Raw genomic sequence first — 121,896 nt, 5'->3', positions numbered from 1 at the left:
TTAATTTAAGAAATCTTGTCAAGTGAAATTATTCCCTCAGATTTAGTGTTATTATCTTGTTTTTAGACACACCTTTTCTGCAGTGCAGTATTACTCCTTGTGGTCAATCCTAAGGCCTGTAACAGAGGCACCATGGCACAAAGATCCTGAGAATCCTGAGCATGTAAACACCTCTAAATTAGATTGACATTTATAATGAAGTTGGTAATGAAGTTGTTATTTTTATTGCGCGGTTGTTTACCCTCTCTAGGGTTAGTCACTGATGTACTTGCCTACGACCACAAAGTGTTTTTTTTTACTTCATCACTATCTAGATAAGAATTTCCCTTTCAAATAAACTTATAATTTATATTATTTTTATGTTTTAATTAGTATATATATCCAAAGCAGACTGTGATATGTGTAATTACTGGTTGGTTTTGAGTTGAATTTTGTGGTTTTCATATCATTATTTCTCTGAAATAATGTAAAATTGAAACCTAAAACTTTGTCACAAGATAAAACAGACATCAAGGAGTTAATTTTTAGTTAAAACTCAATTTTGACCAAAAATGTAGTTACTGCAGTTAGACTTTGTAGGGCAGAGTAGTCAACCCAATTATAATATTAATACTATTTATGACCTGTTTTTTTCTACTTAATCTACTTAATATTCTATTATTTCACCTATACCTGCCCAGGGATTATGGGTATTTTTCTAAAAACCTGGTGCAATGCATCTTTCCTTGTTTATACAAGGTCAGTGTTTTATTGTACACTGTCGCATTATTTTACATGACATTACATTAAGTCATCTCTTCCTGTCCACATTATATTCAGTGCATTTCACTGCTAATTCCTGTTTCCTTTTACTTTAATAAAATGCTGAATGCCAAACATGGATCTCCTCTACTGACTACAGTAAACTGGGTGAAGTAAACTGGGACCCAGTAGTCACCGGCTCCTGCTGGCTTCACACAGCAGGTATGGTACAGGAGGTGAAATGTCACAGGGGCCACTGTCTCCATGTGTGTCTTCAAAAACTAGACCTGGCTATAAAGCAGCCCTGTATTTTTTTTGTGTGTGTGTGTGTGTGTGTGTGTGTACTTGTATGTCCTACATAATGAGGACCAGGAACAGTTTTTAACCAAGAGTGAGGACATGTTTGGAAAGTGGGGACATTTTGGCCTGTCCTCACTTTGGGTCTGTTTGAGGGTTAGGACTTGGTGTCAAAGTATTACTGGAAGAAAACAGAAAGTCTCCTTAATTTTACATTTAGTAATCTGATCTGACTTTAAAACAGTCGAGGTCAAGCACTTTTCAAGACTTTTCCAGGTGCATTTTAAAGACTTTCCCCGGTGCATTTTCAAGACTTTTCCAGGTACCTTTTGAAGATTTTCCAGTTTAATTTTGAAGACTTTTCCTATTAAGGTTATAATAAGGTTTAGGTTAGGGTTGTTGTGATGGTTAATGTTAGGGTAAGGGGCTAGGTAATGCATTATGTCAATGAAGGGTCCTCACAAAGATAGAAGAACAAGGATGTGCGTGTGTGTGTGTGTGCATGGTTACACACAGATGTCTGACACGTGTCCCTCTCTATGTATTAAGTAAAATGACAACATTGTTTTTTGTTTGCTGACTTCATTATGTCACACTCATATATAGTTTATCTGAAGTATGCGTTAACACTCAATGGATCAGAACAGCTACTAAACAGACTATGAGGGGAGACTGCTTTTTTAACTTCTCTTCCTGTAGGTTCACTGAACTGAAGCTCAATGCATACATGTGTTTAAAAATGAAATAGTTATTATGCTGCTCCACTGTGTTAATGAGGTAGACAGGAACAGAAACACTTCTCCTTTACCAAGGCTAGTTATTGGACATAAGCATTGCTCCACCATGTATACAGATACATTAAAGTGGGGATCAGTTGAAACACTGCTGCAGAGCTGTACAGACAGTATTGACTTATCCCAGCATTTGCTTTAGAGGCCCTGTTTGATTGTCCTTGCAGGATTTTTCTGAACTACCAATGAGTTTCAACAGAGCTGCTTCACACTGTCCTTCAGGGTATGCCAAGTTAGATATTATTGTTATTATAAGCACATCTTATTTACATCTCATTTAGTCTTTGGAGTTGGGGCCTTTTATGAAATGATTTTCCATGGACTGGATACGTCCCCAATGCTAGATTCCTGACCAGACAGGGTGGGGGCCTGTTCCAGGCTCCAGAGCCTCAGGGGCCATCAGGGCCCTTGGATCACTATGTCTCCATTGTTTGTTTGGCAGTGTGCACCACCTAGCAAGCTCAGCTAAAGGAGACTCCTGCATACTATAGAGCAGTGGTTCTCAAATGGGGGTACGCGTTCCCCTGGGGGTACGTGAAGGCACTCCAGGGGGTACGTGAGATTTTAAAATATACATTTAAAAAGCAGCATCCATGCAAAAATATTTTAAAAATAATTATTTCATTAATATTTTAGGGAAATATAAGTATAAGTTCATAAAATTAATTTTATATTCAGTAGGCTATTCAATTTAATGATCCTAAAAACCCAGAGTGTCCCCCATACCAGGATGGTTGGACCAAACCTGTCATATGCCACCTGGCATCACCTGTCAATCACTGGAAAACTCAAAGATGGAGTCGTGGTTGAAGCGTAGCAGTTATAGTTTTAAATGGTTATATGCTCACTGTTTTTACTACATTAGTTTGAATCACTACATTTTAGTGATGAGAAATATTTGCAATAAATTAAGAATTTAAAATAGGTTTTTTTTTTCAAATGTTTGAATTTTGTATGTGTTTATCAGTTCCAAAGTTTAATAAATCAGACACTGATGGCACAGCGCTCTGTTTTTAAGGCTTTTTTTTTCCAACCAAAAATGCTTTGCCCTGGTTAGGGGGTACTTGGCTGAAGAAATATTTCACAGGGGGAACATCACTGAGAAAAGCTTGAGAACCATTGATGTAGACTATATAAAGACAGACAACATGCCTCCACCTCCTCCCACTCTACATAACTGAGGCCCAAATATTCCAGATACAGGCGCTGCCATCTTGCACTGGTGACATCATTTGGGGACACAGTCTGTGCAGTCCTGACAAAGGCCCTCATTTACAAAACTAGCAAATGACAGAAAAGACGGTGTACAGTCTTTTTTCACCCAAGGCATCATCATTTATCAATTTGGCATGAGCGGAGGTTTTGATCAGATCTGGTGTCTGGTCTCAACTAATGTACACAAGTCTGAGTCAGCATGAAGTCCAGGTCTGAGAATTGTTATTAGACCATTGTATCGGCACACAAAGGCAATGCCCTGGGTGGATAAAACTTTAGAATTTCACTGTTGCAGGGTTAATTTATTTTTAATGATGTTTTAATGTTAAACAGACTCCTAGCCTGGGCTAAAATTGTCTTCCACTATTAAATGTTTACCATTATCTGTCTGGGACAGCGCTGGTGTGGAAAGGCCATATAAGTCTTTATATATATATAATATTAATAGCTTATGTTAGTAATATTAATAGCATATTATATGGCTCTTAGGCCATACATGAGGCCATACTTGACTCCCTTTGATGCCACGTTAAAGGCAAAACTTTAAGTCTGTGCTCCAAATGTAAAATATTCACTGAACTTGTTTGAATATATAACCATAAATAGAAATATATACTTTTATTTCATTTTTTACTGAATTTTTTACGTTCTGTGTCCTTCTGAACCAACATAAACCCCCGTCATGAAAAATGTGCTTTTACTAATTAAGGTTGCTTAAAATAAGAAAAAAAAAGAAAAAGAAATTCCTTCTTTAGGCTGTGTCGGATCTTTCATATTGTGTCCTTCAATGTCGAACTCTTGGGGCGAGGCTTCTAAATCGGGTTTATATTAGGGCATTATACTTAAATGCTGCTTGTTTCCAGCTGCCACATTTATCAACAGCAGATGATTCTGACGCTGTGATTGATAAGTGAGGGCCAAAGAGTAGAGCCGCGGTGTCACGCCCCGTTTATAAAAAAAACAAAAAACAACTAAGCATGAAGGGAAAGATCTAAATGACGGAAACCATCTATGGGAAAAATGTATTTGACCTGTACTTTGAGTTTTTATTTTGGCTGATGTCCCATCCACTAACATGGAGGGGGCGGGGTTTATATCCCATACTGCAGCCTGCCACCAGAGGGCGGTCCAGAGGTTTCGGCCTCAGTAGTGGAGAGCTGTTATGTCGTACATCTTAATATTCAGTCTGTGCATTTTACTTTTGATTCTGTAGTGACATCATCCCGGCAGGTGATCAGACTAGGAAATACCACATAAGCAGCAGATTTTGTTACTTCCCCCATTTTATTTCACTTTAAATAGAAAACCTTGCCCGCTTGGACAGAGTTGAAAGAAAAAGAAAGAAAAAAACACTACAATGACAACCCAGTCATTCATCCTGTTACAACAGTCTTAAAATCAGCCATTCATGTTGTTATGCTGAAAGAGAGCATTAATCTGACAGAGTGCTACAAAGTTCAGTACCTGCTTATCAGCAACACAGGCATACACCTCTGTAGGCTGGGACCAGCCACAACACTTTTATTTCAACATTTAGAGAATGAGACAAAGATGAGTGACTTGAGCCGCCCATCCAGAGTCATTTCAAAGGCCAGACTGGTTCCCACTTCACCCATCAGAAAGGCCTGGAATAGATAGAGCTTTGTGTTTACTCTCCATAATACAGTCACTTTCCTGCTTGTGCCTGCAAAACACCGACCGCACGCCCGCACGCACGCACGCACGATACATTAAGCAGACTGTGCAAAACTCTTTGGTGATAATGACTTTAAGGAAGGGAACATGAAAAAAACCCACCATCCAACAACGTGGTTATACAATCTTTTCCAATAAACATAATTCAACAGTCAGAATAGAAAATGGAGCTTGCACATTCAATAAATTAGACAGCAAAAGATGAAATGCAGATATAAAATCCAGCAATTGGGTTCACAGAAATCAATAATAAAGAAAAATACAAAAATAAAAATCCTGGAGAAACAGTAACAGTGTTGTGTCATATTACCAAAACCATAAAAGCAAATAGAAAAGAAAAGCCCTGTAAATAAAAAGGTGTAAAGAAATGGCCCCCAGTAATCACTGAGATCACTGTGATTGAGTTCTTTCATTGATGAAATGTTGACAGATGATCAGTCTTTTGTAAACATTCACAATCAAGAGTTTGGAGCACTGCTGGTCTGAGAGCACATGGACACATCTGTTTTCTGCACACAGGACTCACACCATGACAGTGTGCTTCACTGAGGCACTATGGGGTTCATTTACTATCTTTATTCATGAGCAGGGTTTTCAGTTGAAGAGCAGGATTACTTTGCTGTATTTTGCTTTCAGATTGTTCTACTGCTCTCTCTCAAACCTCTTCTCTTGCACTCAAAATTTCTCTGCTTACACTCAGATCTTCTTTGAGCTCAAAACTGTGTTTTTGCACTCAAAACTTGCTGCTAACAGGAGGGGTCGGACCACCACCCGCATACCCCTGAAGGTGTTTATTTCTCTTATGACCAGCTCGCTATACTTTATCCTGCTTATCACATGACTAATTACAAAAGAAAATAATAATTGGACTGTAGATGTATGTCTGTGGATTGAGGCAGGCCTCCTTAGCAACGTGCTGTTTTACATAGCAACGGTCTGAAGGGTGAAGTTGTTTTGGGGTCTGGTGTGCTGACGGGAGGCAGCTATGTAATATACATACTGCTGCTATATACTCTTCTGTGTGGAGTTTGCATGTCAGAGTGGGTTCTTCCTCCCACAGTCCAAAAACATGCACTTAGGTTTAATTGGTGACTCTTAATTGTCCGTAGGTGTGAATGAGAGCGTGATTGTCTGTCTCCATGTGTCAGCCCTGCGATAGTCTGGTGACCTGTCCAGGGTGTACCCCGCCTCTCGCCCAATGTCAGCTGGGTTCAGCTCCAGACCCGAGTGCAGAGGAGAATGAATGAATGGATGCTATATACACGTGTTGTTGCACAAATAAGGGATGTTTGTATCGACTGTTATTCTATCACAAAGGAGTAAATGAAAAAAACCAACTCCTGAACCAGGAGAAAGCGTGAGTGACCGCAGCACGGGACGCTCTGTAAAATCAAGCGGCTGTGAATTTTGAGAATGTTGTCAAGCTCAAGTTCTAAGTGCCAACGCTGCGGTCTGAGACACAAGTTTCGAGAGCAAACAGTTTGAATCCAAGGGGAAGAGCTCTGATAAAATAAATGTTTGTAAGCAGCAAGTTTTGAGTGCAAACACACAGTTTTAAGCTCATGGAGAGAAGCTCTGAGTGTAAGCAGTGACATCTTGAGTGCAAGAGAAGAGGAATCCTGCTCTCAAACTGAAAATCCTGCTCTTGAATAAAGATAGTAAATAAACTCCATTAGGTACCTGCCTGAAATTCTCCCACTGTCCCAACAGATGACATGAACAGACTAGAGGGACTCTGGTCCCTGCTGGAATCAGGCTCTCTAAACAATATTGGTCAATAGTCCTCCGATCAATAATCAAAACATGTACTTCCATAGTAGAACCCAGACTGTCTCTTTGAATCGTTCAACATGGCATTTCTGAATATTTTCTTTAAAAAAAAAGAAGACATATTTTCAAAATATATCCATGTGAAGTCTTTTTTTATCACTAAAAAATAAATTAGGTAGTGAAAACACCACGAAGAGACTGGGTTCAGTGTTCAGTTTATGACAGTGTGCAGTCTGGCTTTTCTCACGATGTCCTAACCGAGCCGTTATTGCTGGCCAGTCTCCTGAAGCCATGGTCGTTCTTCTCCAGCCAGAGCTCGGCCAGCTGCTGGGTGGAGCCATGCGACGAGGCTTTGGAGCCCAGGCACATCTTATATTGCTTTGCCTCCAGGTTGGGGTCACATATGACAGGGTGGTGAACATGGACTATCCCTGTGTCTGTGCTTCTGAACAACTTAATCCCTGACTGAACAAATTTATTAAAAAGGTCTACGTCCTCCAATCCCCACCCCTGTATAGAGGTATCAAAGCCTCCAGCTCGGACCAGGTCCCCCTTGTAGACACAGACGATCCCAAAGCCGTAGTTCCTCCACAGACCTGTCTTGGAGGTGAAGACATAGTGGTTGTTGCTAGGGACCTTCCCAGCATACACCACCTTTGGGTCATACTGGCTGAAGATGATGGGGAAGTAGGTTTGCTCCCCCAGGGCTGTATTGGTCCGACATCGCTTGAGGAAGTCGCTGGTGAAGAGCAGATCCACGTCACAGTAGAAGAGCAGAGAATCATTAGAGAAGTGCAAGGAACCCACTTCCAAAGCTAGAGCCCTGGAGAAGGAGCCAGTGACAGGCTTTATCTCCATCTCAGCATGGGGATACTTTATGTGGTACTCCCTCATCAGCTCCACCTGCTTAACCCGTTCTGTGTTGTTGTCTGTGCTGAAGAGCAGGATCAGTAGCTTGACATTCTGGTTGGGGATCAGACAAACTCTTTCAAAGTTGGCCATGAATCGCACAAAGATGTCATAGCGCCCCGACAAAGGTACCAAGATGTTGACTTTCTTCTCTTTTGGTTCCCTCTGGTCCTGGGCAGAGTTGGCCAGTTTGAAGGGCACAAGCATCTTGAGGGAGTTGGACAGAAACGAGAGGGAGTCTGAATCCTTATTGATGTGGCTGGCCAGAGCTCTGGCATCCATCTCCCCCTCCTCTTTGAACTGGATCTGACTGAAGGTCTGCTGCAGGTAGGCATGTCTCCTCACTGGAACCGTCATGGTCTTTCCTTTGTGCTTCTTGTACAGCAGTAGCAGATCCAGCACATACTCTGCCCCATATAAGGGGTTAACTCTCCGGTAGCCATACTGGATTTCTTTGAAGTCAATGACCCGCCCCCGTGTTTTGGCATTGGCATTGATCATCTCCATAACTTGCATGATGATGTCGTCCAGGGCTTGTCTCTGCGAGGAATCCATTCCACGGCGGGGGGGCTGACCATCAGACGATGAGAACAGGTACTTCCCTGTCAGGAACTCCCACTCCAGGACCTCCTCTCTCTGCCGTGGGTGGAAGCGCATAAAGGAAGGTGGCATACCGAGCTGGAGGTCATCTCGGCTGGGCTCGCTGGCTCCGTAGCGCCCCATCTGAACAATTTCCCGGTGGAGCTGAATGGTTCGGTGGCGCAGGTCTGCAATCTTCCGGCTGAGCATGTAGCTGTGGAGGCGATACTGGTACGGAGGGTTCTTGTTGGGATGCAGAGTGATGGCTCGATGGATCTTGCTGTTGTGAAGATCTCTTATGTAGCCCTTCTTATTTGGTTCATAGTTCTCATAGAAGAGCTGCTGCATCTGTGGAGACAGGAGATTGACTGGGTTAGTCCCACTGGGGCCAGCTACATTAGAAAGACATTTGCAAGCTACCAATTACTTCACACATACAGGTAATATTTACAATATGTATATGGTAAATGGAGTGCACTTATAGAGCGATTTTATCCAAAGTGCTTTACACTACACACTACGCTCATTCACCCATTCACACTCACATTCATACTGGTGGCAGAGGCTACCCTAAACGGTGCCACCTGCCACCATTGGGAATTCATTCAGACACCAATGAACGCAGCAACGGGAGACATTTTGGGGTTCAGTATCTTGCTCAAGGACACTTCAACATGTAGGCTGCCATAGTCAGGGATCGAACCACCAATCGTCCAATCAGTTGGTGTCCGCTCTACCAACTGAACCACAGCCGCCCCAGTCGACAGAATAACTTAATAATTAAAATCTAAGTAATCAGTGGTAGACATTGGTGAGTGAGTGGAGGGTGTGTGTGTGTGTGTGTCAACCAACGGTTACTGAAGATTCGATTCTTGGACCTTTTTATGTGTTCTCAGATTTCTTCTACTTCTTTGCAGTAGAGAGTGAATACACACCCTCAGCTTGCATAGTTTACAAGTAAAAGGGAGTAATTTACTTGAATCCCGACACAAATATAAATGCAGTTGAGCTACCAGCAAGCTAGTGCAAAATGTAGTTAAACTATCAGATCAATTACATGTAGTTCACTGCCCACCACTGACAACAACTATGCTCATTATTCATCAGTGCAACAAAATTTACCAGTGTAAAAGACAGAATTAGCAACTTATCTTCCAACTGATGAACAAGCAGCAAATAAACATGCAGAAATGCAAATTCTTGGACCAACAGTCCCTGTCCCTACTTGATCCTCAGCCTGGGTTTCCAACTTTCACTTTCAATAAACTTAGCAACATTTCAGACCATCACAGCAACTGTATTTCTAAGAAGGGACTAGTGAAAAATTGAGTGACTTTTTCAGACAACCACAGAAAAGCTGGAACATGCTGCTCAGAGTAGTAGTAGTCCATTACTCTTCTGCCTACAGCATTGGCTTTCTCCATTACACAAGCATTTGTTGCAACTTGTGAAACTTATCTGTTGTCTATACAGGAGGGATGTTTTTAAAAGTTTCTGTGTGTTCAGCTCTCAGTACTTTTACACTGTAGCTTCTAAAATATGTTTATGTTGTTTGAAGTGAAGTTTTGCTGTTTGTACTTTCAGATATCTGCTTTATTTTTTATAAGTCATGTTCTCTTTTGGCTGCATAGGAGTTGTTAACTTGCTGCTGACGAAAACCCAACATTTCCCGATTTTGCCTCTCCATAAGAAAGGCTTTTAAATCACTATCACTACTGCAGGGAGGAAGAGTAGAACTACAAGCAGAAACAGCCACAGATGTTACATTAAGAGCTGCTACTGTTGAGAATTAATAGGAAACTGTCCACTATTTCACAGCCACTCCTTGGCCCTCGGCGGTAAAGACACACCTTTATCTTTTGTAATAAGATAATAAATATAATTAGTATTTTCCACACTGTTTAACACAGGTGCCAATGTGACTGAGTACATGCCTTTTTGTCACATTTTGCTGTTAAAATGCTCAATTTCCCATTACACTGTCAATTTGGATAGCTGTTTGTTCTACTGCCTTCATGTTTGGTAATCCTCTCAGAAAGATGCTTGAGATCCTGAAAGCCTGTTACTTGATCAGGTACCGTCCCCTCTAAATAATTCACAGGAAGAAAATAAGCATCTTTTCTGAAAAGCTAGCAGTTTTTTTTTACATTAACATTAAATTAAATTGTTTATTATCAGTTATCACATTGGTATCAGATACAACATTATCACCTATTATTAATTACCATACAATTCCATGTCAGTGCGTCTCTAATCAAAAATGCTGCATGATGCAGGTTTACGTGCAAAAAAACATTCTGCTTTGCAAATTTGACATTTCGGGCCTCATGGACTGTTTTGTACAGCACCCACTGCACTGCTGACAACAAGTGAGTGAGTGAGTTTTTACTGCATACCTGCTTAACTTTTACAAACCTGCTGTTCAATTCAACTCAACAAATCACAAATCTGCCTCAAAGGCCTTTACGACTGTACATGGTACAACACCCTCTGTGCAAGATGAACAATGACAACAGTAATGGCACTAAACCCTAAAATGAAGTCTGTGACTAATGAAGGTAGATGTGGTGCTGGTAGATAAAGCCCAATGACAGCAGTATTAACAGTAGTAATAGTAATAATAGAAGGAATAGACCTAATGGAAATAATCATTCTAGCAGTGAAAATAAAATGACAGCAGAAGTGTCTGTTGTAGGACTGCAGCAGGGCAGCAACAGCCCAGATGTAATCATGTTCCAATTAGGGTTGGGCGATATGGACCAAAAGTCATATCCTGATATATTTAGGCTGAAAATCGATATACGATATCTCGATATTTTTATTGCGTCAAAGTCACAGCCAAATATGACATGTCACAAGTAGGTTTATTGAAACTGTTTATTTAAGTGAACATAAATACTGTATAACAGGAGAACCTTTTTTAAAAAAAAAAAATCAAAGCTCCATAAAGTGCACATTTAAATAAAAAGCTATCTTAAATAAAAATAGCCTATGAAATAAAATAGGCCAATCTTTTTCAGAAAAAAATATGTTTATATGAGAAAAGATTAACAAACATTACAAAATAACTAAACATGACAAACCCAGTAAGGGCAGCATTTATATATAAAGAAAGAAAAACATTTTTGAACTATATTGATATATGCGATTTGGTCTAATTCCATATCACTTTTAAATATATATTAATACGTCTTTTATATCGACATATCGCCCAGCCCTAGCTCAAATGTATGGATCATAGTAGTAACAGTGATAGGATAGAGTCCAACATAACCACCACAGCAGTCATGGCGATATTCCTAGCCCAACCGTGATCCATGGTGGGGATCATGGTCTACAGTGATGATCATAGCAGTGTTCCTCAAATTGCAGAAGGCCAAAAGTATAAAGACTGGGACAGCTGCTCAGGAGGCACTGGCAGGATCTCAACCGTGGTCAAGAAGGCAGGGTTTGTGAAGTTGCCTCCCAATAAAGGGAGCATAATTTGAGAGGACGGCTCTGGAATGCAGCCACAAGCCTGATCCCCAGGGAAAGGCCTTACAGGGAATGAGACAGGACAGGCCTAAGAGCTATGGAAAATGATACCTGGAGCTGAATACGATCACAGGAACTTCCTGAGTAAGACTTACGGCTTAAGCCTAAATTGTTTTTCAACTGAGAGTGGGAAGCCTGCCAATCAAAACACACTACAGCCTAGTCGTGGTCTGGTTCCTTCAAAGATGAAGGGTCAGCATTTACATCATCATTTTAGAATAGATTTTAAAATGTTATTGTTTGTTTTTAAAGCTCTTAATGTCCTAGCCCCCCAGTATTTGACCGAGCTCCTTCAAATCCTTGCCCCTGCCAGAACACTGAGATCCTCCAATCAGCTGCTACTGGCCACCCCTAAAACCAGACTCAAAACCAAAGGTGACCTAAAACTAGACTCAAAATCAAAGGGGACCAGGCCTTTGTGGCTCTGGAGTAACTTGCCCTGGCACATCCGGTCTGCAGGATCTTTTGAGGTTTTTAAATCCTCCCTAAAAACACACTTTCTCCCTGGCTTTAAATCAAGTTAAAGTGGACATCTTGCAAAAACAAAATTGTATTCAATTTTTAAAATTTGAATTTATTTTATTCTATTTCTATTTATTTATTTTATTCTATTGTTGCACTGTGTTTATGTATTTTAGTTTTTACCATATTTCCTGCAACTGTGATATCTGTACATCACTTTGGTCAACCCGGTTGTTTTAAATGTGCTCTATAAATAAAGTTTGACTTGACTTGGCATCTGAAACAAGGCCACTTCATATGCAAAGACTTCTTTCAAATCAAAAACACAACTGCAATTTATATCTGACAATATTCATGTGACAAATCGCTTCTTTGCCATGTCTGATGATGGCAGGTCGCACTGCAGAAAAAAGCTGCACAACAGTGTTTACAATTTTTTTTAAACTGATATTGTGCATGACAGATGATTATTAAGTAATTAAATAAATTATAAGATATAAATAATACAATGAATGTGAACAGGGCACTTATTCAGACATGAGACAGACATGTTTAATATCAGTATCAGTATTATTAGCTTACAGTTCGTGCCCCATGCATTTTGTCTTTGTCTGCATTTGTTTTTATTGGGAGAAACAGAGTAGCTTTCCTCCCCAGAGTCTTTTTACAGGCTAGTTCACTTGTTGGCTCAGACTGTATCCAGCAGGGTAACTCCAGTGGTCATCAGCTGACAAGCCAATTGCTCAGGATGTTGATGGCTCACTCATGTGGTTTCACCATCATTAGCACCCTCGCTAATTACATGACCTTCACTCTGGCGGTCACTGTTGCAACTTATGGCTCCTTTGTGCGATTTCTTCACAGTCATTAACCTTGTAACATCCATGAAAGCAGAATGGTTCTCTAACAAAGGCAGAACTAAGAAGGTATCACTGAAAGCTGAAGCCTTGTATGCTTCATTTCAAACTAATCTGCACATCACGTTAATAAGCAGAATGGTTGCACTAAGATCTGTACCCCGATACATATCCCATATACATAGCGGTCAAGTTTTTCAATCCAGATTCAGGGGTACGTATCTACGAATCATAGACACCTGATTGGGCATTACCCCACTTTTACCTGAGAGGAGGCTTTGTAATTAATTAATCGAAATGAATCGCATTTTAGTCGCATAAATATTTGATCTGAGAACAGTGAGAAGTATTTTTTTTCACATGGACTTTTAGTATACCATTGAATAATGACTGAATACATAAGCTTAAGCAACAAAAATATTGTTTATTTTTGTTCAAGTCCAGACCAGTGCAATTTTTGCCATTAAGTGTAGCATCCACGCTAGCTTTCACACTAGCATCCATGCTAGCTACCACACTAGCCGCTAGCTGCTATATGTTTTGCATTGAGGTGATACTTGAGGCTGGATGTGCTGCGGTGATATGTGAATTCCTTGTTGCATAGCAACAGAACCATGCTCTTATCGACGCTTCCATCCGTTGGTTTTTTGTAACAAAATGTCCCATCATCCACGGGGCCAACCAAATCGCTCTCATCAGCTTCTTCCTTCATGTTCACTGTGGTTTGTTGTTGTCTGAACTCATGAACGCTAGTTGGTGCTCCAGTATAATCGGTCTGCCTGAAACTCATCCAGTGAGAAACGTTCTGCGGTGCAAAAATAAATGTGATTAAAATGCGTAAATGTTTTAACGTGTTAATTTTTGTGTAATTAATTAATCTTAATTAACGCGTTAAAGTCCCGGCCCTAAAACCTATTTATGTTTTCAGTTTCATGGTACATCTCTGTTTTCATTATAAGCCATACTTTTAAACCAGGTCAACATACACAGAATAATCTAAGCAGATCAAGTGAAACACTATTATCAAACCAAAAACACAGCCAGTGACAGAGGACAGAGTTCTCTCAAGTAAAGGAGATGCCAAACCAATGAACACAGCTTGAGTCCATGAGAAGGGTCTGTGTTGTGTTTACATTAGTGAAATAAAACCACTCACACCCTAAATAAACACACTGCTATACCATGCCACCATGCCTGAAAACTCTTGAGGCTCCTTCTGGACATCCTGCTGGAGGAAAAGTGACAGCATTTCTAAATCAACTCAGGCCTCGTTTTCTGCATTGTTTGTTCTGTAAAAAAACGGGTAACACTTTAGATTAGGGAACACATATTCAACATTAATGAGTTGCTTATTGCATGATTGGATGATGATTGGTAGATTGTAATGTCAATCATTACTCAACAAGGTGGGTCACAATGTTAGTCTACCAGCGAGCCACTCTGTAGAGTAATGATTGACATTACAATCTACCAATCATCATCCAATCATCAAAACAAAAGGAGCCACCAGTCACGTTAAAGGTCTGGAGAAGGTGGCTATTTGCTGTTTCCATGGTTTCGTTCAACGCTATGTAGAGACATAAAGAGAGAGATAAAGTCCATACAAAGTAAAGCATATTAAGATCATAACTTATGTATATATATATATATATATATATGTATATGTATATATATATATATATATATATATATATATATATATATATATATAAAAATACATAACTTAATCACTTACTACTAATTAACAATAATTCTGAGGTTATTGAGGGAAAACTCTTTGTTAATGTCTTACTGGTTGTATAATAAGGCCATGCAGAATAAGGCATTAATATTAATGCACCCCATTAATAACTACTTAATAATGATTCATTAAGAGCCAATATGTTACTTATTTCCATGCTGATAAGCAACTAATTAATGTTGAATATGTGTTCCCTAATATAAAGTGTTACCAAAAAAAGTTTTCATATCGGTGCATATTGGACAACAGCAATATTAACAGATATCAATATGTCTATGATAGGCCAATAATATCGGCTGACTGCTTATTATCAACACGTAGTCAGACAACAGATGCTACATTTATAAACTGAAAGTGTCTGCTCCTTTCAGTAGCAGCAGCAGAGAGTCACAGGAGTCAGATTTAACTCATTATGTGACCAGAGTAACAAGAGTTGTTTTCATTAATGGAGTTTACAGGTAAGACTATAGCGGAGTATTTGCTGTTGCATTTTTCATTAAAACGTTGTTTCCTGATGGACAGAAAGCTTTATTTGGTGCTGTTCCAAGTACTTTGATGTTTACAACACTAGCGTTAGCACACAGCATGGAAGAAGAGGCGGGATCCTCCTGACTCGCTGGAACACATCAACCCACAATGACGTATGGGTTAGGGCTGGGCGATATATCAATATAAAAGATATATCGATATATTTATAAATGTGATATGGAATTAGACCATATCGCACATATCGATACAGTTCAATGTTTTTTCCTTTTATATAAATGCTGCCCTTATAGAATTTGTCATATTTAGGTGTGTGTGTACTAGACAGAGGGACTAATGAAAACATGCTACTTAGCTGCATTATGGGGAATATGGTGAGGTTGAAGCATACAAGGACTAAAAGTCAGGATTTTTCAGCCTCTGCTTCCATTGTGATCATCCTTCTAATATGTCTCCTGTAAGTCTCCTAACTTCATGGCAGTGCAGCTCTGTCATGTTGGTTAAACACTTCCCCTGCATGTTTGTGTTTCTTTCTCCATTGTGTGCATGTGTTTCTATGTACAAATACAGTATACTAGGGCTGGGCGATATGGACCAAAAGTCATATCCTGATATATTTTGGCAAAATATCGATATACGATATATATCCTGATATTTTTATCACAAAGAGAGAGCAAATGTTCAGTCAAAGTCAAAGTCAAATATGACATGTCACAAGTAGTTTTATTGAAACCGTTTATTTAACAGGAGTATTTTTTTTTCTTTTTTTAAAAAAATCAAGTCAAGCCATAAAGTGCACATTTAAATGAAAAAATATCTTAATAAATAAATAAATAAATTCCGCAGCTTGCCTGGAGCAAATTTGAACTATATCGATACATGCGATATGGTCTAATTTCATATCACATTTAAAAATATATCGATATATCGCCCAGCCCTACAGTATACTGTATGATTGTGTGTGCGAGATGCTGAAGGCAGCAGTGGAAGTGAGGCATGGGGCTCAGTCTGTCCAGCTCTTCTGTGTTTAATCTGCAGGACAATAGGCAATGCCTGCCTGAGTGGGCCTTGTAAATCCAATTGGAGACGGCATTATGCTGCTGTGAGTGGCTCTTTTGTCAGCGACTGTGGTCTGTCCAAACTCATTTCTCAACTCAGTAAAAAGCCTCTGATACTTAAGACAGTGCCACAAAAGGTCTGATATTGACGTGTGTAATGGGAGGCGGTTGTATCATTAACAGCATCGTGACACCAGATGACTTAATTAATATTAGCCATCTACACAGGAAGAGTGCTGCATAAACTGGTGGGCTAAGGTCTAGACGGGGCTGACCGCCACACGCTTCATCACAGCCAAGAGGCTGATTCAAATCAGACAGCAGGACTCTAGTATGACTAGGGCTGGGCGATATATCAATATATTTTTAAATGTGATATGGAATTAGACCATAACGCATATATCGATATAGTTCAAAAATGTTTCATTCTTTATATACAGTATACATGCTGCCATTACTAGGGTTTGTCATATTTAGTTATTTTGTAATGTTTGTTATTCTTTTTCATATAAATATATTTATTTCAGAAAAAGATTGGCCTATTTGATTTCATATTTTTATTTAAGATATTTTTTTATTTAAAGTGCACTTTATGGAGCTTTGATTTAGAAAAAAAAGATATTCCTGTTAAATTAAATTAAGGGTTTCAATAAAACTACTTGTGACATGTCATATTTGGCTTTGACTGAACATTTGGTCTCACTTTGCAATAAAAATATCGGGATATATATCGTATATCGATATTCAGCATAAATATATCGGGATATGACTTTTGGTCCATATCGCCCAGCCCTAAGTATGAATGACCTATGACGAAAAAAAAAAAAAAAAGTAAGTGTTTTGATTTCAGGTTAAAAGCCCTGGACAGAATTCCATTTCCTCACAATGCTTTTCTTTGAATACTGGAATACTTGCCACTAATAATATCTTACTTTTTCCACCAGCACTATGAATAAATAATGGATGAGTGCAATAAAGACATGAAATATTATAATTGTTTGTTTGGTGTTAGGTTAAGCACGTTGGCCCTCATTTCTCAAATGAACATAGGAACGAGCACAGATCTGAGCGTATATTTCGTCGTACGAGACGGTTCATGTGTGCTTCATCAAACGTCCGTATCTCTCCAATCACATCTTGAGAATGATCGGCTGTTGATAAATGTGGCTACTGAAAACAAGCGTCATTTCAATATCACGCCCTAAAGATTACGACAGGGATTTATGAAATATAAAGTATATATTCAAAAAAGTTCAGTGAATATTTTACATTTGGAGCACAGACTTAAAAGTTTTCACAACTTTTTGGTTGCAGGAAGTAAACAATGCTTTAAAGTAAGTTTTAATCCCAAAATTGAATCTTAATAATAAATGATGTAGCCTTAACATGCTTTGCATTATCACCATTATAAAAAAAATCGTATCCTCCACTCACGTCCAAACTGATAAATGCCAAGTCTTGTAGAAATGATTCTATAGCCACTTTACGCTCACTCTCTGTCGTACGCTCGTTTGAGAAATGAGGGCCAATGTGTTTGTCTATACTTGGGACTTAGATGCAGATAGATCACATTTTATGACAAATTAAGGCAGAAAACTAGGTATTTCTCAAAGGGTTCACATACTTTTTATTTACACTGTAACTCTAAATAAAGTTACTTTAAAAACAAAACTTGTACAACTTGTAATCTGAAATAAATGACCATGGATGTCATGGCTGGTATTTTCCTGTTTTTTGTCTCTGTAAAGCCTCATCTAAAAACTATTGGTGGCTCCAGCACAAACCAATTACAGACTTTATTTACTCTCAAACTTTTACAGCTGTTTTTTCATGTCTGTTTATGTTTCAACTATAAAATGTATTTATATTTCTTTCTGAAATCTCTCCAGTAGCATTCTTTGACAACAACAATAGACACTGTGGGTCCAGGCTGAGAACCATGTAGGAATGCCTTCCAGTCATTTTCATGACAAGGCAAACAAATAAAGAGAGTCATGTTGATTGAAAAATAAAATATAATTAACTCTTATTATTATAAATATTTGCAAGAGGACAGACTGAGTAGAAAAGATGAAGAAGTGATGAGAGAGTGAAGACTGGTGATTAGACAGACACAGTCCCTTCATCCTGGACTCATACTTAGGGCTGGGTGATATGGACACAAAGTCTTAGTCCGATATATTCAGGCTGAATATCGATATACAATATATTTCCCGATATTTTTTTATTGCGAAGTGAGAATAAATGTTTAGTCAAAGTCAAATATGACATGTCACAAGTAGTTTTAGGGCGTAGTATAGTATTTAGGGCTGCAACTAACAATTATTTCAAACGATTAATCAATTAGTTGTTTGGTCAATAAAATGTTGAAAAATATCAATGAGTGTTTCCCAAACCACAACATGACGTCTTCAGATTATTGTCATAAAGGAACAACAAAACCAGAAATATTCACATTGAAGAAGCTGAAATCAGAGAATTTGGACTTATTGTCTTTAAAAACTGCTCAAACCAATTAATCGATTATTGTTCGATTAATCCAATAATTGTTGTAGCTTTAGTTTTATTGAAACCGTTTAAGTGAACATAAATACTGTATAACAACAAGAGTACTTTAAAAAAAAAAACAAAGCTCCATAAAGTGCACATTTAAATAAAAATATCTTAAATAAAAATAGCCTGAGAAATAAAATAGGACAATCTTTTCCCGAAAATATATTTATATGAGAAAAGAATAACATTACAAAATAACTAAATATGACAAACCCTAGTAAGGGCAGCATTTATATGGAAAGAAAGAAAAAAAAGAACTTTATCGATATGGTCTAATTCCATATCACATATCATTATTGCCCAGCCCTACTCAAACTCATTGCATGGTTCCCAAATGTTTCTTGATACTACATTGCAAATGGTTCTATCTCCTTTAGGATTTAAAGGCTGTGCGAGTTCCCAGCTGCTGGAAAATGGAAAAAAAAATGCCAAAAAATGTTTTTGTTATTACTGATTAAAAATTCCGTGTGCATTAGCAGACGCACTGAATCATTTCCCTGTCAACATATTCAGAGGGAGATAAAAAATGAACAGCTCGCATCTAAACTTAAATGAAGACAATTAAAACGAGATGTGCATCTGCAGCAGGGTGAGCAGGCAGGCTGTGCTCTTCTTATAGAGAAATGGCCACAGGGATATGACACAAGCCCTGACAGGCTCCTGTCCGTTTATTGCAGCATAACCACAAGTATGTGACTTGTGAAAATCACTATCACTTGATCTAACTTCCTGCTATTCTGTTGCACTACACTGCTGCTGCTGCAGTGTATTATCATACTGTTGAGTTCAGAAAGGAGAACATTGATCATTTGATGTCAGTATAGAACATGTTATGTCACTGCTAGTCTCCCCGGCTCACAGAATAACACTATCTTAACGCTAACTCCACTGTTTCCATGACAACAAACCTCTGAGTCTGTATTTATCAAACTCATGACAGTTAAACTTCGAACTGTCATTTTTATTATTTCATTTGGGGGTGCTGAAGATTACAGAAATGACGGTTCAGGTTATATCGTGCCTTTGAGTCATGGTGTTGATCATTTATCGGATGCATAAAAACTAAATACATATGCATTTTTTTTTATAAAGGGGAGGGAAATAATATAGTGTGGCTTAAGGTCATAGATTATACCAAATTAAATAAGGTCAGTATGTTCTAAACCACTATCACACTGCAGTCTTTAAAATGTAGCACAGAACTTTTTATATATACACTGATTTGATGCATCCTGTTTTTATTAGCATTTTTCACAGCGTCCCACCAGGCGGCAACCTCCGTGTCTGAGCATGGGGGCCAACCACTCTTGAAGACCCAGCTCTTCAGAGAGCATCTTCTTTCCTAGCACCACACGATAATTCTGCTCCTTACAGAATTGTCACTAGCACTTATTGATGCACTAATAGCTCTATTTGCACTATACCTTCATTGTTTGCTTTTATTCTTCCTGTACGTCGCTTTGGATAAAAGCGTCTGCTAAATGACTAAATGTAAATGTAACCAGGAAGTGCCTTAAGCTGCATTCTAGTGGAAATTCCAGCAGGGGGCGCTAAGTTTGGCTGCAAAAAAAATCTGCCCATTCATTTCAGTGCAAAATTTTAAAACTTCTCACTTGATTTATTACCTTAGAAAAAATTTTCAGGACAACACTATGGTCTCAATCACTAGTAAATCAATCGCTAGTAAAAAATCTTCTCAAGACAATTTGATGTCAATAGTTCTAATAATGGCCCCATTTAGAAGAAAATAGAAGATAAAGAATCGTATGATTTGGGGCGTGGCTACCTTTGATTGACAGGTCACTAACAAGGCGAGTCGTCATCAGGAGAGAAGCAGAACAATACGTATCCATGGCAACGATTCAATAAAGTTATATATAACGTTATATAGATATAATATAAAAGAGGACGTTTACCGATTTGGTCTCATAACTTTTACCCTTTCACTGTATTTTTACTTAATGACAGTTCATTTGAACGTTTTGTTCAGTAAAAATGTCTTGTTCAGTGTTTTTTGCTAGCCAAAACTAACATCCCAGTTAATGCTAACATGAATTAGCAGCGGCTTCTCTCAGTCGAGTGTAACGCTGAACTTGAGGCTACCAACAGGCCACAAACCAATGGGTGACATCACGCTCACTACGTCCATTATTTATTTACAGTCTATGCGTCCCACCTTTTTTTGCAATAAGGGTCATACATTAAGACATTTAAAGCATGACATGGTGTATGCTGTTTCAGTTAGGGTGAGTTGTATGAAACATTACTATATACTAAGGAGGACCAAAGACTGCACATTTCCTCACTTTCAGTCTTCATCATAACTGCGAGAGTGATGAATGTTCTGGTCATCACAATAAGAAGATGATCGACATGATATGTGCCATCATGTGAAATGAGCTCTTGTTACTCCAGCATGCTGAAAGCACTAATAAAGGAGGAATGTGAACAGGTCCACTGAGGACTGGACACGACAGGGTGACAGGGAGCAGAAAGGCCCTTTGTTCCCTCTGTCCAGATGTCTTCTTTAGCTCAGACTCCAGGGACAGATGGGGATATGAACTGTTGCGACTCAATTACAGTTGAGACAACTTGAAAAAGAAAATGTCTCAGATTCCTCACAGTTCTCAGAAAGAGAAACAACTTCTGATAGTGACTGCATTTTCAGCCACACGATAATCCGATAACTGGGAGTAATCAGGTTGTGGTAATTATCTGATTTCATGTGTTTACATGCACTTTAATAATGAGATAACTGAAAAACCCATTCAGTCAAATTTCTGTACTTTCAAGTGGATTTACCAAACTTCCTGTCAAAACATCCTGCAAAGCATCATGGCATCTCTGCCAGTCATGGCTGTCCTTATGTGAGAGTTGTCAGTTTTGCAAACCAGACTTTGCTTGCTGGATGCATGCAAGCAGCAGGGAGTGGTATTCTCAAGACTGAATGGAGGGAGAATTCCAGAATGTCAGTGTGTACCCTGTAAATGACCTTTAACATGCTCCAGTATTTGTGCGTAATATTGGGCGAAGAGCTAACTGTTATTATCACATTTCTCAGAAACGGCCTTCATCTGATAAAGAATATTGGTTTCTGCTGTTGAGCAATTGAATCATCTGGTAACTCCAGAAATCAGAATATAATCAGTTAATTGGTGTGCATGTAAACATGCTGACAATAGTCTGGATTGAGGATTAAGCTTTCATGAGAGACTTGCATCACTGACACCCCCTACCCAGTTCAATGACAGTAAATGTTACCCATCATTAATAACCCATCTCATTAGAGGACAGACAGGGTATCAGGCTTGAGGGACAGGTCCAGTAGCTTCAGAAACCACCTCTAATTTGGATTTACCAAATTGACAATCTGACATCATAATCAGAATATGACTGGCCAGCTGTGTGGGGGTGAACCTCTTCACACAACTATTTCTTTCACTTAACATGTGAACTGAGTGTAACAACATGAATTTCTTCCATCTAAAATATGTAGCATTATCACCATATTCCATCCACCAGACAACAGCAGTACAGCGAACATAGCACAAGTACTGTCCTCAATGGTGTCCCACACCAAAAGCCCCTCAGAAGGAGAGACAGTGCTGCATGCTGTATACAGTGCAGTCATAGGAGATGACACACATCACACATCTGTACACACAGGGGAAGCACAATGACCCTGCACAAGGCCAAAGCAGAACTAGACACTTCCGCCATGACTGCACAGCACTATCAGCTGACTACACACACACATACTGTAGCTGTGGCTCTGGCCTAAATGCCCTCACTTCCCAAAAACTCTGTATGTACTAACAAAGTTGCATGTACAAGTACACACCAAGGTTATTATAGTTAACGAAAACTAGAATTGAAAAAACATTTTTGTTAACTGAAAAAAAACAAAAAAACAAGAGTATTTAAAAAACGATAACTAACTGAAACTGTATTTTGTGGTTACAAAACTAACTAAAACTAACTAAAATTAAAGTGAAAATGTCCTTCTTTTTCGTCTTTGTCAACTTTTTTCATAAGTAAACCTTTTTGGTTGATATGAAATCTATTTAATCTATCTGGTTTTATGACTTAATAAACTTATTGGGGCTGAGATGGATCAGACAAAGGAAATAAAGGAAACATTTATTATGACATTATTGAATCTTGCACCCAACAAATAAAAAAAATTAAACTAATTAAAACGAGCAAACACACTCTAAAAAGTCATTAAAACTAACTGAATTTGAAAAAAAAAAAAAAAACTGGCAACGAAATTAAAACTAAAACTAATGAGAAATCCCAAACGATTATAACCTTGGTACACACACCTCTATATTCATTCATTCATTCATTCATTCATTGACTAAGCAGGAAGCAGTTTATGTCAAAACTTTGCCATAAAAAGGTTTCGACAACATTCGACAGCCTGTCGAATGTTGCTTGACATGTCTGAATCATTTAAAGCCATGCCAGCATTTTCCCAGAATTCAGCTATCAGAGTGACTCCAGAGTTACAATAGTTGGCAAAACAAATTAAGTTTCAAGTTGTAATCAACATGTACAATGATTTCACATTCAGATGTGTCCACCGCACAGCTGTGAATTAAATCAGAAGACAGAATGTGCAGTTTGGAGACTTGCTGCTGCAAGAAAGCAGTGGTTATGATAAGGAAATTGATTTAAAAACATTGTACAAAGAAAAAACCAAGAGGCCAACACCCTTTGAGCTAGTATTTAAGAAAAGGCAGTAAAACTACAATCAGAGAAAGGCGAAACCCTGAAGGCTTTGTGAGAGTTGTACTTCTGACCCTCTAACTATTTACAAACTGCTGTGGTGACACTGAGAGGATGGATGTCTTTACTTCAGAGGAATGTGGTGTAATGTTGACAACTCAGACGGTGCTGTGTGACAGAGGGGCGGCAGGTATGAGGCCTGGCCTGCAGTAAGGCTACAGATGTTCCCATACCATTTTTTTCCTCCCGATACCAATTCCGATACTTGTGCTGTGGGTATCGGCCGATACTGAGTACCGATCCGATACCAGTATGTTTTTAAAAAAATATCATCCTACACCTTCATGACTGTGATATGATTATCATTGTGGTCAGGCCTGGCTCAGGTTAAACCCTTTGTAAAACATGAATAAATAGAGCAGATTGAAGCCATTTGTTTATAAACAAAACAGTAGTGCAACAGCAACTTAAATAAATAAATCCGGGGATCCGGCGGCATACTCCCCATAAATGGAGAACATTTTTGCCCTAAAAGCCTAAATTTGGTGCCTCTCGCACATTCTTATGCCACTATTCCATCTTAATCATTGCATATTTTAGAGAATTTTAGGAGAATAATGGTTCTTCTATGTTTTATTTAAGGCATCTTATTTTAACAGTCTTCTTGTAATATTCAGTGGTGGACTCTGCTAACACATCCATGTGCTCTTATTTTGAAAGCTACATGTGTTTGCTTTTATTTTGAAGGCGGGTCTAACACTCAAAGTCAGAACTTGAAAGTCGAAACTTGGAGCTCGGAACAATGTCGAAAACTCTTGAACGCACCATTAGCCACCTGACTTTCTATGTGTGCTGCAATATAAATAGTCTAACTAACGAAACATTAATCTTCTGTTTTACCGACTATGTTTGTTGCTGAAAATGGGGAGGATGGATCTGGATCACTTTGAATCTGGGAGGGACATATCCCCCCCGTCCCTAGTGCCATCTGCGTGCATGCCGGTGGGAGATTCCAGTGTGAAATATTGCCACACCGCCAACATGATAGTGCTACTTAGCTTAGCTTCGAGCCTTGCATCAACCTGCTCTGACACACGTGTGTCTGTTGCGTCTGTGTTATGTAATCAATCTGGTATCAGATCGGTGCCTGGACTCCAGTACTCGCCGATACCGATGCCAGCATTTTCGGCAGTATCGGAGCAATTTCCGATACTAGTATCGGAAACGAAACAACACCACATAGAGAGAGACACTCTCTCCATCATTCCACACAGCACAGCTACAGAGCACTAGCTCTCTTTCTGAGACTTAGATATTTAAAATGTAATATTATTACAATGCATGTTGACAGCCAAGTGCAACCAGTTGAGAAGATTGTGGTTCTTTAGAAACTGACTCTGCTCCGCTGTGATGTGGATCACAGCAGTCACCTGTCACTGTCAGACAGCTGCTCCACTACTATCTGCTGCAGACGGGCAGAGCAGGGCGGATCCACAGCATCAACTGCTTCAAACATCAAGGCCAAAAGCCTAAATTAAAACCTTCCATAAAAGCAAAGGGAAAAACTACCCAATATTGGTCTTTTTTTTATTTTTTTATTGTTGAAGGTAATTATAGCCATGCGGTGGGCAAAGGCATGCTTGTGGAGTCCTGGTGGTCCATGGAGCTAGCATTTAGTGAGTGCCGCCCAAGGAAGCTGGAGGAACAACAGGAACTGGGACGTGGGTGTAGGAAAGCTCAAGTGTTTCTACACACACACTCAACGACTGAAAGTGAATATGTTTATGCAAGCCTATAATCTTGCCCTCGATCCCTGCCCTAAACAATCCCTCCATTCCAAAAGCACAGCTCCTTTTGAAGTCAAGTGACACTCTGCAATGTTTCCAGTTCTTATCACAGAGTGTGTAATGGAGGAAGTGCATGAATGAGACTAGGGCTGGGTTTAGGAAATCGATTCTGAGATTCAAAATTGATATTAAATGTAATTTTCCGATATTGATTTATATCTTTGTGTATATATATATATATATATATATATACACACACACACACACACACACACACACAACACACACACACTTGGGCTGGGCGATATATCTATATAAAAAAATATATAGATATATTTTTAAATGTGATATGGAATTAGACCATATCGCATATATCGATATGGGTCTTTCTTTTTAATATATATATATATAAATGCTGCCCTTACTAGGGTTTGTGACATTTATTTCTTTTTTAATGTTCATTATTCTTTTCTCATATTTATATATATATTCATTTCAGAAAAACATTGGCCTATTTTATTTCATAGACTATTTTTATTTAAGATATTTTATTTAGATGTGCACTTTATGGATTTTTGCTTTTTTAAAAGGTACTCCTGTTGTTATACAGTATGTCTGTATGTCAGTATCTATCACTTAAATAAACGGTTTCAATAAAACTACTTGTGACATGTCATTTTTAACTTTGACTGAACATTTGCTCTCACTTTGCTATAAAATATCAGGATATCGTATATCGATATTCAGCCTGAATATATTGGGATATGACTTTTGGTCCATATCGCCCAGCCCTAACATACACACACATCAGTTATTGTATTACTTCAAAAATACACTGGTCAAATATAAAACTGATATTTGTATTGTACTGTATATTGAAGAAAGTACTTTCTGCGACTGTTATAAAAACCTTTCGGGATATCACATTTGATGTCAAACATGTTGGCCCCTACTGATGTTCCATGTAACACATGACCCGTCCACACACAGAGGGCTTGCTTTGCTTCTCCTGCCACTGACTTGACTATGGTTGGTAAGAAAGAGGAGAGGGTGCCTGGTAAAGGTGCAGAGGTGGAGGTAGAGCAGGTTCTATGGCCTGCCCGGGGGGGTGGAGGGAGTAGGGTACTAATTACAACCTTGTCCCCGTTTGATCCCGCCGACAGCTGCATCCCGTCCGCCAACCTGCAGGTCAATGAAGCAACAGCTGCACACTGATGGTTATGGCTCATGGTCCAGATGTCAGCACTGACACATGCAGCTGGCCCGGGATTCTCCAGCAGCCGTGTAAATGGTAATGGTAAATGGACCTGCACTTATATATCGCTTTTCTAGTTGCTTTGCGACCACTCAAAGCTCTTTACACTACAGACTGCGCTCATTCACCCGTTCACACTCACATTCATAGTGGTGGCAGAGGCTACCCTAATGGTGCCACCTGCCACCATTGGGAATTCATTCACACACAGATGAACGCAGCATCAGGAGCAATTTGGGGTTCAGTATCTTGCTCAAGGATACTTCGACATGTAGGCTGCCATGGTCAGGGATCGAACCACCAACCTTCCGATCAGCTGATGACCACTCTACCAACTGAGCCACAGCCGGCCCATGTGACAACCACTTGCTGCTGACAGTGAAGGGAAACGTTGATGGCCATTTTCATAACATATCGCCTTTTTGCTTCCATCTGAATCTGGAGAAGAGCTTCAGTTTAAGTTACATCAGAGTTTGTTCGTTTTTTTAGTGAGTAATTTCAGTTGGTTACAGTAGGGAACATGTAGAGCTAATATGATCACTGTCATGAAATCATACTGTACATTGATCCTATTAGCATACGCACAAACAAAACTAGTTTTCCTCATCTCAAAACTACAACTCAGATCTTCAAAGAATTTACCAACTATTCAATTTCCTCACGAGCCCAGCCTGATCCAACTAAAGCTGATCAAGCCAGACCCACTTTGGTTCATGTAGAAATGTTAAGTCTTGGCCTGTGAACTCAAAGGACAATCAACTCTCTGTAATAATGTTTCAAACATGTGAAATCTAGACTCCAGCGTTGAGCTGGTGAGTGCTGAATGCGCACACAAACACATGCACACGTACACACAGTGTTATGTGATATGTTGCTAGCTTTATTAGCTTGATGTTAATGTTTTAACTTTTTAACACAAATGAAATCATGTTTAATTGTCTGCATTTATAATGTTCCCGCTGCTGTACTGAAAACATAATAAACCACGTCATCAGTACTATCTTATTACTAATTTTGCTGTGTGTTGAAACAGTTGAGCACAGGATGGAAGTTCACTGGAGGCTAAGTTAAGCATCTCTCAGTTAAAGAGGGGGTGATAGGAATGCAGAGGGACCTTGACGGCCTGACAAATCCCAAAATCCCACTTGAACTTGTGGTTTTAGCCTCGTCACTATGTGAATCAAGAACTGGTTCCTGGTTGAGAATGTTGCAATGTTGCATTACAAATTGACGTCAAACTTGTGTTTATGCTGCTGGAAACTTGGCAACAAGCAGAAGTCATGGTGGTAAAGAACAAAGGTTCCCAAGTGTTGCGCAGTAGTAGCCTCTACTTCAGAATAGGGGACTGTTTTGTTTTGGGGATTTTTAATTTGTAGCACTGATCTAAGCAGGAGACGCCACTTCTACTCTCTCGCAGCGGGGATGAGCGAATGGAACATTGTCAGGACGTCAAACACTCGAGATGTCATAACAACTGTAACAGCGCGATCACTCTGTTAGCATTACTCAAGTTTCTGAGTGGGGTTTGACTGCCTGTTAGAGCAGATGACTAGTTAATGTTACTGTAAGAGAACAAAGCACACTTCGGCCAGTCAGCCTCCACTTGTTTTGCCGGGGGAATGTATTTACTAAGCGTTACGGTAAGAACGTGTTAGAGCGCCTTCAAAATAAAAGCAAACACATGTAGCTTTCAAAACAGGAGCACATGGATGTGTTAGCAGAGTCCACCGCTGAATATTACAAGAAGACTGTAAAAATTCATAATTATCCTAAACCAATTATCTGCACTCAGATCGCTGGAGGCTGGAGCCGATCTCAGCTGACATTGGGGCAACAGGCGGGGTACACCCTTGACAGGTCGCCAGACTGGGGGCAGGTCGTAGGGCTGACACATTGAGACAGACAATCACACTCTCATTCACACCTACGGGCATTTAGAGTCACCTAATGCTGGGCTTACACCAAAAAATGTCTTTAGTAAATCTAGGAGTTTTACTGGAGTCACGGCGCTCCCGTCATCTCCATGGTTAAGTTTAAGGTAGTAATCTGCTCTGTTTCATATCAGTCTTTTCCTAGTCTTGGGTTTGATCATATCAAACGTGTTTGATATTATCTCAAGTCTCAGTGATGTAACACAATCACCAACCAATAAATGAGCGAGGGAAAGGTCCCCGGTTCCAGACCGGCCAGTAAAACCACTTCCACAGGAAAAAGGAACATCACAATAATGATAGTAAGCTCAGTCCTAAATAAAAATATAGTGATGTCATATGTCATATATTTAGATTTTGGGGGGAGCTGTTTCTTAGTAAAGAGAACAGTAAGAAGACCCAGTTAAAATGTATGAATAAATGTATACATATAAAAGTAATAAATAATCGATGATTATTGTATGATTAAGTTAATGAAAGTTGATAGAGCTAATAAATATAATTATTCAATTAAATAAATTATAGTTAAATAGGACATATATGTATATCATGAATTCATTTCTAACTGTTCCTTTCCTTTATTCTTCCTTATATCTATTTTTACTGTAAAATAGTCAACTTTTTTATGTGATGAAAACAAACTCTTTTTCAGCTTTGTGAGGAGGCATTTTGTGGCGTCTTCTCTTCTTTTTGTTGCTGTTTTTTTTCAACATAAACCACTGAACACACTAGAGCAGCTGGAGACAAAAGCTGCTTCTCCTCCATTTAGTAAGTTTTTACTAAGAGCATGATGGGAAAAAAATTGCATGGTAGGAAAAAAATGCTAAAAGAATCTAGTTGTAGTCTTGTAAATAGTGACCCTGAAAGATTGACAGTCTGTCTAAAATCTCAGTGTGAGACTAAAAACTCTAAACTCTTGTCTTTAGATGTGAGCAGGTGTGACACGATAGTTTTCCAGGAGTCTTTTCCAAGTCTTCTGATGTATAGGTAGCATTAGTGCATGTTTTTTTTTTTTACTGTGGGAAGAAGCCAGAGTACCCAATGAGAACCTATGCTGACACAGGGAGAAAATGCAAACTCCACACAGAAGAGCTGCAGACCGGAGTCAAACCAGCGACCCTCTTGCTGTGAGGCAACTATGAAAATATGATGCATAAATAAAACAGAAGAATCCTTATTCTCAGTCACAATAATATCCAATGATTGAGATGGAATAGTGTCATTAGAATGTGCGAGACGCCATCAAATTTAGTCTTTTAGGGCAAAAATATTCCCCTACTTTCTTCAGGTTCTAAAGCTTGTTTTGCAGAAGTGTTATTTTTTATACTTTCTAATTTGCTGATTAATTTACACACGCACACCACCCAGGAGACAAATAACCCTTTACCCCAGCTGCTGAAAAAAACCCGACAGGAAAACCTGCAACAGACATATAAACACCACAAAAAAAAAAGTTTGGAAACATTGTTTCAGTCAATCTATTAATACTTATTGGTGTTTAGAAACTACCCACACTTTTAGCTGTGTTGCTCATTCCAAGAATGCACAATCCTTACAAGTTGTACCTTGTTGTAAAGGTGACCAATTTAGGTTTTCCAACAATATAAAATACAGTACATATTGGTAGTATCAAAGTGGAGAAACAACTGAACAAAACTATTCTTGTTTTGTAAGCGCTGTAAATACAAAACGCTGTGCTCCTCACTTTTGGACCGCTGATTTTATTTAGGGAGTCCTTTTCCCTATAGAAGTTGTGAGCTCTGATTCTGTGGCTTTTTTTTCTTCCTCAAAATGATGTCAAAGGACAAAGGGTGTTGGAAAAAATCAATTTTAATTTAACTGGTTGTGCCCCACCCCAACCCAAGTGGGCGGCTTCTCCAAAATACACATTATACTGAGAAACATCGTAATGTACAAAGTGCATTACAGTGCAATGTCTTGCCTTCTGTGCAAGCTTAGCGCATCTCTGATGCACTTAAGCGAAAGATGGAGCAAATGGTCACATCTTGATGGGGTACACCAACAGCTAAGGTCGTAGCACATACAATATGGTCATATATACATCGGTTTGAATCGATATTAAACTAAATTATCCAATATTATTGATGCAAAGTGAAAATATTGGTATCCTCTTTAAGACATGCCTTTATTTCAAAATGCGACAAAAAAAGGCGACCAAAAGTCACATCCCGATATATTTAGACTGAATATCGATATACGATATATATCCTGATATTTTTATCACAAAGTGAGAGCAAATGTTCAGTCAAAGCCAAATATGACATGTAACAAGTAGTTTTATTGAAACAGTTTATTTCAGTGAAAATAAAAGTACCTTTTTTTCTCCATAAAGTGCACATCTAAATAAAAAGATATCTTAAATAAATGCAGCAGCTTGCCTGGAGCAAGGATCACAGTGCAAATTTGAACTATATCAATATATGTGATATGGTCTTATTCCATATCACATTTAAAAATATATCGATATATATTTTATATTGATAGATCGCCCAGCCCTAATAGTTAGTAGGGAAACAAAAGATCCAAAACGCAGCGTATGCTGGAGATGAGACAGAAAAACATTTTCTTATGGGCTGCACCAACAAATATTGTTGAAGTAGATGCTTTTATCGTATATATTTAAGATGCTTTTAGGAAAGAGTTGTAGAACCACTGTAGAACTACTGCACCCTAGGGATAAGTGCACCCTCCTTGGCCATGTACACATGGTAAAACGAAAGCATAGTGTCACGTACCAATGTTTTGTTTGGCTTCATGGAACAGTGCTAACTCTGTGATTTTCTCAACAGGTCTAGGCCTGTATCATATGACTTTCTGCCTGGTTTTAGCAGCCAGCATGATGAATGGTGGCAATGCAACAGTGTGAAATGGAAGAGTGACACGCCATGAGCCTCAATGGTCATAAGCCAGGGAGAAGGACTGGCCTCAAGTGAGGTGTGGGAAGTGTGTGTTTAAATGACTTCATTAAAACTGTAACACACCAATTAGGGATCTTCTGCTGAAAAATTCATGCAGAAAAATGTAGAAATGATTTTGTCTTCTGAGACATGAGAAGGAAAAGATGCTGCTATGATGCTGTCTGCTTTACACTTGTGATTTCAGAAAATAGAGGTAACAATGCAATAAAGAGAAATTAGACTACTGGCAGGTAATCAAAGGGATGTTTAGTCTGTGCTGTAAAGAACCAGCAGCATCAGATTTTATTGGAGTCCAAGCCACACTAACTCATTTCAGCACATCATTTCAAATGGATTATAGTTATGTCTGGGCTATTTCAGAGACGTTGAGAGGCACCAGCACAGCCAAAGCAGCATGGTGGAATGGCTTTACTGACTAGGGCTGGGCGATATGGACCAAAAGTCATACCCCGATATATTTAGGTTGAATATCGATATACAATATATATCCTGAACAAATGTTCAGTCAAAGTCAAAGCCAAAGGGTAAATGGACCTGCACTTATATAGCGCTTTTCTAGTCGCTTTGCCACCACTCAATCGCTACACTACAGACTACGTTCATTCACCCATACATTCATACTGGTGGCAGAGGCTACACTAAACGGTGCCACCTGCCACCATTGGGAATTAATTCACACTCGATGAATGCAGCATCAGGAGCAATTTGGGGTTCAGTATCTTGCTCAAGGATACTTCGACATGTAGGCTGTCATGATCAGGGATCCAACCACCAACCCTCCGATTGGTGGAAGAACGCTCTACCAACTGACCCACAGCCGCCCCAAATATGACATGTCACAAGTAGTTTTATTGAAATGGTTTATTTAAGTGAACATAAATACTGTATATGTATTTTTTTTTAAATCAAAGCTCCATGAAGTGCACATTTAAATAAAAAAAACATCTTCGATAAAAATAGCCTATGAAATAATTTTTTTTTTTCCAAAATAAATATATTTATGTGAGAAAAGAATAATGAACATTACAAACTAACTATAACACGATATATGCGATATGGTCGAATTCCATATCACATTTAAAAATTTTATATCGAGGGGTGTCCCGGTGGCTCACACTGGTAGAGCGCATACCATTAAGGCTGAGTCCTTGCTGCGGCGGAGCCGGGTTCGAATCCGGCCTGTGCTCCCTTTGAGCGCATGTCCTCCCCTCTGTCACCCCCTTTCTATCTGTCACTTTCAATAAAGAATGAAAAATACCAAAAAAATAAATAAATAAATAAAATTTATATCGATATATCGCCCAGCCCTAGTCACAATTCAGGAAACGTTAGGGATAAGCCTCCATGTCTACCAGCTGCAGCCAACCACCTGTTCCCAGCCTCCCTTATTGACAATGCTTTTGATCAGTGGTACAAAAAGGGAACTTCCAACATTAGGCTTCTGTATAAGGAAGACCTTTTTATGTAATTTGATCAAATAAAGAATGAGTATGCTCTACCAGTTCACCATTTCTTTCACTATTTACTAAATCAAACTTATACAATGTCACTTTACTCAATGTCCTGCCCTGCCACCAAAAACATCACTTGACTTGATCCTAGAAACCAAACCAGAGGTTAAAGGAACAATATCCAAGCTGTATACAGCTATATTTGATACAAAGGATACAACTCTCGCAATTATTAAGAGTAACTGGGAAAATTACTTGGAAACTAACATATCAGAAAATCAGTGATTGTATTTTATTTTTTTGTTGCTCTTTTGTGTCTGAATGTTTCTGATTTTTTGCTGGCTGCTTTTATCTAGTCAATTGTTAAACTAAATTGTTAATTATTTATTTCTCTATTAATTATCTTTGTCATTCCTGCTGCATCTGTATTTTGTATTTTCCCTTCTGACAGTCACTTTGTTGCTCCTATCCTCTGAAAAGAGGCCCCTTCACCCATGACAGTCACTTATTTCCCAGTCTAATTAAAGCATGTTAGTATGCACAAGAATAGTTGGAGAATATTACGCCTTGCCTGAGAACAGACTGAAGTATCACTTTCTTTGTTCATGGTTAGGGACAGATTCACATTCAGACCTTGCTCTAAATCACATTACCATCTACTGACCCAAGTGACAGACAATCGTGTCACATTATTGTTGTGGATATAGATCCATGTAAAGTCAGCCACAGCAGAGCCATATTTACCAGATCAATCACTGGTGATCACATGATGTTGGAGATCCCAAGGGTATGACTGGGCTAAGAGAGCTGATCCCACAACACCAAATATTTGTGTATGAAACTTGTCCCTTGACTAGGATTTGCTTTACAAAAATGTGAGACTTCTAATTTTATAGTCCATTAGAGCTGCAACAATAATTCGATTAATCGAAGAATAATCGATTATTTAATTAATTGTCAACTATTTTGATAATCGGTTTGAGCAGTTTTTTAAAGACAGTGGCCCTAATTTATCAAGCGAGCGTAGAAACCAGCGCGGATCTGAGTGTATATTTCGTCTTACGACAGGGTCCACGTATGATTTATCAAACGATCGTATCTCGCCAATCTCAGCGTAAGAATGATCGGCTGTTGATAAATGTGGCGGCTCGAAACAAGCGTAATTTAAATACCACGCCCTAATATATATATAATATATACCCGATTCAGATGACTCGCCTTCAGAGTTTACGACACCGAAGGGCGCAATACGGCCAAAAAGAGGATTTTTTTCACCCTCTAAAGTCAGCTTTATTAGCAAAGTGCACCGTTACAATTAACAATAGGGGCAATATAGACATATTACAGAAATACGCAGCGACAGAGGTTTATGAAATAAAAGTACTTATAGTTATAAACTCAAACAAGTTCACTGAATATTTTACATTTGGAGCACGGACTTAGAAGTTTTCAGCTTTTTTGTTGAAGGAGGTAAACAATGTTTTAAAGTAAGTTTTAATTAAAAAAGAAGAGGAATTTCTCAGTCAGAAAGTGAAACGCTGACGTCCAACAGCAGCAACACAACAAACTAGTTTTGTTTGGCAGCATAAAAAGTGAAAAAGAAGGAAATCAGTGCCGCTGTCAGCAAAGTAGCGGACTATTAAACTCCCGGCGAGGTTTGAGTAATTACATTGTGATATATAAAGCCTAATAATCTATATAATATCCGAATATTGCCATTATTATGATGGATATATATTATTCACCTCTTTACATTTATTAGTCAGAGGAGCGTGTGGCAGCGCTGATTGGAAATGTTTCTATTCGGGCAGCACCGCTGGTGAAGGAGACGCTGACGATCCGGTGTCGGAGCTGGATAACAGTAAACAGCAGAAGACAACAACATTTAATATCCTCGGCTAGTATTCTGTTTAAAGAATTTCACGATCGCAGGGTGTATTTATTTTTGGATTATGTTTTAATGATAAATTATGTAGTCTAAATATGTTTTGCTTTGTCACTATTAAAAATCAAAACACCACAGAGTTTGATCAGCTCCAGGCATCGATACAACAGTCTAAGATCAATTCTCAGACTCAGACGTGTGGACTTCACACTGACTCAAATTTGCGTACACGAGCTGAGAGCAGACGTGAGATCTGATCGTACCGTCCGCTCACGTCAAAATTGATAAATGCCGAGGCTTGCGTAGAAATCATCTTACGCCCACTTTACGCTCACTTTCTGACGTACGCTCGTTTGATAAATGAGGGCCAATAAGTCCAAATTCTCTGATTTCAGCTTTTTCAATGTGAAAATTTCTGGTTTCTTTGTTCCTTTATGACAATAAACTGATTATCTCTTTGGTTTGTGGACAAAACAAGAGATTTGAGGACATCATCTTGTGGTTTGGGAAACACTGATTGATATTTTTATACATTGTGTCTTTTTTTAAAAGTAGTCAATTTGTGTCTTTTTTGTCATTTTGTGTCTTTTTTTTGTCAATTTGTGTCTTTTTTTTGTCATTTTGTGTCTTTTTTTTGTGTCATTTTGTGTCTTTTTTTAGTCAATTTGTGTCATTTTTTTTGTCATTTTGTGTCTCTGGTCATTTTGTGTCCTTTTTGTGATTTTGTGTCTCTTTGGGTATTTTGTGTCTTTTTTGGTCATTTTGTGTCCTTTTTGTGATTTTGTGTCTCTTTGGGTATTTTGTGTCTTTTTTGGTCATTTTGTGTCTTTTCTTAGTCATTTTGTGTCTCTTTGGTTATTCTGTGTCTTTCTTTGGTCATTTTGTGTCATTTTGTGTGTCTTTGGTCATTTTGTGTCTTTCTTTGGTCATTTTGTGTCTTTTTATAGTCAATTTGTGTCTTTTTGACGTCATCTTGTGGTTTGGGAAACACTGATTGATATTTTTCAACATTTTATCGACCAAACAACTAATCGATTAATCGTTTAAATAATCGACAGATTAATCGATAATGGAAATAATCATTAGTTGCAGCCCTATAGTGTATGATTACAATTTCCATAGCACCAACCTCGGAGGTTGTGTACTGTGATCTGGCACTTGTGGTCAGACCAAAGGAACAGGAAGCCAAACAAGCACTACTTTAAGTAGTCTGAAAATACTGGAGGCAACTAAAACATAAAACCATAATCCTCACGTTAACTAACTACATCTGACATGAAATCAATGAACTTTTAAATGTCCCGCCATCAGAGCCTCATTCTGGCTGTCCTGAAGTTCAATAAACAGGCCACTGTTTATGTATTTCTTCATTTCAAGGAAATTCACAATTAATGAAGCAAAGTATAATAATTGCTTGGTAGTTAAACTAAGAAAATTAAACTACTGTTACTACTATCACCATCACCACTCCCAGGGCTAGATTTCAGGGCCTGATGGCATTCTGAATCCACAAAACAACAGCAAAAGAAAAGGCGATTTTGATACAAGCTCAGGTGTCTGCTTTGAGGATTTGCCTCGTCATAACCTGTGGATCTGGTGAGACGAGCATTTCCCCTGAGGAGAGCGGAGCGAGAAAGGAGAGAGAAGATGGAAAAAATGAGCACACTCTTAGACAGTCTGCATTGGTCTGAGAGAAAATAGAGGGAAAAGTGAGGAAGCTGCAGACGGGTTCATTGAGGGAGTTTAGAGACATGTCATCATATAAAGTAATCTATCTATCTATTTATCAAGTGTTAGGGCAATAAACATCATCTCCTCTCTCTGTCTTTGCAAGAGCTGTTGCCAGGTTAAAGATCTGCACCACAACAAGTAAATGAGACACTGTCCCACTGCCTGCTGCGTCTCAGTCAGCATAGACTGTCAACACAAAGTCAGCTCCATGCTCCACAAGGCCGTCTCTTTCTCTCTGTAGCCTTGGTACTGTAGGCTTTGCTCTGCCAAACCTCAAAGATTCATTGTCAAAGAACGTAATTCATCTGAGCTATGCTTTATATGAAAACATGTCTGCACCCTGCTGATGTTATCGCCCTGTGGACCAATCAGTGACACATATTACAACCGCAGATCATTTATTTATGACAAACTTAGAGTGAGCTGTCCTTGAGTGGGTCTGACCTCCTAAAATGTACATTCAGCACATTACATGTTGGGAGTTCTAGTACCAGCTGTTTGTACACAGCGCTACTCTTCTCCAGGCAGAACAGTGGGTGGCACTAAAGGGGTGGGCAATACATTTTCACAAGGGGCCACATGACCAATACCACGAAGGTTGTGGGGGCCGGACCAAAACTCTGAACTAAATTCTGCTCAATATTAATTTAATCGCTTTATAAAATACTGTAAATTATCTGGTTTTCAGCTGCTACTGATAAGAATACATGTTATGATAAGACTGTTAATGGGGAGTAAATCAAATATAGCAGTAAAAAGTAGTAAATACTCCAATCACTATATCACTTTTCCATTTATTTTAAACACAACTGTAAATGACCTTTAGCAAGGTTCCTATTGGTGTTTTTGTGTTATATATCTTGTTTTTTATGTTTGTACAAGAGGTTTCAATTTGCCAAAGAACACATCAACTGGCCTAAAGAGAAATGGAGGAACATTTTGTGAACTGATGAGAGTAAAACTGTTCTTTTTGGGTCCAAGGGCCGCAGACAGTTTGTGAGACGAGCCCCAAACTCTGAGCGTGCATATCACCAATGCTGGGTCTTGTTGGTTTTCTGAGAATCTACTGCACCTACTGGTAAATTGTTTGCCATGTAGCAATAAAAAAATATACTAAAAACCTGAATTAATCTGGTTAGTCACATTGGACTCCTATTATTTTGAACACTACAGTAGTTCAGAGATGCCATGTAAGGCCCTGTCCTGCACATCGGCAGCAACTTAGGGTTCAGTGTCTTAGTGAAGGACACTACAACATGTGGACAGGAGAGGCTCGGGATCGAACCGCCAACCCAGTGATTAAAGGACGGCCAGGAATTCAATATTTTGTCCAGCAAAATGACAACAACTCTCTGGTTGCATCGTCATCATCTCTGTTTTACACCAATATGAAATGAATAAAGTGGGCCTTGGACAGTTTTTTTGGACAAAACAATATCATAATTACACTGATAAATAATTGACTGATGTGGAAAAACCTTTGAGGCACGCCTGAGGACAATCGTCTGCCTGTCTCTGGGCCCCGATCACTTCCTTTCTCAGAGGTATCGTCACCTCTCTCCTTCAACCACTTGTCTAGCAGCAACCTGACTCTTCCAGCCAGCTCCAACCTGCTGCAGCTCACAGACAAAGGCAGCATTCTAATCCCATACAAACACACAGCACAAGGAGCAGGAAATTCCTGTTTCTTTAAGTGTATAGACATGAATACACACTCTATCCTTATGGCTGAATTAACTAATAGGCAGGCAAATCAAATAATATATACAAGGCTATACAAGCCAGTATCAAAACAACTTTTATGATAAGAATACGACCTACTATTACATGTCACTAAGCTCATTAATGTTAAGTTAGTGACGTTTAATCAAGTGGCATCCAAACAAACAACTTTTAGATAAATGAAATCTCACTGGCCACATTACTGCAAGTCTCTACAAAATCCAACAGAACGTTGAGCAGGATGTGACGTAGAACTCAACGGCACAACAACACACGCCATTTGTAAAAGCCGGCAAAGCAGTGTTGCCAACATAGCAACTTTGTTGCTATATTTAGCGATATATTTCAGACCCCCTTAGCGACTATTTTTCAAAAAAGTGACTGGCGACAAATCCAGCACCTATTTCTGGTATTATTGGAGACTTTTGGAGACTCCTTCTTACTCTTGTTAACGAGCCGCGGGGGCCGGCTGAAGCGGCACAGTCCTCCTGCAGCAGTCTTTCCCAGCTGCAGGGCCGGAGGGGAATTTAACCCCTTAGCGCCCAGTCTGCAAATTGCTAATAGGCTAACAGTTAGCTCTGTAGCAGTACAGTGTGTATGTGCTGCTGCTACTGGAGGGGTTCACTTAGCGATCTCTGTTTGTTTACAACAAGCACCGGATACTCTGTACGCACACTAAAAACTGTTCCTATTGTTTGTTTAAAAGTAGTGCAATGAAAATACAAATGTTTTCCCTAACATGATGAATAATTGTGATTAATAATCATGATTACAATATTGATCAAAATAATCGTGATTATCATTTTGGCCATAATCCTGCAGCCCTAGTTATCCCCCACCAAAATATCGGTGACATGATGAATCGCTGGAACTTGCTGCCATAGCAAGTGTGAAAAACCTCCAAACAGCTGACATGTTTGTTGTCAGCTCCCTCAGCTGCATTGGCTACCAACATGCTGCTGACGCCTGCTGTAGTACATGCATGTGTAATTAGACATACGAAGAGAACTGAATTAAACAGGTCCAGTCATTACAGTCAGTATGAGCCTTTGAGGCAAATCTATGATTTGTGATTTTGGGCAATATAAATAAATTGACTTGGCATATATGAGCTCAGTACTGCTGCATCCCTAACAGGAACATGTTTACACAGTGAAAAGCCTCTCAGGCACATATTAGTTATTCATTGGTATTTTGGGTGAACTGATCCATGAAATAAACAGGGAAGAAACACTCAACCTCAAATATCCACACTCGTGTTGAACCAGGCCACAACTACTAGGGTTGGCCCGGTGTAAACATTTTCAAACTGGTTTTATTTTAAGCCAGACACCTGACCAGACCAGTACAGTGGATTTTACCACAAGGTGTCCCATTTGACTCAGCAGCCGATTGAAATAGTAGAAATCTATTATTAGAACACTTTCTCCACCGCTCCAACTAAAGTTCTGCTTTCATAAATGTCAATGTGAGTTTTTAAAGACCATAAATATGCTGGCAGCAACCACAGCACTTCAGGCAGCGCTTGACTGTAATGTTAAGTACAAGGGCAGCTGATGTACTCCAAAACATAACAGTAACTGAAGCTGAAGAACAAACAACCGATTCAGAAGAATATATCTGCTGCTGACATGTGACCGTATGGTGCCTTTGCTGTGGCTCGCTCCATTACAGACTGAGAAGTTGAAGCAAATCCAGTTTTCTTCTACTTTCAAGAGCAAATCTAGCCATGTCATCATTTATCTGCATACTTGACATGCTGATGTTCAAGTAAAGTTGCTGCTTTTTGTATCCATATCAGAGATCAGGGCTGTGATTGTTCAAGTATTCATGCTAAGCAGTCACGGTCTGGGAGTCACAGACAACCATGCACATCTACCACACGGCAGTCTAGACTAATGCATGTAATTAGCATTTTCTCCCTGTATCAGCGTGGGTTCTTACCGGGTACTCCGGCTTCCTCCCACAGTCCAAAAACTTAGGTTTAGTTGCCCGTAGGAGTGAATGAGAGCGTGATTGTCTGTCTCTATGTGTCAGCCCTGTCCAGGGTGTACCCCGCCTCTCACCCAGTGTCAGCTGGGATCGCCCCCAGCCTAGTAGACCCGAGAGCGGATAAGCGGTTATGGATGGATGGATGGATGGATGGATGGATGGATGGATGGATGGATCACATGCTCTGCCTGGAAACTTTTAGCTGTGCGCTGTTAGCAACATGTGCTGATCACACCAAAGTATCAAAAACTGTTACTGTTTACTATATCTAAGTCACTGAGTAAATATAATTGAAATGCTGATATTTATAACAAAACAGACTATAAACTGTACATCATGATTTATACAATCTCATAAAAATATATTTATTTCAGAAAAAGATTGGCTATTGGCTGTTTTTAAAAGATTGATTATTTCATAGGCTATTTTTATTTAAGATTTTTTATATTTAAATGTGCACTTTATGGAGCATTGATTTTTTAAAAAAGGTTATCTTGTTATACAGTATTTATGTTCACTTAAATAAAAAGTTTCAATAAAACTACTTGTGGCATGTCATATTTGACTTTGATTGAACATTTGCTCTCACTGCGATAAAAATATCATGATATATATCGTATATTGATGTTCAGCCTAAATATATCGGGATATGACTTTTGGTCCATATCGCCCAGCCCTAGTACAAAGCCCGGGATGCAGTGAGATAGCTGGACAGAGTGGAGGAGAAAGCTGCATGCGGATTAAGTGTTTCAGATTTGGCTCTGTGACAATGACTTTTAAGGAAAGGCTTAAAACGATAAAATTACATTATTTCACTCCATAACTAAATTGCTGGACATGTGATAGACTGGTGTATGGTGTACAGTGATCTTATTGTTGCCTGCAGCTACAGGTCACTGGTAAACAGTGACATGAGAATACTGGTTGCAGTGACTCTCGTATATGTCGTGAAATCCTGCAGACAGACAACATACAGCATGCAGGTAAAAAGCCGTGGTGATGTATACATGAAATGGTATACGTGCCAGCTCCTCTGTGATCCATCTATGAGAAGGAAACACATGGTGAGGACCTGCAAGACCATTGTAAGACTCTTAAAACTAATCTCCTCTAATTGGATGCTGGAGGCTTAACAACACCGCTGTGATTGACTGTGATGGGTGTCATGATGGATCGAGCACGGTGAATGGACCAGCCTCAGGGCTCCTGCTGAGACTCTGCCAGGCCCCGGCTGCCTATTACGTCTGAGTACTGGGGATGCAGCAAGCATTATTTTCATCGGCCTCTTCTCCATTACAATATTCCTTGGAAAATACTTCCTTATAAGAAAACATAAAGTTGGTTTACAGATCTTTTCAAACACTGTCACAATCATATCTTCTATGAATTATTATGGAATATGGATGTTTTATAAGAATAATAGGTAGAGGACAGAGTTAAGAAGTCTTTTGATTTTCATTTATTGATGAAAAAAAAAGGTTTACTTCCCTTTTCATGCAGACATTTTGTCATGAAAAGCACAGCTGCGTTGATGATTGCTGCATTCCATTAAGTGAGCCACCCCTGGCATTGTGCATGCTCAATCGCTGACTGGGACACTTAATGGAATGGAGCCATTGTTAATGTCATTGTTTTCACCTGTGCTTTACCTGATTTGACGGTTCTCTTGAGTTAATACCACAGCATCTCTATTGGGTTGAAGTCTGGGCTTTTTCAAGTCTTTCTGTAGTAGGGCTGGGCGATATATCAATATAAAAGATATAATCGATATATTTTAAGTGTGATATGGAATTAGACTATATCGTATATATCAATATAGTTCAAATGTGCACAGCGATCCTTGCTCCAGGCAAGCTGTGGCTTTTATTTAAGATATTTTTTTATTTAAATGTGCACTTTTTGGTGCTTTGATTTAAAAAAAAAAAAAAAAAAAGGTATTCCTGTTGTTAAACAGTATTTATGTTCACTTAAATAAACGGTTTCAATTAAACTACTTGTGACATGTCAAATTGTCATATGGCTTTGACTTTGACTGAACATTTGCTCTCACTTTCATATATTTTCATATATTGATATTCAGCCTAAATATATCGGGATATGACTTTTGGTCCATATCACCCAGCCCTATTCCTTTACTTCAATGTTACGGGTCATTGTCCTGCTGCATCTCCTAACTTCTGAGCTTCAGCTGGCAGCAAGCCACCCTGACACCCTGTATCCTGTAGGATACCTTGATAAACTTGGGAATTAATTTTCTGCTCAATGATGGCAAGCGGCCCAGGCCCAAATCAGGATGCCCCCTCCTCCGTACTTCACTGCTGGGATGAGGTTCTTATATTGGTATGCGGGGCCCTTTTTAGTCCTTGAAATTACTTTGTTAACCCTTCCAGTTTTGTGCAAATCAACAGTTCTTGACCGTAGGCCTTCAGAGATCTCTTTTTTGCGAGTCCAGGCACCGATCGGATCCATGTGATTTATTGAATTAGTAATCTATTTACTGGTTCGCTTTGGCTAATATTGTAGCTGCACTTTGAATTAAAGTTTTTTTTAGGTTGCCGTTGCACTACTGTTTTGTATACTGTTTTATTTAAAAATAAATGGTTTGAATTTGCTGTATTTATTCATGTTTACTTTCTATCGGCCGATACCCACAGCACAAGTGTCGGGATCGGTATCGGGAGGGGAAAATGGTATTGGAACATCTCTAGTTAACATCAGCAGATGCTTCTTGTAAAAAGCAAATAGCCAAAGTAGCTCTACACCTCACTCAAATCTTGTTTCATTGGTTGGACCCTTGGTTTGCCAACTCCTGACTCTAAGAGTTCGCTCACTTTTTCCACCAGCACTATGAATATTTCATGGATGTGTTTAATAAAGACATGACAGCCACGATACCAAACACATCCAGACTCCATTCTACAAAAGCAGTGTCCAATATGAACCCAGAACCATGAGTAACTTGTGATGATGGCGGGTGGTGGACGGACAGACAGACAGATACATGGATGGATAAAGATTATGGCTTACTGGTTAGTGCACTGCCCCCAATGTAGGGCAACATTAGCAGTAGAGCTTAAATCTGCTTTATCTGCCTGGTGGACGAGTAGCACTTCCTATGCTGGCCAGACAGAGCTGCTCTCAGTACAAGGAGGGAAAACGTAGAGTGGAAATTCATTCATTTTGAAATGAACATTACAAACTTTGGAGAGACTGTTGTAATCGGGCTTTTCTAACAAAGCAAATATAGATTTTAATAGACTCATCTGACAAGAATCTCATCAACCTACCACCATATTTCAGTCCATTAAACTGATTGGATCTTCCTTGTGCATATGAGATGATTATTCGGAAAATAGCTTTTTCTCAATTGGCGTTCCATGATGAACCTTGTGCTGTAGTCTCATGTCGTTGTGACATGTTAAAGTGACCAGAAGATGGACATGATATAGGGCTGGCCGATATGGACCAAAAGTCATATCCCGATATAGTTAGGCTTAACCCTTAATAGGGCACTCATTGAAATACTTGCAAATTTCAAATTTCAACCCTAGAGAATATTGGAAGATATTACATACTGCCAGAATGTGTAAAAGAAACATATGGACCCGGGGGAGGGGAGTAATATTTTAACAAAAAAGTTTATGAGATTAAAGTGGCAAATCTACGAGAAAAAAATGTGCAGATTTATTAGATTTAAAGTGGTGAATCTGGGAGAAAAAAGTTGCTTTTTTCCCACTTTTTTCTCGTAAATCTGTGACTTTTTTTGCGCAGATTTGCCACTTTAAATCTCTTAAATCTGTAACTTTTTGTCTTGTGGATTTGCCACTTTAATCTAGTAAATTTGCAACTTTTTTCTCGAAATATATCCTGAAGTTACCAAATATAGTTCTTCGCCCGATAAAGGGTTAATATAAATATACGATATGTATCCCGGTATTTTTATCGCAAAGTGAGAGCAAATGTTCAGTCAAAGTCAAAGCCAAATATGACATGTCACAAGTAGTTTTATTGAAACTGTTTATCTAAGTGAACATATAACAATAGGAGTACCTCTTTTTACCTTTAAATCAAAGCTCCATGAAGTTTAAATAAAAAAAAATATCTTAAATAAAAGCCGCAGCTTTCCTGGAGCAAGGATCACAGTGCAAATTTGAACTATATCGATATATGCGATATGGTCTAATTCCATATCACTTTTAAAAATATATCGATATATCTTTTATACTGATATATCGCCCAGCCCTAACATGATATACTGGCATCAGATTCACATTACAAAACAGACTTTAGATGCATGAAATAAACATTTACGACATTTAAATCATATCAAATTCTTCAAAGGAGATCCAAAATAAACGTGACAGAGCAGTGTTGGAATGGCAGAGGGGATAATGGAAAAAAAAAGGCAGGGAAACGCAATTTATGGACAGATCAAAACCTTAGCTCTTCACACAGAGTCACATCACAACTACCTGAGACACCTGGCTGCACCCACTAACATCTTACATTCCATGCATGTCCCTGGCAACCCTCCAAACAAACTAACAATGTACTTGCGAGTTACAACCACACTGAACCTAGTTTATATTGCCACAACATTATGCAAATGCAAAAAAACATGAAGGGGCAAAGGGCAAAAAAAAGTAAAATACAGAGAAAGAAAATATATCGAAATATAACAACCACAGAATGCCCCGAAAAACACATTGATGACTTATGTTAGTCTCCAGTGCTACAACTAAACTTTAGAAACAATAATAGAGCCTAAATGACTGCTAGATCAATACCTTTTTAAAATATGTGGTTAACAATGACACACTTGACAAAATCAGCACCTTTATATGTTGCTGTTTGCTTTTGTGTGTGAAAGAGCACATCCTGTGTCTGCTGCAGAGTCAGACTGCATCATTTGGCCGCAATTACATTTGCTACCTACACATGGTGTGCACTGGGCATGAAAATGGCAACTGTGTCAGTCTAAAGATGGAAATGACAGTTGTGCTGTGCTGTGTATGAGATAGGGTTAATATGTTTAAAGGATATCTGACATTTGCATATGATTTCACGTACAACACAGATTATGTAACAGTTAATGAGCTGGTTAAGACAGATCGTTCCTTTGTGAAACAAGACTTTTTCTGCATGAAAATGTTGGACTATGGGACCAGGTAATAGAGACTATAGACTGACACAAAGGGCCATATTACTGCTTCTATTGCCTTATTATTACTAAGGATCTGCAGTCCTTTATGACAGCTATTCTCAACCTTGGGGTCCCAATTCGGGTCGCAAGATGATTTCTGGGGGTCGCCAAATCATTTTGGAAGTCAGCTCTGCCTCCACTGTGTTAATGTGTTAATGTGTTTTAGTCTTTTTGGTCATTTAATGTCTTTTTTTTTGGGTCATATTGTGTTTGTTTTTTTTAGTCATTTTGTGTCTTTTTTGGTAATTTTGTGTCTTTTTTTGTCAATTTGTTTATTTTTTTGGGCCATTTCATGTCTTTTTTTTGGTGATTTTGTGTCTTTTTTGGTATTGTTGTGTCTTTTTTGGTAATTTTGTGTCTTTTTGGTAATTTTGTGTCATTTTTTGGTCAATTTGAGTCCTTTTTTGCTTAATTTTATGTAAATTTTTTGGTCATTTTGTTAAAAGTAACAATTAAATATAAAAATATATATAAATGTTCTGTTCAGTGAGCGGGGGTCGCGGACAACATGCATGTTAAATTGGGGGTCGCGACTCAAAAAGGTTGAGAACTACTGCTTTATGATACTAGAAAGTCAAATGCACCGAGGTAAATGGAAGGAAAGCAGCATCCTAAAAATATCTGTTTGGTCTCATGCAATATTGTAATGTGTTCTGTTTAGAGGTGAAGAATATGTGTAGCTTGGAAACTAGACAAATCTGCCGAGCTCATGTGTATTTGCTCTGGCAGATGAGTCTGGTCACTTTCCCCATTCAGACTGATTTTCCTCTCTTTCTCTCTCTCTCTCTCTCTCTCTGAACAGGTAGAGTCCACAAAGAGAAGATTGTGCTAGGGCTGTGAGCCCACTATCTCATTAGCAATTGGTGGATGAAGGAAAAAGCACCTGAAACAGTCCAACACTCAGCTTTATAATGTAGACTGTGGCCACAAGGAAGCAGCGGTTGTACTATAGATCTACTGTACACTAAATTAATCATACACACTGCAAAAAAGGTGTGTCTAAAAACAAGATAAAAACACTAAATCTGAGGGAAACAAGATAAATTATCGAACACTTCTAAATCTTATGTTTTAGAAACAAATAATTGTCAGGTCACTCTGCTCGGGCCAGTTCATCGCTGCTTGCAGCTTTAATTCATCTTGTTTTAAGAGTTAATTTCTTATTTCAAGTGTACAACATGCTTATTTCTAGATTTAACAATCTTAATTTAAGAAATCTTGTCAAGTGAAATTATCTGTCCATGCAGCAAGATCATTTCCCTCAGATTTAGTGTTTTTATCTGGTTTTTAGACACCTTTTTGCAGTGCAGGAAAGGAACAAATCACCATTAAAAGCATTGATGAGTATTTACTTGAATCAAAGAAAAGAGGAGTGGAGTTTGTGGGCACTGTGACACTGGACCTGGCTGTGGGTAGAAGCTGACTCCGCAGTAAGCAGATGGCAGACAGAGGCCAGCCCTCCCACTGGGCGGCTGGCCAGGGTTTTAACAAGCACGTTTACCAGAATGGCTTCATCAACCCAGTTCTGGGCTAAAGCCCGTACCACGCCAGGCTGCACGGTGTCTGCTGGATCACAATGATGTGGCGCTTGAAAAGTCTTCAGCATTATAAGATTTGTGCAATGTAGCTACGGATTCTCCAGTGTGGGTACATTCTCCATTATTTTCCCACCAGGCAGAGCTTTCCCTGTGCTTTCACTCTTACAGCGCTTTGTAAGGGTTGAAGAAGAAGAAAAAGAAAATGTTAAGAGGGAGGAGGAGGAGTCCAGGACCATGACTAAGGCCTACAGTGGCAGAGTTTTAGAGTGCCAGTAAATACCAGCAACTCTCGCCAAGCAGACAGGAAAGAGGAGAAGGCTTCTGGGCACAGGAGAGACCAGAGAGGAAGAAAGCTCAAAATCAAACTGGATGAGAACAAAGGTCTGAGGAACAACAGGGAAGACCTGTTGCCATCCTACTGCAAAAGGCTGAAATCACACCACATTTCATAGACACGGTGCACTAAATGTATGTGGATTGGAACTAATACTAATACAATCTTGTCAACTATCAATGTGTTGATTTAATCAAAAGACAGATAAAACTGTTTGACTCTTCTTTGAGTTTCTCCAGGAAGAATCCGGAATCAATTAAATATTGTGTTTAAGAGAGTCATTCAGCATGAAAAAGCATAAAAATGAATGATCAACTAAAGAAATCAGTCGACTGGAACCAAAATGACCTATTAGCCGATCAGCCCTGGTCTGGACAGAGCTCTATACTGACACAACCAGTTAATGCATGCGTGACATATCACATTTAGTACACATTCTTCACAATTAGACAGATTTGCTGTGTCACACTGCCCCACCCTACCAAATGATACACAAAGAAAAGTAGTTAAAAAAAATGATGGATCAGTGCTATCCATTATATTCTTTTTATTTTATTTTTTACATCACGTCAACACAGATTGTGTCTCAAATGCCGTCCTGAGGTCGTGGTGGAGAAGCCGACACATACACAGGGGCATCAAGTTTCAGTCAAGGTAAGCACTTTTATATAAGCTTTGTATTAAAGTGAGGGCTGTGGCTCTGTGAATGGAGAGTTGGGAAGCATACAATTAGAGAGGGAAGAGGAGGTGGTGTAAAAAGTAGGAGCATGAGCTGGCAGTGGGCTGGACTCAGAGGAGGAGCTTGGCTGCAGGGCCGGGGCCAGGCTGGCCCAGCAGACTTCACCTCAGCCTGCAGCAGGAAGCTGGCCTGGAGCAAGACTTTTCAAGAACCAGGCACAAGGAAGCTCTCGTTATTCTTGTTCCAAAAATAAATCACATTTTCACTTTTGTGTTCCAAGTCAGAAACTCGCTTAACAAGACAACTTTAAACTGCTCGTTTCAGCCTGATGGATAGCACCTTGCATTGTTTGTTTTCTTTTATTTTTAGGGCCCGAGTTTTGACTGCAAGGGACGGCGAGGACCCTTTTGGAATTTAAAGAGTTATTATTATTATTGTTGTTGTTATTGCAGCAAAATAAATTGGCTTTTCTGAGGCTTTCTCATACTTAAAGAGCACATCCATCAGGTCTGGTGTAAATTTCGATATTTAAGGGGAAAGGGCATGGCAAAATCCCTAAGTGGCGCCCCCTAGAAAAGAGCTGCACAATATAGGACATTTTCACATACACCAAATTTGCGTTTGCATTTTCAGTAAAAAGGTTCAGTTAAATGGCTCTGGCGGTGTGGCGAATTTCGAGTACTCGCAATGAACAGGAAGTTGCTCTAACTTCAGCATGTATTGTGCAATCTGCCTTTCTCATTTCTCATGTGTCAGTACAGATGTGACGTAATACTCTACACAACAACAACACAGGCCATTTGTAAAAGCTAGCAAAGCAGTGTTCCCAACCTTAGCAACTTTGTTCCTAAATTTAGCGTCTTTTCAGACCCCCTTAGCGACTATTTTTCAAGAAAGCGACTGGAGACAAATCCAGAGACTCCTCCTTCTTACTCTTCTTAACGAGTCAAGAAGAGTAAGAAGGAGTCTCTGGATTTGTCTCCGTTAGCGGCAGTTAGCTACAGTTAGCTCTGTAGCAGTACAGTGTGTATGTGCTGCTGCTGCAGGAGGCGTTCACTTAGCGATCTCTGTTTATTTACAATAAGGACCAGACACTCTGTGCACAGTTAGCGATGCCGTTTATTCACAATCACTATGTTTATGATCAGCGGAGACGCTGTGCATGATTAGCCATGCTGCTTTCAGCTGCTGACGTTGTGCACAGTTAGCGACGCTGAAAACCATACGTCACCTCCAGAGTCTCTAAATCCCTCTGGGGGCTAACTTGTGGTGGAGACACGCAGAGTGACCGGACTTTTGAGAGGGTGTGGCCTGAGACTTTCCCGGTGGACACTTTTCCCCCCTAGTCGAAACACGACTTTGGTCAGTACCATCTTAAAAGCTTTGTGATTACAAGCTGTTTACAGTTTTGTTCATTATTAAAGTATGTGGGCGTGACATTACAGTGAACTTTGAGTACTCACCACAAGTCTAAACTTCAAAATATACAATCAATCTGCCTCAAATTTGTAATGCGTGATGTACTCCAGCCCTGAACCCGTACGGCAGTGTTCTGCAGGCAGCCTGATGTATGTGGAGGTGTGAGGGCCTGTTCAATGCTGCTTTCAGCTTGAATTTTTTAAAATTGTATTAAGCCCTCCTGGTAGATTAGTCAGTCACGTTTTGTGTGTAGTTTACTTTCTTAAATCTTCAATTATTAAAATATACACCCTACACATTGAATGACCAACACAAACAAACACAGAGCATACCAAAATCTACTACACTGTAAATAATCGCTGTGAAATCTACAATTATTTACTGTATTAGTCACAGTTCATCACTGTGTTTGATTTTTACAGTACAGTGCCGTATAATTTACAATGAAAATCGGTCCTTGTGACAAAATTACAGTAGTCAAAGCATTACTGTAGAAAAAACACAGTAGACAATATGAAAAGTAAAGTAGACTACTGTATTTTCCATTTTTATCCATTTTATTTTTGATCAGAATCAGTCCTATACGAATGCTGTTTAAATAATTAACTTAAAGTAAAGTGTTTTTTATACAAAACACAGTATGGAAATCAACTGTAAAACAATACATGTATTAATATTATTTTCCTTAGTGTATAGAGTAATTACTTGCAATTACTTCTTTCTTCATTATTTCTATAAAAAGTAATGATGAAATTATTAACAGCATTGTTTACTGTGTCATAGTGCCATATACAGTACCATTAAAATCAGTGCTTTACCGTTTTTTTATTCTTACAGTAAACAAATCAGTACTGTAAACACAACTAAAAAAAATCAGTGTTTATTTTTTATTTTACAGTATAAAAACAGTACTCAATAAAAATACAGTAGTTCTACTGTAAATAATAATTACAGTGAGTTACTTGTTAATTGCTGCCAATAAGTTACTGTAAAAATCACAGTAAATTCTTTACAGTGTATATTTAAAATCCCACAGTCAAACATCAATGATCATCCATCGCTGCTACATTGTATAAGTTGCTGTGCCGACTGGATATCAATCTTGCAAAACGTTCTCATGGAGTTTCCCTGTGCATGGTCAACACAAACCTGACACTCGCCACAATGAAACTGACACAATCAAATTGGACCACAGTGATCTAATAACCTACTTTATAGCTGTCTTTGAACCAGGCCAGGCTCCACCTTCCATTCACTGCACAACAAAAATCATTCCACTGTAACCTCATTTACTCTCCTCTCTTTTCACAAGCTATCTGATGAAATCTGACAATACACCTTTGTATTCATTACAAATATACTGCCTTGATTGTGAATCCTTTATTGATCCACCTATCCACTCCATCCGTTTAGAGCTGCAACAATTATTCGATTAATAGAACATTACTCGATTATTGAATTAATCGTCAACTATTTTGATAATCGAATAATTGGTTTGAGCAGTTTTTTAAAGACAATAAGGCCAAATTCCCTGATTTCAGCTTCTTCAATGTGAATATTTCTGGTTTCTTTGTTCCTTTATGACAATAAACTGAATATCTCTTTGGTTTGTGGACAAAACAAGAGATTTGAGGACGTCATTTTGTGGTTTGGGAAACACTCATTGATATTTTTATACATTTGATTGACCAAACAACTAATCGTTTAATCGTTTAAATATTTGACAGATTAATCGATAATGAAAATAATCGTTAGTTGCAGCCCTACATCCGTTAACTCAATAGGTTAATATTCAAGCATCTGAAAGTATTCATGTGATAGAATTTAGCTGTCCTGTGGGATTGGAGCATGATCCACTGGTTAGGGTGAAAAGCTGCTGCTGCTGCTGCTGCTGCTGGTGGTGAGTGCATTCATCTCAAAGTCTTTTGGCCCTGATCTGGGACCTTTGATGGGATACATCTGATACTGAACCTGATCCCCTACCTCTATTTACTTAAATGTTGGTGTACGTGACACATTGACACGACAGCTGTACCCTTCTAAATTTGGCACACCTTATTTTTCACAAGCTTACTTATGAAAACAGTGAACTATAAAGTTGATGAGTCTAAATTATTGATAATGGAAACTTTAAATGGGAGAATGCTACCCCTGAAATTGATAGGCAGCGATCAACTAGACAGAAGACATATCACCTGGAGTTGTTAGGACTACTCGCCAGTCAACCCAGTCCACTCGCAGGCTGTATTTACAGAGAGTGATGCTTCTCTCACCTCATAAACCAGGGGTCTCAAACTCGCGCAAACTTTTGTGTCTTGAAGGTCCCTTTATTGCGCAAGGTGGAGCTTTGTTTCACTTGTTTCTATGACGACGTTAACAAAAAGAAAGGCAGCTGCTACTGGACCGTTTATTATCTACCGTGTTGTTGTTACCGGAAGAAGTGGAAATGTTATGTAATGTCATTTTGTGTCTTTTTTTTGTAATTTTGTGTCTTTTTTTTCGGTAATTTTGTGTCTTTTTTTAATAATTTTGTGTCTTTTTTTTTAATTTTGTGTCTTTTTTTGTAATTTTGTGTCTTTGTTTGGTAATTCAGTTTTTTCTGTCATTTTGTGTCTCTTTTTTAGTAATTTTGTGTCTTTTTTTTGGTCATTTTAATACTGCCTCCAGTGGACCCCAGGTAATTTGAGTTTGAGACCCCTGTCATAAACCATCTGTGGCACAGTTACTGGCTGAAGACATGAGGCAGAGCTGGCAGCAGCTGATAACAAGGTAGTAGGGCTCAGATTAGGTCCACTTACAGTAGCTTTATGAAAGAAACTTCTCACGTTAATGATGCTGCAGCTAATGATCTGAGGTCAGTTTGGGCTTTAGATATAAGTTGAGTTCAGAAAGGCCTTGATCAAAATAGAGATAGGCAGTCTAACTCATTGCTTATGGTCCTGCAGGAATATACAAAAGTTCTGGAACATGGTGGGGAGATGAATAGGATTTATCTAAGAATCTTCTGTCTTCTGTGTGATATGGAATTAGACCATATCACATATATCGATATAGTTTAAAATGTTTTTATTTCTTTATATATAAATGCTGCCCTTACTAGGGTTTGTCATACTTAGTTCTTTTGTAATGTTCGTTATTCTTTTCTCCTAGAAATATTTTTATTTCAGAAAAAGATTGGCCTATTTTATTTCAAAGGCTATTTTTACTTAAGATATTTTTTTATTTTATTTTATTTTATTTTTTAAAGGTACTCCTGTTGTTATACAGTATTTATGTTCACTTAAACAGTTTCAATAAAACTACTTGTGACATGTCATATTTGGCTTTGACATTGACTGAACATTTGCTCTCACTTTGCGATAAAAATATCAGGATATATATCGTGTATCGATAGTCAGCCTAAATATATCGGTATATGACTTTTGGTCCATATCGCCCAGCCCTATGTGGGCATGAATGCATACTACAAGTACCACTGCTTCCTTCACTCAACATAAATGAGATTTAACAGGAAGCAGCCCAGACAACACATGTATCAGATTAGATATGAAGCTGTGTGCAGCTGGCTGTGAAAGAGAGGTTAATTAATATGAGCAAATTTAACTGAGATAGGAAAGGCTAAATGGGAACGCAGTTAATCCTGAAGAAAAGAGGCAAGAGTACAATGGTGCTGTTGTTGGCAGGATGAAAGTGCATGCAGCAGGGCCAGCCGCAGGTTTGGCAGCTCTGCAGGCCACTCAGGAGAAATGAGGAGACAGACTCATACTGTAGCTCTCAGCAGTGCAACCTTGTGATTCCGATTAGCTGTGTTGGAGCTCGTTTGTGAGCTAGCATGCAGGGCGGGGATGCTAGTGTCAAAGTTCTCTGCTCACCTCAAGGACATTATCACCACATACTAGGGTTGTCAAAAGTATCGATACTAAAACGTTGCATCCGGATACAATACTCATTTTCAAAAGTATCGTGTTAGCTAGCAATTAAAGGCTGACTTATATTACGTTAATTGACACAGTGTCAGTAAACATAAGCATAGAGTTAATAAGTTTACATCAATTTTGGTGACTGAAAAGTGTTATTTTCTCTCTTGAAGTCCCAGAATGAAGCAGAAAAAAGTCGACTTATCAAGCTTTCCTAATATTGTGCACAGCATACAACCTCAAAATATTGTTCTAATTGTTATTGTTGATTGTATTTATTTCTTTTTTGCACTACCTCAGACCTGAAGCTTGTTAGCATAGTTGCAGTTTCTTTTTGCACTGTTTTTTATTATAAATATTTAACCTGTAGTTCTGTTCATTTTTACATGTTGCATTTTTCTTGTTAATAAAAATATTTCTGTTAAATTTTGGGGTCTTTGTTTTTATCCTTATGGTATCGAAAATTTTCCTATCGGTATCGAGTTTAAAATTTTAGTATCGTGACAACCCTACCACATACAGTAAGCAGGCCTCAGACCTGTGACCTGTCATGTCAGTGGTGATTTTAAAATTTAACTCAAATCTATGCCCTGAAGCTTATTATTACTTGTAATTAGAGCCAAATTGATACTGGATTTTTGGAGCCGATGTCGGTATTAGTAGGTAAAAAGATCCAGATATCAATATATCAGCCTATATCAAATGTATCAAATATATAGTCATGGGAAAAATTATTAGACCACCCTTGTTTTCTTCAATTCATTTTAATGCCTGGTACAACTAAAGGTACATTTGTTTGGACAAATATAATGATAACAAAAATAGCTCATAAGAGTTTAATTTAAGAGCTGATGTAAAGACATTTTCCATGGTTTTCTTGATAATGATTTTGGTTATTATCAAAATCCTAAAAATGAGCATACCTGCCACAAGCAAGCAGATGAAAAAAAAGAGAGAAATATAACCAGCACAGTAACTAACACAGGGCCATCCACTAAAATAATTGAAATCATTCAAGAATGAGATATGACTATATTATTACAGAACAAAATCTTCATCAGAAAAAGCCCACCAACAGTAATGGAGACTTTTACAAGTCTCAGCAGTGGATACTAGGCCTAAAGAAACCAGCATACTGCAGCTGCAGCCACACACAGCCAGCACTTCATGCTGCACAGCTGGAATTAATGCTAATTCAGCACTCTGGCCTTCCATTTCTGTTTATTTGAAAATGGTGAGTGTAAACATCTTGGTGCCTACTTTTAGCATGATGCAAAGGCAATGCTGGGGAGAGACAGAGCGGCGGCCACAGGGTGTCTGAAAATACACAAGGCTCTCATCTACTGAACACACTCCACAACAGGAGAGGACAGACATGTATAGTACGCAGACGGTATTAACATTATAATAACACAGGATAACTGTTATGTGTGAATGACATCATTGCTTTCATATTACAGAACTATTCCATCTACCTAAAAACACTTATTTCATTTTGCAAAGTAAAACAACATTGAAATGAAATCTAAAATATGCAGCATCTGATCGCAGAGCCAGCCACAAAAAAGTAAACAAGACTAACAAAACCCCCTTTTATAGTGCGGCCCCGCAAATGTCCCGCTATATTGCTGGAAAGATCTGTGCCGGTGTGGGTACCAGATCAGCTCAGGGTCCTTCGTCTGCTGCTGATTACATCACAAAAAACGATATCTACAGCAAGGCGACTCGGACAAACTAAGTAGCATTCGACTTATAGATGAATAGACAGGCAGACAGACAGATAGAAGATGTGTGTGTATATATATACATATACCTGTAAGCTATTTTTCACTTATCTGTATGTGTATTTGTGTATATTTACATACACATATCCAACAGAAACACAATTATTCTCATATTTTATGTACATTTAAAGGAGTCCTCACACCACACCCTTATAGTCAAAATAAAAAGCAATTTATTTCTGCTTAGCACACAAATACACAAAACTTGAACGTTCGTTTTTTACCACAGGCAAGTATTGCTATGACTACAGCCGGTTGCCACGACGTACAGCCAATCACAACTGTCCGTTGTACAGACAATCACGCTGTACTCCCATTCAAGCGTACAGCCAATCATATTGTGTGAAGTAATCAACAGACAATTTGTGTGACGTAATCAGCAGCAGACGAAGGACCCCAAGCCGATCTGGTACCTACACTGGCTTTTCGCCTTAGGCCGTTCATAGTGATGCTGTGAAGGCGTGATATTTGTGCCCTTTCATAGTGCAGTCCGGCATCATGGAACGAGGTGGGAGGAGACGATAGTGACGTGCGACAGAGCAGCAGCAGTGCTACACAATAGGCTACACAGTTAGCTTTGTAGCAGTATGTAGCTTTGTAGCAGTATGCAGTGTGTATGTGCTGCAGCAGGATGTGTTCAGTAAGCAACCTCCATTTGTTTACAACAAGCACCGGACCACCTGTGCACAGTTAGCAATGCCAGTTTGTTTACAATAAGCAGTGGACGCTGTGCAGAACACCATGTTGTTCGGTCCCTGCACAAAATACTCCCACACTTTTGATGCTCTTTGGCAAGGCTATTTTGCCTCAGCTTGCTCTGCAGTGGCCATCTTACTTTCTTTACGACACGATCGATGTACGTTACGTGAATCAACGCATCTATGTAGTAAATAAGTCGATGCATCGCCCCACCCCTAACTATTTTTAAAACTTTTCCTCTAAGGAGCCCCAGTACTTTCACCATTTGCAAAGTTGCCATACGTATTATTCAGAGCTTTCCATAAGCGCCGGCTGTAGGCCATGCAACCGGTTACTATATTAGGCTATATTAATTTAAATTCTAGATTAACAAGTTTCGATTCACTACAGCGTGTACATTTTACACCCCTCTTCTTCACTTCAAAACGAAGCCAGCATGGCGATGGAGAAACAGAATCTGTCTGTATCAGAAAGAAAGAAAATCTCACGCAAGAGACGATGAATTAACAGTGTTATGAGTGTGTGTGAGAAATCTTACTTTTTGAAGCAGATCGCCAGACAGGCTGGGATTTTAATGATGAATTTATCGTGTTGTGGGTTGTAGATTCATGCAACAGATATCAAAAGCAAGAGTTTATCGTCTTTATTTCTGATGATTGCGTATCAGAAACGTATCAGTGCAATGTGATGCCTTATATAAACCATACAAGCCTTATTCTCCTTTAAAATAATTCCCTTCATGTTTACAGTCAGGTAAGCAAACTCATTATAGTAAGACCACTGATTAAGATCAGTGTATGATGGAATAATGGCATTACAATGTGCGAGAGGCCATCAAATTAGTTCTTGGCTACTCCATGTCTGAGTGGAAAGCCCTGAATGTTGGACTGCAACACATCGAGGGACAGAAAAATAACCATTCCCAGTGATAACACATTTCATGGAGGCTATTCTGCACGGATATGAATACAGGTGTGTCTTGAGATTTTTGCTTTCACTTTGGTGTGGGCAATATTGAAAAACGCTGATCTAAACCAATCATAAGCATCTTAGGCAGCACTAGGCCAGGAGACGTGACCAATGGCTGTGGAAAAAAACACACTGAGAGAGAATGACAGAGAGCTGGGGGAGGTAGTTGGGTTTCGAGACAGTCAGAGAGATAAGAGCATGTTGAGGCATCGCTCATTTGTGTGGGTGTCTCACTTCCTGTGTCTAGCATGAGCACGTCTGACTACTTATCTGGAAATATAGAAATACAGGCCCTCTGTGTCACCTATCAAACACTCAAACCATACAAAACTATTGAAATAATTGAAACTGGGTGAGGACGTTCTTGTAACTGCCTTCAGTGTTTTGTTTTGGTGTTGTTTGTTTGTTCGTTTGTTTTCTTTGCGGGAGTAATACAAATTCTCAGATCTAATTCGTTTGATATACTATGGTTGACTGATAAGAAAATAAGTAAATAAATAAATAATACTAATATTAATAATAATACATATTTATTTGACATTAAGTGGCTATATATAGCCACTGGTAACTGGTTCTTATTTCTATCTTATTACTTAGACGGGGCAGATGCATGTATATGTATAGAGCTATATATATGTACTGTATGTGTGTAAATGTTTATACGTTTATGTACATCTGTATAATGGTGCCTATGTGAGTATGTGTATGAATATGTATATGCATCTACGCTGTTGTAGTTTGTTGTTTATTTTTTCGGTTCGAAAAGAAGAATTAATAAAAAAAATAAATAAAAATAAATATAGACTGATCAGTATACTTCCTCTTCCCAAACACAGGCTTCCTTGTAGTTTTCTGCCTTGTGACTCTGTTTTAGGCCCCAAAGTTCTCCTGTCTACAAAAAGAATGTTCATGGTGAATCTGAATATGGCACAGTGTATTTCGTTATTGTGTTTTCAAACGAATGATGATGATTAACTATTGGATTTTCTATTAAAGATGTATTACTCTGACCCTAAGACTCAGGTTATTGAGTATGTCTGCTTTGTATCATTCAGCCACAGGTGGTGAAGACAGCCGGCAGGGTCCAGATTGGGTTCATTCCAAACTGAAACATGATCAGAAAGATCAGTTTTGATTCTCACAAAACAATGAACGGCATCAGCCTTTAGTGTCACTAGTTTTTAATCAACACACTATTTTTATAAACTGCATTGCAGGCTTGTCATAAAGCACAGCAAGCACCCTGAACTCCAAAAATAAGGGACAAAGAGAAGATGTGAATGTTAAAAGTGTCATGGTCATCTGGAAAGACACAGACAAAACTAAACATGGTCTACGCTCACAAATCATTGTTCAGGTGCCAAGAGTGAGAACTGAATTAGGTCAGAAAGCTTTTAGTTACGCTGTTATCATGGAGCAATCTGCAAAAGGAATTCAAATTGTCTGAGTTGATAACAATCGGTGAATTTAAATCCATTCTAAAGGATAAAGAAATAATTTCCCTTGGTCGGTGTGACTGCTCCTTATAAGTCTCTACTGAGGCTCCTTCACTGTTGTTGTGATGCTGGATTTGTATTTAATTGTTATGATAGCAGCATAAAAAGAGACAAGTTACAACATTTAAACACAGTTTTCTTGGCCAGGTCTCTCTTGGAAAAGAGATTTATTTAATCTCAACGAGACTTTTACCTGGTTAAATAAAGGATACATAAAAGCTGCATTGAGGACTCGTGTAGTAAAGACTAGGGGTGCAACGATACGAACGTTGTATCCGGATACGATACTCATTTTCAAAAGTATTGTGTTAGCTAGCAATTAAAGGCTGACGTCACATTAATGATAATAAACAACGTAAATAAATAAATCAGGCACGTAGTATGCCCATATTACGTTAATTGACACAGTGTCAGTATACATAAGCATAGAGTTAATACATAAAGTGTTATTTCCTCTCATGAAGTCCCAGAATGAAGCAGAGAAAAGTCGACTTATCAAGCTTGCCTAATATTGTACACAGCATACAACCTCAAAATATTGTTCTAATTGTTATCGTTTATTGTATTTATTTATTTTTTGCACTACCTCAGAACTGAAGCTTGTTATCATAGTTGCAGTTTCTTTTTGCACAACTGCTTTTATTCTAAATATTTAACCTGTGGTTCTGTTCATTTTTACATGTTGCAGCCTGAATATGATTTAAATGGGTGAGTTTTATCAAAATTCACCCACCTCACTGTTTTCATGAACCAGGAAATTATCCATAGGAACCAAAGCTTTTGTCGAGACCAAATGAGCTGAGCAGTAACTTGTGGGCGGGCCAGTAGCAGAAACATTACTGCATGCATTCTAAATGTGGTGTAAACCTGGAAGCTAGAAAACTTTGATCTTCACCAGGAGAGCAATTCTCATTAAGTGGATAGGCTCCATATTTGGGTGCAGTGTTTTTGTAATACATCCATGCTTTAATAATGCCATGGCTACAACCATTCTGTTGTTCTATATATAGAAGCCTTTTGCCAAGCTGCTGCTGTGGTGTTTGACAGGAGTTTGTTTCTTTCACAACTCTATCACTACAGTGGGACATGGCTACCATGGCAACAAACTTATTAAGTACATGCTGGAAAAGATGAGGCCTTCAAAGCCACAGTGCCACAGGCCCAGCACCCTCTGCTAGCCTTGGTGCTGGAGCTGATCCTCAATCATTAGAGGCAAGAACGTCCCTATAATGTCCATGTGTCCGTCTTATATTCACCTGCACCATACCTCACCCCAGTGGTCCATGCTTCATACTGTTGTTCACTAGTGTTACTGAACACATAGCTGTCTGCACTGCAAAAAAGGTGTGTCTAAAAACAAGATAAAAACACTAAATCTGAGGGAAATGATCTTGCTGCATGGACAGATAATTTCACTTGACAAGATTTCTTAAATTAAGATTATTAAATCTATAAAGAAGCATGTTGAACGCTTAACCCATAAGAACCCAGACCCAGTAATCCTTAAAGAAAATTATGGGGGATATAGCACAGACCAAGTGGACCACATAGAACATATTTATGATGTTTTTAAAAAAGTACCTCTAGTAAAACTACCCCTAAATGTCAAAGATCTGTGATGTGACATATATACTGGGCGTTTATGGTATTTATGTTTATGATATCTCTTATTTTAAAATACACAAGAAACACAAATTTGCCTTTTTGTTTGCATCCCCATAACATATATCAAAATTGTGACTTTAATTTGTTCAGGAAATATGGTCAGAACAAGTTAAATGTAATACAGGACACCCTATTAACGGATTACAATTGTTAAATGGGTTTAACTTAGCCTAGTAACAAAAAATAAGCTTTTTGAAATTAGCTACTTTTTTACATTTCTGTTTCCAGTCACACACATATTTTGGAGAAGTCACTTCTTGTCAAAGTCACATGACCACCACACCAGGGTGTTGAGTATGCGTCGCTTAGGGATTTAATGAGTTAAGTTGAAGCATAAAGCTGAATATAGGAGATTTAAAGTGTTTGTTACACAAGTGTCACCATGGGTTGTTATGGGTTAAAATAAGAAATTAACTCTTAAAACAAGATAAATTATATAACACTTCTAAATCTAAAGTTTTTTTTATCTTGGAAAGAAAGAAATAATTGTCAGTGCACTCTGCTCGGGCCAGTTCATCGCTGCTTGCAGCTTTAATTTATCTTGGGGTTTTTTTTAATCTTGTTTTGACACCTTTTTTGCAGTGTGTCCGTCTTAAATTCACCTGCACCATACCTCAACCCACTAGTGTTACTGAACACACAGATGTCTGGTTGTACTGTTCTTGCTGAGTGTGTGATATTTGTTTTATATTTTTGTTGAGACCTGTGTGAGTGTTGTCATTGTTGGACATGAGAAAAGTGAACAGGGCCCTTCACCGCAGCGGCAGTGGGACAGACTTAGGAAAGAAAAGTGGCAGCCTCGTCATCAGGAATGTGTGTTCACTCTAAGCAGCCTGCTCCCTGCTCACATGAGCAGCACCATGTCTAGACATGTCAGTGTTCCCATGAAGACTGGGAAATTAACGGAGTGAATGAAGCAACTGTGTGAGATGACAGCAAGTCTGATCCGTGAATGATCATTTGCTAACGGAACAAATTCATTTGTAATGCACAATTCACTTTTTTTATTTCCCTTAATTCAGATTTCAATGTCAAACCGTTAAATGGTGTTCTGGCCACAGGAGAGTCAATAATGGGTAGCAGTATGTAATGTCTGCCTCCATTTTCGACTAAAGTTACAATTGTGTATAAACACATACACATTCTTATACTTCTATCTTTGTGAGGGCCCTCATTGGAATAGTGAATTCCCTTGCAAAGTTATAATAGTTTTGAATTTTTCATTAGTTTTAGAGTGAGTTTGCTAGTTTTAGTTTAGTTTAGTTTTTTTTTTAGTCTTTGGTTTTAGTTTAGTTTTAATTAGTTTTAGTTCTTAGTGGGAAATTAAAAGAGGTCACAGTAAATTTTGCCTTTATTTCCTTTGCCTTATCCATCTTCATTATGGATGAAAAAAGTTGACAAAGACGAAAACGAAGGACATTTTCACTATTTTTTTTTTTCACTAATTTTAGTGAGCTTTAGTTAGTTTTGTAACCACAAAATACAGTTTCAGTTAATAAGCTTTTTTTTTAAACTCTCATTTTTATTTCAGTTAATGAAAATGTTTTTTCCATTCTGATTTTCGTTGTTTCGTTTTCATTAAACTATAATAACCTTGATCCCTAGACCCTTACCCTAACCTTCACCATCACCACTAAATGCCCAACCCTAATCCCAACATAAACCTGATTGTAACCTTAACCCTTAAAACAAAGTCTGAAATCTCAAAAAAGCCTTTAAAAAGGAGGACAGGCCAAAATGAAAAAAACTTGTTCCGGTCCTCACTATGTATGAAGTACAAGAACACACACACACACACACACACACACACACAAACACACACACACACACACACACACACACACACACACACAGGTGATTCACAAGTAAGCAATCAAAGAACTTGAAAAATACCATACCTGCCTGTGCCACTATTTAACCTCACAAAAACCTTGTGGCGTAAACATCACACAACAGTGTAGACAGGACACTATGTAGCAGCCAATGAAATACTATAATCAGGGCAAAGGCCAACCCACAGGTCAGTGCCTACACACAGAAACAAGGATCAGTGTGACCTGATGGTGCTCAAAGCTCTATTACACAGAGGTGAAAACAAACTCAGAAAGTCTTGGCAGTTTTATTCCACTCACACTGCAAAAAAGGGGTGTCTAAAAACAAGATAACAACACTAAATCTGAGGGAAAAGGTACTCAAAACAAGTGAAATTATCTGTCCATGCAGCAAGATAATTTCACTTGATAATATTTCTTGAATTAAGATTGTTAAATCTAGAAACAAGATTATAGCGTGAAGTTGAACACTTGAAATAAGAAATTAACTCTTAAAACAAGATAAATTATCTAACACTTCTAAATCTAAGTCTTTTTTTATCTTGGTAAGAAACAATTAATTTACAGTGCAGAAAGACGCAAATCTACACAACACCAAAAATCCAAACCGACACACCGGGCTGCATCGCACAATTGGTGCAAAACGATGAAAATCATGTCCACAGCAGATCAGTGCACTACAATCGAAGGAAAACCTTCTGGAACTGCTCTATTGCAACCTTACTGAACTCAAACATAAGCAGATCCTGTTCATCCACATTAGGGCTGGGCGATATGGACCAAAAGTCCCGATATATTTGGGCTGAATATCGATATACGATACAAATGTTCAGTTAAAGTCAAAGTCAAATATGATATGTCACAAGTAGTTTTATTGAAACTTTTTATTTAAGTGACCATAAATACTGTATAACAACAGGAGTACATTTTTAAAAAATCAAAGCTCCATAAGGTGCACATTTAAATAAAAAATATGTATCTTAGATAAAAATAGCCTATGAAAAAAAAAATATTTTTCTGAAATAAATATACTTGCATGAGAAAAGAATAACAAACACTATAAAAGAACTAAATATGACAAACCCTAGTAAGGGCAGCATTTAGATATAAAGAAATAATGTTTATATATATATCGATATATACACGATATGGTCTAATTCCATATCGCATTTAAAAATATATCGATATATCTTTTATATCGACATATCGCCCAGCCCTAATCCACATACAGTTTCTTCACTCAATTATTACACACACTTACCTCATAAGACCAGACACATTGGACCCCGGCAAACCTCCTGACACAGCGGCCCACCTCCACGTCCTCGTGGGTGGTATACATCTCCTGTAGACACTCTCGGATGTGGGGCACCATCCTCTTGAGGACCTCTCGGCTCATGATGACCCCTGGCCCCCCCATGCAGAAATTCTCCCCAGGTTCCAGCGCCAATTTCCCCAACTCGTCCCGGGCTCCCATTCCTGTTTGGCCCAGGAAGATGGCCTCGCTACTGTTGAGGCTTCGCAGGAAGCCCTCTAGCTTCTCACTCTTGATGTAGACATCATCATCGGCCCTCATGAACCACTCGTACTTATCCAGGTAATGGTCATGCATGTACTTGAGCATCATGAAGGACTTTTTCTGCGGTGGGTACGAGTCATCCACGTTCCTCAGAGCCACTATTGGAATGGGTATGGAGGTGTCAGAGCCCTCGCTGGAGAAGAACTCCACGTGACCTGGAATAGTCTGTGCCCATGTCCTGTAAACACATATACAGAAATTGATAGTCAGAAAGATGTAAGAAAACAAACAAGCAGGATTATTGTTTATTATATTTTCTATTAATTTTATATACTCTTCATTCTGTGAATACGCAGAACATTATTCTTTTTTTGTCCTCTTAGTGCCTGTTCTCAATGACAATCATGCTGAATCACATCATAATAGTAATATCTGAAAAATCAGATGCAGACATGGGCTGCTCACACGGTTCTGTACGTGTGTGTAAGTTATATCTCGATAAATTTAGGCTGAATAGCCAAAATATGTGACGCCTGGAGACTTCTGTCGCAAAGGACTCTTATGTGACAGTAATGGCACATTATAGTTGTGTTTCCTTTAGGGGTGGACAATAGGAAAGTCTCAGGCCACACCCTCTCAAATGTCAGCTCACTCTGCATGTCTCCACTACAAGTTAGCCCCCAGAGGGATTTAGAGACTCCGGAGGGGACGTATGGTTTTCTATCGCCGCCGTCGCTAACTGTGCACAAAGTCAGCAGCTGATCATAAACAAACCAGCATGGCTAATTAAGCACAGCTTCTGAACACAGTGAACACCTCCTGCAGCAGCACATACACACTGTACTGCTACAGAGCTAACTGTTAGCCGGCTCTGTGACTGCAGCTGGAAGAGACTGCTACGGGGGGAATGTGTCGCTTCGACTCGTTCTTACTCTTCTTAACGAGCTGCGGGGGCCGGCGGGGCCGAAAAGTTGCTAATTATAGCAACAAAGTCACTAAGTTGGGAACACTGCTTTGCCAGCTTTTACAAATGGTGCGTGTTGTTGTCGTGTAGAGTACTACGTCACATCCTGCTTAGTGATCTATCCAATCAGTAACCAGGCTGTTTTCAAGGGGAAAAAAAGACCCTGCTCTTCTACAGGGACTAAAAATGTCCCGACAAAAGCCGACTCTGGACTGCATATATACAAATTAGGGGCGTTTCGGCAAGTGAGACCTGCCTCGTTCCGGGTATTGCCCGGTAGTGGAAACAGCCCCCTGACTGGCAGATTGTGTCACATGTGTTGCAAACCCGTGAGTCACACAGAGGCTCTCATCTAGTGGAGCTACTATCTCATGTCTGAGAAAAATGGTGTAGTGTAGGTGACAGACAACACGTGTAATATGGTTGTTGCGGCTGAAATCGGAAAATTCCCTTATGTAAAATGCTTCACGCACACTCTGAATCTGGCATCCCAGCGTGGCCACGCTCTCCAGACTTCTGGGGAGAGTCCGATGGATATTAACATTTTTCCACCGCAGCACAACAGCTAGCCACCTCGTGAAAATGAATCAGACATGTCTTGGCCTGAAAAATCATGATAACTGATGTTGCCACACAGTGAAACAGAGCATACGACGTGATGTTGAGGTTCTTAGAACAACAACCTGCATCTGTGCTACCCTGCTGTCTCCAGAGGTGAGAAAAAAAGGAGTCAGAGCTCTGCACTCTCAACCAAACAGATATGTCAAATGCAGAAGATGCTGTGAGAGCATTAGAGCAAAGGAAGGATGCAACCACACTGCTGCCACTGCTATATATTGATTAAAGCTTGACAATTCATTTGTCTGAAAATGTTTGAAGTTAAGAACTAAAAAGATGTTAGAGTTGAGTTGAACAGATGTATGTTTGTCACTTTACAGTCACAAACTGATTGAGAGAAATCATGACAATTCACACTGTAAAACCATGAAACTTTTGTCTGCTTAACCCATTTAAGCCCGGGAAAGCATTACCGCATTTCTACCATTAAAACCGGGAGCGCTGTTGCGTTATTCGAGCATTAAAGCCAGGAAAGCGGATACGTTGTTTTCTAGTATTTGTATTTTTTTTCCACTGATTTTCGGTCTCTTGGCCAATGAAATGCATCAGAATACATGTGGGAGTGTCGCAATGCAACATGGGACTTTTCCAGAACTTTGAAATCATGGCGGAAGACGACTATAGCGGAGGAGCTCAGAAGTGAGTGACGGAAGCGATCTGATTAAAACAGAACCGGAGATTTTATTGCTGATCCGGACTTTGAACCCTCGGAACCAATCGACCGGGATTTATGGATGAGGAATATGTTTTTAGACAACATATTTTCACCTGGAGATAATAACAATAATAATACTAATTGATTGTGATGATGATATAAGAAATCATGACTGTTTATGTCTTATATTACTTTATACGTCGTTGAGTACCCTGAAAAGTGCAATATAGATAAAATGTATTATTATTATTTATTATTGTGATGATTATGATGATAATTATTATTATTATGATGATGATGATTATTATTATTAATTATTACAGTAGGCTAATGAGAACTATGTCAATTTCTTCCAATGGTCATATCATGTTTGCATCTTGCTAATGGGCATGTATTAGTATTATGCATAGGATTTTTATTCAGTCAAATGTAACATTTGCTGAGTTTGTTGATTTTTAAAAAAAATTTATTGAAGGTTTGGACAAATAAACTTCTCATGAAAGCCACGGGTATAAGCTCTCAAATACTTTTTGAATTTCATTTCTATCTGCTACAGAGGCTGAAAAATCTTCTGTTGAATTTCCAGAAAAACTTCAGGTTTTAGGGGGTTCTTTCAAAATCGCCCAGAGGTTTTCCAGGCATTTTTTTCCAGGCCTTTTAGGCCTAAATGGGTTAATCAATCTTAAGTTGTATTTTCTTAACGATTCTGCTGAATTTTGCTGACAAAGATCTACTTATTTGTTCAAACAAATGTATCTGTTGGACCAGGCATTAAAATGAACAAGAAATTTTTAAAAAAGTGGATCTCCTGAAGAGGTAGAACAGAGAAGAAGATCATTTAAACTGCCTCTGCCCTGGATCCTTGATTTAAGGGACTACCTTTTCTGACAGAGGAAGAGAGACTGGAGATCTCCACAGGAGTGACTGAGGAGGCTGCATCCCTGGAGGTAACTTCATAATACAATACTTCAAACTTAAATTAACTTATGGACTGTTACTTGTGTCCAATTTGATTTATGAACTGTTACAAGTTCACAATTGATGCTGTTATGGACAATTCTAATTAACGTATTTTTCCACCTGAATCTCTCTGTTCACTATCTGTCTGTATTTTCCTCCTGAAAGTAAAACACTGTTCCTCTGAAACAGCTTGCCTGCTAGCTTTCTTTTCATTTCTTATAATACAACATATTGGTCCATGGATCAAATACACTTCTCACTTATTCTCACTTATTCTCTTAACAAAACTGCTGGCTATACTATTGGCAGCCAGTAAAAAAGCAGTCACGAGGAAATGGTTAAAAGTAGAACCTCCCACCATTAATCAGTGGATTGAAGTTGTCTTTGAGATTTATGTTATGGAGAAATTATCGTTTTCCCTCAAAGTTGAAAAAGAAAAATTGTATAAGATCTGGACCAAATGGACTGAGTATGTAAAACCAATCAGATCTGATTTCATTTGAATATATTTGTGCTTTTATTAATTTTATTTTTATTTCTATGTGATGTTTTGATTGTCTCAAATTGTGCGCTCCCCGGTTCTGTTTTTTTCTTACCTTTTTGGCTCCCAACTGAAAATTAATGGTCTGTAAAAGAAACCCCAGAAGGGCAGTTTGGACAAATCACTTAATCTTTCTACACCCATCCTTTCCTATGTCCTGTTTTTTATGTATTCTGTATTTTATTTTTTTTTATACAAACACAGGATGGGAGGTCAGAAGTGAATGAAACGCCCAGGGGGAATGGAACTGTGAAGCAGAAACTCTCATGGAGGATGGCCCCTCTGCTTCCAAAAGAAAGGCCTCACTGCTTATGAGCTTGCTGGGACAGTCTTTCAATGGCACTGATGATACAGCACCCAAGACCCCCTAAGTCAGGGCCGACAGGGAAATGCAGAGATACCGCAAAACCCCAGCTCTGCCTGGCACTGAGGACCATTACAACTGGTGGCGTGTTCATGAGGTTACCTATCCCCTCCTCCCCTGGCTGGCAAAACGATATTAATGTATCCCAGGTACAAGTGTGTCTGCAGAGCGACTTTTCTCCACTGTGGTAACAGCAAAAAGAAGCACTCTCAAAGCCAACATGGTCTCACAGGAATCTGTGAAATAGCCACGGATTCGCTTAACTCAAAATCCGTGGAATAGCCACGGAATCACTCAAATTTCCGTGAAACTGACACGGATTTCGCTACAATGCAAGTTAATAACAGTCATATCCCGTGGCTATTCCAACATACAAAGTGATTATGTACATTCACTGAGTTAATATTTAGAAAATAAAAATCAATTTTTATGCAGAAACTAAGTCAAAATATTGAATTTTTCACTAAAAATAAGAGAACTGTCTGCCATGTTTTTTGTTCTGACCACCGGGACCTTGAAAGTCACGTGACTTGGAACAAACCAATAGGAAAAAATATCCATGGAATAGCCACGGGATATGACTGGCATTAAATTGCATTGTAGCGAAACCCTTGTCAGTTTCACGGAAATTTGAGTGATTCCGTGGCTATTCCATGGATTTTGAGTTAAGCGAATCCGTGGCTATTTCACGGATTCCTGTGAGACCAGGTTCCTCAAACCAGAACATGTGGATCAACTTGTATTCTTGCAGGAGAACCTACATATCCCCAAACATTGAGAAATGCAGTATGTGTAGAAGTAGTTTGTTTTTTGATTGTTCAGGAAATTCTGTTTACAACAAGCAGCTGTTTAATAACCTTACTGATGTAGATTAGTCTACAGGATACACCACCCTTGTACTGCACTGCTCTGCAGAAGGATTTACATTTTGTAAGGGTGACCATTTTCAGACAGATATGTCAGATGTGGGTAGTAGGCTATGCTAGGGCTGGGCGCTATATCGATATATCGATATAGTTTTAAATGTGATATGGAATTAGACCATATCGCATATCTCAATATAATTAAATGTTTCTTTCTTTATATATAAATGCTGCCCTTACTAGGGTTTGTTATATTTAGTTCTTTTGTAATGTTTGTTATTCTTTTTCATATAAATATATTTATTTCAGAAAAAGATTGGCCCATTTTATTTCATAGGCTATTTTTATTTAAGATATTTTTTTCAAAAAGGTTCTACTGTTATACAGTATTTATGTTCACTTAAACTGTTTCAGTAAAACTACTTGTGACATGTCATATTTGGCTTTGACTGAACATTTGCTCTCACTTTGTGATAAAAATATCGGGATATATATCGTATATCGATATTCAGCCTAAATAAATCGGGATATGACTTTTGGTCCATATCGCCCAGCCCTAGGCTAGGCCTGTACTATTGATTTTGGTTTCAATTCAACAATTCAATTTGTTTAGATATATGTATGTTATATGAATGTTTCTCACTAAGGAGTGAAGAGATTAAGCTGGAGAGAGCACATCAACTTGGTATACTGCAACATTGTTTGGGCCTCCGACCTCCACAGTATTTATCTCGTTCAGAAAAGATTTGTTACAACTGCCACATTTTCAAAATGACTAGATCCTTCTGCTCCCATTTTCCAAAAAGTCAAGATAATGACAATTTTTCAGATCAATATATACCAAATATGGATTTTTATCTTTAAATACATGTATATTGCAAATTCCATTCCTAAGGCTTTCAGTGAATATTTCCATGTCAATTCACAATTACACAAGTACAGTACTAGACAACTAACAAGATTTCACCTCCTCACTATCGTACTACTCTTGGTCTATTTTCCTTAAATTACAGAGGATCAATACTCTGGAATGATTAATTTAATAGTTCCATCCAGTTTCCCTCTCTGAATACATACAAGAGCAGTTCAGTGGCTCTGATCGCTCAGGTCACTATGTGGTACACACACACATACACAGGCATGCACGCACACACACACACACACACACACACACATCTACACTTTTGTTTTATTTTACTTTTAATATTATTATAATTTTGCTTCAATTTTATGTGTCATCATTTATTTTATTTTATTTTTCCGATTTCATAATTACTTGTTTTTAATTTAACTTGTGAATTTTAATAAAGCCTTTAGAAGCCCTTTTGAGTTTCTTGCAGCTACCTTGCACCTTCCTTTTGTTGTTATCTCTTTATCCTTTTCTTTTGTCTTATTGTGAAAAATAAAAAAAAATTCAAAATCTCTTGTCGAAAGATGCAGACATGGACCTAATCTCTGAGTTTTTCATACTACATTGCCTTCTTGAGTGAACTTGTCTTCAAAAAAGGAAGCTTACAGTACAATCATAAATAAAATAAATAAAAAGTCTGTGAAGCATGTTTTCAACAGATCTTATTGCATTTCCTCACCATTTCTGCATCACAGGGAGAAAAAAAACTATAGTAATAAGGTTGAGCAGGTGAGGATGTCCTGACAGTAGAATGGTTTTGAAAGTCCCAACTAATTCCTGTCACAGTGCTGCAGCACAGATGGAAAATTCACCAGTAAAGCTATGAGTCAGGCTTCTTTAAACATTACAGGAATGTAGAGGAAATGGTGAAGCTAAAGCTAAATGGATCTTTCATTCATAAACAAGTGATCTTATTATAGGGTTGTTTTTTTTTATATGGATCACTTTTATTTTTAGCATGTAGTAGTGATCTAACACTACAGAGAACTGCTGTCAATCAGTTCATTAAGCTACAGCAGATATTACAAGCATGTGGTTGGTGAAAAAAACTCTTTGGTTTGAAGCCCAGATAGTTCTATGAAACTTCAGAAGAATTCATCAACATTTCGATAACACTGATCTGAATCTTTATCACCTTTAAATAGATGCAAAAATTGACTCTTGCTACAGGATGGCATCTTTGAACACATTTGATAGGCATCTGCATCATTACGCTGTTGACGTACAGTGGCAAGAAAAAGTATGTGAACCCTTTGAAATGACCTAGTTTTCTGCATTTATTTGTTATTAAACGTGATCTTATTTGCATCAAAGTCCCAAGTATGGACAAACACAACATGCTTAACCTAATACCACACAAACAATTATAATATTTCATGTCTTTATTGAACACAATAACCATTCAAAGTGATGGTGGAAAAAGTAAGTGAACCCTTTGTCTAATGCATGGGTCTCAAACTCGCGGCCCGTGGGCCAATTGCGGCCCTCGTGGCGATATTTTGTGGCCCCCACCTTGATATGAAAGTTTAATGTGAGTTGGCCATTTTGTGTCTTTTTTAATAATCTTGTGTCTTTATTGGTAATTCTGTGTCTTTTTTTTTGGTCATTTTGTGTCTCTTTTTTAGTAATTTTGTGTATTTTTGGTCATTTTGTGTCTTTTTAAAGTAATTTAGTTTATTTTCTGTCATGTTGTGTCTTTTTTTAGTAATTTTGTGTCTTTTTTTGGTTATTTTGATTCTGCCTCCAGCGGCCCCCAGGTAATTCGAGTTTGAGACCCCTGGTCTAATGACTCCATTAAGAGCTAATTGGAGTCAGGAATTTGCAAACTTAGAGTCCTAACAATGAAATGAGATAGTTTTGACCTGTAAAAAACCCTCAAACTCCTTGAGATTGCTATTCACAAGAAGCATCTGCTGATGTGAACCATGCCTGCCTCGCAAAAAAAGAGATCTGTAGAATCATGGTAAGCTACAGGAAAATGTCAGGGTGTCTGTCTGCCAGCTGAAGATCAGCAGAAGTTGGATGAAGCAGCAGGACAATGACAAAGTGAATCTACTTCAGAATGACTTCAACAAAGTAAATCTGCCTTTTGGAGTGGTCCAGTCAGAGCCCAGACCTCAATCCAATATAGATGCTGTGGAATGACCTGAAGAGAGGCGTTCACACCAGACATCCTATCCATATGGCTGAGCTGAAGCACTTCTGAAAGCAAGAATGGTCCAAAATTCCTCCTGAACGTTGTTCTGGTCTGATCAGCAGCTATCAGAAGAGTTTGGTTGAGGTTATTGCTGCTAAAGGAGGTTCGACCAGTTATTAAATCAAGGGTTCACTTACTTTTTCTACCATCCCTTTGAATGTTTAATGGATGTGTTCAATAAAGACATGGAATATTATAATTGTTTGTGTGGTATTAGCTTAAGCACATTCTGTTTGTCTATACTTGAGATGCAGATCAGATCACATTTTATGACAAATTAATGCAGAAAACGAGGTAATTTCAAAGGATTCACATACTTTTCTTGCCACTGTATTTTAGAAGAAAACTGACAATGACAACATGAGAGTCATGAGCTCCTGTCTGAGGTCCCATGAGATGTTGAGTGAAAATATCAGGACACCTCCAAAAAACACAAATCAGGTGACTTAATATTACACTGTATGTAGGGCGGGGCGACATATATCAATATAAAAATTATATTGATATATTTTTAAAAGTGATATGGAATTAGACCATATCGCATATATCAATATAGTAAAAAAAAATGTTCTTTCTTTCTTTATAAATGCAGCCCTTACTAGGGTTTGTCATATTTAGTTATGTTGCAATGTTCGTTATTCTTTTCTCATATAAATATATTTATTCCAGAAAAAGATTGGCCTATTTTATTTCATAGGCTATTTTTATTTAAGATATTTTTTCATTTAAATGTGCACTTTATGAAGCTTTGATTTTTTTAAAAAGGTACTCCTGTTATACAGTATATATGTTCACTTAAATAAACAGTTTCAATAACTACTTGTAACATGTAATTTTTTTGGTTTTAACTTTGACTGAACATTTGCTCTCACTTTCCAATAAAAATATTGGGATATATATTGTATATCGATATTCAGCCCAAATATATTGGGATATGAGTTTTGGTCCATATCGCCCAGCCCTAACTGTATGCAGTGCAGTGAGGAAATGATGTCTGAGGTGATTGTTTTGAGAGAAGGTCTGAGATTCCTTGGATAGCATAGATTCCTTGCCCTGAGGATTTCATGCAGGACTAGAACCAATATGTAAGAAGATATCAAGTCGGGTGACTTGAAATGTCACCTGTACAGGGAACATAGGCTTGAATATTGGTTCCGCCTGAAAGCCTCACAAAACCCCACTTACTACACAATTTTATTGGAAATCCAAGATCTGAAACACTCAGTAAATTCATCTTTTGAGAGAAAAAAATCAATAAGGTGTTTCAATCAGGTGTAGGGCAAGACTGTTAAACTGAACATATATTGGTTTTGGACACTCAGTGAGTCTGGAGAGTTGGGGTTATGATATTATTCTATTTTCTGACACTCTATGCGTGATTCTCATGAACATGGTACAGCTCATAGCAAAAATCCAAGAGCATTGAATACATATTTTCCTTGACCCTTTATAACATACACAATCTAAAATTAATTAAAATATACAAATATTTTAATGCAAACAATTCTATCATTACCGCAACATTTAACCATTTTTTCTTATCAATTTTCATTCAGATTTTGTTCTTTATACATTGTTAAAAACCATTATGTTTGATTATATTCTGTTAAATTATACATTTTGAAACAAAATATTTATTTTTTTAAAGTTCATTTAATATTTATTCTATACAAGTGTGGGGAAACCATGACATTTTCATCTGGACGCATTACGGTAATGAATTTGTGAATCAAAAATATGTTTAAAATATATAAATTATTATTTTAACAGAAAACAATGAATTGTGCCTCATTATGGCTATATTGTTCATTCATATAACAGTGAAATATATTTAGTTGAATAAAGTATGTCCTTATAATCTTCACAGACATAAATTAGACTGGCTTCATGAGAATCTCCCCTATAGGCTAAATGATTGATAAACTGGAGAAATAATCAACAGACTGACTGACAATGCAAATTACTGTTAGTTGTAGTCCTCTCCCAAAGTTTCCAAAAACACAGAATCTGTCAGGCTAAAGTTTGGAGAAATAGGTGTTCTAATATTCAGCAGCACTCATGTAGAGTATTTCCATTTGATGGAAGGGTGTAGTCAATCTTCCATTGAATATTCCACTCACTGTTAACATCATATAGCTTTAATCAATGGGACAATATGATGCACAAAGTTTCTGATATAGGGACAGAGGGGTGGAGTTGTCTAGCCCTAAGGCTACATGAGGGAACATAACAAGACTGGCTTATTGTCAATTGCATCAGTTACCTGTTACCTGCAAAATGCACGTACACAAAGCAGGAACATCACGCTGCATCTAGGGCTGGGCGATATATCGATATAAAAGATATCGATATATTTTTAAACGTGATATGGAATTAGACAATGTCGCATATATCGCTATAGTTCAAATTTGCACTGTGATCCTTGCTCCAGGCAAGCTACACATTTTATTTAATTTTTTTTTTATCTAAATGTGCACTTTATGGAGTTTGGTTTTTTTAAAAAGTTACTCCTGTTGTTATACAGTATTTATGTTCACTTAAATGAACGGTTTCAATAAAACTACTTGTATCATGTCATATTTGGCTTTGACTGAACATTTGCTCTCACTGTGCGATAAAAATATCGGAATATGGGTCAGTGACAAATAAGGGTTGGCAAGATGTCAAATGGTGTAACCACAAAATAATTTTTCTTTTTAAAGAATATTAAACTTTTTCCACCAACAGTGTATTTAAGTGGACTTATACATTTAATTACTCCATTAAAAAAAACATATTTCTGAGTATTTCTACATTTACACATTTTGTCAATATTGAGCAGAACCTATTCTTAAAACAACCATTTTTTCAAAAGTTTTGTCAAATTGTGTAAAATTTGTTATACCATAATGTTGCAATGTAAACGTGGATTGTAGCCTATTTTTTTCTCATTTAGTTCACTTTTGTTTTCCTGTATATAGATATCAGATTTTTATGGAAAAGAAATACTGGTTACACCAACTGAAAATGGATGAGATCACATCATTGACCCATATATATCATATATTGACATTCAGCCTAAATATAATCGGGATATGACTTTTGGTCCATATCGCCCAGCCCTAGCTGCACCTAATGAGGCAGATTTATGTATTTCCATTGAAAACAATCAGTGGAATGGAACATTGAAATGGGTAGAAATAAGTGCTGCTAGCAATTCTACATAGCAAAACAGGCCTGAACCAGGACCCACGTCCCTCCAGGTAAAGAAGGCAACATTTAATGCTCCTCTGGAGGTTAATCTCCCACTGGAGACACAGAGGTAGTCTGACACGTCACATACCTGTGCGCCGCCACGGCCCGGCTGTTCAGGTACTTCTGGGCGGTCATGACACCGACGAACAGGAAATTATTGGTCCTGGAGCCAGGTTTCTCTGTCGCCGGTGAACCGTTATCTTGCGGTGGCCATAGCACAGCGCTGTATTCCTTCCTCGGAGCACCATTCAAGCCGCAGCCAGCAGGGTTTGCCTTCCGTTTCTGCCCAGCTTTCTTGAGCTCGGTCGCCTTGGGTAAGATGAGTCTGGAAGCCAGAGTGAACCCGACCACCAGCCCCAGCAGAACACTAAACCATGCTCTTCGGCTTCGACCTGCCATTCCCCAAAACTTCGCCAGCTCACTGCGTATCTTCGCTCTATCCTAAAAACAGCGAGTCTATAAAAGTAAACCAAGAAATACAATTTTAAAAAAGACATAAAAGGACGAGAAGCGGATCGGCAGGGCTCCCGTGTCTCCAGAAAACCGGGCTCACACACACTCCCTCATAGTAAAAAAGCCCCTTTCTTCCAGTTGCATACGTAGCATCACAGCAGTCTCCTTGAGCCGCCACCTGGACGATGTCTGCGGCTAGTCCGGCTCTCTTCTCCCGCTAGCTTCAGCTCCGAACCACCAATGCACTGGCTTTTCTCTTTGCCTTGAACAGCGGCCCCATTCTCGCCATTATCTCGCCATTGGAGGAATGTGTCGATTGCGCTGATCACGAAGGGTTTAACAGTGTTATGAACCAACGGGCTTTCCGTAGAAACGCTCTGACTGGCTGGCTAGATGAGCCTCTTCCAAGCGAAGGGGCCGGAAGTACTTTACTTTATGTCTTTCATCAGTCTCAATGTCGCTTAATACAGAGACACCGAGCTCAAAATTACCATCATATCGTCACACTGTTAAAATAATCACCTAACTCATTTTTTTAAGTTTTGCAGGAAACACAAAAAACTTCACCGAAAGTGTAACATATCACATTTATTGATCATTTCACTCAAAAAGGATGTAACAAAGGATGCTATTGGCATAGTAATAACACTATGCGTAAATGATGTAACTTAAGAGAAATAAATGACTTAGGCAATTTTTTGAACATGCCTTTGTGACTTAAGCAAGATATGGTAACACTTTATTTTGAAGGTGTCTACATAAGAGTCACACAAGCCTGTCAGAAACATGACATGACAAGTATCATGAGCATTAATGTTACTTCAAAGTGTCATTAATGTTCATGACACATCCCATGTCATGTTTATGACACGCACATGTCACTCTTATGTAGACACCTTAGAGTAAAGTGTTAGCAATATTAGTGTCAACAATAAAACACTGATAAACTAAACTGATAACTAAACAACCTCCCTCTAGCTCTTCTTTGCTGGGTTCTTATCTGATGCCTATGAATGTGGCAAATTGTCAAAGAAGTGATGATCTTAAAGGGGTAAAATCACATGATCTGATCAACTGAGGATGTAGGTTATTTTGTTATGATTCATAGGTTATGATTTAGGCAAAAAAAACAAAACAATTTTGACAAAAAAAATGACTGTGAAGATATATATATACGCCAGGACCAACTATTTCACTCATTTCAACTTGCTTTCTGATAGTTGACGTTTAATCCGTAATTTTGGCTAGTGAACAGTTCTAAACACTACGTGACCCATGAGCCTCAGCCGCCGTTGCCATGGAGAAGAATCCAGTCTGAGGGGCGAGCGGTGCGAATCACAGCAGCTGCAAATTTACATTAAAGCGATTCGTTGCTGCATTTGTTGGCGATTCACATCATGTTCGCTGAATTAAAAACAAATTTATCCTAATCAAGAATTAATTAATTTAACATATAATCCGTTTCCAGCAGCTTCGCCATCGTGAAGAAGAGAATTGTAAGCTCGGTGATTGGCCGCTTCGTTCCGAAATGCACCCTGGGAGTCGTAGTTAACCCCTCTTAATGGCGAAAGCTGAATTGGATATCTATCTATCTATCTATCTATCTATCTATCTATCTATCTATCTATCTATCTATCTATATATATATATATCTATCTATCTATCTATCTATCTATCTATCTATCTATGTTAATATACATATATATGGGAGAGAGAGAGAGAGAGCCCGTCTCTCAGGCAGCTCTTTGGTCTTGAGCGCCCCCATGTGGTCGTCCACAGTAACCATGGAATTGAACTAGACCAGGGGTCGTCAACCTTTACTAACAAAAGAGCCATTGTTGGCCTAAATAAGAGAAAAAATGTCGGAATTGAGTCGCAAACCTCATTTTGAATGAAAATAAAACAGCCTACTAAGTCTAAATTAGTGTACCAACATGACCATTGAATAATGAAGAGCTGTGATCTAGCCATTTGCCATGGTTTTTCTTGATAATGATTTTGGTTATTATCAAGAAAACATAAAAAATGTCAAGATATCAGCTCTTAAATTAATCTCTTATGATATACTTTTGTTGTTTTCATTATATTTGTCCAAACAAATGTACCTTTAGTTGTACCAGGCATTAAAATGAACAAGAAACTGAAGAAAACAAGGGTGGTATAATAATTTTTTCCATGACTGTATGTTAAAAAGAAATGCTTTATTGCCGTTTTGTAGTGACTCAAGTAGTTAAATTACTTTTTTTTGCCATTTTTTGTGTAGTTAAACTACTGAAACTACAAACTATGAAATGGGCTATAACATAGTAATGTTTTGTTATTATTGACCACCCTGTTAGAATAACATCTTATTATTATAAACCCCTTATTCAGTCTCTGTTGTCTGTCTCTGTGGGTCACTGTCTGATTGACGTAGGTCACTATCTATGCATGCATAATTCACTAACTGTGTATGTGACCTCTCTGTGTGCATTTATAGATTAATCATGCAAGATGCTTTGATACGATGCTCATGTGCTAATATTGTTTTTAAACTATGATTAAACTAAATACATTTACTCCATCTGCTTAAACTTACTCTGTCCTACTTAGAGTAAGATTATATAATCACAAAAAGATATATTTTATCTTTATTGCAAATGGGGTGCACTTTTATAGCACTTTTATCCAAAGCGCTTTACACTACACACTACGCTCATTCACACATCCATACTGGTGTACGAGGCTACCAGGGCACACTGGTGCCACCTGCCACTTCATTCACACACAGATGAACGCAGCACCGGGAGCAATTTGGGGTTCAGTATCTACTACTTCGACATGTAGCTGCCATGATCAGGGATCGAACCAGAAACCCTCAGAAGAGGACCCACTCTACCAACTGAGCCACCCAGCAACATTGTAGTTACTAGACTGTGTTTGTGCATTACGATTAAAACCTTTTACAGCAAAACCTGAGTGCAGTAACTACATTTTTGGGGTCGAAGGTCAAATAGATATCATGATTTTTGATCCTCAATACATGTAGAAATAAGTTGTTTCACTTATTTACTTACTTACCAATTAGCTGCCCAGTTAAAAAACTTTAAAGCAGTTTTTCTGTTTGACCCTTTGTGTAGTTACTGCAGTTAGACTTTGGAGGGCAGTATATGTCTGCAGCAGAAACTCACCTCAAAAAGCTTGATATGGAACAGGCCCAGGATCTCCAAATTTGGGGCAGAGCATTTAAAACTTTTTTTAAAGTTCCACTCTTTCACTTACCATCAACCTCCATGGGGATCCAATCTATAGACACTAACCAGCAAAAAAAAATTAAAAAAAATAATCTAGGACGAAATGGAATTTGCATCTCTGTAATTTCACATAGATTATCAAAAATATTGGTCCAGAATTGTTGGACTTTGTCACATGACCATAAGCATAAAGTAAAGTACCTAAATCTAAATAACCTGGAAGGAGTCCAATAAAATCAATGTATAATTTTGAATTGAATAAGGCGTATTCTTGCATCCCTTTAAACAGCTTTAACATTTTTACAAATTCTGTTCCAATCCTATCACTGAATGTCAAATTCAGATCCCTTTCCCATGTCTTCTGCAGAGCTGACATGGGCCCACTGCCAAGAGTCTGAATCAACACCGAATAATAGACAGCCACTGCGTGGTCTGCGTTTTTTTCTTTCTTTCTGCGTTGTAATGGAACTTTTATTACTTAATAAACTTATTGGGGCTGAGATGGATCATACAAAGGAAATAAAGGAAACTTTAATTGTGACCTTATTGAATCTGGCACCCAACAAATACCCCATTACAAAAACACTAAAACTAACACTAAAACTAATAAAAACTAAACTAAAACTAAACATTTTCCAAAACATAAAAACTAATTAAAACTAGCACACTCTAAAAACTCATTAAAACTAACTGAATTTGAAAACAAAAATTGACAATGAAATTAAAACTAAAACTAATGAAAAAAACAGGGATACTGAACAGCCGCATCAGCTCCCCAAAAGATCTTAAGAGCCACCACAATACAGATCCCCCAGCGTGACTACTGTTAAAATAATTAAAAATAACACTACACAATTCGTAATTTAGGATTTATTTTTTAAATGTATTTATTTGTTTTTATTTATCATATAATCTATACCTATATATACTGCATTTTTGTACAATCCATTCCTGTATATATTGCAATATGATTCACTTAATTACTGTTTAAGCACTTCTGGTTAGATGCTATCTGCATTTTGTTGCTTTGTACTTGTGAAATGACAATAAAGTTGAATCTAATCTAATCTAATCTAATCTAATCTAATCTAATCTAATCTAAACCAGATACTTGAAGAAACGTTTAGAAATGGATCAAATGTAAAAATTCAAGCAACCTTAGTCCAGATTCATTTAAAATGAGAGATTACTGGATGTGTTTTTGCTTTTTTTACTTAATTTAGTAGACAAGACTTGCATACGTGACAGAGGGGCCACTACAGCATGTTCCATACAGTACCAATGGGCCAGGTGCCTTAAATGAATGTGATGGCTAGATTATAGTGATGGTTCAAAAGATCCTGAAAGTGGCACGGTAGGCTTTGGGCATGGAATGAGTATTCCCCAACTTGAGCTAAAGCATGGCAGGCTCCTGGTGTTTTAGTCTTCAAGACAGAGCTGGTTACGCTTTGTGTGCACTTTAGTGGATGGAAGAAGTGGGGTGCTGGCTGGACTCAGGGGGTGGTGGATCAAAGGCAAGTCCAGACCTGATAGGGGAAACCCTGGTTTCCCACAAGATTTTCTGAGCCTATGATGGGGGGGCCCAAACAAAGTCCGGGTGTCCGGGGGCATGCTCCCCCGGAGAATAATTTTGCCCTAAAAGCCTAAATTTGGTGCCTCTCGCACATTCTAATGCCACTACTCCATCTTATCATTGTATATTTTAGAGAATTATTGTAAAGGAGACTAAGGGTTATTCTAGGTTTTATTTAAGGCATCTTATTTTGACAGTCTTCTTGTTAATTCTGTGGTGGACTCTGCTAACACATCCATGTGCTCTTATTTTGAAAGCTCTTAACTCTGAGTCTGTGTGGCTACCATCTGGTGTGTCTTATGTGCCCCTAGGGTGAAAAAGAAGAGGTACAGATATTCATTCATCCCCACTTCCATTAGGGAACTGAATCTGGTTGAACGATGATGGTAATGTTGATGATGACGATGATGATGATGACGATGACGATGAGTTGATATTGACGATGATGATGATGATGTTGTTGATGTTAATGTTGGGGACCTATGTGGTTGACACTTCACCTGGAATTGCCTTCTGTTGCAGTATTGTTTTTTGTTTTGTTTTAAATATATAGTTATTGAGGCAGTGATCTGTTTTATGTATGTGTGTTGGAATGTATTGTTTTTTATGTCGTTTATACACCTAGACTGCAACCAAATTGGGACAATGAACTATACTTGACTTGACTTGATTTCGAAGGCGGGTCTAACACGTTCTTCCCATAACGCCTTATGGTGTGTTTAATTTACACTCAAGTCAGAACTTGAAAGTCGGAACTTGGAGCTCGGCACAACGTCGAAAATTCTGACATTCGTGTAGACCTTGAACGCACCATTAGCCGCCGGACTCTCTATGTGCGCTGTAATGTAAATAAATAAATAATAAAAATTATTTATATACAGTCTATGGTAAGTAGTCTAACTAACGGAAAATTAATCCTCTGTTTTACCGACGATGAAAGTGGCTGAAAGTTTCTGTTCTGAACATATTGAAACTGTTACTAATTTCATTTGGTACTGCCCCTTTGTCCAAGGTCTCCGGATTGATATTTGTAACTTTATTGCAAACAATGTTGATAAAGATTTTAAGTTGTTTTGGAGGGATGTACTATTTGGGCTATTTGACTTTAACAAAGATAAAGAAAAACTCAATGAAATATTTATTATAAACCTCATCATACTGATGGCGAAATTTCATATTCATAAATGTAAATTTGCTTGAAGAAAACCATCTTTTCTTGCAATTAAGCAAATAAAACAGTTGATATTTGTGAACTATTAAATATATTTTTACACACACACACACACACACACACACACACACACACACACACTTAGAATATACATATGGAATGCTTTTGTAATGAATTGTATGTTTCTTATGTTTGTAAAACAAAGTTGTAATTAAAAATAAATGTAAATAAAAAAGAATTTAGCACAAGTGCTGTGTTGCAAGCGGTCCTCCCTACCGATGTGGGGCAGCAGTGCGTCTAGTCTGCCATAAAACCCCAAGAAGAAGGCGAAGAAGAAGATTAAGAAGAAGAAGAAGAAGAAGCCTTTGTTCCGTTTCCGGGCGCATTTCGCAGCATTGCCTCCTCACACAGATCGTTTTGTTTCCATAATACTAATACTTGGTCAGGACTCGGCCTCAATATGGTGAAACTATCCGCAGAGCTAATTGAGCAAGCTGCTCAATATACCAATCCTGTGAGGGACAGAGAGCTGGACTTACGAGGTTAGTTAATCTATTTACTTCTTAGATGTATATGTGAAGTAGTGTAACTTTAGGCGGGCCTCATGCTGAACTCATTCACTAACTGGACCAGGGTTTGAACCTTCTGACAGGAACAAAACATGTTAGTGTAACGTTTGTCTAACCCGAGTTACACCTACTGATACTAGCTATGCAGATGTTACCTTTAGTATAACCTTAGGAAACGTTAACGTCTTTAAGCAGCCCGGCTAACGGTAGCACCATAAACATAGTGGAGCCAGTTAGCATCCTCAGGTGAGAGCTGCTGCTCCTCGCTAATATTTAACCAGTTTAACGAAACACTGGTTGGATAATAGGCTGGTGGTCTCGCCTGCTCGCTTCATAGCAAGAGGGTCGCCGGTTCGACTCCCGCCTGCGGCTCTTGAATAACTAAGTTTGCATGTTCACTGAGTTTAATTGGTGACTAAATTAAAGTAAGTGAAATTTAAACAAAATTAAGCTCAATTGCCCGTAGCTGGGTGATTCTCATGGATCCAGTCTAAGTTATGTCTGTGAAGATTATAAGGACATACTTTAATAAACTAAATATTTTTCACTTTTATATGATTGAACAATATAGCCATAATGAGGCACAATTCATTATTTTGTGCTAAAATAATATTTTCTATATTTATAAACATATTTTTGATTCACAAATCCATTACTGTAATGCGTCCAGATAAAAATGGCATGGTTTCCCCACACTTGTATACAATAAATATTTAGTAAATTTTATTAAAAAAGAAAAACATTTGTTTAAAAATGTGTAATTTAACAGAATATAATCAAATATAATGGGTTTTAACAATGTATAAAGAACAAAATCTGAATGAATATTGATGAGAAAAAATGGTTAAATGTTACAATAATGATAGAATTGTTTGCATTGAAATATGTGTATATTTTTAATAAAATACATTTTGGTGATACCTGCTACCCTTGAGCATATTTAAGTGCAGCAAAACCTTTTTTTGAAATTTATTTCTATTTAAAAATGTGTTACGGAATTGGGTTTGCTTAGTCTCTAAAAATGTCAGAAAATACCTTAAAATTTTTCAAATAGATTATAAATTCATATTAAACAGTGACTTTAGATTGTATATGTTATAAAGGGTCAAAGAAAATATGTATTCAATGCTCTTGGATTTTTGCTTTGAGCTGTAACATGTTCATGAGAATCACCCAGGTGTGAATGAGAGCGTGATTGTCTGTCTCTATGTGTCGGCCCTGTGATAGTCTGAGACCTGTCCAGGGTGTACCCGCCTCTCGCCCAATAATAATTTTGGTTATTATCAAGATAACCATGGAAAATGGCTCGCACTGGCCCTCATGCATGAATTATTCTTACACACACATTTGATCTTAAACTGTGCAAAGGAGCAATTTAACAACATTTATGGCATTAATCAATACCTTCCAACTTCCATTTTGGTCTTTGGTAAGATCAAAATGTTAGTGTCCTGGGCCACACATAGGCCAATATGAACAAAAGCTATGCTGTAAAATATTAATAATGACAATAACAAATAAATTCACTTTAAGAAAACACAGAAGAAAAATCTTTCATGATTAAGGCCTGATCATTTAATAATTTTAAATGTTATATGTATTTAAGATGAGTAGATCAAGTCTAAATTACTTTAAAATGTGTGCAATCTGACTGGCTGGGGGAAGGTGCATAGCTCTTATTTTGCAGTATTACCTTTAAATATGAATACAAATGTTAATCTAGGTTATCAAGGCAATCTGCTGCTACTGTGGTTTATGACATATGCCGCTGCTTTCAGCTCACAATAATTAAGTTTAGTCTGTGTGGAGATTTGAAAAGTGTAACCAGATGGTCAGACCTTAGGCTCACTACACTGCCCTACAAAGTCTAACTGCAGTAACTACATTTTTGGTCAAAATTGAGTTATAACTAAAATGAACTCCTTGATGTCTGTTTTATCTTGTGACAAAGTTTTAGATTTCAATTTTGCTTTATTTCAGAGAAATAATTATATAAAAACCACAAAATCCATCTCAAAACTAAGCAGTAATTGCTCTTACCACGGGCTGCTTTGGATATATATACTAATTAAAACATAAAAATAATAGAATTTATAAGTTTATTTGAAAGGGCAATTATTATCTAGATAGAGATGAAGTAAAAAAAACGAGATAAAATTATATTAAGGCTAAAATATAACATTACTTTATAATAAGTCTAAAATACACAAATCTTTGAATAGAGTACTTAAACACTTTTAAATACACTGATAACAAAATAAATTTGAAAATGTTTATTCACTGAAAACTAAATATAAAAGCTGAAAGAAGACAACAACATTGTAGTTACTCCTCTCTGTTTCTGCATTACTATTAGAACATTTAACAGCAATGCAGTAACTATGTTTTTGGGGTCATCATGATTTTTGAGCATAAAAATGACATCATCAATACATGTAGAAATAAGTGTCATATCACTCACCTACCTATCACCAATTTAGCTGGCCAGTTAAAAAAATGTTTAAAAACTTTAAAGCAGTTTTTCTCAGTTTTACTCTTTGCGTAGTTACTGCAGTTAGACGTTGTGGGGCAGTAATTCTCTGGCTAATTTCTGAATTAAACACACTGCAGACATAGTCTCACTTTTTCTCTTTCACTGGCTCCACTGCAGCCTGTCTGCTGTCTCTCTGCCTGTGTGTAATGGAGGTCAGGACAGAGACATTAGTACCACCATAAATGACAGCAAACATGTTAGATAACTTTCAGCATGTTTCCCCCCCCAATCATACCATCTAAACCAGATAGGTACGTAATTAGATACAGATTGATTTAAACGTCAAGTATTACTCGGCAGTACCGACGTTATGTGGTCAGTACCCTTTAGTAGTGAGTTTGGTACCCGAAGCTCATCACCTGACAAACGCATCCAAATTCAAATTCACTAATAATAGTATAATAGATTTCATAGATCTCACATTAATTTGTTTTCCTCTTATTGCTGTGTGTAAGAACAAAAAAGGGGAAAACTAAAAATGTTTGTGCATGAGGCCCAGTGTTCTTCCAGCTCTCAGATGTATTGTCATCACAGCTGCTGGTTTGAAGGTATATTGCATTTTTTTGGCTCCTAGCTGTAGAAGAAAGAAGTGACGCATTAAAACATTTTATTCATGACCAACTGTTTGAATAAGAAAAGGATTGCCTGTGTCCTTTTAATGGTAGAAGGGGCCCCAGGTCTATAGTTGTCAACCAGGGTCAGACACACAGGATTTTTGAGGAAGATACTAATTTTAATAGGAAAAATGAACCGATTACTGATATGGCCCTTATTCTGTTCTGTGACACACTACTGCATGTTATTTTTCCCTTTTCTTCTCCAGTCTACCTTCAGCTGTGCTATCAATATATAGGCAAAATAATGAATAAAAGCAGGCCTGCAATGGGCTTATAAAAAGTGTGAATAATCACAAACCATTGGATGTCATGCTTCTCAATTAACAAAATGGATGTGAATTTAATTAATTGTTAGTGTAGTGTTTTAGTTTTAATAGTGTTATTTAGTTTAAAATACAATATTGCTTTGTTAAACAAAAAATATTTCCAAAAATATTTTAATTTCAATGCCGTATTATTCTATAACTCAGGGATGGGCAACTTAAATGCTGGAGGGGGCCACAATCTTTCATGGACACTACCACAGGGCCACATATAGGACCTTGCTCTTAACCAGATATGATGAAACTGCAATTTTAAATATGTTTACAGTGCAGTAACTTAACATATTTCATGGTAAAATGCAGGTATAACAGTTTAAATAGGAATACAAAAGATTTGAAGCAAATAAAAAATAACCACTTACTGTGATTTCTTTTTTTTAAGTGCAAGAACAGCAGACCAACATTAATTGCAACAAGTAATTTTGTGCATTTTTACACTGCACTTTTAAGATTTCATGCTCAAATGCATGTAGTTGTACTGAGGGCCACTTCAAGTCAGGGTGCGGGCCGTATGCGGCCCCCGGGCCTCCAGTTGCCCATCCCTGCTTTAATTGTATGACTGAAGAAAATGCATAATACCAATTATTTTACATAAACGTCTCAGCACTCAAATGTGTTTAAGTGTGCTCTTTAGTGTTTATGGATTTTATTTTTTACCTAAGGACAAATCTCAAATAAAAAAACTTCGGCTAATGCAATAATCTTCATAAACTTCATAAATAGGTTTAATGAAGAAATTTCTTCTTAGGAATGGTTGGTGAATGAGGCCCAGTAATATGTCATGAGCAAGAAAATATGCCTCCTCAAGTTTCATGTTTTTCTTTTGTCTGACAGGTTATAAAATCCCTGTGCTTGAAAATCTCGGAGCCACTCTGGATCAGTTTGACACTATTGACTTCTCTGACAACGAAGTGAGAAAACTGGACGGCTTCCCCCTGCTCAAAAGGCTGAAAACATTGCTAATGAACAACAACAGGATTTGGTAAGTTATAGGTGTGTAGGAAAATGTCGATACACTTGAGTATCAATATGTTTTGTATTACTGTCTTGATTTTCAAAACATTTGGCTTGACTGCTGCTAACTGTGCTCCATGCACAACTGCTTTATATGTGTGTAAAGATGGTTCAAACCAAGGTTATTATAGTTCACGAAAACTAGAATTGGAAAAAAACATTTTTGTTAACTGAAATAAAAAAAACAATAACTAACAAACTGAATTTTGTGGTTACAAAACTAACTAAAATTATAGTGAAAATGTCCTTTTTCGTCTTTGTCAACTTTTTTCATACGTAAACCTTTTTGGTTGATATGAAATATATTTCATCAATCTGGGTTTATGACTTAATAAACTTATTGGGGCTGAGATGGATCAGACAAAGGAAATAAAGGCAACATTTATTGTGACTTTTTTGAATCTCGCGCCCAACAAATACCCCATTACGAAAAAACTAAAACTTAACACTAAAACTTTTATTTTTTTATTTATTTTAATTTTCCAAAAAATAAAAACTAATTAAAACTAGCAAACTCACTCTAAAAACTAACTAAAACTAACTGAATTTAAAAACAAAAATTGACAACGAAATTAATGAAATAAAACTAATGAACAATCCAAAACTATTATAACCTTGGTTCAAACTACTGTGAGTGATGCCTTTGTTTAAAGTGATCACAGTGTGCTTGGTTGGATGTTTGAAACTTTCTGATATTTTTTCTTCAGTCGCATAGGTGAGAATTTGGAGCAATCTCTGTCGGCTCTGTCAGAACTGGTTCTGACAAACAATAATATTCAGGAGCTGGTGAGTACATTTCAGCAGCAGTAAGTAACTAGATACAGATTTTGATTGTCCTTTTATTTTTCTGGGCTTTCACTGCATTTAGTAATCTGTCTTAGGGCTGGGCGATATATCGATATAAAACGTACATCGACATATTTTTAAATGTGATATGGAAAAGACCATATCACATATATTGATATAGTTCAATTTCTTTTCTTTCTTTATATATAAATGCTGCCCTTACTAGGGTTTGTCATATTTAGTTCTTTTGTAATGTTCGTTATTCTTTTCTCATATAAATATATTTATTTCAGAAAAAGATGGCCTATTTAATTTCATAGGCTATTTTTCTTTAAGATATTTTTTTTATTTAAATGTGCTCTTTGTGGAGCTTTGATTTAAAAAAAAAAAAAAAAAAAAAAAAAAAAAAAAGCTACTCCTGTTATACAGGTGCATCTCAATAAATTACAGTATCATAGCAAGTTTATTTATGTCAGTAATTCAATTCAAAAAGTTTAAATAACACATTATATAGATCCATTACACACAGAATGAAAATTTCATGTCTTCATTTATTTAATTTCTTCTAATTATAATGATAATGGCTTACATTTAATGAAGACCTAAAATTCAGTGTCTCAATTTTTTTTCATTTTAATTGACAAAAGACCAATTTTAAAGTATGTTTAATATGTAAATAGTTGGGTCATAAACCTAAATTCCGTGACCATTCTCTGGCTAATATGTTTTGACGACTGATTTGACTTCTATACACCCTTTATAAAAAATTTAGCCCCCATGTCCCTCGCAAAAATGTCGGCATTTTTTGCTAGAGGGCCAAATCCAAAATGGCCGCCGGCATCATCTTAAAAAAGTATTTAAAAAGCATTATTTTCATCAGAACACCAACAGTTATGTATGAATACACTTTTTGTGGCAAATTGACCATGAGGATTGTGATTGTGACATCATTTTGAGATTTACACATCATCTTGGCCCTGAAATCCAAGATGGCCAACAGCTCTTTTGTTGGCTTGCTCCAGCTTTTTGGCGTTTGAAAATGTCAACATACATGCATTATGAACACATTGTCCAATGGGACCTTTATCCCAATCGACAGTTGTGTAGACATCTCCATACTTGTCCAGACCCTTCCATAGCAGGGCCTTTTTCTTTAGATTTGCCCACCTCTCCATTGAGATAATTGAATCAGTGTCTTTATCACAAAGCCTGCCACACAGAAGAACACATGGAATGCCTGGCATGTTTGCAATTGTCAATTCACTTTGTCGTCAGAACAGAAATGAATAAGTGAGAGTGAGAATGAAGTGAGTGATGATATGATTGTAGTGGGTGGGGTTTAAAAGAACCTTCGAGAATTTAGTCAAACAAATTACATTATAAGACGACCTTGTGAAATTGCTGTTTATTTAAAATATATAAATAAAATGTACTTTATTATTTATTGTATTAATTTATAATACAATATTATGTATTTAAAAATGAAATATTATATAAAACATTTTTAAAACGTAATTCATGAAATGACACCTTCATACATTCTATAACCATTACAGATTCAGTGGCATGTTTCAGTAGCCTGGTCCTACCAAACTCTCGTACATATTTCATAATGTACAGAGAGTCCGGCCACTTTCCATTGCCAAGCGTTAACTTCCTTGAATGCGGGTACTCTGTTGAAGTTTAAAACTATTGGATCTGCCCAGAGCCACTCTGGATCTGCCATAACCAATCGCTAACATCGTTCTTATTTTAGCGAATGCTAACATCGTTCTTAGCTACTCCCCCTGTTCACTGATTGGATCTGCAAGTTTTTGGCCGAAGAAAACCTGTGAATATACCACAGACCCAGACAACGTACTGAAGGGGGAAATGAAAATTGAGCGGAAGTACGTAGTAGGGCAGAGCCAGGCTAATGTTTCATTCACTTGATTGTTTCTAGGATATATGATGTTTCCACGATATTCAATTTTTTTTAGATGTACCTGTACATTTTTGCTCTCCCGGATGGTGGCCATTTTAGTCTTTGGGATCAAAATAATGTCTTAATGTAACACTATGGAACAATTTTACCTTGTCAGTGCTAGGGAAGTTATTCACTTGCTAGTTTGTCATGAAAAAAGTAAGCAAGTTACAACAGGTTTTGCTAGGTTTAGTGCTAGCAAGACCTCTCGTTAGCAATGTTAGCAAGTTTGTTATTAACACTCTTGTAGTTCGAAGCTAGTAATAAGTGCTCTTTGGCTTCTTTACAATGTTATTGTGATAGCTATGTTGGCTAGCTTGCTACTTAAGTTCCACGAGTGTCAGGATAGTCCAGGATTTGTAAGACATTTAGCGATAGTTGACTAGCTGTACTTTGCTCATTAGCATTCTCACTCTCACTCACTAATATCTGTCTTTCCGCTGTATGCAGTGGAGCCAGCAGTGGTTAACAGCATTTCTCTGGTTCAGGTGATTGTGCATACCTTTGTAGGCTACAGATGTAGTTGCAAACATACTGAATTGGTCCTTTTTCCAGCTCTCGACAACTAGCTTCTATGATCGTGAGCATACCAATTCCTCCATGGTGGGGCTTTAATATCAGAATTACAATTCTTATGGTCAATTTTACCAAAAATAGTGTCTTCATGCATTATTCTAGGTGCTCTGATTAAAAAGTAAATTTGTATATTAGAAATGATGTTCTCGCTCTACCAGATGGTGGCCATCTTGGATTTCAAAGCCAAGATGATGTCTAAATCTCAAAATGATGTCAGAATCACAATCCTCATGGTCAATTTGCCACAAAAAGTGTATTCATACATAACTGTAGGTGCTCTGGTAAAAAAAATACTTTTAAAATACTTTTTCAAGATGATGCCGGTGGCCATTTTGGATTTGGCCCTCTAGCAAAAAATGCCGACATTTTTGCGAGGGACATGGGGGCTAAATTTTTTATAAAGGGTGTATAGAAGTCAAATCAGTCGTCAAAACATATTAGCCAGAGAATGGTCACGGAATTGAGGTTTATGACCCAACTAAAATGTTGGCCTCTGAAAAGTATGTCCATCTTTATAACTCAATACTTGGTTGGGGCTATTTGACTTCAACTACTGGAAATGGACTTTTTCATCATATTCTAATTTATTAAGATGCACCTGTACAGTATTTACACTGTTTACAGTATATGTAGTCATAGTGTGTTTTTTTCCATCATTCTTTTCATGTGTAGGGTGACTTGGACCCACTGGCCTCAGTGAAGAGCCTGACCCTGCTCAGGTATGAAGCACCCTTACGCCTAGATGACTGGATTACCGTTGCTATTATGATCATGCACGTTTGTAATATTTACTGATTTTCCAGCTTGTTAAGGAATCCAGTGACAAACAAGAAGCATTACAGGCTCTATGTCATCAACAAAATCCCACAGATCCGTGTGCTTGACTTCCAGAAGGTAAAGCTCAAGGTAAGTGCCAAGGAGCCGGCCTGTTGGGCAAATCTTCAAGTCTCAGCTAAATGTGAGCTACAGGGCTGTTGACTAGTCTTCAGTGAACTAGTACAATATTTGAAAACCTGGCAGGGATCAGATGCAATGGAGAAGGAAGCTAGTGCAAAAACTAGTGGTCGACCGATATGGGTTTTTTAAGGCCGATACCGATTATTTTGACATCACTCTTAACCGATCCCTGATATGTGCTGCCGATTTCTTTGGGCCGATTCTTGAAGCTGATATTGCCTTTTCTCCCTCTAGCCAGGCGGCTTAAGACCAGATTTAAGAAGCACCACATTTTTTCGACATGCTCTCTATCACCATAGGTTTTAATTTTTGGTAGGAGCCACTTCATCAATATTGTGGATTGGAGATGGCAGCCATATAAACTCTATGAGAACCAATATATCTTCCAAGCCACTTAGAAGGTCAATCTGGGTGTCAAAATGTACATTTTCTGGGTCAATGAATCATTTAAAGCTATTAAGAATGTCACTAGTAATAATAAAATAAAACTAGCTAAGATCCAGCCCTCAATAGGTTAATGATTTTGGTTTTCATTGACCGGTTTTCGTGTAATTTTAGTCTCAACAAAATATACAATGTACATCAGTAAAGATTGTCACCGTAAATAATTTGTTGATCAAGATCTGACATGAGATGAAAGCGTTCCCTTGATTTTTTTGAGCAGTGTACATGGCAGCTAATCCGCACTCTCCGGTGAACAGATTCCAAACATTTTCACATGTCTATTTGATCAAATAATCATCTAGTAATATTCTCATTAGCTTTAAATGATTCCTTGACACAGAAAATTTATATTTTGACACCAAGATTGACCTTCTAAGTGGCTTGGGAGACGTACTGGTTCTCATAGACTTTAAATGGCTGCCACCTCCGATCTGCAATCTTGATGAAGTGGCTCCTACCAAAAATTGAAACCTATGGTGATAGAGAGCATGTGGAAAAAACTTGGTGCTTTTGTCCAGTGTGTCCCCTTTATTTAGCTAAGCCGCCTGACATAAAAATGACACAATGATAACAAATGTTAAACAAAAAAGAAACATTTATTGACAAAACAAACATATTAACAGTTGGATATCAAACGGTGTGTATGTTGTTCTAGGCCTGGAGGTGGTGGCGCCTCAGATGATCCACATATTTGAAGTGTTTTTCTTTTTTCTGGTATCAGCAGCAGCTCACCAGAGAATGTCAGATATTGCACCGAGCCTTGCTTGCTGTTGGCTCAGTGAAATGGACTAATTGATCGTCGAACGCACGTATCGGCCCGATATATCGGTCGACCTCTAGTTAAAACAGTGTTAATACAGTGGTTATTAACAATGTGTTTCACTCTCCTAACCTGGAATTAACCTCCTGTTGAACATCCAGGGAACCTGCTGGTCAATTTCTGATATTCTTGCCAGATCTTGATCCCCTAGGCTGAAAGCTCAGTCTGTACTCAATGTGGGTTTTCACTTTAACTGTGTGATATCGTCATAGGAACGGCAGGAGGCAGAGAAAATGTTCAAGGGCAAACGAGGTGCTCAACTTGCAAAGGATATTGCCAGACGAACGAAAACGTAAGATGAATGTCCATGTTAGACAGCAGCTCCTCAGAATCACTGGATCCTGGCTACTGGAATGGGTTAAATAGTGAACAAACTACACCCTGGCATCAACACTCATACAGTATATTTGTGTACATACGAGTAGAACTCTGTGATCTGCACCAAATGTTCATCACTTGTTCCCTGACTCTGCTAATGTGAGCAAATGCATACCTTTCTTAGTAAAGGTACTCATCCCTAAACCTGCAGCCAGAAACATTTCCCCCAGTGTTGCTCAGGACTGCTGTCTGTGGACTCTGTATCAGTTTATGCAACTCAAGAAAAGATACTACACATGAGATTGTCTACATTGGTTGGGAGGCCAGAGGAGCCAATGTGTGTCCATGTTGTCTAATTGAAGTGTGTTCCTTTCAGATTCACTCCCGGAGTGGCAGCACAGCTGGAGAAGAAGAGGACGGGGCCGTCTCAAGCTGATGTGGAAGCCATCAAGGTTCACTTGTTGACTAATAATGTTGGCACTGTGTTTTGGGGATATTTATGTTTTAGAGGGCTGAGCTTGAATTTTCATACCTCCTATCATTTGAAATTTGGCATAAAACAAAACATTAATAGGTGTGAGAATGAATTCCCAATGGTGGCAGGTGGCACCGTTTAGGGTAGCATCTGCCTGAATGTGTGTGTGAATGGGTGAATGAGCACAGTCTGTAGTGTAAAGCGCTTTGAGTGGTTGCAAAAAGCGCTATACAAGTGCAGGTCCATTTACTATTACTGCATTTTGCAATCAGATGTCACTAGCCCCTTTCATAATGCCGTCCTGCAAATGTTCTGCTATATTGCCCGAAAGATCTGTGCTGGCTTTTCGCCTTAGGGCATTCATAGTGATCCCGTGAAGGCTTGATATTCGTGCCCTATCATTGTGCAGTCCGGTGTCACAGAACGAGGTGGGAGGATAGCAAGGTTATTATAGTTAACAAAAAAACTAACCAAATAAGGAACTAGAATTGAAAAAGCATTTTCGCTAACTGAAATAAAAATAAAAACAAGTGTTTTTAAAAAAAAAAAAAAAAAAACGATAACTAACAAACTGTATTTTGTGGTTACAAAACTAACTAAAATTATAGTGAAAATGTCCTTAGTTTTCTTCTTCGTCAACTTTTTTCATACGTAAACCTTTTTGGTTGATATGAAATCTAATTCATCCATCTGGTTTTATGACTTAATAAACTTATTATGGCTGAGATGGATCAGACGAAGGGAATAAAGGAACATTTATTGTGACTTTTTTAATCTTGCGCCCAACAAACAAACAAACCCAACCCCATTACGAAAAAACTAAAACTTAACACTAACGCTAAAACTAACACTAAAATTAAGCATTTTCCGAAAGATAAAAACTCATTCAAACTAGCAAACACACTAAAAACTAATCAAAACTAACTGAATTTGAAAACAAATCACAATGAAATCAAAACTAATGAAAAATCCAAAACTATTATAACTTTGGAGGACAGTGGGAGGAGAGGATAGTGAGAGCCGCTGCAGTGCTGTGCAGTAGCTCAGTGCTAATAGGCTACACAGTTAGCTCTGTAGCAGTAAAGTGTATTTGTGCTGCAGCAGAATGTGTTCAGTTAGCGGCCTCCGATTTTTTGCAACAAGCACCGGACACTCTGTGCACAGTAAGCGACGGCGGTTTGTTTACTATCAGCAGCGGACACCACGTGTACAGTTAGCATGCCGGTTTGTTTACAACAAGCGGCGGACGCTGTGCACAGTCAGCGACGGCGGCTGCAGTTGTTGTTCAGCTGCTGAGCAGTGATTAGATGACTGTCGGACCAAGTGGGAGGTGTTTGTTAGACGTCTTCACTGTAAAGGCTGTAAAGGGTGTTGGTCCTTAAGATGGTTCACCAAGTTTGAAGTACTGTGTGTGTGTGTGTGTGTGTGTGTGTGTGTGTGTGTGTGTGTGTGTGTGTGTGTGTGTGTGTGTGTGTGTGTGTGTGTGTGTGTGTGTGTGTGTGTGTGTGTGTGTGTGTGTGTGTGTGTGTGTGTGTGTGTGTGTGTGTGTGTGTGTGTGTGTGTGTGTGTGTGTGTGTGTGTGTGTGTGTGTGTGTGTGTGTGTGTGTGTGTGTGTGTGTGTGTGTGTGTGTGTGTGTGTGTGTGTGTGTGTGTGTGTGTGTGTAGGCAGGCAGGCAGAGAGAGAGAGAAGGACGCAGCGTCGGCAGCTCGGCGTCGGGTGGGGGACGGGGGGGGTATCGATACTTTTGAAAATGAGTATCGTATCCGGATACAACGTTTTAGTATTGATACTTTTTTGAGTATCGATATTTTTGACAACCCTACTCTTTAACAGAAATGGGGCTTCCAGTCCCCCTGGTGTCTCCACCACTGATAACAAGCTGTAAGATGAGGTTAAAGGCTGAACAAAAGAACTACTAAAAACTACTGTTTTGATCAAACAACAGTGAACACTGTTTATTTTCAGATTTTACTCTTAATATTCATGTTTTGGTCACAATGTACTTTTGAAACATGTTCATTCTAAATATGATGATTAAATCAAACGGTGATGATTATATAAACGCTGTGGATATGTGTCAATACTGACGTTTAACCTGGATAAGGATTAAAAGCTCTAGCTTGCTGAATGGAGAGGGATCTCTGAAAATAATTGTAATATTTAATCAGACTGTATTTTGTGAAATTAACATGAATATGTTTGCATTTCAGAATGCCATTGCTAATGCTTCATCGTTGGCAGAGGTGGAGAGGTTGAAAGGGATGCTTCAGGCTGGTCAGATCCCAGGACGAGACCTGAGACAAGGTCGGTGCTGCCTCAATACTGATCTACTCTGAATTGTGTAAACCTATTTGGTCCGAATGAAAAATTCTTACATGCATGCCTTCCCTGAGTTGAGCTGAATTTTGTGATGTAGGCCACGCCCATTTTTGCCAGGATTTATTTTCTTGTTGTTTTCTTCAAAATCTCAACTCACGGCCCACGGGCCAATTGCGGCCCTTGTGATGATATTTTGTGCCCCCCACCTTGATATGAAAGTTTAATGTGAGTTTCATATAAATGGTACTTTACCGTGTTGTGTGTGGAAGGTCCCTTTAATTACTTTTTTTGGTAATTTTGTCTTTTCAAAATAATTTTCTGTCTTTTCTAAAATAATTTTGAAAATTCTAAAAAATTTTAAAAAATAATTTTTTTAAAAAGAATTTTCTGTCTTTTTTGGTAATTTTGTATCTTCAAATAATTTTGTCTTTTTTTAAAATACATTTAGTCTTTTTTTGGTAATTGTCTTTTTTTTTTTTTAAGTGTCTTTTTTGGGTCATTTTGTCTTTTTTTTTAAAAATATAATTTTGTGTCTTTTTTTGGTAATTCTGTGTATTTTTTGGTAATTTTAATACTGCCTCCAGCAGCCCCCAGGTAATTTGAGTTTGAGACCCCTGTGATAAGGGAACTCTGCTGAGTGATGCCTTCCAAAAGAGAACATGACAAAGGATTGAAACACTTGAGTCATTGTCATTTTTATTTGAGTTACTGTTGCCCTTCTATCATCTCTAACCAGTCTGGTCATTCTCCTCTGACCTTTGGCATCAACAAGGCACTTTTGCTCAGAGAGCTGCAGCTCACTGGAAGTTTTCTTTTTCGGACCATCCTCTGTAAACCCCTAGAGATGGTGGCGCAAATCCCAGTCGTGTATGGGTTTTCTTTAACAACCTCATTATTGTATTTTCAGAGATTAATGGATTGATGTGTTCATGTCTGAAAACAGGTCCAGCCGGGATGGTAGAAGAAGAGGAGGAGGAGGAAGAGGAGGAAGAGGCTGATGCTGCACAGATGGAGACACGTATGGGTGGAGGTGAAGAGGAGATGATAGAGGCTGATCAAGAGGAGGAAGAGGAAGACATGGAGGAAGAGCCACATGTTAATGGTTCCTGAGTACCTGGATGCTTTTTTGTTCCTGTGTTGTAGAGTTTTTTTATGTTGGACATTCATCTACCAGGGCTGTTTTATTTTGTAACACAACATACATTAAAGTGATTTGTTATATAGTTGTGTGTGTGGCACCAGTTTCTTTACACAGCTGGCTATCACTGTAGGCAGTCCACGTATATGGTCTGTTATGTCTTTTTATAAAAGGGTATCACACTGCCATTCAGGTTGGGGACTAGCGAGAAGGATACAAAATTATGATATAAAGTGAAACCAAAAAAGGCGAGGATGTTCACACTGTTAGTGACTCGTACAGTTCATGCTCTATACTGCCCTACAAAGTCTAACTGCAGTAACTACATTTTTGGTCAAAATTTAGTTATAACTAAAAATGGAACTACTTGATGTCTGTTTTATCTTGTGACAAAGTTTTAGATTTCAATTTTGCTTTATTTCAGAGAAATAATTATATAAAAACCACAAAGTCCAACTCAAAACCAGGCAGTAATTGCACTTACCACGGTCTGCTTTGGATATATATACTTATTTAAACATAAATATAGTAGAAATGATAAGTTTATTTGAAAGGGAAATTATCTAGATAGTGATGAAGTAAAGTGAGATACAATTATATTAAGACTAAAATTTACACAAATCTTTGAATAGAGTTGTGAAACACTTATAAATACACTTATAACAATATCAATTTGAAAATGATTATTAACTGAAATCAAAATATAAAAGCTGAAAGAACACAACACTGTAGGTACTGCACTCTATTTATCATTACTATTGGAACCTTTTTCAGCAAAACCAGAGTGCAGTAACTACATTTTTGAGGTCAAAGTTCAAATAAACCATGATTTTTTAGCATAAAAATTACATCATAAATAATGTAGAAATAAGTGTCATATCACTTATCTACATGTAACCAATTTGGCTGGCCAGTTAAAAGACGTTAAAAAACTTTAAAGTAGTTTTTGTCAGTTTTACCCTTTGCGTAGTTACTGCAGTTAGACTTTGTAGGACAGTATAGATCACTGGAAAGTCCCCATAATGCAACTGATGGCATAACAGCCTGTGGGCCCCAGCGTCACTTCACATGTGAAAACAGACAATTCATGGGCCTCCATGCCGTTTGCAATAGGCAACAGCAGACAGGGGCAGTGTGTGTGTGTGTTGCGCGCTCTGGCCACAAGAGGCACACCAGCTCTGACAAAGTGGCCAGTCAGCCCTGTCTCTGACAGGAGAGCTGGGCTGCATGCACCAAGGTTATTATAGTTAACGAAAACTAGAATTGAAAAATCATTTTCGTTAACTGAAATAAAAATAAAAGCGAAAGTTTTAAAAAAAACAATAACTTACTGAAACTGTATTTTGTGGTTACAAAACTAACTAAAATTATAGTGAATATGTCCTTAGTTTTCGTCTTTGTCAGCTTTTTTCATACGTAAACCTTTTTGGTTGATATGAAATCTATTTAATCTATCTGGTTTTATGACTTAAACTTATTGGGGCTGAGATGGATCAGACAAAAGAAATAAAGGAAACATTTATTGTGAGTTTTTTTAATCTTGCGCCCAACAAATACCCCATTACAAAAAAAACTAAAACCAACAATAAAACTAATAAAACCTAAACTAAAACCAAGCATTTTCCCAAAAATAAAAACTAATTAAAACTAGCACACTCTGAAAAATAGTTAAAACTAACTGAACTTGAAAAATCACAACGAAATTAAAACTAAAACTACTGAAAAATCCAAAACTATTATAACCTTGGCATGCACTCAGTCAAAATAGGTGTTGAGAACGATAGTCATGGGAATAAAGTGACAGATGCAGAAATAAGTTAATGTGTTAAAGTTTAATTCATGTTAATTTTAACATTTATTTCAATTAAATACCCACAGTGTGTCCTACAGATCTAAGAGTTGAAGACTTATTCTACCACCACGCCTAATACCCTGCTCAAATGTTACACTTTAAAGTTTATCAGTCCTTTTTACAAATATTTATCAGTTACTTTTCAACACGAACCACTTTATATCAGCAAAAATTAGATTAGCTCCACCACACAGCACTTCTTATTGTTTCAATGTTTAAAGTGGAACCGGCGGCCCTCTGGTTACATGCCTGATCCTCTAACCTCTGGCCACAGGCTGCAAGGAATGCACTGTTTTGCTTGACTAATGAATCTGTTTTGAGTGTACTATGAGTAACAGGTTTGCAAATGGTCAAGTAATAATTTATTTATAGAGCACTTTTCAAAACATGCTACAAAGGAAAGGCTCTTCAATAAAAGTATGTTTCAAGAAGAGATTTAAAAGAGATCACTGACCCAGCCGACCTGATTTCCTCAGGCAGGTTGTTCCAGAGCCTCGGGGCCCTGACTGCCAACACTCTGTCCCCCTTAGGTTTCAGTCGGGCCCCTGTAACAGTCAGGAGACCTCTGCCCGAGGATCTCAGAGTACACACTGGTGTGTAGGGTGTTAAGAGGTCAGATATGTAGCAGGGACTTAAAAGTCATCAGTAAAATCTTGAAATCAATTCTAAAACATACTGGGAGCCAGTGTAAGGACGCTAAAACAGGAGTGATGTGATCATGTTTCTTGGTTCTGGTTAAAAGTCTGGCAGCTGAGTTCTGGACGATCTGGAGTCTATGAATGGATTTTTGTTTCAGGCATGTAAGACTGTTGCAGTAATCCAAGCATGATGAGATAAAAGCATGTAAAATAGTCTCCAATTTCAAAATTTAAGGCAGATATCAGGATCAAACGTGTGTGTGTGTGTGTGTGTGTGTGTGTATATATAAATATATATATATATATATTTATATATATATGGACCAAAAGTCATATCCCGATATATTTAAAAAAAAAAATCAAATCTCCATAAAGTGCACATTTAAATAAAAAAAATATCTTAAATACAAATAGCCTATGAACTGAAATAGGCCAGTCTTTTTCTGAAATAAATATATTTATATGAGAAAAGGATAATGAACATTACAAAAGAACTAAATATGACAAACCCTAGTAAGGGCAGCATTTATATATAAAGAAAGAAAAAAATGGAACTATATCGATATATGTGATATGGTCTAATTCCATATCACATTTAAAAATATATTGATATATCTTAAATATCGATATATCGCCCAGCCCTAGTATATTCATTCATTATCCACTTATCCGCACTCGGGGGGGCTGGGGGCGATCCCAGCTGACATTGGGCGAGAGGCGGGGTACACCCTGAGCAGGTCGCTGACATATAGTTACAGACAACCAGTTCCCTACTCCCACTCATACACATACAGTGGCTTGCAAAAGTATTCATCCCCCTTGGATGTTTCAACCTTTTGTTGCTTTAACACATGAAATCATGGTCAATATAATTTGGCCCTCTTAAAAAGAATTTGCAAAAAAACCCTCCTTGATATCAAAGTGAAAACAGATTTTTACAAAATAATATCAATTAATTAAAAATATATAAGGTAAAATAAATGATTGCATAAGTATTCATCCCCTTTAAGGTAACTGACCTAATTCAACAGAGTTCCAGAACTCGAGATCACCTGAGTGCAGCTGATGTGTGTCAAGTGATCGTAGTATAAAAACATCTGTGTGTGGGAGGTCCAGTCTCTGGTTCATCACTATTCCTGCTACAATTGCAACAGGAAGACAAAAGAACACTTCAAGCAACTCAGAGAAAAGATCATTGAAAAGTATAAGTCAAGAGATGGCTACAAAGAAATGTCCAGCTCACTGGACATCCCACAGAGTTCAGTTAAACCATCATTAAGAAATGGAAGCAGTATGGCACTTGTTTAAATCTGCCTAGAGCTCAATCTTAGTGACCGGACAAGAAGAAGACTGGTCCTGCAGCCTTCCAGGGCCTGCTGCTGAGAAACATTCCCAGAGCATGATGCTGCCACCATGCTTCAGGCTGGAGATGGTGCGTTTGTGGTGATGTTCAGTGTTTGGTGTTCGCCAAACATAGCGTCTAGTCTGATGGCCAAAAAGGTGAGTTGTTGTCTCATCAGACATAATCAAGCCATGCTAATTACAATGACGTAATAAGTTTTTTGAGAAATATTGGTCGGCTCTTAGCATACTTCCCAGCATGAACTATAAACATGTCTCTAGTTTTACTACTGTAAGTAGCAAAGCAGGAGGATTAATCAGTTGTTGTTTGACCTCAGTGTCAGTTTATTGAGGGTTACTGTCTTCAAGTTCATGGTTCATTTAAATAGCAGAGTTTATTCAATACTTGTTCAGTTTTAAAGCAGCAGGGAAAGGTATGTTTAAGTCATTTCTAACTATGTTTTTTTTCACTGTGAATTACAACACGCTTGTCTTTTTTCTGTCCATCATGTCTCTGTGAGGGAGTTTGATGTTTATTCACCATGTCCTGATGGTCCTGGAAGAACATCTTGAGCTAAGAAGGAGACAGAAGGAAACTGTAAGTTTTCTGTTGCTCTGCCCATTTGTCATGTCTCTGCTCTGTCAGGGTGCACACTACCTGGTCCAGCTGTTTCTCCGTGTCGTTTATATCCACAGCTTCCTCGTCTTTTACCTTGTCATCTATCATTTCAAAGAGGTTGAGAGTGGCTATCTTGATCTGTCCCAGTCTGAGTGTCTTCTTTGCTGCCGTTTCCTGAATGTGGTTCCACTTTCTCTCCTGTGTGAAGACCGGGACGATTAAGTTTAGCACAGAAGACTTTGATAGTATTTGTCTCTGATGATGGACTCTTTTGTGTCTGATACCCATGTGTGAGCTTCGGAGCGTGTCTCCTCCAGCTCGGTCTGGAGCTTGGACAGCTGGTTGTTCTTGTGCAGCCGCAGGAAGTGATGCTTGTCTTCCAGTGTCAGCAGTGCTTTTCTCTCCTGGTCGACCTGCTCCAGCGCCTCACTCTCCCTCCGATACAGTTGGTCTCGAAAGTGGAGAAGATTCTCACAATGAGCCGTGAGTGCCTCTATATCATCAAACTGTAACACACACATGAAAGGTGCAGCTACGATATTAACCTTCATTATCTTCTCAAAACATCACCATGACCACTGCTGCAAACATCATACAAATTAATGCACTTTTGTGAAATAAAACATGAACCAGTTGGAAGAAAAAGTTTCAAGTGTTATTTCACTGTTTATGCCATCATTAAAAGAGACACGATGAGTCAAGATTTAGGAAGGCTTACCACCACGACTAAACAATTTCCAGGGGTCAAAAATTAACTTTTGCTTTATACTGGAGAGGCTATGTGATGAAAAACCTGGTGAGATGTTTATGCCTTTTGAGCAGCAGAACAATGAGTTATCTATAATAGTTTGGGAACTATTGGAGATGGCAGGTTAGGTGGCCATTGACAGACTGTTTAGTAAATATCCTACTAGATTTACAGCACCAGTTAAAAGTTATCTTCATTTTTATTATTTTCAAAATTGTAGATAAATACGGAAGAAATCAAAACTATGATGAAACACATTTGGGGAGCTTTGCACACTTTCGGAATTGTTTTCAGTTACGTCTTGTCAAGAGTTAAATCATGGAATTTATTGCCTTTTGAATGTGTTTGAGACCTTCAATGCAAAAGTTGTCTACGTTAAAGAATCTAAAATATAAAATGTATTTTTTATTACATAATTCCAGATGTGTTCTTTCATATTTTTGATGTATTCAGTATTAATCTACAAAGGTAAAATAGAACCTGCCAACTCCAATAGTTTCTAAATAGGTTGTATGTGCTCCTTCATAATTTTGATGTATTTAATATTAATCTACAATGTAGAAAATATAAGAAAAAATAAAGAAAAACCATTGATTGAGAAGGTGTGTCCAAACTTTTGACTGCTACTGTAGTTTCTCTGCCATGTGTAAAAAATCCTTGCAGTACCTTTGTCATTTTGACCACTTGTTCCAGGAATTTCTTAGACATAGCGAGTCTGTCCACCTGACTCTTCAGCTCCTCATTTGTCTCCCTCAATGTGGCACACTCCACCTTTAACCTCTCCAGATCCTCCTGCACCCGAATCTCCTCTTTCCTCTCCCTCTCTGCTCTATCAGCAGCTTCATCTGCAGCCTGAGTCTACAGGGAGGGACACAGAGGGGTTTAGTTTGTCTGTTGTCGTTCAGTTCCAGTCATGAAATTGAAAATTTGACATTAAGTGGCTATATATAGAGATACAATTTCTTATTTTGAAGTGTTGAGTATCAGGGGATAGGCCTAGATAAGTATTTTATACTTCAGCCTACTCACTTTTTTTTCGAACCAAAATGATATAGGGAAATGTATATTGAATATTAAGTTAACTGGTTCTTATTTCTATCTTATTACTTAGACGGGGCAGATGCATGTATATGTATAGGGTTATATATACTGTATGTGTGTAAATGTTTATATGTTTATGTACATCTGTTTAATGGTGCCTATGTGAGTATGTGTATGAATATGTATATGCATCTAGCCTACGCTGTTGTAGTTTATGTTTTGTTTTGTTTTTCGGTTCGAAAAGAAGAATTAATAAAAAAAATAAAAAAATAAATAAATAAATATATATATATATATATATATATATATATATATATATATATATATATATAAAACACATCCAGTGTGATACAGAAGCAATGTGAGTGAAGTGGTCCTTTGCTGTACTGTACCTTCAGCAACATATCACGACTGAAGAACAACTCCTTTACTTTCTTTATCTCTTCCTCCAACTCATCTGCACACTGCTGTAAGTTCTCCAATTTCTACATAAAAACACACACAGCAGGAAAAAATGACTCAGAGCAGAGCGACCTCCAGGAGTAGATAATAAACTTCTATATGATATTAATATGCCCATAATCCTACTATGCTATTCCCTAAAGTTATTCAATATGAGTAAATCTTCTCCCGTCTGCCTTATATTAGTTCAGAGTACTGAAGACCACATTTACTGCAATACTGGGTTGATTGCAACTACAGCAAACCAGATTATTATGGGGTGGATTCAAATGTTACAGATTTGTCAGCTAAATATTCATTCTGCACACTCTGCTTAAAAGAAAAACAGGTTTCAATATATCAAGGAAATTTGGATTTACCTAAAGAAAATTATTATTTCTCCATAAAATGGCATACTCCTAATCCAGTTGTTCATAATGTGGGGTTTCAATAGCAAAGTCATTTTGCTATAACATATGTGTCCATAACATTTTTTTAAATGTAAACATTTGTTCAGCTAACTGATAAAATAATTTTTCCTGCAATCACTTGTTATAATGCTTAAGCATTTCCTGTTATTTATTAAATTATGGCTTCTCCTCTAGAACCCATTAAAGCCTTTGTCCCATCTTCATGTTTTATGCAAATAAATTACTGTCACACAGTAGCATAACCTTTTGCATGATTTATTTAGAAACAATGAAGGCTATATTGTTGTGTGAATTTTTGATCAGATATCTCGTCTATTTTTAAAAGAACTATAACAGATTTTTAAAGGAAAAGAAATATTTAGCAATAATTTCGTTATTGACTTTTTTCATTAAATAAAATATATTGTTGTGAAAGGGACTAAATACCTTTCTAAAAGTGGGCATTTTATTATCATACAATGATAATGTTGTCGACAGGGTGGACATATTTTAAAGTTTGTCTGCCTTAAGTTAATACTTTAATAATATTAATAATTGTTGAGACCTTAATATTTCTTGTTAATATTATTTGGTTGTATTTATTGTTATTTTATTGCTACTTCTTTCTATTTTTGCTGTTATACTGAAAATTTTTGGTCATTTTGGTACTTATAAAGGAATATTTCATTTAATCTAATCTAATCTAATCTGATCTAATCTAATCTAATTTGGGCAGGAGTTTGACCAACATGCATTTCTAACAGCCTGATTTAAGGCAGTGAATATGGAGTTAAATTTAGGGTCTGTGATTTAATAGACATTTACTTTTCATTTGTTTACATATCATATTCTTTATACTTGTAGCATCCCTGCAAAATGTATATGTTTTATAGTGGAAAACTAATCATTGTAAACTTAGAATAAACAATAAGGTAAATAAGTAAATAAAACAATAATAATAAAGCAGGAAAAAGAAGAAAGAAAAGAGAGAGAGGGAGTGAGAGAGACAGAGAGAGGGAGAGAGAGAGAGAGGGAGAGAGAGAGAGAGAGAGAGAGAGAGAGAGATCTGCAGTGATTTTGACGCACCTGTTTGCGCTCCTTGAGCTTTTCGTCCAGCAAATCTGCTTCTCTGCGTTTCTGCTGCAGATCCAAGAGGGCAAAGCTCGTGTCATGTCCTGTCTGCAGCGGGCTGGTCCCCGCAGGCAGCTTCCTGCTCACACACAGGACAAAGTTATTGACATTGACCGCTCGGATTGATTCTGGCTGCGCTTCGCACGTTGCAGCGGGAGAAACGCAGTTCATGAACTCACTGTGAGTCCCGATTCATCTCTGCCCGTTGTCTCTGAAGGCTCTCACTAACGAAATCTTCGAGTTTCCGTCTCCTATCCTGCTGATATCTTCAAAGTTTCACTCTTCCTCCCGCAGTCGGCTTTTTTCTCCACCTCTATGGTTTCTATGGCAACACAAAACTCAAAACGTCTAAGGAACGGAACAAGAGAAAAACAACTTTTGAAACTATTTTTATTTTTACTTGTTTTACATTCGAATCAAACTTTTGTAACTGATAGAGAAGGCGATTAATAAGTGAATTGATCAAAAAATAAATGAATTGTGTTTTAATTAACCTATAGTATAGGCTATATATATCTGGGTCATTCTATAATTTGGGGTACATTTCATATCAATATGAAAATGAACACATGTGTGAACACATACACACACACACACACACACACACACACACACACACACACACACACACACAGATATATATATATATATATATATATATATATTTATCAAGGTGGAAAATCCAGTATCTTTTTTTGATAAATAAACTACTTGTTTCCATAATACACCCCCTTCATGTGCTAAATTCATCAATTGCCATGCTTAAGCTCGAATGACATTTAAAATATTCTAATAAAAATACAAATGTTGTTTCAGATAAAACATAAATTAAGTAGCACACATTTTAAAAAACATTAGATCTAATGATCTAATCAGCCAAGTAACCAGTGGCGGGCGGTGCATTTCACACTTAGGCCTTCAGTGATGTCCAACTTAGTCAATAAATACCTTTCATTTTGCCAGCATTTATAACACCAGGACTGGAGAGTAGTTAGAAACACACTTAAGCACGACTAGGCATTGCATCACCTCAGTTGTTTACAAAATGGGCTATTATCCGGCGCATTTTAAAAATCAACAATACCGCATCAGCAATTAAAACATATCTGATATGCTACTGTCAAAACTTAAAAATAAAAGGGTCTTTAAAATGATCTTTCCAAAAAGTTGTATTAAATTAGTCCACAAAGAATATGCAAGCTTTAACAAGATTGTACAATACATTGCAAAATCGCAGTTTAATATCAGAAAGACACTAACAAGACGGCCATACTTTGGCGACAGCGACACAATAAACAAGTCTCTTTGTAAAAAAACTTTTTCATGTCAAACCGTGACGTATCACGACTTTCTGAGACCTGTTGCTTTGAGTACAACCACACAGCTGCGCCAATGCGCCAGATTATTTACATACCGTTAACAGTCTCGGCCGGGTGTGACTGTTGATCTGCATAGCACTGCCGTGGCTCAAATTAGTAAGTATCCATATCCAATCACAGGACACGTAAATGTCACGTTCAACGTGAGGCCAGCTAGAGGGCCTTACTGACACAACTCGTGATCTGATTGGCTATCGCAACTATCTATCAACTGTATTTGCCCGTTCACTTACAGTGCACAGACGCCCGCATTATTGATTCTGAAGGCCCGGGCAGATTTCATACAGCCTGCCTGGCAACATAAGATAGCTGAATTCTGATTGGATATAAACTCTAACCTAAAAACAACAGCACTGGAAGGAGCATAATATGACATGAAGAGAATATGAATACTTTTAGATATTTAGGGAAAGAAAATTAAAAATTAAATTAACCTTTATCATAATTATGATCATGATTTCTGGTTATGTTAGGCCAGCAGAGAAGGCCTTGCTGGCCCTGACGGCCCACCACTGGACAACCACGCTCTCATTCACACCTACGGGCAATTTAGAGTCATCAACTAAACCTAAGTGCATGTTTTTGGACTGTGGGAGGAAGCTGGAGTACCTGGCTATATAAATATATATCTATAAAGATAATTCTCTCTGTACTGCTCTTTCAAAATAAAATAAAAAGTAATTGTATGAGAGTATGAAAAATGCCATTGTCATACAAAAATAATTGTTATTGTTAAGTCTCATTGTTTCAATCAATGTATTTGTATCTTCCAAATATACTCAAATGAGATTTTTAAATAAGTTTAAATAAAGTTTTTGAATGCTTGAATATCATCTTAATGTTGATCATCTGGGGTTAATTTACTCAACATTCCAAATGGTAAAGCATAGTATTTACTGTAAAAGAGTAATGTTTTGCTTAAAAAAACTAGAACAACAATGTGCAAAAAATAAGTTGTAGTGCAAGAACAACAATAAAGTGATAGTCAGTCATACATGCAAAATATAAAGGAATATATATATATATATATATATATATATATATATATATATATATATATATATATATATATATATATATATCTTGGGGGCCCCTATTAATTGTGACTTTAATAAAGGGGAAAGTTGTCTTCTAAATGCACCAAGCGGTTCCAGACCAGTAGCTCACTGTAACTGTGTTATCCAACTTGATCATAGAGAGCAAAGGCAGTACTGCAATGTGTGGAGTTGTGAAATGCGCAGTAGAATAACGTTATCATTTGTCTGGTGCTTCTATTCAGGTTCACAATCACCCTCTAAACCAGTTTGAACACAGAAGTTAGAGTTACATGGGCTCCAGGACAGCGCTTTTTGTGTTGCACAGTTTTGTGTTTTCCCACCGTCCGAAACGCAACACGAGGCTGACACGTCATCCTACAGCACCTTCTACTTCCGTGTAGCAAAGATGGTTGACGAGTGACGGACTCTCCGACAGGACTAGCTAGTTATTCGACAGTACGAGGGAGAAGTGCGTTTTGTGTCAGATATGGAGGACGTGGAGATCACAGATGTCGATGATGTGGACTCGGAATATCATGTGGAGAAGGGGCCCCTCAGAAACCAGGACCTGACTGTCCTCAGCCTGACTGGTAACAACACCGACCCATTTCCTGTTTGCTGACTTTTCATTAAAGTATTGAAAGTAACGTTAGCATGCTAATAGTTAGCACCGTTTGTTGAGAATAACAGTGACTTGCTATCCGTGTTCACTGATACAGTGGTCTAATATTGAGCGGTTTGTTTACAATATTCATCCTTTAGACTCTATCATAATCACCAGTCTAGTTTGTCTCTGTCATGGTTCCCTTCCTTCTTTTAAATCTATATTTTGCAGTGTTTGAACTGATACTTTTCTGTCATCATAGTTTGTTTGTATTAAACCTTTCGTGTAAATCTATTTATACTTTGTTAACTAAAATAAGACCCATGTGTTTTTGCTCCTGTCCCCCAGTTGGAGAGCTTCTGTCCCAGTATGGATGGTACATGCTGCTTGGGACTGTCCTGCTCTACTTGGTCATCCAGCAGCTGAGCAAGAGGAGATCCAGCCAGAGAGAGAGCCACAACAGTTCAGCCCCACAAACACCACAAGGTCCCAAGACTTGTTCACATTCACTGCTCGCAGAACCAGTAAAATAAGTCATTCCATGTGTATGTTGAGACAGTTTGTTGTCTTTTCATACTTGACCCGGTTCTATGGGCTTAAATTTGTCTCATTTATACCTGTAAACGCACAGAGGGTGATCTACAAATAGTCCTTGATTTGCACAGGACATTTGTGAATCATGAGCTTTGTTTGTTTGTGAATCTGTGTGGATCTTGTTAAGAACATCTCAAAAATGCATCTTTGAGGAAAGAGATATGTGTGTGATAGATGATTCACAAATCAAGGACAATTTGTAGATCACCCCTCAGGGGGTTTCATCCTGACAACAAACTTTCATGTGACTACCAGGACATGCCTCTCTGCTGTGCCTATGGTTAAAAGTCACTGATGATTATTTAAGTTTTTCTCATTTATTGAAGCATATTTTCTGAAACACTGTTGCACTCAGAACACACACACACACACGCATATATATTTATATATATATATATATATATATATATATATATTCTCTTAAAAAGAGGCATAATTTTGTATATTTGACTAAAATTGACCAATAATAATGAAAAAAATCAATGTGGTGGTTATGAGTTACCTTAAAAGGTGAAAAAAAAGTTGGTGATACTTTTTTTCCACATGTCCTAAAACCAGTCAAATGTCCTTTTTGACCCCTGAGGACCACAGGTGCTATAAAAATGTGTAAAACATGTAAAAATGTATGAAGAAAGTTGAAAATTTCAGCTTTCCTTTATTAATCGTCTGTTGGAAATGATTTGGGATCAAAAAAGGCCCCAAGAGTACAGGAGGGTTAAGGCATTTCCGGGATTGCTTCACTCCATCACATACATGATGTATGACTATTAACCATGCAATATGCCATTGAAAATGTTTTTTTTCCATAAAGATGCAGCATTAGTGGCAAGAAGACAAGAAGCCATGGAAGCTGCTCGTATAAAGATGCAACAGGAGCTGGATGCCAAAGCGGACCTCTTCAGAGAGAAACAGAGACAGGTGCTGTAGTGATGTAACATGAAATGTTTGAAAGATAGTAGATGGTCTGTCCATGATGTCAGACCTGATCTGAATATGTGATGTCTTGTGTGAACAGCAAGAAGAAGAGAAGAGGAGGCAGAAAATAGAGATATGGGAGAGTATGCAGCAGGGGAAGAGTTACAAAGGCGGCTCAAAACCTTCTCAGGTGAGTTGAATGTGCTGGCACTTTTACCACACTTTCTTTAATGTGACAGTAAAACATTAGCATTACAAACTGTCTTAAACAGCATTTAAACACATAATTTTGTAGAAGTCCACGTGAGATCAAAACATAACATAACATTTATTCCTTTTACCCATCTGTAATGTTACATTTCAGCTTGATTTCAGGGTTTCCTAACAATCTTAACAGGCTCCATATGAATTTCTCCATAGAGAGATAAAATGTGCTCAGAGATTAGTAGCTACCTCAGGAAGTGTGTTTCCAGTGAAGTTATTCAGCCATGTTTTGTTAGTTTGTCCCACAGCATTGAAGCAATTCATACAACAGCTTAGGGTGGCTTCTAGGTTTTGTTCCATCACGTCCTGCAGTATTTCAAACTAGTGGTCGACCGATACAGGTTTTTTAATGCCGATACCGATTATTTTGACATCAGTCTTAACCGATCCCTGATATGTGCTGCCGATTGCCTTTTCTCCCTCCATTTACATGATAAAAATGACACAATGATAACAAATGCTACACAAGTCTCAATTTAAACAAAAAAAGAAACATCTATTAACAAAACATATTAACAGTTGGATAGCAAACAGTGTGTACCGTATTTCCTCTATTTAAAGCCGGGCCCCTATTAATGACCGGCCTCATTTAGTAACCGGGTGTAAAAACAATTTTTAGTAAATAAAAGCCAGCCTCTTTTATAAGCCGGGTGTCTTACCGGTGTTATGTCAAAGTCTGTTCCCCCGTCGATATGTGTCCCCCTTACCTTAACCTGCACCAACCTGACCCCTGACCCCAACCAGTCCTCCTTTAAATTGTTAACATGAGCCCAAGTTTACCTTAACTCCAAACAGTTCTCTCTACAAGGCCTAACCTTAAACTTAAATCCTGACTCCAACCACAGAGGTGATGCTACGGAGAACACCATTCAGGAAACATCATTTGACGGGTAACAGATTTCAACACAACACCTGTATTTTGAAGTTTGGCCACACAAGTTAGTACTATTGGTAAATATGGTTGTTTCTCCCGCTGTCCTAGTCATTATCTGTAAAGTCCAGCCGTTTACACACTTTCTTCTTCTTTTTAGTAGTTTAGACATTTTAAATCCTGCTTAAAATGAACATTCAGCGTGCTGTTCATTGTTTGTTTACATCCCAGTACTTCCAATATGGCCGACATCAGGGTAAGCCGGTCAGAGCTGCTCTGATTTTCTTTTTTTAATAAAAGCCTCCTTCAAATAATAGCCTGCCCCTATTATTAATTAATAGAAGGAATTAATAGAAGCCCCGGCTACTATTTGAGGAAATACGGTATGTTGTTCTAGGCCTCGAGTTGGTGGCACCTCAGATGATCCACATACAGTATTTGATATGTTTTTCTTTTTTCTGGTATCAGCAGCAGCTCACCAGAGAATGGCAGATGTTGCACCGAGCCTTGCCTGCTGTTGGCTCAGTGAAATGCTCAACAGATCGGCGAACACACGTATCGGCCAATGCCGATACAAGTAAAAAAACGCAAATATCGGCCCGACATATCGGCCGGCCGATATATCGGTCTATCTCTATTTCAAACTCCTCTCACTCTCTGATACTAAAATGTTCAACTTGATACCGATACTCAGGAAAATATTCAATACTTGATACCATTTTCGAAACCACCAGGATAAAAACAAAGAGCCCAAAATTTTACAGAAATATTTTTATTAAAAAGAAAAATGCAACATGAAAAAATGAACAGAACTACAGGTTAAATATTTATAATTAAAAAAAAGAAACTGCAACTATGATAACAAGCTTCAGATACTCGATACTTTTGAAAATGAGTATTGTATCCGGATACAACGTTTTAGTATCGATACTTTTTGGAGTATGGATACTTTTGACAACCCTAGGATTGATCACACAGCTTTAGTCTCTGACATACAACAAGTATAAAACAGTTGTTGGATTCAAGGTTGCAAAGGCTGCTGGGCAAGGCTATTCACATTCACACAATTAATACTTCTCACTGCAGAACACTGAAGAGGCCAGCTCATCAACAACAGTGTTGAAACCAAAGTCAGACAAGAAGCCGCTCCGCAGTACAGGTATGTATTGACTTCCTGCTCCTGTTCTTTTTCTCCCTTTTATCTCTTTGCAATATCTCACATGTCTTTTCATTCAATGTACCTAGATTCCAAAGGATCAGCAAATTAGTTACTTTACCTTTTTATTCAGGGTTTACAGCATCCCATTTTTTTGGAATCAGGGTTAGTTGTATAAAGCTAAATTGCTTTCATTGATGAAGAAGCATGTCATTCTGATACAGTAGGTGGCAGTATGCACCTTTAAAGCTAATTTGTGATTTGCCATTAAACACAGATGAAGTGCAGCACGCTCACTAGAGAGCCAAAGGTTTCATCAGGGAAAAACACACAACATATATTCCTCAAGGATTCAGGGTTGGCTTTAAAAGTCTTTTATTCTCTCCGTGTGTGTGTCTGTGTGTCTGTGTGTGTGTGTGTCTCTGTGTGTCTGTGTGTCTCTGTGTCTGTGTGTGTGTGTGTGTCAGACTACAATCCCCTGACTGGACAGGGTGGAGGTACCTGTGCCTGGAGACCTGGCAGGAGAGGACCGTCATCTGGTGGATGAGGCTAAAGAAAGTCGGAGATGAAGGTCTGTGTGACCTTTGACCTCTGACATCTTCTACACACTGACTGACTGAACCAAGCTGACAATATCACCAAGCCCGCAATGTTTTATCACTTTAATTTTTTTACTTTAACTTTCCATACTTGGTGTGGGTGCTGATCAGTTAGCATCATTGATTAATCATCCTGCTGCCCTGTCTCATGAGTTATTTAGTTCAATCTCTGCCTTGTTAAGCATCAAAGACACTGTGATTATTATGAATCATGCTGTTTGGTGAGAAATGTGGAAAGCTTGTAATGATGCCATTCCTGTAAACGGTACAAAACCAGTAGGTTTGGCTGATTAGTTTCACAGTCAGTGTGCTTTTTCTTATATATTTGATTATGTTTATGAGTGTATGCTGCAATAGCATTGATATTACTACTGCAGCTGTAGCTGAGGGACATGTGGTTAATTACAAGACATAATACTTTCTGATGATATACTCAAGTTAACAGTCTGTACTGTTTCACACATTTTAATGCAATAAAAATATGGTCACAAGGTCATTTGTTTGTATTTGTCCAGCTAGAAAATCACAAGCACCTGAATGGGGTGGATGCTTTACTGTTTATTCAAAAATAATTTACTTATTACCATCAGAGCTACTGACATTTGCTACATACAAATATATATTGATTACATGAGACTTAACACTTAAGTTATCCTACTTGTTGTCCTATTCTAGTTTATTTTATTTTTTTATTTGCAGTGTTAGAATTACATAAAATGACAAAGATAACAAATAGTGTGAAGTAACAATAAGATAACAAAAACAATATAAAAACAAAAATGAACATGATATAAAAGTGTCTTTGTGTGTGAATGAGAATTTTAAAACGGCAGTTAAATGGGCTTTTAGACATCTTCTGAAATATTTTATAGAGATGGAGTTCTTCGTCAAATGGGAAAAGGTATTCCATAATTTAGTCCCCCTAAATTTAACAATAAATTGACCTCTGGATGTAATTTATCTTGGAGGATAAAGATCTAAAGACTGACGCGTTGGATAAGAGTGAACTTGAGAATTAAATTTAAAATAAGTCTTAAAGGGACACATGACAGACAATGAGAAAAAAATGTGAATTGATGCCACCTGTCCATATTTCTTTCACTGCACTGTTCTGCACTGTTAATACAAACCATTGAGGCTATTCAGCTATTAACCTGTATTGGAATTCTGATACTAACAAGAAATATATATTTTTTTTTTGAATGGGGTGGCTGAAAGGCATTGTCTCCTTTTAAAGTGAAGTTTTTCAGCTCGTCAGATTATAAAAACTGGTTCTTTACCCTGTTGGTAGTGCTTTTCACTAAACAGCAGTTTTTATACATTTTTCAGTTTTTTACTACCAGACAGAATTGAAGTGGAGGCTCCTTCATTTAATACAAAGCCAACTGATGTTTCTCCTCCTGTGGGGGCGGGGCTTAAATGCGCCCCTCAAAAAAGGGATTTTTTCACCAGGCTTGTGCAAAGTTTGTTAAAGCCCAGAAACAGGCAATCAATTTGCAGAAACAATAAGAATTCCTTCAATTTCAACCTTTCTAAACATTTTTTAAAAAGCCCAGTTTTAACCTAGATTTGTTTTAAAGGTAATCAACATGAGATTTAAAGAAAAGGCTTTCATCAATTGTGACGCCTAAGTATTTGTAGATGGACAAAATCTCAATGGGTGTTCTCTTCTGCACATTGCGAGGCTTGGTGCTGGGGATTTTAATATCCTTGATGGCACCAACAGCATAGTAATCACTTTGATCATGAAGAAGAAGCTGAGAACCTAAAAGTAAAGTATTTATGCACCATTTTGGTAATTAGGGCCACGGGGCAATCGCACCGAGCACTGGTCCCATACAGCAGTAGCTGTAGGTGAAGCCCCGAGCACTACTGTTATACTGTGGATTTTTTCTTCTTCCTCTTCCGGACGCAATTTCGTCCCGCTACTAGTCCTACAACTTGAAGAGTTGCAGGACAAATGTGCGGTTTGATCGGGATCGGTGTGCTATTACTTTTCTCTACAGAATATGAATTTTTTAAAAACTGCCCAAAATTTTGCATTGAAATGAATGGGACGGCCGAAGAAAAATGAGCGAAAAAGAACAATAATTTGAGATTTTTAAACATCTACTCCTCCGGCATAATTTCACCTAGAGACTCCATTTAAACTTTAAACAGTAGACACAAGTCTTGTGTATCGGTGTATAAATCCTCGTTTTGATACGTCATATAGTTTTTTTATCAATCCCTGTTCAATGACCATGATCATTTTTGGAGAAATTCTGCGATTATAATGGGTGTGTATTGCACGGAATGTTCGTGTCACAGTGTGTGACATCATCGCCAGAGTGTAGAGGGAGAGAAGAAATTGTCAAAAAATAAATTTGAAAACTGCGCTCCAGGCCGCAAATTTCACTCTACAGAGATAATTTACACATAGAAACGTAGGAAAATTTGTCTTCTCACTCACAATCCTCTGGTAAAGCTGTCAGAGTTATAGTTTGGGCGTAGGATGCACAGATGCGCCACCAACACACACCAATAGCCTCATTGGCTCCCATATTAAAAACACAGGAAGATTTCTGAAAAAAAAAGATGTAACAGTTTTTTTAGATTGCTCTAACAAAGCTATTTTTTCATTTTTCTTAAAAAAAACAACATGTAGATGTTCAGGAAGAACTCAAAGTGAAGTCGGATCAATGATAGGTATTATGGTTTTGCCACAAATGCTTTCTGTTCGAGGCCAGAAATTCGAGTCTGCCCACCTCTGCTGTCACTCTTCCGGAACAGGTGTCAGTTAATTCTGTTGATTGCTTTGATCTGATTGCCTTTGACCTTTGATGTGATTACAGTTACAGATACACACACACATGCGTGTAAGCGCGCACACTCCTCACACATATGAGGGGCATTTTATGCCAGCACACTATACTAAAACGCGTGTACAGCGCCTATGCGATGACATCAAACGTCTAACGTGCGCATGTAAATTCCATTCACTTTCAATGGACAGACAGGCGTCACGTAGGCGTCACGCAGACGCTGTACACGCGTTGTTGCGCATGCGCCTACGTGACGGGTGAACTACGCCTCAAATACGTGACATGAAGACCCGCGTGACTGTTAAGTACAATTCTACATAGGCGTACAGACACGTGTTTTGCGAGTACACCAGATAACATGGGTGACGGGTGAAAAGTGCCACGAGCAAACGTAGTGGACGCCTGTGTGTGTGTGTAACGCGTGTACGCCTATAACAGTTCAGCTGTTACACAGAAACTCAGCTTCATACGGGGTTGTGAAAGCAGAACTTATAGATGAACTCCAAGCCCCAACAGAGCTGTCAGGATATTTCTATCATTTTCAGGCCCGTTTTTATTTTCTTGATGATATTTAATGATAGCAAGGGTGAAAGGGATAATTAAAATAATTTCAGCTACTTAAAAATAGTAATACTAAAGTGCGACGCTCACAGCCAGTTCCCAGTTCGCTCTTGGACATACAGTTCATTACGCATCAGCTGTAATGTACAAATTGAATATTAAGTAGCCATGCGGACCTGTCCAATGAATAAGGATGCTTTTTGAGTAATTTTATGCGCTTGGACATACAGTTCATTAAGCATCAGCCGAGGCGTGTACTTAAATTGCATTTAGGTAGACTGAAACGGCCTAAACTGTGTAATAGGTCTCTCTTGGTAAAACATGGATTGCTTTACTTGTGAAGCGAAGCAGCTGTTAAACTCAAAATTCGCCATCATAGTTTGATAAAAACATATTTTGTTACAAAAAATGTAAACAAGTATGTAAGAAAGGATATAAATGTATAATTGCATTTGTAGCTTTGCCCTTGTGACCACCCTGGAACTCTTCGTTGACGGGTGGTCGTTATATTTGCGGCTCGCACCGCGTCGTGCTTTATTTTTCACAACGGCTTGTGGCTCAACCTTAAACAGTACAAGTAAACACTGGCGTGAGACAACAGAAAGATTAAAGGCCGGTGTTGTGTCCTTAATGGTTTCCACACTAACTTGTTGCCGTAGGCTATGCGCATGTTCTGTTACGCATGAGCTGTCCGTGGTACTGAAACACCAATCGCCATTAATGTGAGGATTCTGTCTGATGTTGTGCTGTTCCTTAACACCTTATCTACTGTTTGGGTTCATCTGTAGTCGGCACTTTGTGCAATAAAATGATTTATTGTGCTGTGCGATAGAGGCGATACGCATGTTTTGTCTTTACTGTTGTATTGTGTACAGCCTTTATAGAGCTCTGTTGGGAGAGCTTGTGTACGGAGGCGCATTGCATTCACTGGATTTAAAAAAAAATAGACACCTTTTCTCGTAATTACGAGATCCTGATCTCATAATTACGAGATCCTCGTAATATAAAGAAAAAGGAAACGTCTGTAAATCCTCTCTCAGTGGCAATGGTGGCCCTTCGCAGTTAATCTGCTACCACTACCTTCTCAGTTTGAGATACTGGGAAATACTGATGTTTCTTAAAAATGAGGATGGTATTAATATTAGTATGTCAACACTTTGTGACAAAAAAAAGTCCTGTATTAATAAATACTTATTATCAAGCATAAAAAAGAGGGAAAAAGTATCATCATACACTAGTATAGGCTACTGTTCTCTGAACCATGCACGGTTCACATTTATTAACATAATTATTATTGATTATTAATCATAATCATAACTAATACTAATTCAATTTGTACATTACAGCTGATGCGTAATGAACTGTATGTCCAAGAGCGAACTGGGAACTGGCTGTGAGCGTTGCACTTTAGTATTACTATTTTTAAGTAGCTGAAATTATTTTAATTATCCCTTTCACCCTTGCTATCATTAAATATCATCAAGAAAATAAAAACGGGCCTGAAAATGATAGAAATATCCTGACAGCTCATTTGGGGCTTGGAGTTCATCTATAAGTTCTACTTTCACAACCCCGTATGAAGCTGAGACTCTGTGTAACAGCTGAACTGTTATAGGCGTACCCGCGTTAAACACACACACAGGCGTCCACTACGTTCGCTCGTGGCACTTTTCACCCGTCACCCATGTTATCTGGTGTACTCGCAATACGCGTGTCTGTAAGCACGCCTATTAATCAGACTTTATGCTGGCACAGGAGACGCGTTTTAGGCGTTTAAGTATAGTGTGCTGGCATAAAATACCCCTGATACACACATGCATACATATGCTTCAAACACACACACAGGTAACTTTATGCGATTTTCGCTACACACACACACACACACACACAAACATTTTGAGGTTAAAGGGCATAGTTTGAAATCTCTGAAGAATCTCATCATAGTGTACACACACCAGCAGGAGCCCCCGTGGCCCTTTCAGAATTTCCCCAGAGGAAATTTTCTAGTTAGTATTTTTGTGATGATTTTTTTGGACATCAAATTAAAATGAGTGGGGCTTTCAATGACTTAGGTAATATGAAAAGACAGACATTGTGCTTTAAAATTTGGTGAAAGCCAATCCCAGTTAATATTAGGATAACTTTTTTAAAAATGTAACTGAAATACAACCTGCATTTAAGAGGATGGATCATCCTTGGTGGCAGAAGGGGGCCTATAGCAACCAACAACAGTTAAAACCTGACCACCAGACAAATCAGTACTTAAAAAAATGTACTTGCAGAAATATGAAACTGCTTAATAGCAAATTTGTAATGCAAGACCTGTCCTGCAACACCCTCACCTTTTTTTGGTACGTTCATAACTGTAAATAATGAAGCCAACAACTACTACATCCTTATCCAGAATGGACTTTGAGAGCAAAGTCTCAGAAACAACAATTATATCTCCACAAGCCAGCTCAGCCAATATTCACATCATATCAATTTTAGGTAGCAGACTGTGCCCATTTATGTGGATAATATGCAATCAATGTGTAAAGACAGCCAGTGGCGGGTGATGTAGAAAGAGCTGATGAACTCAACCAGTTCTTCAACAGATTCAATACAGCCTCTCCACAAGATCTTCAACCTCAGTCTACAGTTGGAGCAAGTGCCGGCACTGTTGAATATTTCCTGTGTTGTGCCAGTACCAAAAATAAATAAATAAGTCGGATTCATGAAGACGTTGGAGCGGCTGATTGTACGCCTACTGAGAGTTGAGTTCAAAGACAAACTCGACCCCCAAACAACACATGGGAGTAAACGAAGCTGTCCTCTACATGCTTCACTGTGCCCTTGCTCATCTGGAGGAAACTGGTGCTTATGTGAGAACCATGTTCTTTGATTTTTCAAGCGCATTCAACACCATCCAACCTAACATACTCTTCTTCATCTCCTGGATCACAGATTACCTGACAGGAAGACCACAGTATGTCAGGTTGGGGAACTGTGTTTCTGGGACATTAATGAGCAGCACAGGGGCTCCACAAGGCACTGTTCTGGCCACATCCAGAAGTACTCGGACGACACTGCTATTGTGGTGTGTATCAGGAAGGGACAGGAATTGGAATAGGGATCTGGTAAAAGCCTTCAGTGACTGGAGTCACAAGAACTATCTCCTACTGAACACCTCAAAGACTAAGGGAATTATCATAGATTTCTGCAGGTTCAAGCCTCCCTTCAGCCAGTGAAGACCTGTGGGGTGGAAACACAGACACTCTCTACAAAAAGGGGCAGAGCCGCCTCTTTTTCTTCTTGAAGCTCAGATCTCTGGACATCTGTAGTAAGATGCTGCAGATGTTTTATCAGTCTGTGGGGGTAGTGTGTTGTTTTATGCTGCAGTCTGCTGGGGAGGCAGCATCACACACAGAGATGAAGGCGGTTGGACAGACTGGTCTAAAGAGCTGGTTCTGTGGTTGGAGTCAGGTTGGACACACTGGAGGAGGTGGTGGAGAGATGACCTGTCAACATGTTCCAGGCCATCCTGAAATACCCAGATCATCTGCCACACAAAACCTTTATGGACCAAAAAAACAGCAGTGGACGGCTCCTCTCTCTCTGTTGCAGGACGGAGAGATTCAAAAGATCCTTCTCTCCTACAGCCATCAGGCTGTCTCATTCTAACAGAGCTAACAGACTCATATATTGAGCATATATATTGAATATCTATTGAAACCTGACAATATATAAAGTAACCTGACAATATATATTGAAACCTGAGAATATATATTCTAATGTTGGTTCTACACCGAGTGACTAGCTAACGGCGCTAATAGTTATCTAAGACTGTGAAAAAGTGAAGAAACATTAAGTTGGACACACTGTTCAGCTAATGTGCTAGCATGCTAGCAAACCAATGCTAATGCCGTATGCATTAGCGTATGCTTAAGGTTCGCTAGCATTCTAGCTACATTAACAGACCTTAACACTGGCACCAAAAACCTACACCATTGTCAGTTTGAAAATAGAGACTTAGAACATGATATCTTGTGGTGGCAGCCAGGGGCGATTCTAGGGTCAGAGCTTTAGGGGTGCTGAGCCCCATTGAGCCCCGCTGCCACCACCCACACTCCATCAACGGTCAGGTTAGATTAGATTAGACACTCTTCAGAAGAAAAACAAAACAAGACAGAGATCATTATGGACTGTCCCTTTTAAAGAACTGTCGTATGTCAATTGGTCACTGGCAGGCCAGAGAGAGAGAGAGAGAGAGAGGGAGAGAGAGAGAGGCTAGGAGTTATCTTTCACACATCTCATACCTGTGTGTTATAAATAGCCTATATATATATATATCTACTGTGTGTGCGTGTGTGTGTGCCAATTGTGGCCCTCGTGACGATATTTTGTGGCCCCCACCTTGATATGAAAGTTTAATGTGAGTTTTATATGAATGGCACTTTACCGTGTTGTGTGTGGAAGGTCCCTTTAATTACTTTTTTGGGTAATTTTGTGGGGGGTTTTGTCATCTTGTGTCTTTTTTAGTAATTTAGTGTCTTTTTTCTGTCATTTTGTTTCTTTTTTAAGTAATTTATTTTTTTCTGTCATTTTGTGTCTTTTTCATCATTTATGTCTTTTTTGGGTCATTTTGTGTCTCTTTTTTAATAATTTTGTGTCTTTCTTTGTAATTCTGTTAATTTTTTGGTCATTTTGTGTCTTTTTTAAAAGTAATTTAGTGTGTTTTTTCAGTCATTTTGTGTCTTTTTTAAAAGTAATTTTGTGTCTTTTTTAGTAATTTTGTGTCTTTTTTTGTGGTCCTTTTGTGTCTTTCTAGTAATTTTGTGTCTTTTTTTGGTCATTTTGATACTGCCTCCAGTGGCCCCCAGGTAATTTGAGTTTGAGACCCCTGCTCTAAAGTAACGATAAACTTAACGAACGATAACAACAGAGATATAAGTACGCACTTCACAGGTAAGCAGTTAATTTGTCGCACTGCTCCTTTTGTTAATAAACGGACCGCTCCAATTTGGCTGTAGCTGCGCTAATGGCGCTAACAAAGCTAACAGGGCTAACGGAATTAACTGGAAAACGGTGCCTGGACTCCATTACTTGCTGATATGGTATCTGAATCTGAACAACTCTAGGTGAAAGGAAAGAAGTATGAGACAGAGCTTTGGAGCAACTAACTTAGTTGATTCACAACACTACAACTAAAAATTCTCACTCTGCGTGTGTGTCGCGCTGGATGCCGGTCAGCCAGCGGAGCGGTGCAGCCAGGAGAGGGAGCGGGTGATCATCCTTAACATATACATTTAAACCACAAACTACGGAGTTTGTTTTGGACATCATTTTAGTTTGTCAAAGACAAACCAAAATTTTAGAATAACAACATTTCTTACTCCAAGTTTTATGGGTGCTGAGCCCATAGTGAGGAAAAGTGGCGTTGCATCTTCACTTTTTATTCCACGTTTAGAGGAGCGTTTTCAGTAGGAAATCTGCTGCATGCGGTGACGCAAAAGTGTGTGAATGTGATTGGGTATGCGTCCAGGCGGCATCACTTAAAGCGATAAGAGCATCTTTGGGCATGTGGAAGTTTTCACACCACGCATTTTCATCAGCTACTCCTTCCACAAAGTTCTCCACCATCCACTAGATCTCCCAGGTCTCGTCAAAGCCGTCTGGCTCGCCTCCCACCAATTGGTGCATCCTAAATGTGATAGAGGTAATTACAGATCCTTCTCTGTTCACTAATACTATCTGTACATATCCTGTACATTTGGTGGAAAGACTCCTGTAAGTTTATTAGAGCTGCTAGAGCAGCTTGAAGGTCCGACGCATGGAAATAATCCCACATGTTTGTATATTTTCCTGTACTGGAGCATGTATGTGACGTAAACGCGTACGTGACGTGAGCAGATCTGAGCAGAGTTTTGTGTCTTGGCAGTGTAGACGGACACGCTACGGCGGAGCGGATTACAGTTTTACACTCTGAAGGGTGGTTTCACGTTTTTGCGTTTTTAAGCCCCAAAAATGTCATAACCGTCTAAACGAAAGGCACTTCCGATAAAATATTTTGTCCTCATCCTCGTGTAAACGGGGGCCTCAGTCTCACAGTGACCTACAGATGTGGAAGTATAACAACACATGCACAAGTGAAAGTTTGCAAAAAACACAAGTCAGTTTGAGTGGACAGGACCTGGGACTACTGGGCTTGCAAGGTTGGTGTTTTTCTTCTTTCTTGGGTTGCACTCCATGTCCAGCACCACTCCTGCTAGACAAACAGCAGCAGTCAGCATTGCCCGAGCTATCAGTCCAACCTGATTCACACTGATAACAGCACTACACCTACACATCAGGCTTATCTCCCTCACATACCAAGTTCAACCAAACCTTTGGCTTCTGTGTACTGAGGTCAGATAATCATCTGTGTGTGTGTGTGTGTGTGTGTGTGTGTGTTATAATAGGATATAATAGTTTTGGATTTTTCATTAGTTTTAGTTTTTAATTTCGTTGTGAATTTTTGTTTTCAAATTCAGTTAGTTTAATTAGTTTTTATTAGTTTTAGTGTTTGTTTGTAGTTTTTCTTTGTAATGGGCTATGTGTTGGGTGCAAGATTCGAAGAGGTCATTTTAAATTTTGCTTTTATTTCCTTTGGTTTATCCATCTCAGCCCCAATAAAGTTATTAACTCTTACAGTTCCGGGTGTTTTGAATTTTGGTTCGAGTGTAGCCATCCCAGTCTCAGTAAACATTAGGATTATGCAGTGTTTTCCCTACATGTATTCTGCGGCGGTGCTGGATTTTTTTCGCCTCAAAAAGAAAATGTGCTTTGTATTATTTTGTAAATTTACAGAGTGTTGCGCCGGCGACACTTTTACCATAATAACTAAACGGTTTGCGCTATCAGGAAAATTCCAATGTTTCCTGAAAGCTGAGAAGTTTCTCTTTACAGCCAACATGGTGTCATTACGGTAATTTCACTCGCGCTTCTCCTGTAAGCCCACAAAGCAGGAATACACACACAATACAGTTTCAGTTAGTTATTGTTTTTTTTTTAAACTCTCGTTTTTATTTTTGTTTCAGTCAACAAAAATGTTTTTTCAATTCTAGTTTTGGTTATATGGTTAGTTTTCGTTAACTATAATAACCTTGGTGTGTGTG

At 38.1% G+C, this 121,896-nt stretch overlaps 4 protein-coding genes across 7 annotated transcripts; 2 read left to right on the top strand and 2 right to left on the bottom strand.

The window, feature by feature from the left end:
* Positions 1-4,796: 4,796 nt before the first annotated feature.
* Positions 4,797-75,272, bottom strand: chsy1 (chondroitin sulfate synthase 1). Its single transcript, XM_059348921.1, has 3 exons — positions 74,561-75,272; positions 62,909-63,404; positions 4,797-8,345 (listed from the first exon to the last, which is right to left on the bottom strand). The coding sequence occupies exons 1-3, from the start codon at positions 74,869-74,871 to the stop codon at positions 6,753-6,755; spliced, it is 2,400 nt and encodes a 799-aa protein (XP_059204904.1). The 5' UTR covers positions 74,872-75,272; the 3' UTR covers positions 4,797-6,752.
* Positions 75,273-81,269: 5,997 nt separating this feature from the next.
* On the top strand, positions 81,270-95,840 carry snrpa1 (small nuclear ribonucleoprotein polypeptide A'). Its single transcript, XM_059352508.1, has 9 exons — positions 81,270-81,444; positions 85,779-85,926; positions 86,666-86,744; positions 89,956-90,002; positions 90,087-90,189; positions 91,717-91,796; positions 92,199-92,274; positions 94,509-94,602; positions 95,561-95,840. The coding sequence occupies exons 1-9, from the start codon at positions 81,363-81,365 to the stop codon at positions 95,725-95,727; spliced, it is 876 nt and encodes a 291-aa protein (XP_059208491.1). The 5' UTR covers positions 81,270-81,362; the 3' UTR covers positions 95,728-95,840.
* On the bottom strand, positions 84,468-105,557 carry LOC131987479 (coiled-coil domain-containing protein 42 like-2-like). Of its 4 annotated transcripts, XR_009395820.1 has the most exons (9): positions 105,391-105,557; positions 104,156-104,324; positions 103,932-104,055; positions 102,387-102,479; positions 101,620-101,811; positions 100,490-100,711; positions 100,245-100,403; positions 99,298-100,160; positions 84,468-84,578 (listed from the first exon to the last, which is right to left on the bottom strand). XR_009395820.1 is itself a non-coding variant. In XM_059352504.1 (8 exons), the coding sequence occupies exons 2-8, from the start codon at positions 104,170-104,172 to the stop codon at positions 100,038-100,040; spliced, it is 930 nt and encodes a 309-aa protein (XP_059208487.1). In that variant the 5' UTR covers positions 104,173-104,324; positions 105,391-105,557; the 3' UTR covers positions 98,876-100,037. The 4 variants fall into 4 exon arrangements, 3 of the variants coding, with proteins under 3 accessions (XP_059208487.1, XP_059208488.1, XP_059208489.1); XM_059352504.1 differs by lacking the exon at positions 84,468-84,578 and having other exon boundaries at positions 98,876-100,160; XM_059352505.1 differs by lacking the exon at positions 84,468-84,578 and having other exon boundaries at positions 98,876-100,160; positions 104,156-104,298.
* Positions 105,558-106,776: 1,219 nt separating this feature from the next.
* selenos (selenoprotein S) lies at positions 106,777-111,891 on the top strand. Its single transcript, XM_059345470.1, has 6 exons — positions 106,777-106,982; positions 107,345-107,482; positions 108,402-108,508; positions 108,606-108,695; positions 110,727-110,799; positions 111,264-111,891. Exons 1-6 carry the CDS (start codon positions 106,880-106,882, stop codon positions 111,341-111,343), a joined length of 591 nt encoding a protein of 196 aa, XP_059201453.1. The 5' UTR covers positions 106,777-106,879; the 3' UTR covers positions 111,344-111,891.
* The last annotated feature ends 10,005 nt before the right edge of the window (positions 111,892-121,896 follow it).

The sequence above is a fragment of the Centropristis striata genome, chromosome 2 (genome assembly GCF_030273125.1).
Source record: "Centropristis striata isolate RG_2023a ecotype Rhode Island chromosome 2, C.striata_1.0, whole genome shotgun sequence".
Taxonomy (NCBI): domain Eukaryota; kingdom Metazoa; phylum Chordata; class Actinopteri; order Perciformes; family Serranidae; genus Centropristis; species Centropristis striata.
This window is presented reverse-complemented; position numbering and strand designations above follow the sequence as displayed.

Bases quoted from the DNA above. Each gene is read 5' to 3' on its own strand.
- LOC131987479 (XM_059352504.1), bottom strand. The intron at 102,480-103,931 runs GTGCGTCAAAAT...GTTTTTATGTAG, and splicing joins AGCTCAAGGAGCGCAAACAG to AAATTGGAGAACTTACAGCA. The intron at 100,712-101,619 runs GTACTGCAAGGA...TGTGTGTTACAG, and splicing joins AAGTGGTCAAAATGACAAAG to TTTGATGATATAGAGGCACT.
- chsy1 (XM_059348921.1), bottom strand. From the start codon at position 74,871: ATGGCAGGTCGAAGCCGAAGAGCATGGTTTAGTGTTCTGCTGGGGCTG. The intron at 63,405-74,560 runs GTATGTGACGTG...ATGTGTTTACAG, and splicing joins CGGGCCGTGGCGGCGCACAG to GACATGGGCACAGACTATTC. The intron at 8,346-62,908 runs GTAAGTGTGTGT...CTGTCTCCACAG, and splicing joins AATGTGTCTGGTCTTATGAG to ATGCAGCAGCTCTTCTATGA.
- selenos (XM_059345470.1), top strand. From the start codon at position 106,880: ATGGAGGACGTGGAGATCACAGATGTCGATGATGTGGACTCGGAATAT. The intron at 106,983-107,344 runs GTAACAACACCG...CCTGTCCCCCAG, and splicing joins GACTGTCCTCAGCCTGACTG to TTGGAGAGCTTCTGTCCCAG. The intron at 108,509-108,605 runs GTGCTGTAGTGA...TTGTGTGAACAG, and splicing joins TCAGAGAGAAACAGAGACAG to CAAGAAGAAGAGAAGAGGAG.
- snrpa1 (XM_059352508.1), top strand. From the start codon at position 81,363: ATGGTGAAACTATCCGCAGAGCTAATTGAGCAAGCTGCTCAATATACC. The intron at 81,445-85,778 runs GTTAGTTAATCT...TTTGTCTGACAG, and splicing joins CAGAGAGCTGGACTTACGAG to GTTATAAAATCCCTGTGCTT. The intron at 85,927-86,665 runs GTAAGTTATAGG...TTTTTTCTTCAG, and splicing joins ATGAACAACAACAGGATTTG to TCGCATAGGTGAGAATTTGG.